General features: G+C 45.6%; 1 protein-coding gene across 1 annotated transcript; it reads right to left on the bottom strand.

Moving 5' to 3' along the window:
* Positions 1–4,018: 4,018 nt before the first annotated feature.
* Positions 4,019–72,058, bottom strand: kcnk18 (potassium channel, subfamily K, member 18). The gene is made up of 3 exons (XM_056292125.1): positions 71,652–72,058; positions 70,331–70,477; positions 4,019–5,221 (listed from the first exon to the last, which is right to left on the bottom strand). Exons 1-3 carry the CDS (start codon positions 71,869–71,871, stop codon positions 4,395–4,397), a joined length of 1,194 nt encoding a protein of 397 aa, XP_056148100.1. The 5' UTR covers positions 71,872–72,058; the 3' UTR covers positions 4,019–4,394.
* Positions 72,059–125,674: the final 53,616 nt, after the last annotated feature.

Below are 125,674 nucleotides of genomic sequence, written 5' to 3'. Positions count from 1 at the left end.
GGGACAGAGAGAGAGAGAGAGGGACAGAGGGAGAAAGAGAGAGACAGAGAGAGGGACAGAGGGAGAAAGAGAGAGACAGAGAGAGGGACAGAGAGAGAGAGGGGGGGTGGAGAGAGGGAGAGGGAGGGAGAGAGAGAGAGAGGCTCACATCAGTTCCTGCTCATGGTGATTGATGTGGACGCCTGGCTGCCTGGCTGCCTGGCTTCTGGTGGTGGTGGTGGTGGTGGTGGTGTGGGTGGTGGTGGTGGTGGTTTGTGGTGGTGGTGGTGGTGCTGGTGGTGGTTTGTGGTGGTGGTGGTGGTGCTGGTGGTGGTTGTGGTGTGGGTGGTGGTTTGAGGTGGTGGTGGTGCTGGTGGTGGTGCTTGTGGTGGTGGTGGTGGTGTGGGTGGTGGTGGTTGATGGTGGTGGTGGTGGTGGTGGTGGTGGTGCTTGTGGTGGTGGTGGTGTGGGTGGTGGTTTGAGGTGGTGGTGGTGCTGGTGGTGGTGCTTGTGGTGGTGGTGGTGGTGTGGGTGGTGGTGGTTTGTGGTGGTGGTGGTGGTGGTGCTGGTGGTGGTGGTGGTGGTGGTGGTGGTGGTTTGTGGTGGTGGTGGTGGTGCTGGTGGTGGTGGTGGTTTGTGGTGGTGGTGGTGGTGCTGGTGGTGGTTGTGGTGTGGGTGGTGGTTTGAGGTGGTGGTGGTGCTGGTGGTGGTGCTTGTGGTGGTGGTGGTGGTGTGGGTGGTGGTGGTTTGTGGTGGTGGTGGTGGTGGTGCTGGTGGTGGTGGTGGTGCTTGTGGTGGTGGTGGTGGTGTGGGTGGTGGTGGTTTGTGGTGGTGGTGGTGGTGGTGCTGGTGGTGGTGCTGGTGGTGGTGGTGCTGGTGTGGGTGGTGGTGGTTGATGGTGGTGCTGGTGGTGGTTGTGGTGTGGGTGGTGGTTTGAGGTGGTGGTGGTGCTGGTGGTGGTGCTGGTGGTGCTGGTGGTGGTGTGGGTGGTGGTGGTGGTGGTTTGTGGTGGTGGTGGTTTGTGGTGGTGGTGGTGGTGGTGGTGGTTTGTGGTGGTGGTGGTGGTGCTGGTGGTGGTTGTGGTGTGGGTGGTGGTTTGAGGTGGTGGTGGTGCTGGTGGTGGTGCTGGTGGTGGTGGTGGTGGTGTGGGTGGTGGTGGTTGATGGTGGTGCTGGTGGTGGTTGTGGTGTGGGTGCCTGGTACAAAGCGTTGCTCTTGTAGACTTGTCGTCATGTCTAGTGAATCACCTTGCCTGTGGTCGCTGTGCAAAAGCAGCTCTTCAGCATTTCTAGAGGCAGATCATCTGAACACAGTGCGGCTGGCTGCTAAGACTAATATATTCATGTATTAATGGGCTTTCATAAGCCAGGCTCCTACCGCATATTAAATATACACAGCTCATTAATATGTATATACCCTCCTGCAGTCCCTGCACCACCCTGAACACTCGTATCATGTCTAACACAGGTACAACACACATGACAACTGCTCTCAGTACTCCACTGGCTTCTCCCTGTAACTCTTCTCCCCCAGTATAATAAGAGCTCAGTACCTGTACATTTACTTTGGGTTGAGCTTTAATATTCCCCTTTGCTGTTTCTCTTTATGTCTGTTGATACGGTGTGTCTGTTGATACAGTGTGTCTGTTGCTATGGTGTCTGTTCATACAGTGTGTCTGTTCATACGGTGTGTCTGTTGATATGGTGTGTCTGTTGATACGGTGTGTCTGTTGCTATGGTGTGTCTGTTGATATGGCGTGTCTGTTGATACGGTGTGTCTGTTCATACGGTGTGTCTGTTGCTATGGTGTGTCTGTTGATACAGTGTGTCTGTTCATACGGTGTGTCTGTTCATACGGTGTGTCTGTTCATACAGTGTGTTTGTTTTGTTTATACGGTGTGTCTGTTCATACGGTGTGTCTGTTGCTACAGTGTGTCTGTTCATACGGTGTGTCTGTTGATACGGTGTGTGTTCATACGGTGTGTCTGTTGATACGGTGTGTCTGTTGCTACAGTGTGTCTGTTGATACGGCGTGTCTGTTGCTACGGTGTGTCTGTTGCTACGGTGTGTCTGTTGCTACAGTGTGTCTGTTGCTACGGTGTGTCTGTTGCTATGGTGTGTCTGTTCATACGGTGTGTCTGTTCATACGGTGTGTCTGTTTATAGGTGTGTCTGTTCATATGGTGTGTCTGTTGCTATGGTGTGTCTGTTCATACGGTGTGTCTGTTGATTTGGTGTGTCTGTTCATATGGTGTGTCTGTTGCTACGGTGTGTCTGTTGCTACGGTGTGTCTGTTGCTACAGTGTGTCTGTTGATACGGTGTGTTTGTTGCTTTGGTGTGTCTGTTCATATGGTGTGTCTGTTCATACAGTGTGTCTGTTGCTACAGTGTGTCTGTTGATATGGTGTGTCTGTTGCCAGGGTGTGTCTGTTCATACGGTGTGTCTGTTCATACGGTGTGTCTGTTTATAGGTGTGTCTGTTCATATGGTGTGTCTGTTGCTATGGTGTGTCTGTTCATACGGTGTGTCTGTTGATTTGGTGTGTCTGTTCATATGGTGTGTCTGTTGCTATGGTGTCTGTTCATACGGTGTGTTTGTTGCTACAGTGTGTCTGTTGCTACGGTGTGTCTGTTGATACAGTGTGTCTGTTGATACCGTGTCTGTTGCTACAGTGTGTCTGTTGCTACGGTGTGTCTGTTGCGACGGTGTGTCTGTTGCGACGGTGTGTCTGCTGCTACGGTGTGTCTGTTGCTACGGTGTGTCTGTTGCTACGGTGTGTCTGTTGATACAGTGTGTCTGTTGATATGGTGTGTCTGTTGCTACGGTGTGTCTGTTCAGGTTGATCCAACAGTATAATTCATGTTAACCAAAGAACATTTTGCATAAGCTCAGAGCAACGGCTTCGTTATTCTGTCAACATGAAAAGAACAAAAGTAATTCACTAAGTAACGACTCAAGTAGTTTCTCACTAAGACAATCATTTACTCTTACCGGAGTAACTTTCCTAATCAGTACTTTAACTTAGAGTATCAACGTAGCAGTACGTTTATCATAGTAGTGATTTTTCGTGTGTGAGCAAATGAAGAATGAGCTAACTCTTAAAAAAGGCAAACTTAGTGCTGCAAAATATATCCTGTTTTAGTCAACAGAACGTCTCCGTGGACGATGATGTTTGCGGATGACATTGTGATGTGTAGTGAGAGTAGGGTGCAGGTGGAGGAGAGCCTGGAGAGGTGGAGGTATGCACTGGAGAGAAGAGGAATGAAAGTCAGTAGGAGCAAGATGGAGTACCTATGGGTGAATGAGAGGGAGGACAGTGGAATGGTGAGGATGCAAGGAGTGGAGGTGACGAAGGTGGAGGAGTTTAAATACTTGGGGCCAACTGTCCAAAGTAACGGGGAGTGCGGAAGAGAGGTGAAGAAGAGAGTGCAGGCAGGGTGGAGTGGGTGGAGACAGAAGGGTACCAGCAAGAGTTAAAGGGAAGGTTTACAAGATGGTAGTGAGACCAGCTATGTTATATGGTTTGGCGACAGTGGCACTGATGAAAAGACAGGAGGTGGAGCTGGAGGTGGCAGAGATGAAGGTGATAAGATTTTCACTGGGAGTGATGAAGAAGGACAGGATTAGGAACGAGTATATTAGAGGGACCGCTCAGGTTGGACGGTTTGGAGACAAAGCAAGAGAGGCAAGACTGAGATGGTTTGGACATGTGTGGAGGAGAGATGCTGGGTATACTGGGAGAAGGATGCTGAATATGGAGCTGCCAGGGAAGAGGAGAAGAGGAAGGCCAAAGAGGAGGTTTATGGATGTGGTGAGGGAGGACATGCAGGTGGCTGGTGTGACAGAGGAAGATGCAGAGGACAGGAAGAGATGGAAACGGATGATCCACTGTGGCGCCCCCTAACGGGAGCAGCCGAAAGTAGTGGTAGTGGTAGTCAATACAAATGAAACAATACTTGCGTAATGTAATGCTGAAACTGTGGCATTAAGTACTTTATAAAGTCACGCTGGTTTTTGACTGTGTTCTGTTAGGTGACCTTGAGTGCTCTGAAAGGCGCCCACAAATAAAAATTTATTATTATTAGTAAACTGACAGTAGTTTGAAAACCATAGAGCAGGACATAGTGATTTAGGGTAGTACTATACAGTACATGTAGTAATATAGTACATCTACAGCTCATCTATAGTACAACTGAAGGCCGACCTTCTGACAGAACATCCGACTACACAGATTTCTACATTCTTCTTGAGATACATGATTCTGGTCACTTGTCAGCGCCACTGGACAAAAGCTTCAGTTGCATGCACAATGTTTAATTTTTTGCTCATGCTTAACACAAAAGTCCCACATTACCATGACACCGACTCCCGTAAATGGGCCACTGTGACCTGTGTGACGTGCTGCAAAGCTGTATATTTAGCTGTTGTCCTCTGCATTTTGGAAGGTCTTCACCTTTCCTCTGCTCATGAATTGGATGCACTGGTGATAGCAGCTGACGATGCGCGACTGACCCAGTTTGAAAGCCATCGACATGATGGCCATGCCGGCGATAATGAAAAGAGAGGTGAGCATGAAGTACTTGGGGTGCTTGGGCACAATATCCCCGAAGCCAATGGTAGTGAGTGTGATAAAACAGAAGTAGAAAGGGTCAAAGTCCTTGAACTCGGTTTCCCAGACTGGGAGAATCAGTCCACCGAAGAGAATGTAGGTGAACACCACAATGAGAATCAGCACAAAGGGCACATTCAGTTGTTCCATATCGTCACCTATGCCGCTGAAATCCCACATGGAGTAGCCCTTCGGCGGCTGTGGCAGGCTGTCCAGGGCAGGGCAGGAGCAAGACCTGATCAGTGGGCCCTGTGTGAGGAAGTTCTCCCGGGTGAGAATCTTCTCAAAGATCTCTTTGTTGTTTTGCAGTTGGAGCGACTTGTGCTTCACGTCTGCCTGGCTGTGCAGAACTTGGCGGATGTCTATGGGCTTGTGCACCTCCACGTCATGGCTGAAGACAAAGGTGCCGTCCTCTAGTGCCCGGGGGGCCGAATTCTCCACCTTGGCTGGGAAAAGTCTTGGGGACCGGAATCGATGGCAAAGGGAATGGAGGTGGAGGTAAGCCTGGGACAGCAGCATGGCGAGGATGTCTCCTACATCACTGATGACCAGAAGCATGAGGGGAATTCCCACCATGGCATATAAGATACATACCACCTTGCCTGGTAGGGTCACCGGGTAGATCTCCCCATAACCTGCAATAACAAGTCAGAAAATAATCTTTAGGTCTGTCAAGTTATAAAATAAACAGTGTATGTGCATGAAAAAGAAACAAGCTCGTTTCCATTAAGAAATGGAAACGGATGATCCGCTGTGGCGACCCCTAACGGGAGCAGCCGAAAGTAGTATTAGTATTAGTAGTGGTAGGAGTAGTAGTAGTAGTAGTAGTAGTAGTAGTAGATGTGCATGAAAAAACATCAGTAGTTAGGGTATGCAACTTTTCTCATGACACCAATTTCCTAAATCCACACTACATGGCCAAAAGTATGTGGACCCCCCTTCCAGTTAGTGGGTGTGGCTAGTTCAGCCACATGCCTGGCTAACAGGTGCGTGGAACGGAGCATACAGCCATGCAATCTCCTTGCACAAACATTGGCAGGGGCGGGAGTCAGGTGACTGGAGGTCCGCTGGTTCGATCCTTGGCTCCGCCTGTTAAAAATGTTGAGGAGGTGGTGGTGATGCGGGGGGGGGGGGGCGTCCGGGTAGCGTAGCGGTCTATTCCGTTGCCTACCAACACGGGATCTCTGGTATGAATCCTCGTGTTACTTCCGGCTTGGTCGGGCGTCTCTACAGACACAACTGTCCGTGTCTGCTCGAGGACAGTCGGATGTGAGCACATGTCCTGGTCGCTGCACTAGCGCCTCCTCTGGTCGGTCGGGGCGCCTGTTCCGGGGGGGAATAGCGTGATCCTCCCACGTGCTACGTCCCCCTGGTGAAACTCCTCACTGTCAGGTGAAAAGAAGCGGCTGGTGACTCCACATGTATGGGAGGAGGCATGTGGTAGTCTGCAGCCCTCCCCGGACCGGAAGAGGGGGTGGAGCAGCGACCGGGACGGCTCGGAAGAGTGGGGTAATTGGCTGGGTACAATTGGAGAGAAAATGGGGGAACCCCCTCCCAAAAAATGTTAAGGTGTCCCTGAGCAAGACACCAAACCCTAACTGCTCCCGATGAGCCGGTTGTTACTTTGCATTGTTGACAACGCCATCGGTGTGTGTGTGTGTGTATTTGTGTATGTGTGTGTGTGTGTGTGTGTGAGGCATTACTTAACTGTGAAATGTTGTGCGTGGCTGTTCCAGCTAGAAGAGCACTATATAAAATGCAGTCCACCGGCAGTAGAATAGGTCGTACTGAAGAGCTCAGTGACCTTCAATGTGACTGTCATCGGATGTCCAACAAGTCAGTTCGTCCCATTTCTGCCCCGCTAGATCTGCCCCAGTCAACTTAAAGTCTGTTATCGTGAGTGGAACATGTCGGACCACTGACAGCTCAGCCTCTAAGAGGTAGGACACGCGACACCACAGGGCCCACCGAGGTGCTGAGGCGCAACGCAGAGAAACCGTCCCTCCTCGGTTGCAGCGCCCACTACCCAGTTCCAACCTGACTCTGGAAGCAAAGTCAGCACAAGAACAGTTCGTCTGGAGCTTCAGGAATTGGGCTGCTCTTTTTTAAAAAAAGTCTTTTTTTATTGGGTTCGGCAGGATTATGTAGCATTTACGTGACGAACAAATACAACTGCCTTTTGTGATGTTCCATCAGAGAACAAAGATGTTTTTGTTTTTTTTATAAGGAAGTGGGCACCGAACCTGCTAAAGCCAGAACAATATCATACACACACACATACCAGCATGACAATATTATACACAGACATACCAGCAGGACAATATCACAAACACATACCAGCAGGATAATATTATACACACACATACCAGCAGGACAGTATCATACACACACACATACCAGCATGACAATATCATACACACACATACCAGCAGGACAGTATCATACACACACACATACCAGCAGGACAATATCATACACACACACATACCAGCAGGACAATATCATACACACACATACCAGCAGGACAATATCATACACACACACATACCAGCAGGACAATATCATACACACACACATACCAGCAGGACAATATCATACACACACATACCAGCATGACAATATCATACACACACACATACCAGCAGGACAATATCACAAACACATACCAGCAGGACAATATTATACACACACATACCAGCATGACAGTATCATACACACACACATACCAGCATGACAATATCATACACACACATACCAGCATGACAATATCACACACACACACATACCAGCAGGACAGTATCATACACACACATACCAGCAGGATAATATCATACACACACATACCAGCAAGACAATATCATACACACACACATACCAGCAGGACAATATCACACACACACACATACCAGCAGGACAGTATCATACACACACATACCAGCATGACAATATCATACACACACATACCAGCATGACAATATCATACACACACACATACCAGCAGGACAATATCACAAACACATACCAGCAGGATAATATTATACACACACATACCAGCAGGACAGTATCATACACACACACATACCAGCATGACAATATCATACACACACATACCAGCATGACAATATCATACACACACATACCAGCAGGACAATATCATACACACACATACCAGCAGGACAATATCATACACACACATACCAGCATGACAATATCATACACACACATACCAGCATGACAATATCATACACACACACATACCAGCAGGACAGTATCATACACACACATACCAGCATGACAATATCATACACACACACATACCAGCAGGACAGTATCATACACACACATACCAGCAGGACAATATCATACACACACACATACCAGCAGGACAGTATTATACACACACATACCAGCATGACAATATCATACACACACATACCAGCATGACAATATCATACACACACACATACCAGCAGGACAGTATCATACACACACATACCAGCATGACAATATCATACACACACACATACCAGCAGGACAGTATCATACACACACATACCAGCAGGACAATATCATACACACACACATACCAGCAGGACAGTATCATACACACACACATACCAGCAAGACAATATCATACACACACATACCAGCAGGACAGTATCATACACACACACATACCAGCAAGACAATATCACACACACACATACCAGCAAGACAATATCACACACACACATACCAGCAGGACAGTATCATACACACACACATACCAGCAAGACAATATCATACACACACATACCAGCAGGACAATATCATACACACACACATACCAGCAGGACAGTATCATACACACACATACCAGCAGGACAATATCATACACACACACATACCAGCAAGACAATATCACACACACATACCAGCAGGACAGTATCATACACACACATACCAGCAGGACAGTATCATACACACACATACCAGCAGGACAATATCATACACACACACATACCAGCAGGACAGTATCATACACACACACATTCCAGCAGGACAGTATCATACACACACACATTCCAGCAGGACAGTATCATACACACACACACATACCAGCAAGACAATATCACACACACACATTCCAGCAGGACAGTATCATACACACACATACCAGCAAGACAATATCATACACACACACATACCAGCAAGACAATATCATACACACACACATACCAGCAAGACAATATCATACACACACATACCAGCAGGATAATATCATACACACACATACCAGCAGGACAATATCATACACACACACATACCAGCAAGACAATATCATACACACACACATTCCAGCAGGACAGTATCATACACACACATACCAGCAGGACAGTATCATACACACACATACCAGCAGGACAATATCATACACACACACATACCAGCAGGACAGTATCATACACACACACATACCAGCAGGACAATATCACACACACACATACCAGCAGGACAGTATCATACACACACATACCAGCAGGACAGTATCATACACACACACATACCAGCAGGACAATATCACACACACACATACCAGCAGGACAATATCACACACACACATTCCAGCAGGACAGTATCATACACACACACATTCCAGCAGGACAGTATCATACACACACACATACCATTAGGACAGTATCATACACACACACTTTCCAGCAGGACAGTATTATACACACACACATACCAGCAGGACAGTATCATACACACACACATACCAGCAGGACAGTATCATACACACACACATACCAGCAGGACAGTATCATACACACACATACCAGCAGGACAGTATCATACACACACATACCAGCAGGACAATATCATACACACACATACCAGCAGGACAATATCATACACACACACTTACCAGCAGGACAGTATCATACACACACATACCAGCAGGATAATATCATACACACACATACCAGCAGGATAGTATCATACACACACATACCAGCAGGACAATATCATACACACACACATTCCAGCAGGACAGTATCATACACACACATACCAGCAGGAGAATATCATACACACACTTACCAGCAGGACAGTATCATACACACACACTTACCAGCAGGACAGTATCATACACACACACTTACCAGCAGGACAGTATCATACACACACATACCAGCAGGACAATATCATACACACACATACCAGCAGGACAGTATCATACACACACACATACCTGCAGGATAATATCATACACACACATACCAGCAGGACAGTATCATACACACACATACCAGCAGGACAGTATCATACACACACACATACCAGCAGGACAGTATCACACACACACACATACCAGCAGGACAATATCATACACACACATACCAGCAGGACAGTATCACACACACACACATACCAGCAGGACAATATCATACACACACACATTCCAGCAGGACAGTATCATACACACACACTTACCAGCAGGACAGTATCATACACACACATACCAGCAGGATAATATCATACACACACATACCAGCAGGACAATATCATACACACACATACCAGCAGGACAGTATCATACACACACACATACCTGCAGGACAGTATCATACACACACATACCAGCAAGACAATATCACACACACATACCAGCAGGACAATATCATACACACATACCAGCAGGACAGTATTATACACACACATACCAGCAGGACAATATCATACACACACACATACCAGCAGGACAATATCACACACACACACATACCAGCAGGACAATATCATACACACACACATACCAGCAGGACAATATCACACACACATATCAGCAGGACAGTATCATACACACACATATCAGCAGGACAGTATCATACACACACATATCAGCAGGACAGTATCATACACACACATACCAGCAAGACAATATCACACACACACATACCAGCAGGACAATATCATACACACACATACCAGCAGGACAGTATCATACACACACATACCAGCAGGACAGTATCATACACACACACATTCCAGCAGGACAGTATCATACACACACACTTACCAGCAGGACAGTATCATACACACACATACCAGCAGGATAATATCATACACACACATACCAGCAGGACAGTATCATACACACACACATACCTGCAGGACAGTATCATACACACACATACCAGCAAGACAATATCACACACACATACCAGCAGGACAGTATTATACACACACATACCAGCAGGACAATATCATACACACACACATACCAGCAGGACAATATCACACACACATATCAGCAGGACAGTATCATACACACACATATCAGCAGGACAGTATCATACACACACATACCAGCAAGACAATATCACACACACACATACCAGCAGGACAATATCATACACACACATACCAGCAGGACAGTATCATACACACACACATTCCAGCAGGACAATATCATACACACACACATACCAGCAGGACAGTATCATACACACACATATCAGCAGGACAGTATCATACACACACACATACCAGCAGGACAGTATCATACACACACACATACCAGCAAGACAATATCACACACACATACCAGCAGGACAGTATTATACACACACATACCAGCAGGACAGTATCATACACACACACATTCCAGCAGGACAATATCATACACACACATACCAGCAGGACAATATCATACACACACACATACCAGCAGGACAGTATCATACACACACATACCAGCAGGACAGTATCATACACACACACATACCAGCAGGACAGTATCATACACACACATACCAGCAGGACAATATCATACACACACACATACCAGCAGGACAGTATCATACACACACACATACCAGCAGGACAGTATTATACACACACATACCAGCAGGACAGTATCATACACACACATACCAGCAGGACAATATCATACACACACATACCAGCAGGACAGTATCATACACACACATACCAGCAGGACAGTATCATACACACACACATACCAGCAGGACAGTATCATACACACACACATACCAGCAAGACAATATCACACACACATACCAGCAGGACAGTATCATACACACACACATTCCAGCAGGACAATATCATACACACACACATACCAGCAGGACAGTATCATACACACACACATACCAGCAGGACAGTATCATACACACACACATACCAGCAAGACAATATCACACACACACATACCAGCAGGACAGTATCATACACACACATACCAGCAGGACAGTATCACACACACATACCAGCAGGACAGTATCATACACACACACATACCAGCAAGACAATATCACACACACATACCAGCAGGACAGTATTATACACACACATACCAGCAGGACAGTATCATACACACACATATCAGCAAGACAGTATCATACACACACATACCAGCAGGACAATATCATACACACACACATACCAGCAGGACAGTATCATACACACACATATCAGCAAGACAGTATCATACACACACATACCAGCAGGACAATATCATACACACACACATACCAGCAGGACAGTATCATACACACACATACCAGCAAGACAATATCACACACACATATCAGCAGGACAGTATCATACACACACATACCAGCAAGACAATATCACACACACACATACCAGCAGGACAGTATCATACACACACATACCAGCAAGACAATATCACACACACATATCAGCAGGACAGTATCATACACACACACATACCAGCATGACAATATCATACACACACATACCAGCAGGACAGTATCATACACACACACATACCAGCAGGACAATATCATACACACACACATACCAGCAGGACAATATCATACACACACATACCAGCAGGACAATATCATACACACACACATACCAGCAGGACAATATCATACACACACACATACCAGCAGGACAATATCATACACACACATACCAGCATGACAATATCATACACACACACATACCAGCAGGACAATATCACAAACACATACCAGCAGGACAATATTATACACACACATACCAGCATGACAGTATCATACACACACACATACCAGCATGACAATATCATACACACACATACCAGCATGACAATATCACACACACACACATACCAGCAGGACAGTATCATACACACACATACCAGCAGGATAATATCATACACACACATACCAGCAAGACAATATCATACACACACACATACCAGCAGGACAATATCACACACACACACATACCAGCAGGACAGTATCATACACACACATACCAGCATGACAATATCATACACACACATACCAGCATGACAATATCATACACACACACATACCAGCAGGACAATATCACAAACACATACCAGCAGGATAATATTATACACACACATACCAGCAGGACAGTATCATACACACACACATACCAGCATGACAATATCATACACACACATACCAGCATGACAATATCATACACACACATACCAGCAGGACAATATCATACACACACATACCAGCAGGACAATATCATACACACACATACCAGCATGACAATATCATACACACACATACCAGCATGACAATATCATACACACACACATACCAGCAGGACAGTATCATACACACACATACCAGCATGACAATATCATACACACACACATACCAGCAGGACAGTATCATACACACACATACCAGCAGGACAATATCATACACACACACATACCAGCAGGACAGTATCATACACACACACATACCAGCAAGACAATATCATACACACACATACCAGCAGGACAGTATCATACACACACACATACCAGCAAGACAATATCACACACACACATACCAGCAGGACAATATCATACACACACACATACCAGCAGGACAGTATCATACACACACATACCAGCAGGACAATATCACACACACATATCAGCAGGACAGTATCATACACACACATACCAGCAGGACAATATCATACACACACATACCAGCAGGACAGTATCATACACACACATACCAGCAAGACAATATCACACACACATACCAGCAGGACAGTATCATACACACACATACCAGCAGGACAGTATCATACACACACATACCAGCAGGACAATATCATACACACACACATACCAGCAGGACAATATCATACACACACACATACCAGCAGGACAGTATCATACACACACACATACCAGCAAGACAATATCATACACACACATTCCAGCAGGACAGTATCATACACACACACATTCCAGCAGGACAGTATCATACACACACACACATACCAGCAAGACAATATCACACACACACATTCCAGCAGGACAGTATCATACACACACATACCAGCAAGACAATATCATACACACACACATACCAGCAAGACAATATCATACACACACACATACCAGCAAGACAATATCATACACACACATACCAGCAGGATAATATCATACACACACATACCAGCAGGACAATATCATACACACACACATACCAGCAAGACAATATCATACACACACACATTCCAGCAGGACAGTATCATACACACACATACCAGCAGGACAATATCATACACACACACATTCCAGCAGGACAGTATCATACACACACACTTACCAGCAGGACAGTATCATACACACACATACCAGCAGGATAATATCATACACACACATACCAGCAGGATAGTATCATACACACACATACCAGCAGGACAATATCATACACACACACATTCCAGCAGGACAGTATCATACACACACATACCAGCAGGAGAATATCATACACACACTTACCAGCAGGACAGTATCATACACACACTTACCAGCAGGACAGTATCATACACACACACTTACCAGCAGGACAGTATCATACACACACATACCAGCAGGACAATATCACACACACACTTACCAGCAGGACAGTATCATACACACACACATACCAGCAGGACAGTATCATACACACACACATTCCAGCAGGACAGTATCATACACACACACTTACCAGCAGGACAGTATCATACACACACATACCAGCAGGATAATATCATACACACACATACAAGCAGGACAGTATCATACACACACACATTCCAGCAGGACAGTATCATACACACACATACCAGCAGGAGAATATCATACACACACTTACCAGCAGGACAGTATCATACACACACACTTACCAGCAGGACAGTATCATACACACACATACCAGCAGGACAATATCATACACACACATACCAGCAGGACAGTATCATACACACACACATACCTGCAGGATAATATCATACACACACATACCAGCAGGACAGTATCATACACACACATACCAGCAGGACAGTATCATACACACACACATACCAGCAGGACAGTATCACACACACACACATACCAGCAGGACAGTATCACACACACACACATTCCAGCAGGACAGTATCACACACACACACATACCAGCAGGACAATATCATACACACACATACCTGCAGGATAATATCATACACACACATTCCAGCAGGACAGTATCACACACACACACATACCAGCAGGACAATATCATACACACACATACCAGCAGGACAGTATCACACACACACACATTCCAGCAGGACAGTATCATACACACACACTTACCAGCAGGACAGTATCATACACACACATACCAGCAGGATAATATCATACACACACATACCAGCAGGACAATATCATACACACACATACCAGCAGGACAGTATCATACACACACACATACCTGCAGGACAGTATCATACACACACATACCAGCAAGACAATATCACACACACATACCAGCAGGACAGTATCATACACACACATACCAGCAGGACAATATCATACACACATACCAGCAGGACAGTATTATACACACACATACCAGCAGGACAATATCATACACACACACATACCAGCAGGACAATATCACACACACATATCAGCAGGACAGTATCATACACACACATATCAGCAGGACAGTATCATACACACACATACCAGCAAGACAATATCACACACACACATACCAGCAGGACAATATCATACACACACATACCAGCAGGACAGTATCATACACACACATACCAGCAGGACAGTATCATACACACACACATTCCAGCAGGACAGTATCATACACACACACTTACCAGCAGGACAATATCATACACACACACTTACCAGCAGGACAGTATCATACACACACATACCAGCAGGATAATATCATACACACACACATACCAGCAGGATAATATCATACACACACATACCAGCAGGACAATATCATACACACACATACCAGCAGGACAGTATCATACACACACACATACCTGCAGGACAGTATCATACACACACATACCAGCAAGACAATATCACACACACATACCAGCAGGACAGTATTATACACACACATACCAGCAGGACAATATCATACACACACACATACCAGCAGGACAATATCATACACACACATATCAGCAGGACAGTATCATACACACACACACATTCCAGCAGGACAGTATCATACACACACACATTCCAGCAGGACAGTATCATACACACACACACATTCCAGCAGGACAGTATCATACACACACACATTCCAGCAGGACAGTATCATACACACACATTCCAGCAGGACAGTATCATACACACACATTCCAGCAGGACAGTATCATACACACACATTCCAGCAGGACAGTATCATACACACACACACACATTCCAGCAGGACAGTATCATACACACACATTCCAGCAGGACAGTATTATACACACACATTCCAGCAGGACAGTATCATACACACACATACCAGCAGGACAGTATTATACACACACATTCCAGCAGGACAGTATCATACACACACATACCAGCAGGACAATATCATACACACACACATACCAGCAGGACAATATCACACACACATATCAGCAGGACAGTATCATACACACACATATCAGCAGGACAGTATCATACACACACATACCAGCAGGACAGTATCATACACACACATACCAGCAGGACAATATCATACACACACATACCAGCAGGACAGTATCATACACACACACATTCCAGCAGGACAATATCATACACACACACATACCAGCAGGACAGTATCATACACACACATATCAGCAGGACAGTATCATACACACACACATACCAGCAGGACAGTATCATACACACACATACCAGCAGGACAGTATCATACACACACACATACCAGCAAGACAATATCACACACACATTCCAGCAGGACAATATCATACACACACACATACCAGCAGGACAGTATCATACACACACATATCAGCAAGACAGTATCATACACACACACATACCAGCAAGACAATATCACACACACATTCCAGCAGGACAATATCATACACACACACATACCAGCAGGACAGTATCATACACACACATACCAGCAGGACAGTATCATACACACACACATACCAGCAAGACAATATCACACACACATTCCAGCAGGACAATATCATACACACACACATACCAGCAGGACAGTATTATACACACACATACCAGCAGGACAGTATCATACACACACATATCAGCAAGACAGTATCATACACACACATACCAGCAGGACAGTATCATACACACACACATACCAGCAGGACAGTATCATACACACACATACCAGCAAGACAATATCACACACACATATCAGCAGGACAGTATCATACACACACATACCAGCAAGACAATATCACACACACACATACCAGCAGGACAGTATCATACACACACACATTCCAGCAGGACAATATCATACACACACACACATATTCCAGCAGGACAGTATCATACACACACACACACATTCCAGCAGGACAGTATCATACACACACACATTCCAGCAGGACAGTATCATACACACACACACATACCAGCAGGACAGTATCATACACACACACATTCCAGCAGGACAGTATCATACACACACACACATACCAGCAGGACAGTATCATACACACACACATACCAGCAGGACAGTATCATACACACACACATTCCAGCAGGACAGTATCATACACACACACATTCCAGCAGGACAGTATCATACACACACACACATACCAGCAGGACAGTATCATACACACACACATTCCAGCAGGACAGTATTATACACACACATTCCAGCAGGACAGTATCATACACACACACACACATTCCAGCAGGACAGTATCATACACACACACATTCCAGCAGGACAGTATCATACACACACACACATACCAGCAGGACAGTATCATACACACACACATTCCAGCAGGACAGTATTATACACACACATTCCAGCAGGACAGTATCATACACACACACACACATTCCAGCAGGACAGTATCATACACACACACATTCCAGCAGGACAGTATCATACACACACACACATTCCAGCAGGACAGTATCATACACACACACATTCCAGCAGGACAGTATCATACACACACATTCCAGCAGGACAGTATCATACACACACATTCCAGCAGGACAGTATCATACACACACATTCCAGCAGGACAGTATCATACACACACACACACATTCCAGCAGGACAGTATTATACACACACATTCCAGCAGGACAGTATTATACACACACATTCCAGCAGGACAGTATCATACACACACATACCAGCAGGACAGTATTATACACACACATTCCAGCAGGACAGTATTATACACACACATACCAGCAGGACAGTATTATACACACACATTCCAGCAGGACAGTATTATACACACACATACCAGCAGGACAATATCATACACACACATACCAGCAGGACAGTATTATACACACACATACCAGCAGGACAGTATTATACACACACATTCCAGCAGGACAGTATCATACACACACACATACCAGCAGGACAATATCATACACACACATTCCAGCAGGACAGTATCATACACACACACATTCCAGCAGGACAGTATCATACACACACATACCAGCAGGACAGTATTATACACACACATACCAGCAGGACAGTATTATACACACACATACCAGCAGGACAGTATCACACACACACATACCAGCAGGACAGTATTATACACACACATTCCAGCAGGACAGTATTATACACACACATACCAGCAGGACAGTATCATACACACACACATACCAGCAGGACAGTATCATACACACACATACCAGCAGGACAGTATTATACACACACACATACCAGCAGGACAGTATCATACACACACACATACCAGCAGGACAGTATCATACACACACATACCAGCAGGAAAACAGTGAGCTGGAAAACAATGGAAACACATGATGAGGACGTTCAGCAGCACACCGATGTTGTTTCTCTCCGCATTCAAACAAAGCAAAACAAAACAGACGGAAGAAAAAGAAAAACTCACATTGCCCAACCTTACCCTTCCACAATTAATTCATCATGTTGGAATATCACAACACTTGGTACTCTTGATGTACTTGAGAAAGGGGCTCCAGACCTTGACAGTTGCGTGGGACCGTCCTTGGAGGGAAAGCCTTATTTTCTCAGACCTGAGGAAGTATAGTACGAGAAGAATCCGATGTGTATGAGACGGGGTGCAGCAGAGTTCCACGTCATTTGAAGCAGCCTCCTGATTCCAAAGAGGTGAAGGCATTCATAGTCCCCCCCCCCTTTTCTCCCCAATTGCACTTGGCCAATTACCCCACTCTTCCGAGTCGTCCTGATCACTGTTCCACCCCCTCTGTCTCCTCCCATACATGTGGAGTCACCAGCCGCTTCTTTTCACCTGACAGTGAGGAGTTTCACCAGGGGGTCTAGCACGTGGGAGGATCACGCTATTCTCCCCAGTTCCCCCTCCTCCCCGAACAGGCGCCCGACCGACCAGATGAGGCGCTAGTGTAGCGACCAGGATCCGCTTCCCACCCGCAGACACGGCCAAATTGTGTCTATAGGAACGCCCGACCAAGCCGGGGGTAACACGGGGATTGCCGGTTCGAATCCCCTTGTAGGCAACTGAATAGACCGCGACGCCACCCGGACGCCCCACGACAATTATATTCTTTTGGGATCATGAGAAAGAGGGCAAAGTGACTGACACCCCAGACAAAGTATTAAAAATCATTGTCCAGACGTTGAACAGGAATGGACAGAGCCAGAGCACATGTTTTAGGATTGTCAGGGGCCTGACGACATCTGTCACAGATCATGGAGACATCCTTGTAAATCTTGGACAGGCGAGCCTCAGTGCAGAGCACCGTTATATCAAACCATGCTTCGCACAAATAAAGGAGCTCTGTACTCCTCCCACAAACTCTCCTCAAACTTCACACGATATTTCCTCCCTCAAACATGTCTCCCATAATAACTTCACCAAATCAAGTGACTACGTTTAAGTTATGAATCTGACTGTAGATTCTAGAGATAGACCCTTTCAGAGATGGAGACGGAGTCAAAACAATCATCAAGAAGAGAATCCTCTGGGAAATCCGTGGAAGATATGGGGGGATGTACAGCTACGGACGTGTAAGTGTCTTGAAAATTGTTCTTCAGGAAGCGGAAAAAACAGTCTGACAGGTGCTGGAAGGATGCAAAAACATTGTTAATGTAAATCAAAGAAAGCTGAATCAGTTCATCTGGACACAACGTTTATTTGGAAAAACGTTTCATCATCATCTAAGTGACCTTTTCAGTCTCAACTGACTGCAGGTACCCCCACCGTGGCATAACGACCAAAAACAATGAGTGGTTTCATATGCCGAGCTGACAACGACCCCACAGAAACCGACCGGGGAAGGGGAGAAATCCCACATTAAACAGGCCCTGGTTAAGTGTGGTTATCCTAACTGGACGTTTGTCAAAGTCAGGAGGACGCCCAAACAGTGCCCCAGCCGAGAGAAGGACAACAGCTGCAAGGTGAACCGGTGATTCCCTATGTGGTGGAGTGTCAGAACAGTTGAGACGCGTATTTTCCAAACACCGCGTCTCAGTTGCTTTCAAACCCCAAAACACGCTGCGCCAGAAGTTGGTCCACCCCAAGCATCAGGTCCCCCTGTTATGCTCGCGCACCAGAACCTGACCCGTGTGGCGAAACCCAAGACAGACAGACACGAGATGACTTCTAAGTCTACAAAGGGGGGTTTTATTGTGGGAGGGAAATGTATGGTGAAAAAAGGCGTTCTGTTAGTGGGATGTGTGAATAAACTATGTGTGGTGTCCCGTGGTTTGCGTGTATAACTATGTGTGAGTGTTTTTAGCCAATGTGTGGTGCGGTATGTAAATGACCAGGAGGTGTTGAAGAAGTGTGCGTGCACCTGGCGAGAAAGTCCAGTCCGTGATCCAAGAGGGGTTGTCCGAGAAAGTCCAGGTCCGAGAAGTCGAGTCCGAAAGGAGGGGTCCAGATAGAGGGACAAGGGGGGGGAGATCGCAGGAGAGGTCCGGGGAGAAACGTGAAGGTCGCTGGGGACGAGGGAGACGCGGGGAGCCGTGGAAATCGCGGAGGGAGAGTCTTGGGAGGAAACAGAGACACGAAGATAAGACACTGGGGAATAAACAGAAAGCAAGGAACGCTGGAGGGCTTGTCAGAACTGTACCGCAGGGTTCAGTACGTCGAAGCACTGAGAGACGTTCTGGGAGGCTTTTTGTAGAAGGCTGCCTGATTGCCACAGGTGTGCCTGATGGATGATGGCAAACACCTGGTGCAGTGCAGTGCTCGTCTCAGAGCGCGAGCCGAGCGCTCGGATGTTTCCGGCACGTCCGAGCTGGGGGAGTGGCTTGAACGTGCCGGGGAGGCAGCTCGGGGCGGTGTAACCACAACAGGACCCCCCCCTCCTACGGGAGACCGTCCGATGGCGTTGGGGTGGGCCCGATAAAACTCCTCCAGGAGTGCGGGGTCGGCCAGGTAGGACCGGGGAACCCAGCTGCGGTCCTCGGGCCCATAGCCAACCCAGTCCACCAGGTATTGGTACCCACGCCCCCGGCGGCGTACGGCGAGCAGCTGGTCGACATCCCAGACCATGTCACCACCGTCGAGGACCCTGGGGGGTGGAGGAGCTTGGACAGGGGGAGACAGGGGGCTGGTGGCTACCGGTTTGAGGCGCGAGACATGGAAGACGGGATGGATCTTGAGTGAGGTAGGGAGATGGAGACGCACCGCCGAAGGGTTGACGATGCGGTCGATGGTGTAGGGACCGACGTAGCGGGGAGCCAGCTTCCGGTTGAGGGTAGGGAGGGGCAGGTCCCGGGCCAGGAGGCATACCCTCTGGCCAGGTCGATAAGCTGGGGCCGGCACTCTCCGCCGGTTGGCGCTGCGCCGGGCCCGCTCTGTAGCTTGCAACATAGCGGCCCGGGCGGTCTTCCAAACGCGCCGACATCGGCGGAGATGGGCCCTCGTGGACGGGACCGCTACCTCCAACTCCTGATGGGGGAACAGAGGGGGTTGATAGCCCAGGGAACACTCGAAGGGGGACAAACCGGTAGCCGAACTCTCCATGGAGTTGAGCGAGTACTCCACCCAGGGCAGGTACTTGCTCCAGGAGGCGGGGTTGCTGGTGGTAACGCAACGCAAAGCCGCCTCCAGGGCTTGATTGGCCCGCTCTGCCTGCCCATTGGTCTGGGGGTGATACCCGGAGGAGAGGCTGACCGTGGCCCCAATCCCTTTACAGAAGGCCTGCCATACCTTCGAAGTGAACTGGGGACCACGGTCAGAGACAATGTCCAGGGGAATCCCATGAGGTCGGACGACATGGGAGACGAGAAGGTCCGCCGTCTCGGCTGCAGAGGGGAGTTTGGTGAGGGCAACAAAATGGACGGCCTTGGAAAACCGGTCGACAATGGTCAGGATGGTGTCATTGCCTTGGGACACGGGGAGGCCAGTTACAAAGTCCAAGGCAATGTGGGACCAAGGTCGGCCGGGGACAGGAAGGGGGCGCAGGAGACCTGCTGGAGGGCGATGGAGAGCCTTGCTGCGGGCGCAGGTGGTGCAGGCTGCCACGAACTCTCTGGTGTCTGCCTCCATGGTGGGCCACCAGAAACCCCTGCGGATGAAGGCCGCCGTTCGGTAGACACCGGGGTGGCAGGCAAGATGGCTGGAGTGGCCCCACTCCAGCACCTGGGGCCGGACAGAGGGAGGCACAAATAGCCGGTTCCGGGGTCCATTGCCTGGGTCGGGATGGGCGCGCTGGGCCCTTCTCACCACTGATTCGATGGCCCAGGTGACGGCGCCCACCACCCGGGCCGGGGGAAGGATGGTGTCTGGGGCGTCAGGGGACCCCTCGGGAAACAGACGGGAGAGGGCGTCTGCCCTGACGTTCTTGGTGCCCGGGCGGTAGGTGAGGGTGAAGTCGAACCGGCTGAAGAAGAGAGCCCAGCGCGCCTGCCTGGGGTTGAGCCTCTTAGCCGTCCGTACGTAGGTCAGGTTTTTGTGATCGGACCATACGATGAACGGCTGCCCTGCTCCCTCCAGCCAGTGTCTCCACTCCTCTAGGGCGGCGTGGACGGCCAGCAACTCCCTGTTGCCGATGTCATAATTCTTCTCCGCAGGACTGAAACGCCGGGAGAAGAAGGCGCACGGGTGGATCTTCTGGTCCTCCTCCGACCGCTGGGAGAGGACGGCTCCGATGCGTCCACCTCCACGATGAACTGTCTGCACGGGTCCGGGTGGGCGAGCACCGGAGCCGTTGTGAACAGCCTCTTCAGGGCCAAGAAGGCGGCTTCCGCCTCCGAGTTCCAGGAGAAGGGGCGGAGGTTGGAGGCGAGTGCAGTGAGGGGGGCGGCCACACGGCTGAACCCCCTGATGAAGCGCCGGTAGAAGTTTGCAAACCCCAGGAAGCGCTGGAGTTGCGTCCTGTTGGTGGGCCGTGCCCATTCCTCCACCGCTCGGGTCTTCCTGGGGTCAGTGCGGACGAGCCCCTTCTCCACGACGTGGCCAAGGAACTCCACGGAGGCGGAGTGGAACACGCACTTCTCGGCTTTCACGAATAGCCTGTTCTCCAGCAGCCGTTGGAGGACCAGGCGGGCATGCTGGTGGTGTTCCTCCTCAGTCCTGGAGAACACGAGTATGTCATCCAGGTACACCACCGCGAACGTGTTCAGCATGTCCCGGAGCACGTCGTTGACCAATGCCTGGAAGACGGCCGGGGCGTTGGTGAGGCCGAAGGGCATAACGAGGTACTCGAAATGCCCTAGGTGGGTGTTGAAGGCCGTCTTCCATTCATCCCCTTCCCGGATGCGCACCAGGTGGTACGCGCTGCGCAGGTCCAGCTTCGTGAACACCGTGGCGTGAGTGAGTGGCTCGAACGTGGAACTCATAAGGGGGAGTGGGTATTTATTTTTCACCGTGATATTATTTAACATTCGATAATCTATGCAAGGCCTCAGGCTGCCCTCCTTTGCCACAAAAAAGAAGCCCGCCGCCACCGGGGAAGACGAGGGCCTTATGATTCCTGAGGCCAGGGACTCTGATATAATTGCGCATAGCCTCCTTCTCTGGGACGGAGAGGTTATACAACCGACCGGTGGGAAGGGCGGCCCCGGGAAAGAGATCTAGGGCACTTTCTTTACTAAATACAGGGGCTAAATCGTGATAAATGGAAGGAACACCAGTGAGATCCGTGGGAGGAGGCACGGGTCTGAGGCCGCTGGACGGGAAGTGGGCGGAGCGAAGGCAGTTGGCATGACACACAACGCTCCAACCCAAAATCCGCCCAGTAGACCAAGAGATGTAGGGATCGTGCCGTTCCAACCACGGTCTTCCCAACACCAGGGGCGCGCAAAACCAAGAAACGGATAGCTTCCACGCGATTACCCGAAAGAGTGAGGGTGAGGGAAGCAGTGCTGTGTGTGATTTTACCTAGTGAACGTCCATCTAGGGCTTGGGCTGTGAGGGGTGTGTCTAGGGGGACGAGTGGAATGCCGGCCTGCCGGGCCAGCGAGGTGTCCATCAAACACTCGTCCGCCCCCGAATCCAGGAGTGCACCAACAGACAGTGAGCGGTTACCCCAGGTGAGAGTGACCGGAAAGAGGTGGTTGTGCTCCTTCTTGGGCTGGGGCTGAGGAAGGGTCGTCAGACTCACTAGGACACCCCTCACTAGTGAGCCGGGTCTTTTTGGGCGAGTCGGGCAGGCCTTGATATAGTGGCCCGACCTCGCGCAGTAGAGGCAGAGGTGGCCATGCATCCTCTGCTCCCTAACTTCCAGCGGGAGCCGTGACCGACCAAACTGCATGGGCTCCTCCTCCGGCCTGGATCCAGAAGCCACCCAGGGTTGCGAGGTGGAGTGTGAGGGTGGAGAGAGCCCACGGGACGCTGACCCAGGGAAGGCACCGGTAGGACGGACGGAGGTTGGTCTATGGGAGGGGCCAGCGCGCGGGGCGCGTTCCTGGCGCCGCTCGTCCATCTGGAGGGCGAGGGTGACGAGCTCGTTGAAGGAGGCAGGGCGGTCCCGAACGATAAGATCTTTGATGGGCTCGCTCAGCCCCCTCCTGTACGCGCTCTTGAGCGCAGTGTCATCCCACCCACTGTCTGCCGCGAGTATCCTTACCTCCAGGGAATACTCTGCCACCGACCTGGCTCCCTGTTGGATGGAATGGAGGCGGCCGGCAGCGTCCTGCCCGTCAGCTGGGTGGTCGAACACCAGATTGAACTCGCGGCGGAAGGCACCATAGTCCGAGGCGAGCTGCTCGGTATGGCCTACCGCCGCTATGGCCCAGCTGAGGGCTTTGCCGGTGAGGAGGGACATGACAAGGGCTACCTTGGTCTCTCCTGTCCTATACCTAGCTGGCTGGTGTTTGAACAGGAGCTCACACTGACCAAGGAAACCCCTGCACAGCTCGAACTCCCCACCGAAGGCCTTGGGGCAGGGGAGGTTAGGCTCGCACCGGGGGTCCAGTGGGGGTTGACTCGGAGGGGGAACGTCGGGACCAGGAACGGGGAAACCGGAGGCCGAGCTGGGGGCAGAGACCGAGGCCAGGGCAGGGTGGTCGCTCATCCTGGAGACCGCTGTGGAGAGTGCAGCGATCTGCGCGGTGAGGGCATCTAACGTGCTCGTCGCGGCCTGGGAGCCGGACTGAAGATCGCTGATCTCTCCGGTGACACGGGTGAAGGCAGTAGTAAGCTCTGAGCAGAGAGAGGCAAGTTGGCAACTGTGACTTCTTACTACTGCCTCTAGGGGGACGGGGCTCAGGGGCGTCACAGGGACCGTCCGCTCCTTGGGTTTGCCTGGGTCCATAATGGCTTCGATGTTCTGTTATGCTCGCGCACCAGAACCTGACCCGTGTGGCGAAACCCAAGACAGACAGACACGAGATGACTTCTAAGTCTACAAAGGGGGGTTTTATTGTGGGAGGGAAATGTATGGTGAAAAAAGGCGTTCTGTTAGTGGGATGTGTGAATAAACTATGTGTGGTGTCCCGTGGTTTGCGTGTATAACTATGTGTGAGTGTTTTTAGCCAATGTGTGGTGCGGTATATAAATGACCAGGAGGTGTTGAAGAAATGTGCGTGCACCTGGCGAGAAAGTCCAGTCCGTGATCCAAGAGGGGTTGTCCAAGAAAGTCCAGGTCCGAGATCCGGGAAGTCGAGTCCGAAAGGAGGGGTCCAGGTAGAGGGACAAGGGGGGAGATCGCAGGAGAGGTCCGGGGAGAAACGTGAAGGTCGCTGGGGACGAGGGAGACGCGGGGAGCCGTGGAAATCGCGGAGGGAGAGTCTTGGGAGGAAACAGAGACACGAAGATAAGACACTGGGGAATAAACAGAAAAGCAAGGAACGCTGGAGGGCTTGTCAGAACTTTACCGCAGGGTTCAGTACGTCGAAGCACTGAGAGACGTTCTGGGAGGCTTCTTGTAGAAGGCTGCCTGATTGCCACAGGTGTGCCTGATGGATGATGGCAAACACCTGGTGCAGTGCAGCGCTCGTCTCAGAGCGCGAGCCGAGCGCTCGGATGTTTCCGGCACGTCCGAGCTGGGGGAGTGGCTTGAACGTGCCGGGGAGGCAGCTCGGGGCGGTGTAACCACAACACCCCCAGCACAAACAGGGCAATATGGTGTACGCTGTTAAGTGCCAAGAGCATTGCCATGACTTGTACATTGGGGAGACTGAACAGACGCTGGCCAAGAGGATGACACAGCACAGAAGAGATAACGTGTCAGGACAGGACCCCACAGTCTACACCAGCTACAGGCCAGTGGCCACTCTTTCAAGGATGAGGATGTGCACCTCCTTCATAGGGAGGAACGATGGTTTAAAGGGGAGTCAAACAAAGAGGCCATCTAGTAGGGCTGATGCTAGATCGAACGAGGTGTAGACACGGAAGTAGACGTGATTGGTTGTTGCGTCGGCCAATAGACAGCGCGGAACCTCGAAGCGCACTGACTGTCAGAGCGACCGACAGAGCAATAGTTGGGGCGAATTAAGTTAACGTTCGTTAGCTAGCGATAGCAATAGCAGTAGGGTTAGGGTTAGGTTAAAGTACGATCTGGCAATGTTAGGGTCCCTTGTAAGCTAGCTAGCTAAATGTTTCAGTGCGCATCGTTTGTTTCAAGTTAGTGGGCTTCGAGGTTCCACGCTGTCTATTGGCTGCCGCAACAGCCAATCACGGCTACTTCCATGCCTCACCCCGTTGGATCTAGTATCAACCAGCTAGTATGTGAAGAGGGAACGAATGCAACTTGATTGATTGATTGACTGATCCCTGAACCGAGCCGGGGCGGGGTGGGTGGGCAAAGAGTACATCTGTCGCCATCTTATAATGCTGTGATTGCAATCATTCCCAAAATCCTCTGTGAATAGCACACGACCATTGAAACTCTAGTTAATGGTCACGGTCATTTGCATATGAAACCGATAGTTGATTTAGTTCGTTATGCCACTGTATTGTTTATAAGGGTGGGATACCTGCAGTCAGTTGAGACTGAAGAGGTCACTTAGATCAGTGTTTCTCAACCCAGTCCTCAAGGACCCCCTATCCTGCAGATTTTCATTGTAACCCTGCATAGGTAGCCCTGCTTGTACTTACTCGACCAATCATCTCGCAGCACTTAATTATGCAAGGTGTGCAATGTCTGACAAAATTCATTGCTGATTGGTTGAATAACTACAAACAGGTACCTATTCAGGATTGCAAAGAAAATATGCAGGATAGGGGGTCCTTGAGGACTGGGTTGAGAAACACTGACTTAGATGAGTGATGAAACAACTCTGCCAATAAACGTTGTGTCCAGATGAACTGATTCAACTGATTCAACTAACCTAATATGTGTTATTTTTCATGATATTGATACCTGAGCTTTTTCACATTATATTTTCTTATATTAAATACGTCTGTCGACAGTTACTGCAGTTTGAGTACAGTAATTTCTGTGTTTTTGTGTTGTATGTTAACAATATCGCCCTAACACCAGCAGAACTAAGAGTAATTGTAGTGACCAGAGGACTTCAGTAGGGGCAGAGTAGAGCTCTTGAGGACACCTCACTTCCTCCCCTCAGTTACTACATACTCGACCTGAGGAAAGTTTGTGTCCGTTCATCTTTAATATAAATAGTCCCCCTTTCAGGTGAGTCCCTCCATATTAACAGCTCATGCTCATGGGTGTGTTAGGCGAATGTGTATAGAGAGTAGTAGAGAGAGTTGTGTATCAACAACTTTCGACCCATATAGAAGAACACTATCTATATGAACTTTTTCAGTCGGCTTTCCGGGCCTGTCACTCAACTGAAACTGCTCTGACCAGAGTGGTAAATGGTCTTCTACTAGCTATGGACTCTGATTCCACCTGTATACTGCAGGACCTCAGTGCAGCCTTTGACGCCATGATCACTGTGTACTATTAGACAGAATAAATTGTAATTTTGGTGTCTCTGGCTTAGTTCTCTCTTGGCTTAAGTCCTACTTATCTGAAGAACACATTGTTTCTACTATAATAATATTACACCGAAATTCTCTGACATTAAATATGGCGTGCCTGTGGGCTCAGTTCTTGGCCCTCTACTTTTCTCTCTTTATATTTAATCTCTTGGCCAAATTATACGTAGTCATGGAATAAATTTCCATTGCTATGCTGATGATACTCAGCTGTATGTGCCTATAAGGTTTGATGATCATACTCTAATGACTAATTTAGATGCCTGCGAAAAATTTGATGTCACTAAATTTCTTGCTTTTAAATTTGGATAAAATTTAGATACTGGTCGTTGGCCCTGCTAGACACAGACACCAATTTGATAAAGTAACAACAACAATCAACAACTCTTTGATTTCACAAAGTGTGGCAGCCAAAAATCTTCGTGTTACATTTGATCCCAGCCTTTCTTTTGATAAGCACATTAAATAAATCACCAAGACTGCATTTTTGTTTTCCATCTATGTAGCAAAATTCGGTCTTTCCTGTCTATGGCGGACATAGAGACTCTAATACATGCATTTGTTTCATCCAGACTTGATTACTGTAATGTCTGTTTTCAGGTCTGCCACATTCTAGAAGAAAGAAAGCCACTTTATTGATACTAATTAGTACTAAAAGTCTTCAGATGGTTCAAAAGGCTGCAGCCAGAATCTGAAGTAAAACTAAAAAAATTGACCACATTACACCAATTCTTACCTCCCTTCATTGGCTTCCTAACCACATTAGATCAGACTTCAAGGTGCTTCGGCTGACTTATAAATTCCTAAATGGACTTGCCTCACTATAGCTGTCTGATCTCCTTAAAGTTTACATTCCATCTCGAGCTCTCCGCTCTCAATATACAGGGTTCCTGTTAGTACCTAAATTTAAAAATAAGTCAGCTGGTGGCAGGGCCTTCTCCTACTAGACCCTTGTGGAATAACCTGCCTGCTGCCGTCAGACAATCAGAATCTGTTGGTTCCTTTATATCCATACTTATTCATCTTTTCGCCTAAACCTACAATTAATTGTCTCAATGAATTTACCAAGCACTGTTCTGCTGACGAGATTATATAGTATAGATTATGAGTACAGATTATTGACTATTGCAAACTGTTCTCTTCTCTAACATGTCTTTTCTCACTCTCTGAATGATGTTTTCTCCTTTCTCTTCTCCCGTGTATGCGAATGGTGTGATGTGAGTCTCCCCTGTGTGCACATGTAGTCTGTCCTCCTCCCAAATCTCCATGGTGATGGTGGTCGCCACCTGGACACTGCTTGATATCCTCCTCATCACATTTTTTATATATATCTTATAAATCTTTATACTGTTTCAATGTTATATCCCTCTCTCACTCCGATGTGTGACTAATGTTTTTTTCTTGTCTCTTGTCCCACGTATATAAATGGTGTGATGTGAGTCTCCCCTGTGGTCATATGTAGTCTGTGTGGGGACTTAGCTGCAACTTCTACAAAAATGACCAGGACATCACTTCTGAACTTTCAAAAGTTTACTGAAAAACTGCGTATCATTTACATTAACAAATTGTGTGGCATTCAACTGTTTTCAATATCACTCGTGTTTGTAAAGTTCTTCTTCCTCGTTTTTTGACACCGCTTTGGGGCACTTGTAACTTTACACTCAAAACATCACTGCCACCTTGTGGTCTGTATCTTAACTGTATCTTTTTAATCATATGAATTACTATGAATTACATGTATCAAGGAACTAAAGATATAACCCCCCCCCATGAAGACTGTTCATGCAATTAAGTCTCTAAAGCAGGGGTGTCCAAACTCCAGGCCTCGAGGGCTGCAGTGTCTGCAGGTGTTTGTTGCAACCATGCACTATACCACCTGATTTAACTAATTCTTTTCCCTCCTTGGTCCAACAGGTGAGCTAATTAGTTAAATCAGGTGGTCCTCGAGGCCTGGAGTTGGGCACCCCTGCTCTAAAGGATACAGGAGTTGAACTGGTCTCCTTAATATTGTCCTCTCTGGTGCACGCATGGCACAGGATCTCACAAGTCCATCTCTTCCAGAGAACAGTTCCTTGATCATCATAGTTTTCAAAATCTGACGTGGTGTCTTGTTGTCTCCGATGAGTACCAGATCTTTCTTCTTTAGAGGTGTTGAGCGTGGGGTCTTCCTGGTATGGGCGGATCTCAGCTCCAGTAAATACTCCCTTTTCCAGCAGGTCCAGAACTCATTGAGAATGCGCTGGCGATATTTCCATCTCCGTGTCAGCTCCTCTTGGCTGGAGTTGGAGGTTTGGCTGGCAGCATGAAAGGGCTTAGGTGGCAAAGAGGAAAGTCACTTTCCAATCAGAAAGTGAGCTGGTGTCAGAGGCTCAGGTTCAAAGGTGAATGGCCTTGAATTGATTGTTGCCTCTGCCAAAAGAGATGATAGCTCCTCTAAGCTCAGTGAAGCTCTTCCCATCACTTTTCTCAAAAATGTCTTCACTGATCTGACTAATCCCCCCCCCCCCACCAAGCTGTTCATTCTGCAATTTATTACCATGTGATTTCTCTTTCAGAAAAATACTTCAAAAGTTCAGGCTCCTTGATAGCCTTCCAGAGCAGTCTGAGGTCTTGATCAGCTCGTTTGAAAGTTCTAGCACTGTCTGAATAGACAACCCTACAGAGACCTCGTCTTGATATGAATCTCTTAAATGCCAGAAGGAATTTTTATGTTGACAGGTCTGACACCAACTCCCGGTGCACTGCACGACTCACAGCATAGCTGAAAAATGCTATGTGTGCCTTTTCCACTGTGTTCTTCGTTTTGATGTAAACGGGACCTGCAATGTCCACACCAACAGTTTCAAAGGGAGGTGATTCTAAAATCTCTTGGCAGGAGTGTAGTTGTCTACTGCATGGTCTTCACTCTAAATCTCTTACAAGTATTTTGCAAGCTGCGATGATCCTTTGATCCTTTTTACCATTTGTCAGGCTCGAGGGATCCAATATTTGTCTCTTAGTTGCGCTAGAGTGTCTCTCATACCAGAGTGCATCACTTGGTCATGGCTGTGTTTGATCAGCATTTCAGACAGTCTGTGATTGGAAGGCAAGATCCATGGATGCTGCTCACTGAAACTCAAGTCTGAATGTTGCAGCCTCCCTCCCACACAGGCTAAACCATTTTCATCAAGAAACGGCCTCGGGTCTCTGATTTTCGAGTCTTTATGAGTGTCTTGGCCTGCTTTTATTTCACTCATCTCCCTCTGCAAACCTTGATTTTGTGCCTCCAAAATCCAGTCTTTCAGCCTCTGCTAGCCCCTTAGCTGCCAGCTCTCCTTGTCTCCTTTCCTTTGAGCAAGCATTGTGGATGAATCGTTTGAGCCAGGCTGTGACTCTGAATACAGTCTTTAGTTTACTGTAGTTCTCCAGCTTTAATAACAGATCTGGCGATGTTGTTTCTGTGTTATTCAGCTGGACTGTGACATCTTAACCTAAGCTCAGCCTTTATCTCCTCTTCACAGAGCTCTTCACTAGATGGCTCTGGCTGCATTGCTGAACTCAAAAATGGGGTCTTGACCACCAGACTTTCCCCCCTTTCAGGTTTGAGGCTGTCTGACCTCTTGTGGTGAGATCAGCTGGGTTAAACTTTCCACTACAGTGTGACCAGGTTTCTGGTGGGGTCAGTGACTGTATCTCTATCACTCTGTTAGCGACAAACTGTTTCCACCTCTGGGCGGAGCTGCAAATCCACTGGATAACTATCATGGAATCTGACCACATGCGGATTTGGGTCAGCTGCATTTTCATTGCCTTTAGCAGATTTTTTTCCTCCATTTTAACTGCAACCAGAGCCCCAATTAACGTAAGACAAGACAGGACAGGGTGAGTTTCTTAATAGGCGCTACTCTTGATTTGGACATGACTAGTCTGGTCACAGTTTTTCCCTCAGCTGTCTGGCCTTGGAGCTACGCTGCTGCACCATAGCCATTCTCACTTGCATCGCTGAATACATGAAGAACTTGGCCTTGTCCATTTTGCACTTTGTTGGTTCCATACCACCTGGGGATGACGATCTGGTGCAGCTGAAGCAGCTCCATATACCATTGCTGCCACTTTTGAAAGAGGTCTTTTGGCAGTTTCTCGTCCCAGCTGATGCGTCTTTGCCACATAACCTGAAAGAGACATTTCACTCTTATTGTGAATGGTGTCAGAAATCCCATGGGGTCAAACATTTTGGCTGATGACTGCAGGACACTCCTCTTTCTGTTCTCCTTTGCTCTGAAAATGTCCATTAGATGTTTGCAGTCGAAAATAAACTCATCAATCTCTGGCCTCCACCTTTATCACACAGCCATGGTTCCAGATTGAAGTCAAAATCCCCTTGCAGCCACTTGGCTTTCAGTTCAGAGGAGTTTGTGGTCCACCATTTTCTGGTAGAGAACCATGGCCTCAGACTTGGGGGTGCTGACTCTCATCCCAGACATTTCACACTCAGCTGCAAACCACCCCAGTGCTTGCTGGAGGTGGTGTTCTGATGGAGCCAACAAAACCACATCATCAGCGAAGAGCAGAGATGCAATTCTGAGGTTCCCAAAACGGACACACTCCTCACCTTGGCCTTGAGATCATGTCCATGTCAAAAACAGAATTGGAGACAAGGGACAACCTTGGCGGAGTCTGACACCCACCGAAAACGTGTTCGACTCTGTGCCGAGAAAGCGGACACAGCTCTCACTTTGGGTCCACAAGGACCGGATGGCTTGTGCCTTTGTTTCAGCCTCCGCCATTTTCTCCGGCTCTTCTTTAGCTGGTAAGGTAGTTACAGATACCGGCAGGTCTGATATGAACCTTCTGTCCCGGGTTTCGGCACCAAAACATTTGTGGGCACTTAGCTATACCTTCTACAGCTAAGTGCAAGCTAGGACATCATGTCCGAGCTTTCAAAAGTTGACTGAACAACTGCATAACATTTACATCAACAAGTTGCGCGGCATTTCAACTGTTTTCATCTCACTCGTATTAGTGAAGTTCTTCTTCCTCGGTTTTCGACACCACTTTGGGGCACTTGTAACGTTACACTCAAAACATCACTGCCACCTCTTGGTCTGTATTAGTCACTGTTCACAAATATAGGTCTTCATAAACCAACAAAATGATTCAACATTCACAATATGCAACATTTTTAACCGTATGCTTTTAACTATATGAATTACATGTGTCAATGAGCTAATTTTGGTCTGTCCTCCTGTCAGGTCTACATGGTGATGCTGGTCATGTGGCTCAGGTCCTGGGCTGTTCCGGTGGCATCTGGACACTGCTTGGCACCCTCCTTATCGTATTGTTTACGTATCTTACAATTCTGTTATCCTCATTCAGTGTTGTATTCTGTAAATTGTGTAAATACAACATCCATGGATTTGCCAAGCGCTGTTCTGCCGACGAGATTATAGAATATAGATTATAGAATATAGATTATGGAGTATAGATTATAGAGTATAGATTATTGACTATTGCAAACTGTTCTCTTCTCTCACATGTCTTCACTCTCTAATGATGTCTTTGTCCTTTCTTTTCTCTGTTGTATATGAATGGTGTGATATGAGACACCCCTGTGTGCACGTGTAGTCTGTCCTCCTCCCAGGTCTCCATGGTGATGGTGGTCGCCACCTGGACACTGCTTGGCATCCTCCTCATCACATTCTTTACATATTTTATAAATCCATGTAATTGTATCCTGTTTCAATGTGTTTTATATCTTTCCCTCGCTCTGATGTGTAACTAATGTTTTTTCTTGTCTCTTCTCCCATGTATGTGAATGGTGTGATGTGAGTCTCCCCTGTGTGCATGTGTTGTCTGTCCTCCTGTCAGGTCTACATGGTGATGATGGTCACGTGGTCACGTGGGTCAGGCCCTGGGCTGTTCTTCATATATTTTATAATTCCATTATAATTGTGTTATCCTCTTTCAATGTTGTATTGTGTAAATAATGTAAACACAACATCCATTGCACGTTGTCCATCTTGGGAGACTGTTGCTGTTGTCTGTTGCCCTCCCTAAGGTTTCTTCCTATTTTGGGATTATTAAGGGTTTTTTAGGGAGTTGTTCCTTACTCGATGTGAGGGTCTAAGGTCAGGATGTTGTGTTGCCGTAAAGCCCCCCAAGGCAACTTTTTAATTTGTGATATTGTGCTATACAAATAAAATTGACTTGCCTTGACTAGTGTTGAAGTTATCACCCAGACTAAATGGGATAATTTTGCATTATTCTGAAACATTTAAAAAGGAAAGAACCTCAAGGTGTCTATCACAAAATGCTGTATTCATAATTCAGTGTGTCCTTGCAGTCTTTGCAAACTGGTTGTGTGTAAGTGCTGGTTTAGACTGAAATGAAGAGAGTTAAGGTCTTTGGAGAGAAATGAAGCTGTGAATCATGAGTGCATCTGGTGTCATTATGTTTTCTTTTAGTGTTGGCAACATAAAAGACAACTCCTGAGAATTTGCCCCTTCTGCATGCTTTTCTGCAAAGGAGGTGAATAAAAAATGGAGTAATACAAACAAATTAGTGGGGGCTTTATCCTGTAAGTGATGTTGGTGAGTGCGAAGTGAATCACGATGGGTACAAACAGGAAAGACTATCAACCTCAAACCCCCTAATAACCCTAACCTTTTTGTGGCCATGCAAAAAGCAACTTGCTTTCAGAGTGATTCTCCTTTAATGATTTTAGGGCTTTTTGCAGAGCCATTAGCATTAGCTATAAGCTGCGTTCTTCAAACCACATGTTGTCTTAATTGAGAAACATACTGTTGTATGTTCAAAAGGCTAGAACAAATGTAATCAGAGTAAACGTAAGCACTGTGCGCAAACAACCGAAGAAAATAAACTCCACACAGGTCCTTTTATATAGCCAGTTTAAACCCTGATAAATCTGAGGGTGAGGATAATTAGTACCCTTTTGCATCAGGGTTGATTTAATTGCAGCACCTCTAGCTCCCATTTTTAACTTATTATTTGCATCAGGTAAAATTCAGAAAATCTGGAAGTCATGTAATGGCATAATGTGTCAGCACACATTATCCCATTACATAAAGGTGGTGTTCCTAGTGACTTAAATAACTACTGTCCGATCTCAAAATTGTCCTGCTTAGCAAAGATCTTAGAGGAGTCCCTAGCACATTCTCAACCGAGAGTGTTTCTAGATTCAAAAAACATAGTACAGCCAGAGCAGCCTGGATTTAGATCAAGTCATAGCACGACAACAGCTGCATTATTATTAATATTACTGAAGACTTGGGCAATCAGCAACACTGGGCTGCACTTTTCATGGACCTGTCTAAAGCATTTGATTCAGTCGATGAGCTGGATGAAGTGGTGGAGAGGGTACCCAAGGAGGAGAGAGTGGTGATTGGAGCAGACTTCAATGGACATGTTGGTGAAGGGAACAGAGGTGATGGGTAGGTGATGGGTAGGTATGGTGTCAAGGAGAGGAATGTGGAAGGACAGATGGTGGAGGATTTTGCGAAAAGGATGGAAGTGGCTGTGGTGACTACATATTTCAAGAAGAGGGAGGAACACAGGGTGATGTACAAGAGAGGAGGAAAGTGCACACAGGTAGACTATATCTTATGTAGAAGGCGTGATATGAAAGGGATTGGAGACTGCAAGGTGGTGACAGGGGAGAAGGTAGCTAGGCAGCATCGGATGGTGGTCTGTAGGATGACTTTGGAGACCAAGAAGAAGAAGAGAGTGAAGGCAAGCCAAGGATCAAATGGTAGAGGTTGAAGAAGGAACATGGTTGTGTGGAGTTCAGGGAGGAGGTATAGTGGGGCAGCTTAGCATAAAAATTGTGCATTTGTGATAAAAGTGTCAAACTTGGTACATATGTAGCTTAATATATGTAGAAGAGATCTGGATATGGAGCCACTGAAAATGAACCCCGTAGTGGCCATGGCAGGCATGGACGTTATTAGATCACTTTTAGTGGGGCTGTGGCCTCCCTAAATTTCATATCAGCCATTATGACAAGAGAGAGGAGAATGTCACCTTTCCAGAGAAACCAATGTTAATGTTCTAGTCCAAACAGAACCAGTGATATGCCATTTTACATATCAGATGGCACCAACGCATGGTGAAAAAACCAAGTTCCCAGTCTCTTCTGAGACATTATTCATCTATACACTCTGTATAGACATCTATACCTAAACACTCCTCTATTCATCTATACACCATGTATAGACATCTATACCTAAACACTCCTCTATTCATCTATACACCATGTATAGAAATCTATACCTAAACACTCCTCTATTCATCTATACTGCATGTATAGACATCTATACCTAAACACTCCTCTATTCATCTATACACTCTGTATAGACATCTATACCTAAACACTCCTCTATTCATCTATACACCATGTATAGACATCTATACCTAAACACTCCTCTATTCATCTATACACTCTGTATAGACATCGTTACCTAAACACTCCTCTATTTATCTATACACCATGTATAGACACCATGTATAGACATCTATACCTAAACACTCCTCTATTCATCTATACACTCTGTATAGACATCTATACCTAAACACTCCTCTATTTATCTATACACCACGTATAGACACCATGTATAGACATCTAAACCTGAACACTCCTCTATTCATCTATACACCATGTATAGACATCTATACCTAAACACTCCTCTATTCATCTATACACTCTGTATAGACATCTATACCTAAACACTCCTCTATTCATCTATACACTCTGTATAGACAACTATACCTAAACACTCCTCTATTCATCTATACACTATGTACAGACATCTATACCTAAACACTCCTCTATTCATCTATACACTCTGTATAGACATCTATACCTAAACACTCCTCTATTCATCTATACACTATGTATAGACATCTATACCTAAACACTCCTCTATTCATCGATACACTATGTATAGACATCTATACCTAAACACTCCTCTATTCATCTATACACTATGTATAGACATCTATACCTAAACACTCCTCTATTCATCTATACACTCTGTATAGACATCTATACCTAAACACTCCTCTATTCATCTATACACTCTGTATAGACATCTATACCTAAACACTCCTCTATTCATCTATACACTCTGTATAGACATATATACCTAAACACTCCTCTATTCATCTATACACTCTGTATAGACATCTATACCTAAACACTCCTCTATTCATCTATACACTCTGTATAGACATCTATACCTAAACACTCCTCTATTCATCTATACACCATGTATAGACATCTATACCTAAACACTCCTCTATTCATCTATACACTCTGTATAGACATCGTTACCTAAACACTCCTCTATTTATCTATACACCATGTATAGACACCATGTATAGACATCTATACCTAAACACTCCTCTATTCATCTATACACTCTGTATAGACATCTATACCTAAACACTCCTCTATTTATCTATACACCATGTATAGACACCATGTATAGACATCTAAACCTAAACACTCCTCTATTCATCTATACACCATGTATAGACATCTATACCTAAACACTCCTCTATTCATCTATACACCATGTATAGACATCTATAGCTAAACACTCCTCTATTCATCTATACATTCTGTATAGACATCTATACCTAAACACTCCTCTATTCATCTATACACTATGTATAGACATCTATACCTAAACACTCCTCTATTCATCTATACACTATGAATAGACAGCTATACCTAAACACTCCTCTATTCATCTATACACTATGTACAGACATCTATAACTAAACACTCCTCTATTCATCTATACACTATGTACAGACATCTATAACTAAACACTCCTCTATTCATCTATACACTATGTACAGACATCTATACCTAAACACTCCTCTATTCATCTATACACTCTGTATAGACATCTATACCTAAACACTCCTCTATTCATCTATACACTCTGTATAGACATCTATACCTAAACACTCCTCTATTCATCTATACACTATGTATAGACATCTATACCTAAACACTCCTCTATTCATCTATACACTATGAATAGACAGCTATACCTAAACACTCCTCTATTCATCTATACACTATGAATAGACAGCTATACCTAAACACTCCTCTATTCATCTATACACTATGTATAGACATCTATACCTAAACACTCCTCTATTCATCTATACACTATGTACAGACATCTATACCTAAACACTCCTCTATTCATCTATACACCATGTGTAGACATCTATACCTAAACACTCCTCTATTCATCTGTACACTCTGTATAGACATCTATACCTAAACACTCCTCTATTCATCTATACACTCTGTATAGACATCTATACCTAAACACTCCTCTATTCATCTATACACTATGTACAGACATCTATAACTAAACACTCCTCTATTCATCTATACACTATGTACAGACATCTATACCTAAACACTCCTCTATTCATCTATACACTCTGTATAGACATCTATACCTAAACACTCCTCTATTCATCTATACACTCTGTATAGACATCTATACCTAAACACTCCTCTATTCATCTATACACTCTGTATAGACAACTATACCTAAACACTCCTCTATTCATCTATACACTCTGTATAGACATCTATACCTAAACACTCCTCTATTCATCTATACACTATGTATAGACATCTATACCTAAACACTCCTCTATTCATCTATACACTCTGTATAGACATCTATACCTAAACACTCCTCTATTCATCTATACACTCTGTATAGACATATATACCTAAACACTCCTCTATTCATCTATACACTCTGTATAGACATATATACCTAAACACTCCTCTATTCATCTATACACTATGTATAGACATCTATACCTAAACACTCCTCTATTCATCTATACACTCTGTATAGACATCTATACCTAAACACTCCTCTATTCATCTATACACTCTGTATAGACATCTATACCTAAACACTCCTCTATTCATCTATACACTCTGTATAGACATATATACCTAAACACTCCTCTATTCATCTATACACTATGTATAGACATCTATACCTAAACACTCCTCTATTCATCTATACACTCTGTATAGACATCTATACCTAAACACTCCTCTATTCATCTATACACTCTGTATAGACATCTATACCTAAACACTCCTCTATTCATCTATACACTCTGTATAGACATATATACCTAAACACTCCTCTATTCATCTATACACTCTGTATAGACATCTATACCTAAACACTCCTCTATTCATCTATGCACCATGTATAGACATCTACACCTAAACACTCCTCTATTCATCTATGCACTATGTATAGACATCTATACCTAAACACTCCTCTTCTGTTCGGCAAGGGTTAGAACCAGCGATTGCAGGAAACAATACACAATTCAGTACTTCAACAGTGTTTATTGTTTTTTTTATTGTTTTTTTATTTACAAAAGTAACTGCTTATCCACTTAGTTTTTTCATTATGCCATCCGATAGGTAAAATGGCATATCTCTGGTTCTGTTTGGACTAGAACAATAATATTGGTATCTCTGGAAAGGCAACATTCCCCTCTGTCTTGTCATAATGGCCGATATGAAATTTAGGGAGGCCACAGTCCCGCTAAAAGCGATCTAATAACGTCCATGCCTGCCATGGCCACTACGGGGTTAATTTTCGGTGGCTCCATATCCAGATTTCTTCTAGATATATTAAGCTACATATGTACCAAGTTTGGTGCTTTTATCACAAAATGCACAATCTTTATGAATATTGGAGCTAAGCTGCCCCACCATTAAGACAGGCACTGGGTGGTAGTGAAGAGTTGCCAGATGGCTGGGCAACCACTGCAGAAATAGTGAGGGAGACAGCTAGGAAGGTACTTAGTGCGTCATCAAGAAAAAGGAAGGAAGACAAGGAGACTTGGTGGTGGAATGAGGAAGTACAGCAAAGTATACAGAGGAAGAGGTGGGTGAAGAAGAAGTGGGATAATCAGAGATGAAGAAAGCAGACAGGAGTACAAGGAGATGCAGCGTAAAGTGAAGAGAGAGGTTGCGGTGAGTTGTATGAGAGGTTGGACACTAAGGAAGGAGAAAAGGACTTGTACTGATTGGCTAGACAGAGGGACCGAGCTGGGAAGGATATGCAGCAAGTTAGGGAGATCAAGGATAGAGATGAAAATGTGCTGACAAGCGAGGAGAGTGTGTTGAGAAGGTGGAAGGAATACTTTGAGGGGTTGATGGATGAAGAAAATGAGAGAGAGAGAAGGTTGGATGATGTAGGGATAGTGAACCAGGAAGTTCAGCAGATTAGCAAGGAGGAAGTGAGGGCAGCTATGAAGAGGATGAAGAGTGGAAAGGCTGGTGGTCCTGATGACATACCTGTGGAGGCATGGAGGTGTTTAGGAGAGATGGCAGTGGGGTTTTTAATTGTTTAACACAATCCTGGAAAGTGAGAGGATACCTGAGGAGTGGAGAAGAAGCATACTGGTACCGATTTTCAAGAACCAGGGCGATGTGCAGAACTGTAGCAACTACAGAGGTATAAAGTTGATCAGCCACAGCATGAAGATATGGGAAAGAGTAATAGAAGCTGGGTTAAGAGGAGAGGTGATGATCAGCAGCAGCAGTATGGTTTCATGCCAGGAAAGAGCACCACAGATGTGATGTTTGCTTTGAGAAGGTTGATGGAGAAGTATAGAGAAGGTCAGATGGCGTTACATTGTGTCTTTGTAGATTTAGAGAAAGCATATGACAGGGTGCCGAGAGAGGAGTTGTGGTATTGTATGAGGAAGTCAGGAGTTGCAGAGAAGTATGTAGGAGTGGTGCAGGATATGTATGAGGGAGGTGTGACAGTGGTGAAGTGTGTGGTAGGAATGACAGATGGGGTCAAGGTGGAGGTGGGATTATATCAAGGATCAGCTCTGAGCCCTTTCTTGTTTGCAATGGTGATGGACAGGTTGACGGACGAGATCAGGCAGGAGTCTCCGTGGACGATGACATTGTGATCTGTAGTGAGAGTAGGGTGCAAGTGGGGGTATGCACTGGAGAGGTGGAGGTATGCACTGGAGAGAAGAGGAATGAAAGTCAGTAGGAGCAAGACGGAATTAAAACGATGTGTGAATGAGAGGGAGGACAGTGGAATGGTGAGGATGCAAGGAGTAGAGGTGACGAAGGCATATGAGTTTAAATACTTGGGGTCAACTGTCCAGAGTAACGGGGAGTGCAGGAGAGAGTTGAAGAAGAGAGTGCAGGCAGGGTGGAGTGGGTGGAGAAGAGTGTCAGGAGTGATTTGTGACAGAAGGGCACCAGCAAGAGCTAAAGGGAAGGTTTACAAGATGGTAGTGAGACCAGCTATGTTGTATGGTTTGGAGACAGTGGCACTGATGAAAAGACAGGAGGTGGAGCTGGAGGTGGCCGAGTTGAAGATGCTAAGGTTTTCACTGGAAGTGTAAAGGAGGCAGATAGATCATTCATTCATGGCTTGTAACAGGGTGTCTGAAATTTAGATTTGACCAGAAATGTAAAGCTCTTTGAGTGGCTGTTGCAGGTAGAAAAGCGCTATATAAAATGCAGCTTGATTTATTGATGAAGAAGGACAGGATTAGGAACGAGTATATTAGAGGGACAGCTCAGGTTGGACGGTTTGGAGACAAAGCAAGAGAGGCAGGATTGAGATGGTTTGGACATGTGTGGAGGAGAGATGCTGGGTATATTGGGAGAAGGATGCTGAATATGGAGCTGCCAGGGAAGAGGAGAAGAGGAAGGCCAAAGAGGAGGTGTATGGATGTGGTGAGGGAAGACATGCAGGTGGCTGGTGTGACAGAGGAAGATGCAGAGGACAGGAGGAGATGGAAACGGACGATCCACTGTGGCGCCCCCAAACGGGAGCAGCTGAACGTAGTAGTAGATTTTGTCAAGATAATTACCCAGTTGGCCGCTCTGGTGGCCGAGTGGAATAAACCGCCGTTCTTGCAGCCCGCTCGTCACGTGGCTGGGAGGTTCGTATCCCAGACTCGCCGTAACCGGTCACGGCCAGAGCGTCCACGGGGTGAGGCATTCATTAGGCCGCCCTTACCCGACGGATAGTGGGTGTAGATCGGTGTAGTGTTCGGGGACCCGTCGGTCTCCAGCGACCCCTCTGGGCCATCTGGGCACCTGCAGCCGAGCAACCGAAAGCATTCTCCCTACGCCTCCTTCGCGGCCTGAGGGTGATGCAATCCATGCGAGGAGGCTTCAGCGTGTAAAATAGCGAGAGCAGCCGACACGAGTCTGAAGGAAGCTGGTGTTACGACGATCTCCTTCCTGTGGAAACGTGAGCCAGGGGACTTATTCCACAAGAGTTCCGGCCATATGCCATTGGGTTAATCGGGTGGGATAAGGGGGAAAACTAGAAATAAATAATAAAAAAGAAGATAAATACCCAGTTGAGATATGCGCCGATATTCATATGTTAGTATGTTAAGAAACGACTGACACCAAAATTAACATTTTAACAACTATAATGCTATTTTTCAAACAATTTAAAGTCGCCCAACGCCTGTAAACACTGCAATGCCTCAGTGGTAGTCATGGCGCGTCTGAAACGGCGGCTGTACGCAGACATATCGGCAACAATACCTGCAAAACAACACGGAAAACACATGTTGCTAAACGTAACAAGGCATATAAAGTGCGAAATGTAAAAAAAGAAAAAAGAACCGAGCGCTGCGACGCAAGTGACGCCAACAACACACGTGACCCGACGCGCACGATGACGCACAAATTACGCGCCTTATGGGTCATTATGTAGATCTTATCTTAACTTTTTTTGTGTGCAATAGATCTAAAACTTATTTTAATGCAGATATATGCAATTATAGGCTCATTCAGCTGGCGGCAGGTGTGTATCCCCCCCCCCAAGTTAAACTCCCCCAGGGCACGCAGCGGCTGGCCGTAAACCAGCTCGGCAGACGAGGACTGGAGGTCTTCCTTGGGGGCAGAGCGAAGGCCGAGCATGACCCACGGGAGGCGGTCGACCCAGTTGCTGTCCATGAGGCTGGCACGAAGAGCGGCCTTCATAGACCGATGAAACCGCTCACAAAGTCCGTTGCCCTGCGGGTTGTATGCTGTGGTGCAGTGGAGCTTCACCCCCAGCCCCCCCGCGACTGCAGTCCAGAGCTCTGACGTGAACTGCAGGCCCCTGTCAGAGGTGAGGTCAGCCAGCGTGCCAAAACGGGCCACCCAGAACCTGATGAACGCCCGGGCCACCTCAGTAGACGTGGTCGATGACAGGGGAACAGCTTCCGGCCACCTGGTGGTCCTGTCCACCATGGTGAGAAGGTGAGTGAACCCGTGGGAGTGGGGCAGGGGGCCCACCAGGTCCATATTCACATGGTCGAAATGCCTCTCGGGCACCAGGAATGGCACCAAGGGGGCTTTAGTATGACGGTATACCTTGGAACGCTGGCACGCCACGCAGGAGTCATCCCAGGTCTTGACGTCCTTCCTGAGGCACCACATCCTCCAACTGCAGCCCCGCAGCGGCCATCCGATAGGCCTGGATATCTGCGTCAGTGGCTTGGTCTGCAGCCATGGCAGCGCAATCGAGTCCCAAGTGAACGGACCCTGACACCGCCTGGGAGAGGCAGTCGGCGACCAAGCTGTCCTTGCCAGCCACGTGCCGGATGTCTGTGGTAAACTCCGAGATGGCAGAGAGCTGACGCTGTTGGCGCCCGGACCACGGCTCGGAGGTCTTGGCCATGGCAAATGTCAGCGGCTTGTGGTCGACGAAGGCGGTGAAACGGCGGCCTTCCAACAGGAACCTGAAATCGGGCGGTGGGGGGACGGGTGCGTCAGAAAAGCGCCGTTGGCCAGCGCAGCCTTGGCATTCTCAAAAGCTTCGTCCATCCCCGGGGACCAGTCTACCTCGCCCTTGGCTTCCTTGCCTCCCAGGGCCTCGTACAAAGGCGGCATGCGGTGAGCTGTGTGGGGAATGAACCTGTTATAAAAGTTCACCATGCCCAGGAACTCCTGCAGGGACTTCACAGTGTGGGGGCGTGGAAAACTGGCGACGGCGTCCACTCTGGCGGGAAGTGGAACAGCTCCCTGCGGGGAGACGCGGTGGCCGAGGAAGTCGATGGACGACAGGCCGAGCTAGGACTTGGCTGGGTTGACTATGAGTCTATGTGCACTGAGCCGCTCGAACAACTGCCGAAGCTGCGTCAGGTGCTCCTCCGCGGGCGCGCTGGCCACGAGAATGTCGTCCAAGTAAACAAACAAGAACGGCATATCCCGTAGCACAGAGTCCACCAGCCGCTGGAACGTCTGCGCTGCCCCCTTGAGACCGAAGGGCATCCGCAGGAACTCGAAGAGTCCAAACGGCGTGATGACCGCTGTCTTGGGCACGTCCTGAGGGTGGACCGGTACCTGGTGGTAGCCCCGCACCAAATCCACTTTGGAAAAGATGGTGGCCCCCGCCAGGTGGGCGGAGAAATCCTGTATGTGCGGGACGGGGTACCGGTCAGGGGTTGTGGCGTTGTTCAGGTGACGAAAATCGCCGCAGGGGTGCCAACCGCTGTCAGCCTTAGAAACCATGTGCAGGGGGGAGGCCCATGGGTTGTTCGAGCGGCGCACAATGCTGAGGTGTTCCATGGTGGCAAACTCCTCGCTGGCCATTGCGAGCTTAGCAGAGTCGAGGCGCCGAGCACGTGCGTAGACCGGGGGGGCCGTCGGTGGCAATATGGTGCTCCACGCCGTGCTTGGCCACCGCTGATGAGAACGTAGGTGTGGTGAGGTCAGGGAACTCTGCGAGCAGTCGTTGATACGTGTCTCCGGCGGCGAGCATGTTTGACAGGCCGATCGTCCCTGCACCTCCCAGTGTGCACAGGTATGTAGTGAAATACACCTCCACATATCTGGTGCCGTAGGTACGAATGGGCAGCATCCATTCGCAGCATCCATCGGGGGGCCTTGTCCGCCGGCCATGGTGTCCGCCCGCGGCCAATGCAGGCAGGATGCTACGCTGAGCGCCTGAATCGACCAGCAGCCGACCAGCGGCCAGATGAGGCGTCCTTGATAAACAACAGCCTGCTGTTCTCGCCGGCGCTCATAGCTGCTATTGAGCGCCCCCTGGCGTTTCCCTGGACGCTGAAGCTGCATGGCGGGCGACACTGCTTGGCCCTGGCACCAAACCTGTTGTGGTAATATCACAGCCCGCTGTCATGCTGGCGGTGATCAGCCACCGCAGCCGCGGTGCCCGCTGCATCCTCCAGAGGAGGGGGCGAGGTCTGGGTGGGGAGCATCGCATGAACGAACTGCTGCCGGTTGGCGAGGAAAATCCCCAGACTGCGGTAGTCTTTGGTGGAGGAGAGGGGGGAGCTGGCTAGCGCTGTGCGCACAGGCGCTGGGAGCTGCCGCAGAAACATACGGGTGAAAATGAAGGAGGGGTCCGCCGAGCCCAAAACGGCCAACATCTTCTCCAGCAGCTCAGAAGGTTTGCTATCGCCGAGTCCGTTGAGTGACAGCTGGCGATCCGCCTTCTCCACCTCCGACAGCTGGAAGAGCTGCAAAAGGAAGCCTTGATGCGCCGTATCTCCCCACAGCCGGGGGGCTTCCAGTAGCCCCCCTTGTATTTACAGGATAACGTAATTATACAACGATCAAGGTGTATCTTGGTCTTCCTCTTTTATTTGCTAGACCGCGGTAACATTACAACACGACTGCGTTAAGAAGGCACGAAAACACGAGTGACCCTCTTGCTCTGTCTTCTTCCAAGGGCGCGCACCAGAGTGGCGCGGTACATTTATACAACATACACAACCAACAGACATCGAGGGTCAGAGGTCAAACATAACATACATATTACTGCAAATAAACATATTGGCTTTCGTGTGTATCTCCATACACTGCACTCCTCCCCTGAAATCTGAACCCAGTACATTTACAGTACAACATTTCATTTTTATTTTTACATCTTTTCAACATGACATTGTTATAACAACAACTGGGTTCTCCCAGATTTAATCTATCAGGCGGCTTCACAAGCTGCTGCGGCCTCTGGACACCCTCTGCAACTGAGGAGGGAGCAGCATCACTGGATCCTTGCTGCACAACCCTCTCAGTGGATTCTGGAAGGTGTACAGGCGTCGCTACACATGCATGTGGTACATGTGGAACAACCCTCAGATCATCATCAGATTCATCTGACACATTACAGTTCTCAATCCCAGTATTGATCATTTGATTGACATGTCTCTTGTACACCTTTCCATACACTTTCACGAGATATGTGACAAGACCAAGTGCCTTTACAATGCAACCAGGCACCCATTTAACACCTTCCCCTCCCCTGTGGTTTCGAACCAACACCTTCTGTTTTGGTAGGAAGTGTCTGACTTGTGCCAACTTATCTGCTTGCTTGGCCTGTTGACTGTCCTGTCTCTGTTGCATGGACTCTGGGAAATTAGGTTTGGTGAGAGACAACCTGGTTTTGAATTGACGTCTGAGAAACAAGTCTGCAGGTGTTTTCCCTGTAGTAGACTGTGGTGTCCTCCTATAACAGAATAGGAGATTGTGTATGCAGTGCTGCAACGTGATATTGCTACTCTTTCCCTTTCCAGGAGCTGTTTTCAGGTTCTGCACCAAACGCTCTGCAGCCCCATTAGAAGCTGGGTGGTAAGGAGAACTCTTAATGTGTTTCACCCAATTGTTTTTCAGGAAGGTTTCAAACTCAGCAGGTACAAATTGTGGTCCATTATCAGACACAAGTTCGTCTGGAAGACCCCAAGTGGCAAAGTATCCCCTCAAAACTTCTATGGTCTTTTCAGATGTAGTGCTACTCATCAAAGCTACTTCTGGCCGACGTGAATAGCTATCAGTGACCGCTAGGAAGTTGAACTTTCCCTTCTGAGCATAATCTATGTGTATCCTCTGCCAAGGACGGTTAGGCCAGCTCCAATTGTGAACAGGAGCTGTGGCAGGTTGGTGTCTGTTTAACTGGCATGTTTGGCAACGGTTTACCAGTGACTCTATGTCAGAATCAAGGTTTGGCTACCAAAAGTGAGTATGGGCTAATGCCTTCATCTTTACCATTCCCTGGTGATTTTCATGCAATTCACGTAACATCCGTGGTCTTAACACCTCTGGTATGATTACCTGGAAACCCCACATCACACAGTCAGATTCAACAGTCAGTTCAGTGTTTCTTATGAAGTATGGCCTTAACTCACCTCCATTCAAATGCTTTGGCCAGCCATTCAATGTGAAGTGCTTCACTCTCTGTAGTACTGCATCAGTCTTTGTCTGTTGTGCAATCTCTTGTGAGGACACTGGCACTTTATCCAAGAATGAGACCCTAAACACAGAACTATAATCTGAGTCTGCCTCTTGACTGTGTAGTGGTAAATGCGATAATGCATCCGCATTTGCATGTTGTAAGGATGGCTTGTAATGTATGTCATACTGGTATGCTGCTAAAATTAATGACCACCTCTGCAGCCTAGCTGCTGCCAATGTAGGCACTCCAGTCTTGGGCCCTAGTATCTTGAGGAGTGGTTTGTGGTCTGTAAGCAGAGTAAACTTCCGTCTATACAGATAGTCATTAAACTTGGTCACCCCAAAGATGACACTAAGTGCTTCCTTCTCTGTCTGAGAGTAGTTGACTTCTGTTTTAGTGAGTGTCCTAGACACGTAGGCTATAGGTTTCTCACTGTTGTCTGGAAACTGATGTGAAATCACGGCACCTATGCCGTAAGGCGAAGCATCACATGCCAAAATTACAGGCAGTTTAGGATCATAATGTGTAAGCACTGGCGCGGCTACAAGCTGTGCTTTAGTACGCTCAAACGCCTCTTGACATTTTCTTGTCCAACCCCTCTTTATCTTGATGTAGGAGCTCAGTCATAGGCTTAATCTCGCTGGACAGGTTTGGTATAAATTTGCCATAGTAATTGTGCATGGCTAAGTACGACCTCAATTCTGTCACATTTATCGGCACAGGAGCTTTGTCAATAGCCTCAGTTTTCTCTTTAAGTGGGCGCACACCCTCGGCATCAATGACATGCCCGAGGTAGGCCACACTGTTCTGAAAGAAGGCGCATGTCTCTTTGTTAAGCCTCAGCCTATGTTCTTCCAGTCTCTGTAACACACGTTTAAGATTGCGCAGATGTGCGGTGGTATCTGTTCCTGTTATCAAAATATCGTCTAAGTAGCATACACGCCATCAAGCCCTTGTAATACTTCATCCATAGTGCGCTGGAAAATAGCGGGCGCACTAGCGACCCCATATGGCAAGCGGTTGCATACATAGGGACCTCTGTGTGTATTGATGGTGAGAAACGGCCTACTTTTCTCATCCATGTCGAGCTGAGTGTAGGCCTGCGTCAAGTCAAGTTTAGTGAAATGCTTTCCACCTGCTAAAGTGGAGAATAAATCCTGTGGTTTTGGAAGTGGGTGCTGATCTGCATCAAGCCACTGATTTACCGTCACCTTATAATCTCCGCAAATGCGCACTGATCCATCTTTGTTCGGAATGCACACTAGCGGCGCAGCCCATTCACTATGCTGCACAGGAGAGATAATTCCTGTTGTTCGAGTTCAGTTAACTTGTTATCAACGGCTTCATGCAGTGCATAGGGCACTGGCTTCGCTTTGCTAAATGTTGGTACAGCATCCGGTGATACATGCAAGGATGCAGTGAGGCCTTTTGCACGGCCCAGCTCTGCACTGAAATCTGCTCTGTGCTCTGAGCACACTTGCTCCACTGGCTCAGATGCGGCAACGCGATTCACCTTTGACCAATCTAAGTTGAGCACTCGAATCCAATCAGCGCCGGTGCTTTACCACGGGCCACTAGCAAGGGCAGCTGTAAATGCTGCTTCCCACATCGCACATTCACTAGGATTTTACCCCACAAAGCTAACGGTTGGTGTGTGTATGTTCTCAATGTAACGTCACATGAATGCAGTTTGGACCCTTCCAGTTTGGATTTGTTCAGGCTCTCTGAGATAACTGACATGGCTGCCCCGGTATCAACCTCCATGTACATCCTAACACCATTGCATTCTACCATCACCTTGTAAGGTTTCACATACTCCCATTCAGTCTTTACTGAATAGTCTCATATCAGCTCACTGTTCAGAATCAGACCCTGAGTCCGGTTCGCGAGTTGCGTCTGCCTGGTCCACAAAGTTCACCTCCGGGCTGCCTTTGGTCCGAGGCGGGTGGGCAGACGAATGTCCAGCAGACCGCCTCCCTTGGTCTCTACCGGCGTCGGTGCGCTGGTTCCGACAGGCTCGCTCCAGATGTCCGTTCTTTCACATCCACGACACTGGAAGGCTTTGAAGCGGCAGCTCCCCGGTCCGTGTCCTTCCCCGAGGCCCCTGTAGCGGTCTTGGTGGCTGTCGCCGACCTCCCTCTGGTTCTGCGCAGTCCTGGACTCTCGGTGTCTCCGCACTACGACATGATCCGCTCGCATGTGCACAGATGACCGTCCCTTCTGCATGCTTTCTACTCCAGAATTCCTGCATTCAAAATTGTTCGTTAATCCCGCCATCTTTTGCCATGTTAATCCCTCGCCAATGGCGGCATTCAGTAACTTCCGGCGCAGCTCTTTGTTAGATGTCCCACACACGAGCTGATCTCGGAGCGGCTCCTCCAGGCTCGCGCCAAAATGGCATGTAGAAGCTAATCCTTTCAAGCTAGTAGCAATGTAATCAGCAAAAGTCTCTCCAGACTGTTGTCGACGGCTTCTAAAAGCAAATCTTTCCGCCAGTACCTTCTTCTTTGGCGTGTAAAGATCCCGCAACGTCTGTAGCAAGGTTGCAAAAGCAACTTTCCGGTGATATCAAGTCCTTTAGCAAGGCAAAATTCTTCGGTCCAACCACCGACAAAAACTGGGCTCTTCTCCCATCTTGCTCAACGTTGTTAGCATACAAGGGTTGCATAAGTCTTTCTTCATAACTGTCGAAGGTTTCTGCCGTTTGGTGGAACTGCAGTCCTGGTGTATCTGGACTATACAGAGCCATCGCCTACGTTAGCTGCTACGCTGCTAGCATCGTTCAAACATTACCGGTCCAGACGGGAGCAACCCGCTGCACATAAAAATAAAGAGGAAGATCCCATCCTCGTCCCCAAAACCTGTCGTGTCTCTACAGGATAACTGAATTATACAACGATCAAGATGTATCTTGGTCTTCCTCTTTTATTTGCTAGACCCCAGTAACATTACAACACGACTGCGTTAAGCAGGCACGACAACACATGAGTGACCCTCGTGCTCTGTCTTCTTCCAAGGGCGCGCACCAGAGTGGCGCGCGTACATTTATAAAACATACACAACCAATAGACATCGAGGGTCAGAGGTCAAACATAAAATACATATTACTACAAATAAAAACCTTTTACTTTCGTGTGTATCTCTGGGCATCCAACGCCGCCACCACATGGAAATACCTCGTACCGTCCCGCGTTATTCCTCCCAGCTCCAACTGGGCTTCAAAGTGCTGAAACCATGGCCGGGGACGGTGCTGCCAAAAGTCGGGCAACTTCACCGTCGCTGCTGAGATGCTAGCGCTAACATGAGCCATACCGTTAGCATCACTCGGAACCGGAGCGGTGTTGTCATCGTTTTGGGTCGACATGCTCGTTGTCACCAATGTGGGGGTGCAGGAATGAGGGAGACGGAGAGATCGAGTCGAGTCAATTCCGTTTACTCGCCACACAAAACAACACCGATACAACACAATCTCTCGTAGCAGCAAGCTAACGGCTAGCTGCTGCTTACATGGCTCCACCTCAAGGGAAACTCTAAGCAGTGCCTACGTCAGCACTCTGAACGTCTTCCTTAAAGGAGCAGCAGCCCCTGGTGAATCTACCTTCCATTGTGTATCACCACAATATAATAATTTGAATATTTTTAAGAATGTGTCATATGCTTGAGACTTCTGGTTTGACTAATGGCGGAGTAGGTTACAAACCGCCGTTCGGGAGAGCTCAGTTGAAATCCTGGCTAAATTTTGTTGAAACGTACTCTACTTCCACTACTACCTTGTGTAAAAGTTTGCGAAAGACTACGAAAGATGGGGAAACCAAAACAAAAACAAAAACAAAAGAAGCATAACCAACCAACCAATAATGACGAAGTTAACCGCAACGAAGCACAAACTAGTGCAGTGGAAGCTAGCAGCTCGCCGCTAACCTGCATGGACATGGAGAAGCTGCTGAAGGCCATGGAAGAAAGTATTATATCCACACTAACTGTCTGTAACCGGTTATTTTCTTGCCCGGTGCGGGATTCGATACGGAGTGTACTGCACCACAAGGTGACATCGCTAACCGCTCGGCTAAAGGGTCAGACCCGTTAGCTAGGGGCTAACGGGCTTATTAGTAGTTGACAGTCGTCACCCTCCCCGGAAGCGCGCCCTCGCGCTTTGTTATTCCCGTGCTCCGAAGAGACTTCTGAGGATCTGCACACTTCCGGATCCCACCGCTGCCACCAATGTAACCGGTTATTTTCTTGCCCGGTGCGGGATTCGACACGGGCTGTACTGCACCACAAGGCGACGTCACTAACCGCTCGACTAAGGGGTCAGACCCGTTAGCTAGGGGCTAACGTGTCTTATTAGTAGTTTACATGTCCAATTCTCTGCTGATCGGAAAATTATTGACCGACACGACCAGACAATTGTACAAATGGAAACGACACTCAATGACATGCAAACAAGACGTATTTTTCTAGAATCCTCCTGTGTAGCCCCGAACAAAGAAAATGAAGCACTCAAATTCAAGCTGGACGACTTGGAAAACAGATCGAGGCGCAGTAACACTCGTATAACGGGCATACGGGAAAAAGTTGAAGGCTCACAACCTACCACTTTTTTGAAGCATGTCTGAAAGAAATTTTTGGTTTCTGGCGCTTTCACCACCCCTTTGGTTGTGGACCGGGCTCACAGAGTACCCACTCTACCGAGGAAACAGAACGATCCCCCGCGTTCTTTCGTCGCGTGGATTCACCACTACCAGGCGAAGGAGCACATCCTGAAGGTGGCGAGGAAGGCGGGATCCTTCATTTTCCGCGGGTCCGAAATACACATCTACCCGGACTACAGCGTGGGGGTCTTGAAGAAAACAGCCGCGTACTCGACCGTCAAGTCGCAGCTGAGAAATGCTGGCTTCACATACAGAATGTTTTTCCCTGCCAAACTCCAGGTCACCGACAAGAATGGACAGAAATGGATTGTTCTTTCTCCCGCCGAGCATCTTCTTTTCTGCAGAGTAGTCTGCTACACACAACCCCTGCGCCCACTGTGTCTTGAACATCAGCTATCGCTCCGGTGGTGGTGAGGACAGTAGCCTCTGTGGAAGGTGACTGGACTGACCAGAGGAGGCGCTAGGTCAGCCACCAGGACACATACCCACATCCGGCTCCCCATCCGCAGACACAGCCAATTGTGTCTGTAGGGACGCCTGACCACGCCGGAGGCAACATGGGGATTTGAACCGGCGATCCCTGTGTTGGTAGGCAATGGAATAGACCGCTACACTACCCGGACGCCTTTATCTTCAATGATCAAGTACCAAGCCCTTGGTGTGGTTTGCTTGTGGCTCAACTCAGAACCAACTCATTCGCTTTGTCTCTCTAAGTACTAAAGGCATAAATAATTGGATTAAAAGACAGAAAATTATGTGCCGCTTACAACACTTAGATACGGATGTAGCCTTCCTGCAAGAAACTCATCTAGTAAATAATCATGCCGTTTACTTTAAAAGAGGATGGGTTGGTCCAGTAATTCACTCACGATTCATTGCTAAAGCAAGAGGAACAGCAATCCTCATACATAAACATATCCCACGTCAAGTGAAGGGAGGTAATTAGTGATCCAAGTCCTGTCCCAGTAAAGTCCAAGTGAGGTCCTTCTGTTGTCATAGTCCTCCGTATCTGTCATCCGGGGTTTGGAACACTTGCGATTGCTGCTAATCTGTTTGAGGACCCAGCTGTGGCTGCCACTCCTCTCCAGCTTCAGCCTCTTGACAGCCGGCAGCTCCCACCTCATGGATGGGTGGGCGGCGTAATTATGGTGGTGGTAGACGTGCCACTTATCCAGCGCAAGAGGGCTGGGATGCCTGGTCCCCGATGACACGGAGTTGCACTGTTTCACAGACTGCCTCTTCTTCAAGGTACCCACATCCATCTCCTCTTCCTCCGCTTCCTCTTCCTGCTCCTCCTCATCCACTTCCTCCTCTTCTGAGTCACTACCAATGCTACTGCCTCTGCTGTTTGGTGGGGATGTTCAGGGACAGACCCTTAGGTGGTACCATCTTTGCATTGGGCCTCTCGACCATCGGGTAGGGAAAAACCACGGAAGCGTCAATGCATTTGGATATGTTGAGATATTGCTGGTAGTTCATGTTCAGCCGTCCGGTTACATGCTCGGTGCGGTCGCAAACAGCCGACTCCTTCCTTCTGGGATGGAGAGAGGTGAGGCCTCTCCGACGTCACTTCCTCCAACTTGGCCGTGGCTGAGAAACCACTCAACACGCAGTCCTGGATGATGGTGAACTTGAGGATGGTCTGAGAGTAGTCTGCATCGCAGATGATGCTCTGGCTGACGATGCTGTCCTCGGTAAACTCCGTCACCATCTCTGCCGGTTGGCCGGTGGTTGAGGGGAAAAGGCTGGACAGCGACAGTCGTCTGCTGAGCAAGAGGGAAGGGATGGGGCGCAACTCGAACTTCTTCCAGATGTCTTCGATCGGTGCTGGAGGCTGGAGCTGCTGCTGATAGTGGACTTTTTTTTTGGTCTGTATGTTTTCTATGCAAGTTATGACTTAATGTCTTGTTTTATTTCAATGTTAAGACTGTCTAAATTAAAGTTAGGATTGTTCAAATATCTAAAGTTTATTTTTATTAGTAAAATATTAGACAGTTGTTTTCAGCGTGTGGAGTGGCATGGTGGCACAGTGGTTAGCGTGATCACCTCACAGCAAGGAAGTCCTGGGTTCGAGCCCCGGGGTAGTCCAACCTTGAGGGTCGTCCCGGGTCGTCCTCTGTGTGGAGTTTGCATGGTCTCCCCGTGTCTGCGTGGGTTTCCTCCGGGTGCTCCGGTTTCCTCCCACAGTCCAAACACATGTAGGTCAGGTGAACCGGCTGTATTAAATTGCCCCTAGGTGTGAATGTGTGTGTGTGTGTGTGTCTCCCTGTCTGCCGCCCAACGATTGCTGGGATAGGCTCCAGCATCCCCGTGACCCTGAGAGCAGGATAAGTGGTTTGGATAACGGATAATGGATGTTTTCCGTTTAAAAAAAAGGCCAGTTATTCTGCTTAAAAGACATGAACAGCTGTCAGTCCCATCTCAGAACGGCATCTATAACAACACAGTCTGCTAATCAGAAATAACACTGTTGCATTTCATGATTAAACAATCAGAATCGAGTATAGTAAACTACTAAAAAGGGACAACTTAAAATGCATGGACTCTTACTGACTAGCATGGAACTAGTGGGTGAGTGAGTGATTCGTACAGGCCAAGACCTTCAGCTCTGGGCAGGGAAGACGAGTACTACTGAGTTGAAACGAGCATCAAAGTGGTTGCTTTTTTCACAAGGAAGGCTTAATACAGTAACTAACTTGATACATTTCCACAAATACGGTTAATATTACTTGCACAACCGTGACACGTTATCTCGCCTTGTCTTTGCAGTTCGCACTAGCTAGTGGGACAGGCGAGAAAGTGAACGAGGTGTGTGTGTGTGTGTGTGTGTGTGTGTGTGTGTGTGTGTGTGTGTGTGTGTGTGTGTGTGTGTGTGTGTGTGTGTGTGAATTAGTGACTTGTAAAGAGCTTTGAGTGGCTGTTGCAGCTAGAAAAGCGCTATATAAAAGGCAGCTTGATTGGTCCAAATTGATCCAAATGGGAGATTTGTTATTGTCTCTAGGCAACTGTTCACCAGTCTTGTCATTTTGGTCAATTTTTTTACGCCCCAAACAGTGATGATCATAATTTTTTCAACAAGCTATTCTCCATTAATCCCAGCCATAATGATTATAATTTGATAGTGGGAGGCGACTTTAACTGTATCCTCAACTCCATTTTGGATAGGTCGTCGAACAGAGCTCAGCCTCTCTCTAGGTCTGCTAAGGTTATCAATGATTATATCACTCAGAATGGTCTTTTAGACCTCTGGAGATTTAAGTTCCCTGACGACAAAGTTTTCTCTTTCTTCTCTAAGGTCCACCATACATAAACTCGCATTGACTACTTTCTTCTCGATAATAGACTACTGGGGAATGTAAGCTCCTGCTCATATCACAGCATTAGCATTTCAGATCATGGTGCCATTTCACTTTGTTTAGGTCTACCTAACTACCTCAGGCTCTCTCGTTGATGGAGATTCAACCCTCTCTTATTAGCTGATGAACAATGCATACACTATGTCTCTTCTCAAATTAGCATTTTTTTCCCTCGCAATGCATGCATCCTTAGAACTGTCCCATTCAACCATATGGGAGGCACTCAAGGCCTATCTTCGTGGGCAGATAAGTGAATACCCTTCTAGGGTGAATAAAGCAAGAGCTTCTAGACTCGATAATATCTCTAGATCCATCACTGACATTGATAGATATTACTCCTCCAACCCTTTTCAAAGAAAGGCTGTGTCTGCAGACAGAATATGATTTACTTTCTACAGACAGGGTGGTATATCTACTCACAAAAGCTCGGGACAACACTAATGAATCAAGTGACAAGGCCGGCAAGGTACTAGCCCAGCAAGCATGTCAAGCTGCTTCTTCTCGCTTAATTACTAAGACTTGCAGTCAAGCAGGGGAAATGGTAATGGACCAGATATAAATAAACAAACTTGTTAATCAACATTATAGTAAGTTATATGGTTCTGAATGTGATGGAAATCGTCTGCAACTTGACTCCTCCCTGGAGAACCTAACCTTCCCCTCAGTGTTAGTCCCACAAAACCGCTCTCTGGGTGGTGAGATTTCTGAGACAGAAATTCTCAAAGCTGTTAAATCCTTACAAAATAATAAGACACCTGGACCAGATGGCTTCACCTCTGAATTTTGCAAAAAAAATTGCTTCCAAATTGTCCCCTCCATGCTTCAAGCCATGTTTAATGAATCTCTGTCAGTGGGATGCCTTCTGCAAACCCTACGACAAGCATTGATAACACTTCTGCCAAAAAAGGATAAAGATCCACTTCAGTGTGCCTCATACCATCCGCGTTCTTTATTAAATGTATATTCAAGATACAAGCTACAATTCTAACAGCTTGACTGGAATAGATTTTGCCTCAGATCACATCTCCAGATCAAATGGGTTTCATTCTAAGTAGGCATTCCAGCTCAAACTTGAGAAAATGACGAAATATTATTTACTCCCCTCCAAGCCGCTCCACTGAAATGGTTGTATCACTTGATGCTGAAAAAGCGTTCGATCAGGTTGAATGGAAATATTTGTTTTCAATCCTTAATAAATTTGGATTTGATGATGCCTTCATCTCTTGGATTAGACTACTTTACTCTCATCCTTTGGCAGGGGTACTTGTTAAGGCTGCCCATTGTTGCCCCTTCTTTTCGCTGTCGCCATTGAACCCTTAAACATCGCCCTTAGACAGTTCAGGGAATTTTTGGGTGTGCAACGTGCGAGCCTAACATAAACTGTCTTTGTACGCAGATGATCTTCTGTTGTACATTTCGAACCCCTTAACTTCCATTCCTCCTATTATTGATATTTTGACTAAGTTTGGAAAAGTTTCATGATGCAAAGTTATTTTCAGAAAAGTTAAATGTTCCCTCTAATCAGGCAGCTACCCCAATTTCTATCTCACATTTCCCATTCAAGATAGTCGAAAAAGGCTTTAATGCTAGAACGACCGGTGTTTCACTCCTACCTACCATGGGTGGTCAAAATGACGGCCTGTTTATAAACTCTATATTCTATCAAGATAAATACCCAATTGAGATATTAATGCATTACATATATTAATAGGTCTGTTAGGAAACGACTGGCACCAAAATCTTAACATTTAACAATTATAATAGTATTTTTAAACAATTTAAACCCTAGATGGAACACGCTTCCAGCCCATTTCATTTACGCTCCTTAATTTGTGTCCCCTCACCCCCTCCTCAAAGCCAATTTTATTCAACCCAATACTGGGCCATTCAGTTAGAATTTGGTCACAATTTAGGAGACATTTTAAGTTGCATATGACATCAGTACTTTCCCCTATCCAAAACAATTACAACTTCCCACCTTGTCTCTCTGATTCTACCTTTGTAGTTTGGTTCTTAAAGGGAATCAAGCCACTTTCTAATTTATACGTTGATGGAACATTTACACAACTTTCCCAAATGTACGATCTGCCAAAATCTCACGTTTTCAAATTTCTCCAAGTCCAACTCTTCGCACAGAAAAACATTACTTCTTTTCTAAAGTTGCCAACAAACAATACAATCGATTACATTCTTTCTTTATCCCCACATCGCAAAGGCTTGATATCAGTTCTTTATGATAGAATAAGTAATATCTCCCCTCATCCATTGCAAGTTGGTAGGAGGCTTTGGGAAGAGGAGCTTGGAGGGGAAATGACAGATGATGACTGGGAGGCTGCACTTGGCCTAATACATACCTCCTCACCATATGCAAGACACAGCTTAAAACAACTAAAGGTTGTTTTGAGAGCACATTTGATCAATGCTAGACTGGCCAAAAGAATAGTAATAATAATAACACTTTTATTCATATAGCACCTTTCTAAAACAATGTTACAAAGTGCTTCACCAAAAAAAAAACAAAAAAAACCCAGATAAAACCAGACAAGGCAGGAAAGGAATAAGAGTAAGCTCAAATAAAAGTAAAATTAAAAACAGTAAAAATAAAAGCACTTGTAAAAGCTTTCATAAAGAGTAAAGTTTTAAGACGAGATTTAATAGAAGCCAGAGACTTAGTTCGTCTTCGCTCAGCAGGAAGAGAGGTCCATAGTGTGGGGGCTCTAACAGCAAAAGCCGAGACCTGGGAATAACCAGCAGGGCTTCATATGCAGACCTTAATGGTCGAGGGGGGACATACCAAGTCAATAAGTCACAAATGTATAAAGGAGCAAGACCATTTAAAGCCTTCAAGGTGAGCAGTAAAATTTTAAATCAATTCGAAATATAACAGGGGGCCAATGTAGGGAGGCAAGCACAGGAGTGATGTGGTCATGCCTCCTTGTCCCGGTAATGAGCCGAGCAACGGCATTTTGTACCAACTGCAGAGAGTGGAGGGAGCCCTTGCTGATACCAGAATGAAGTGCATTACAGTAGTCAAGCCGAGAAAAGATAAAAGCGTGTACAGCTGATCTCCTAATTTTGGAGATCAGCTTGAGTTGGAAAAAGCATGACTGAACAACATGTTTAATTTGATTGTCAAAACTGAGGTTAGCATCAAATATTACCCCAAGATTCCTAGCAGCCTGTTTAAGACTACCTGACGGATCACCGAGATTAGTAGCAAACGGACTGATGGAATTTGTTTCCTAATGCAGACCCTTCCTGTCCTCACTGTAAAAGTCCACCAGCGGATCACACACACATGTTCTGGTCATGCCCCAACCTCAACACATTTTGGACCAGTATTTTTATCGCCTACAGCAAGATGTTTCAAGAAGACAGTCCTCCTAGCCCCATATGTGCCCTATTTGGTTTTGCTCCAGAAACTCGTACGCTTAAATGTAAAGCATGTGTCATCATAGCATTTACCTCCTTGCTTGCTAGACGTCTTATTGTTCTCTCATGGAAGCAACAAGCACCACCTAATTTCTCCAGATGGATTAAAGACATGCAGTTTTGGAAACTTGAAGAGTAATAGAAGCTAGGTTAAGAGGAGAGGTGATGATCAGCGAGCAGCAGTATGGTTTCATGCCACGAAAGAGCACCACAGATGCGATGTTTGCTTTGAAAATGTTGATGGAGAAGTATAGAGGAGGCCAGAAAGAGTTGCATTGTGTCTTTGTAGATTTAGAGAAAGCTTATGACAGAGTGCTGAGAGAGGAGGAGTGGTATTGTATGAGGAAGTCAGGAGTTGCAGAGAAGTATGTAGGAGTGGTGCAGGATACGTATGAGGGAAGTGTGACAATGGTGAGGTGTGCGGTTGGAATGACAGATGGGTTCAAGGTGGAGGTGGGATTACATCAAGGATCGGCTCTGAGCCCTTTCTTGATGCAATGGTGATGGACAGGTTGACAGGCAAGATCAGGCAGGAGTCTCCATGGACGATGATGTTCGCGGATGACATTGGGATCTGTAGCAAGAGTAGGGTGCAGGTTGAGGAGAGTCTGGAGAGGTGGAGGTATGCACTGGAGAGAAGAGGAATGAAAGTCAGTAGGAGCAAGACGGAATACCTATGCATGAATGAGAGAGAGGACAGTGGAATGGTGAGGATGCAAGGAGCAGAGGTGATGAAGGTGTATGAGTTTAAATACTTGGGGTCAACTGTCCAAAGTAACGGGGAGTGCAGGAGAGAGGTGAAAAAGAGAGTGCAGGCAGGGTGGAGTGGGTGGAGAAGTGTGTCAGGAGTGATTTGCGACAGAAGGGTACCAGCAAGAGTTAAAGGGAACGTTTACAAGATGGTAGTGAGACCAGCTATGTTATATGGTTTGGAGACAGTGGCACTGATGAAAAGACAGGAGGCGGAGCTGGAGGTGGCAGAGATGAAGATGATAAGATTTTCACTGGGAGTAACGAAGAAGGACAGGATTAGGAACCAGTATATTGGAGGGACAGCTCAGGTTGGACGGTTTGGAGACAAAGCAAGAGAGGCAAGATTGAGATGGTTTGGACATGTGTGGAGGAGAGATGCTGGGTATATTGGGAGAAGGATGCTGAATATGGAGCTGCCAGGGAAGAGGAGAAGAGGAAGGCCAAAGAGGAGGTTCATGGATGTGGTGAGGGAGGACGTGCAGGTGGCTGGTGTGACAGAGGAAGACGCAGAAGACAGGAAGAAATGGAAACGGATGATCCGCTGTGGCGCCCCCTAACGGGAGCAGCCGGAAGTAGTAGTAGTAGTAGTAGTTTTGGAAACTTGAGAAAATCAGATAGAAAAAAAGAAGAAGAAAGAACCTCAAATAAAAAAAAAAAACCCCGTCAAGGCTCTATACAAAAGTTTATGAAGATTTGGACCCCCTTTTTCGAGTATCACAAGAGTTTAGAAATCCCACTCAATAAGGAAGATTAGAGTTAGATTGAGGTGGCAGAGAACCCCCCCCCCCTAACTTATTTTGGTTTATTTTCCCTTTTCTCTCTTCTTTAAGTATGTGGGCATTATGAGTAATAAGTATGGCAAGATATACGTGCAACCTGTGTACTAATCTATGTATATGGAGTAGCATAATGCATTTATGATTACATAGTCCCATATATTCATGTGTATGTGCTTGAAAATGTATTGTGAAAATCAGTAAAAATTGTTAGAGAATGTGTCATATGCTTTGTCGATATCTTCATTGTATATTATTCACCAATTTTGTGTTAGTAATTCATTTCTAAATGCATTCATGGACTCGTTTGTCCTTACTCGCTTGTATTTCAAGTTACTGACATCCTTATCCTTCTTGTAGTTAATGTCATAGACTGCCAAAACTGGTCAATGAGGCCATTTATTAATAGCCCGCTGTCCTCCGTATTGTCTTTCATCACATTTGAGAATATATTGTAGCGAATTCGGGGGGAGCAACCACAGGAACTGCCGAGGCCGGGACTCGTATCACGGGAGACATTGCTGACCGCTCGACTAAAGGGTCAGACTCCTTAACCAAGGGCCAACGTGTCTACTTATCCATGCACGTTAGAATATTTTATATTTGTGTGGCACAGTGTGACATAATTCTGCTAGGTTTAGTGGTTTTTGGATATAAGCTCATGCTACACATTTCATTGATAAACTCCTCAGTCATTTTATACTTATTTGGACTTAACAGATCTACACAGAAATCCCCACAAAAGAACATCAACATTTTGAATTGTTTTAGTAAAAATGTCTTCCATCTGATGCTTGAATATTTCAATGTTATATCCCTATGCTCTATATATCCAGCTCACAATTACACTTTCCTTTTTCCCCATAGATTTCTGTTGTAATGCATTCTAGCACGTCATCAACGGCTGTTGTCATGCTCTCCCCCACCTTATCATTTAAATTAACCCAATTACAAAGCCACACTCCCTCCATCCTTGTTTTTCCTGTTCATATTAGTCAACTCGTATCCATTCAACTCAAAGGCCACACCATTCTCAGGGCTGAGCCAAGTCTCTGATATAGCTATTATACTGAATGCTTTTTGAACTGACTTACAAATATTATATAGGCTGCTGCTGCTGTTAAAGTGGATAATTGACGTTTTATGATTAGACTTAACCTTTATGTTTAAACTGATCATCTGTGTAATAACAGCAATTGTTGATAGATATTATTGAATAAATTATTTTCCGGATCCTTATCATTTTCCATAACTTGTGCTTTGTGCTCAGTATTATTGTGTTTAAACCACAAGAAATAATCCAGTCGACACGGAAGCGAGTTTTCCTGTTCTCCTGTCAAACACGGTTGTGTTTTGCTTGAAATATCCTGATTTGTAGAATTATTTGCTGTCATTCACCTAATTTTAATTTGATATAGTGTTGACAGTGCAAAGCCTTTTATAGCAGTTAGGGTTAGGGTAGGGTTGCGTTAGAGTTAGGGTAGGGTTAGGGTAGGGTCAGGTTTTGTGTTGGGTCAGGGTAGGGTTAGGTTTAGGGTAGGGTAGGGTAGGTTAGGGTTAGGGTCACTGAACAGCGACATCTTGGCTAGGTACAACGTGATTGATCTACCCCGTCAGTTTTGAAACGATACGACAGTCCACTGAACTCTCCATTGACTTAAATTTGTCCAGTGCAGGATGAAAAAAGTTAAACACTAGTGAATAGATTAATTTTCGTCAATATCAGAAGGAAATGTGGTGATATCGGGCAGTACTAACCTCTGCCACCACATTCTCACTATGCTCCACACAGTTGGAGTCCGGCTCGCTGAACTCCCCGGGCGTATGACGGGGGTGTCCGTCCCGGCGATAATGATGTCCTTCATCCGCGTGTACTGCTCCACATTGGCCGCCCGGTTCTCCAGGAAGACGAGCCCCCATTCCTTCCCAGTGTCTGGAGGCCTTGACTTCTTCCACCAGGTCCAAAATTGCTTTCTGTTGTAGTCGGACAGCTGCAACCTCCTCCGTCAGAAAGTCGAGGGATCTTTTTATGTCGTCGACTTCCTCAGCTGCGGGATTCTTGTTTGGCCCCATGGCGTTTTGTTTGTGCTAGCTAGTTAGCTTAGCCAGCTAGTTAGCTTAGTGTAAACTACTAATAAGACACGTTAGCCCCTAGCCAACGGGTCTGACCCTTTAGCCGAGCGGTTAGTGATGTCGCCTTGTGGTGCAATACACCTCGTATCGAATCCCGCACCGGGCAAGAAAATAACCGCTTACATTGGTGGCAGCGGTGGGATCCGGAAGTGTGCAGATCCTCAGAAGTCTCTTCGGAGCGCGGGAAGAACAAAGCGCGAGGGCGCGCTTCCGGGGAGGGTGACGACTGTAAACTACCAATAAGACACGTTAGCCCCTAGCTAACGGGTCTGACCCTTTAGCTGAGCGGTTAGTGACGTCGCCTTGTGGTGCAGTACACCCCGTATCGAATCCCGCACCGAGCAACAAAATAACCGGTTACGCCACCGGCTCAACTGGCGTCTTTTTCAGTCCGACTTCCAAAATCCAAAATTCAGTATCGCACTCCAGGCAGCGGTCAAAGCCAAGTATCTCTGTTGTAGACAGTCCGAGGTCCGTAATCCAAAATCAGGAGCCAGTCCCGAAATTATTTTCAAAAACCAAGGACAGAAGAGACGCGCGGGAGGGACTCGTCTCCGGAAGTGATCAAACACAACCTGGCCCCACTTCGCTACGCAACGCAGCACACCAGAGTCGGAGCCGTACCCGAGGGGTTTTGCTACCGAGGCCGGCATGTAGAACCTGATAATGTAATAACCCCGATAATGTAATAACCCTGATAATGTAATAACCCTGATAATGTAATAAAAAAAAATGCACTTGAGGCCATTGAAAATGCAATAAAATCTGATAATGTAATAACTTCCTGATAATATAATAAAATGATCCAACTGAGAAAAAACATGTGTGGAAGTAGCTTGGAGGTAGCTTTGAGGAAGAGTAGAGCATTCATGCACGTCCAACTTTGACCTGTCGGTGGCGCTAGACCTCTCGAGCTTGCGTTGCTTAAACAGCACCACCACTTGAATCCATGTATGGGTGGTCTGCTGTTAAATCATTACAATATTGGGGAATTATTACATTGTCAGGACCAGGGAAATGAAGGCTAACCTGATAATGTAATAACGTCCCATTAATGTAACACATTATTACATTATTGGTAAAAAGTTTATTACATTATTGGGAAATGCACTTTATTACATTATCAGGAAGTTATTACATTATTGGTAAAAAGTTTATTACATTATTGGGAAATGCACTTTATTACATTATCAGGAAGTTATTACATTATCCGGTTTTATTGCATTTTCAATGGACTCAAGAGCAGATTTGTATTACATTATCGGGGTTATTACATTATTGGGAATTTATTACATTATCAGGTTCTACACGGCAGCTTGAGACTGGTGATTAATGCTATTTCCTGTTTCTCGGCATCTGAAGACCTCACAGATGGAAAGGGAATAATTTATCCTGGTAGCCACACTAGAGCACAGCACAGTGATTGAAAAAAAAAACCAAAAACGAGTCTTTTGTAGCTTACAGAGGTTAATAGAGAAATCCTGCTGTTCTACAACCACCACAGTATATAGTATTTAGTCTGTAGAACCGTCTCCCCCCCCCTTATATGTGATGAGCTGGGGACTATGACGTGATCAAGTGCGGACGGTACTAAGCCTCTTAACCAGACCTGGAAGTAAAACAGTTTGGAGCTGTTTCAGAATGCATCCCTGTTGGATGATTAACAGCACCGAGCACACGGAGGCCGGATTCTGAGCAGACCACGGTGCATATTAGTGAGACGCTGCTCGCTAATGATATTGATTTGAGATCCCATTAGTCGAAACCTTGTGCATAGTACTAACACGGCACTTATGTGTTGAAATACCTCAACCGAGCGCAGCATGTGAGTAAGGGCACACCGATGGCACAATCTAAATTATTTAGATAAAGGCGGATGAAGAGGAAGGCTAACTAGAGTTGAATAAGGCAGACTCTTTCTACTCCCCGGGCTTTAATACTACCACACATACAGCAACCTAACACCACAGAAAAAGAAATGATTGCCATGCATAAACTAGTGTCGGGTACGAAGCCCGGGACTGCCTTGCTAGTGGGATATCTGTCATGTTGAATTTTTATTACCCTGTTAACAGAGCAACATGGGCAAACATCAATATCAGATTTTGCCTGTTTGGACAGACAGGAAGAAGAAGATCCAACATTACACCAATCAACCGCCCAATCTAAAGGTCACCGTGTCTTCCTTCTGTTCCTTGAGTGCTGGAAGTGAACCCACAAGCAGAGAGCACCGACATCTGTTTCTCGAGCAGTTGTGCTACGGTTCGGATGGAAAATGTGACTAGCTGGCACTCCTGCCGTGTTGACTTATGATCAGTCTGGCATGAGGGGCCTGGTACGTAGGGGGCCACCAGTCCTTGTACGAAACCAGCAGCTATTCCAGGCCGTGCAACAACAGCTCTCTGGAGATGAGGAGCCACGGCGAGGAAACGCAGAGCAACAGAGGAGGCAGCTGCAAGTGTCTTCTTCGCTTGCTCAGCTTGTCCTCCCCCGATGGAAAGAAAAGGTGAGCTGAACTCTCTACGTTAACAGCTCAAGAACCCGAATCCCCACGCAAGACCTCGTATAGAACAACAGCCAGGCTTTCCTCCGAAGTGTGTAATATCTATTGCATGTGCACAGCGACACACAATAATCATCACCGATGCCAGCCTTCATGTAAGTGGCAGTGAAAACAGTAACTTTTCTAGCCGTTTTGTGACCCATCCATACGTGGTTAATCATCTACCCTCCACTTGGCTTCAGTGTTTCATTTTCTATTGATATTTTAATGACATTTAATGAACATTTTCTGGCACAGGATACAAGTCCTCTACACCAGACTCGACAAATCAAAACAAACCATACAGAAAAGAACCACAATATAGTCATCAAAATCACAATAGTCTCACGAATAATCACAGTCACACAATACTCACAATGATCACAACTCAGCTTTATACTTGTATAAAAAGTCCTTTGTTGGCCAAATTTTATCTAATCTTTTTTTTAAAAGAGTAAAGTGAAGGAGCGGCACCACATCCTGCGAAGTGAAGGAGCGGCACCACATCCCATGCGCTTACAACACCAATTGTGCATAAGTTTTCTCTCTTTTCAGAGTGACACTTTAATGGGGATATTTTTAAGGATTAAGATTTAAGGATATTGTTTACAGAAAAGCTAACCAACAGGAAGTAACAACAGCCAGCAGTCTGCAGCTAAACTAACACTTGAGTTGTCCTCGGATAAATTGATGCAAATGCTGAACTCAAGTGTAAAACTTCAGTGCACCAGGAGACATGATGCTAGTCAGTACAGTTCAGGTACAGGTATTTTCCAATGACGAGAGTCCACTACATGAGCTTGATATTACTGCTGCACCACTGTTGTGCTGCTCTGTGGTAATATCACATTTCATTTGTCGACATTCTGGTGAGAATAAGATGATCATGATGACGTAGCGAGGATGAATATTTAACATAACATCAGACAACAGTGATGTTATTGACTGCGTTTACGTGCCCAGTTAAGCGGAGCTCCGGCTACAGCCCTAGTAGGCCATGTAAGTGGACTGCTGCCGTTGTCCTAGTATACAAGAACTGGGGAGAATCGATTTATTGACGGAAGTATGTCCGACTCCGGTACGGTAGGTGGCGATATGCCTCCTTTCAGCTGGTTGCTATAGACCCTTTTACAGCCTACGTCATCAAAAGTATGCGCGCACATTTAGGCAACGGAAGTGAAACGCTACCCCCAAGTCTCCCATTCATCCACGGATTCAGAGGAGGAAGAGGAGATGACAAAGTTTATTCAGAAGTATAAGCAGCATCAAAATGTGCGGGTGTTGTGTGTTTGGCTGTACGAGTCGCTACTCTACCAACAGCGGACTGAAGCTTTACCCAATCCCGACGGGATCACGGCCATTTCAGAGCCACCAGAGGCGCCTCCCTGTGGCTGCAAGCCATCAAACCTATGATGAAAACTGGACTGAGGACCCGATCCAAAATGCTGGCGTTTGCGGCGGCCATTTTATATCAGGTAAGTTATCTATCTACTCTGTGGTTAGAGTACATGGATAACTTACCTGATAGGAGGAACCACTGTTCCTCCTAGAAGTGTTGGAAGCTGCTGGGAGCTTCCTGCCCAGCCTCTTTGGTTTATGGAAGCTGATTTCCCCAAGTGGAGCTGGCTTGACATCTTTCCTGCTTAGGTCTTTCCACACACATGCTTCAGCTGTAACTGCTGCTTTCTCTGTCCTCCCCGTCCTAACACAGAGCTCCACTTTAAATAACATTGCTGCTGCATGGCTGCAGCATGACCCAAGTCTGAAATGTGAAAAAGACAAAATAAAACATATCGGCTTATCCAATATATGTTTTAATTTGATGACCAGGGTTCGCAATTAACACTTAATCTCAGTCAAAATTAGGCTGTGGCTGAGAAGACTGTAAATTCTACTATATAATTTAGTATTTTTCCACCGCAAATTAATAACATCCACAGCTGGAACTCAGAATCAACAAGACACTGTGTGTAGTTCATGATAATGTGAAATTCATGCCCCGTTTATCAGGACTGAGTTACAGGGAAAGGCACATTTTGATGTGATGAGGGGAGAACATGACAGTAAAACAGAAACAGATGTCATGTTTGTACAACAACTAGGCCGACATCATGAACCCTGAGCCAACTAGAAAAGCAGCAGGACAACAAATACTCACCCTGCCATGCAGCTACACCTGGCTGTGAGGACGTAGTTCTCGGGTTTGTTTATGATGACCCATGCCTCCTACATACATAGCCGTCTTGTGTCCTTGTCTTTGACTTGGCAAGACTTGGGATTTCAGGACACAGAACTCAGAGTCTATGTCATGGTATTTTACATTTTGTACGTGACCACACGCAACATAGTTGTAAGCATCCAGTGATTTGTATGCCCGCAACTTTCTCCACCAAATATATATATATATATATATATATATATATATATATATATATATATATATATATATATATATATATATATATACACTACCGTTCAAAAGTTTGGGATCACCCAAACAATTTCGTGTTTTCCATGAAAAGTCACACTTATTCACCACCATATGTTGTGAAATGAATAGAAAATAGAGTCAAGACATTGACAAGGTTAGAAATAATGATTTGTATTTGAAATAAGATTTTTTTTACATCAAACTTTGCTTTCGTCAAAGAATCCTCCATTTGCAGCAATTACAGCATTGCAGACCTTTGGCATTCTAGCTGTTAATTTGTTGAGGTAATCTGGAGAAATTGCACCCCACGCTTCCAGAAGCAGCTCCCACAAGTTGGATTGGTTGGATGGGCACTTCTTTGAGCAGATTGAGTTTCTGGAGCATCACATTTGTGGGGTCAATTAAACGCTCAAAATGGCCAGAAAAAGAGAACTTTCATCTGAAACTCGACAGTCTATTCTTGTTCTTAGAAATGAAGGCTATTCCATGCGAGAAATTGCTAAGAAATTGAAGATTTCCTACACCGGTGTGTACTACTCCCTTCAGAGGACAGCACAAACAGGCTCTAACAGGTACTATTTAATGAAGAGGCCAGTTGGGGACCTGTGAGGCGTCTGTTTCTCAAACTAGAGACTCTAATGTACTTATCTTCTTGCTCAGTTGTGCAACGCGGCCTCCCACTTCTTTTTCTACTCTGGTTAGAGCCTGTTTGTGCTGTCCTCTGAAGGGAGTAGTACACACCGGTGTAGGAAATCTTCAATTTCTTAGCAATTTCTTGCATGGAATAGCCTTCATTTCTAAGAACAAGAATAGACTGTCGAGTTTCAGATGAAAGTTCTCTTTTTCTGGCCATTTTGAGCGTTTAATTGACCCCACAAATGTGATGCTCCAGAAACTCAATCTGCTCAAAGAAGTGCCCATCCAACCAATCCAACTTGTGGGAGCTGCTTCTGGAAGCGTGGGGTGCAATTTCTCCAGATTACCTCAACAAATTAACAGCTAGAATGCCAAAGGTCTGCAATGCTGTAATTGCTGCAAATGGAGGATTCTTTGACGAAAGCAAAGTTTGATGTAAAAAAAATCTTATTTCAAATACAAATCATTATTTCTAACCTTGTCAATGTCTTGACTCTATTTTCTATTCATTTCACAACATATGGTGGTGAATAAGTGTGACCTTTCATGGAAAACACAAAATTGTTTGGGTGATCCCAAACTTTTGAACGGTAGTGTATATACATCTGGCCACTGGATATTAGGCCACTTAGTAACGTCTTCCACCCACTCGCTAATACCACACGGGTCTGGAAGTCGGTTGCTGTTCGCCAAAGTTAATTTATTCAGGTAACTTTCGCGATCTTTTGTCGTTAATCCCCTTGCATAGTTTGACAAACTAGCTAACTCCGCCGTACTTCCGTTGCCTAAGTGCGCGCGCATCCACACCTACGTCATCACTGTTTACAAACAGTAAAAGGGTCTATTGGACCGCGGGAACTATGGAACATGCGCAGAACGCCTAGGCCAGTTCGGGGCCGATTGAAGCGTATCCATGCCAGAGTAAATCCCTTCGCACCGCATCATCTAGGTGTGTTAGTCCCACTTCCAGAAATTCCATTTAGCTCGATTTCAACACGTTTACAGGTATTTTAGAAGTCCAGTTTTAGTCGGACTAACACAAGAAATCCACTTTTCTAAGATCATGTAATCCTACTGACTGATGGCGTCTCTCACCATCATCATGCGCAGTCCTGCTACGTGTGATGAAGCCTTGCTGCTGTCACCAGCAGGTGTCGTGATACATACCACAGCTTCCCCCCCCCCCCACTCGCTGGTTTTAATGTTCCCAGGATAACCTTTTCTGATTCTGACAACAAACGAGAGATGTCTCGTCTTACTTTGTCAATCACAATATAATGTACCTACTTTTCTAAACTTGAGACCAATTTGGGCAGATGTATTCACCGGAAAGGGTTAAACAAGGGCAGGTACGGAGTAGTTTATTAGTCGCAGAACCACTGTGTTCTGTCTGACAGGACCGGTCCATGTTAAGTGCTTGTTAAGGACGGAGAGACACGAGGCCTTTTACCGCCCGGTAACATAAACACCATCAGGTCCGGAGCACACAGTCAGCGTGGCACTCAAGTGCGCCAAACAAGAAGAAATACAGACACGCTGAAATAATCACGCCCCTACGTCATCAGCCTTTATTCACTTTTCTCCTGGACAACAAATCAAATGACTTACTGCGTATGGTTTTTCATTCATCTTAATTATGTTTTTTTTAATTTCCTTCAGTGACAGCAGCGATATGTATTTGTGCTGTGCTGCATTGTCACTGTGTAGACTCACTTTTACAAAGACTGTTGGTAAACGGAAGGTCCTTTACATGACGTCATCGATATGTCTGCACGATTAAAACAGATGCAACAGCAAAGAGGCCCACCGGAGTGGCCAGATGAGAGTCGAGTGCGACAGATTGCAGTGGGTGACAAGTGGATGTAGGAATAGGCAGTGGAATTTGTAGTTAGTAGCTGGAGGAGTAAAGTGCACTTACCAACTGTGGTGAACACGGTGCAGCAGAAGAACATGGAGCCGTAGAAGGTCCACCTCTCCGGCTGCTGCAGCCAGATGGTCTGGAAGTTCTTGCTGATCTCATCCGACACGGTCTTCGCTATGTCCCGCTGCGTGACGGACGCGTTCTCTAAAATTTATCGGAGATAAGATAAGATAAGAAAAGATAATATAAGATAAGATAATGTAACATAAGATCAAGTAACATAAGATAAGATAAGATAATGTAACATAAGATCAAGTAACATAAGATAAGATAATATAACATAAGATCAAGTAACATAAGATAAGATAAGATAATGTAACATAAGATCAAGTAACATAAGATAAGATAATGTAACATAAGATCAAGTAACATAAGATAAGATAATGTAACATAAGATCAAGTAACATAAGATAAGATAATGTAACATAAGATCAAGTAACATAAGATAATATAAGATAATTTAACATAAGATCAAGTAACATAAGATAAGATAAGATAATGTAACAAGATCAAGTAACATAAGATAAGATAATGTAACATAAGATCAAGTAACATAAGATAAGATAATGTAACATAAGATCAAGTAACATAAGATAAGATAAGATAATGTAACATAAGATCAAGTAACATAAGATAAGATAAGATAAGATAAGATAATGTAACAAGATCAAGTAACATAAGATAAGTTAATGTAACATACGATCAAGTAACATAAGATAAGATAATGTAATATAAGATAAGATAAGCTAATGTAACATAAGATAAGATCAGATAAGATAATGTAACATAAGATCACGTAACATAAGATACGATAATGTAACATAAGATCAAGTAACATAAGATAAGATAATGTAACATAAGCTAAGATAAGACAATGTAACATAAGATCAAGTAACATAAGATAAGCTAAGCTAATGTAACAAGATCAAGTAACATAAGATAAGATAATGTAACATGAGATAAGATAAGATAATGTAACATACGATCAGGTAACATAAGATAAGATAATACAGCACTTCATTAATCCCCATTGGAGAGTTTGGTTGCTACCGCAGCAGATCAGAACAGGTGCTGTACTAATAAGAGAAAAGACTTGAAGAGGTAAGTTTCGATAAACGGAATAAAACACACGCACACACATACAAGTGCAAGATGTAAGTGTGCCCAATATGCAAATTATGTTGTTGACGACACATAGAAAAGACAGCAGTTCAGTATGCGAGGTGAGAAACAGAATGCAGCACGAAATGTCTCAGGGATACTTTTCACTTGAATACTTAACATGAAATAAACTCCCCCATCATCCCTTCAGACCTACTTGTGAGATCCTGCACTCTGTCCACGATCCGCCCTAAGAACTCGTAGTATTCCTCGCTGATAGTATAGTTACTCGATCCTTCGATGTACTGGAAAAGCACCGCGCCCAAGGCTGCGTACCCGACCAGCGACAGGCAGAGGAAGAGATGGGGGGAGAGTCTCCAGAGACGAGTGGAGCACTGAGACCAGTTCTTGGAGGGGCCTCTCACCGCCAGCGACATCTTCCAGCCGTCTGCAGCAGCGACCTGCTCGGTGTGGTCTGGAGAGCTGCCGGTCTCATGGCGAGGCTGTCTTTAATGGCCGGCGCCGTGCGTAAAGACGCGCTGGACGCGCCAGAGCCGCCCTGCACATTACAAACATGGTGTCCGGCTCCCCCGGGACAAGACGTATTGCCTCCTGGTGATTACTCCGCCGCTCGCTTCTCTGACTCATAGTGAAAGAATCGAGGGTGTTTGGAGGAACTAATAGATTGACTGAGAAGTTGGAGAGCGCGCCTCTTCTATTGGCTATTGACGACAATTCAGCCAAGGACCCGGTAAAATGAACACTGCTTTCTTCACTTTCTGGGATATCATTTTAGTTTACAACTGCTTTTTTTGTGCAACGTGGTTGATCTCTTGAAACAAGTTTGCATTGTCTCCCCCATGCCTTGGGGGAGACAGGTGCTGCAGTTTTCCTATATTTAGCGTGCCATATGAATGCCAGTGTTGAATTATGGACAGGGAACAACTGGGGCCTCCCACGCCCAGACTCCATTAAACCAGCTTTCTCATTTGAAGCAAGAGTCAACTCATGCGTCCGTTTAGGCCGCTTGGACCGGTCTTTCTTCATCATGGGCCGGACTTGTGAGAGAACTGTAATAGATCCGAGGAAGCTGCTCAGTTTCCTCTGCAAGCCTTCCCTCCTAAAATATGTCTCTCTGTCCACTTCTCTTCCTTGCATCCATTTCACTGGGAGGACTTGGCGCTGTATTGCACCACATTGTGGGGGTAATGACAGCTTCAGCAGAGATGGAGCAGCTACTTTAGCTTTAGCCCCAGTCATCTTCAGTGCAGAAGTACCAGGTGAGCTGTTCCCCTGTCTGCAAGTACTCGTGTAGTTCCAGAACCAGACCAGTACCTAGTACCTAGATATGTTTTCATTGTATTTCCCCATGTGACGATTCATGAAAAAAGTCACGGCACCAAAACAGGCAAAACCTAAACATAATGTAGTATTTGTTAGCATTTACTACTGCATTTGGCTCAGTTTTCGTCTGTGACACAGTAGTTGTTTGCTTGTAGTATGAGGCTGTATCTGTCCTTGTAGAAATAAACCATACATACTGACACAACTATATATAACTATATAACTATATATAACTATATATATAACTATATAACTATATATAACTATATAGTTATATATAGTTAAATATAGTTATATATACACACATACATAGTTATATATATATACACATATATATATATAAAGTACATATAAATATGTATGTATGTGTGTATGTATATATGTATGTATGTGTATGTATGTATATATGTATATATGTATATATGTATATATGTATATGTATATATATAGTACATATAACTATGTATGTATGTATGTATATATATATATATATAACTATATTTAACTATATTTAACTATATATATATATATATTATATATGTAGGAAAAAACTTTTAATACATAGCAGTACACGCTTGTTTCGTGTGTCGTGCACTCATCAGCTGCCAATCAAATCAAATCAAATCCATTTTATTTGTATAGCCCATTAACACAAATTACAAATTTGCCTCAGTGGGCTTAACAGCAACACAACATGCCAATGTGATTAGACATTAGCAGCTAATGATTGCTTATGGCAGTGCCGGCCCTAGCCATTTTGGTGCCCCAGGTGAGATTGGATGTGGCACCCCCCCCTCTCCTGCCCGGTCGGCGAAAACTGTTCACGTTACTTTACAAAAAACTATGCATTTTAAACATCATTTAACGCCACCAGTGTTCATACACTCACACAGAAACTGCGTCATTTCATTTTTAACATGTGCCTGCACATTGTTTTTAATGACAATAAACTGAATTGAATTGAATTGCTTCATGCCTTTGAGATTTTCTTTACTAAAGAAGGAAACATAAAACGAATTATCAATACAACAATACGCTATTGCACAAAATATATGCAGACATAATAGAATAAATATAAGAGTATTGCACAAAAAACTAACTATATTACAAAAGCCTCAGTACATTATACATAATGTAGCATTGTTCTACAGCACACATGGGCAAATACAGCTGCATTTCATATGCAACAAAACAGCAAAAAATAAAAAGAGTATTCAAAAACAAGTGACACAAACTGAATCACAATATAAATAAGGTGTTGCACAAAATACGATACAACAGAACCCAGTGCAGACGTATAGTAAAACAAGACTGTTGCACAAAAAACCATGTACAATATGCATAATGTATCATTGTTCTACAATAAACACAGCGCCATATATACGAGATGCACTGCAGGCAGCGTTATGTTAATGATGTCAGTTCGGAGTGATCTTAAGGCCTCAAGTTGACTCTTGTTACCCCAATTCTACAGCCTTACTCGCCTTGCCTTTCTTGCAGCAAAGTCATCTATGACGTCATCGTAAGACAGCTGTTGTGAGACCGCATGATTTATACTTATGATGGAAAGTCCACTGAGACGTTCTGGCACCACGGTAGATCTCAGGTAAGTTTTAATGAGTTTGAGCTTTGAGAAGCTCCTTTCGGCAGCAGCCACTGTGACAGGTAGAGTGGCAGAGATTCTCAGAGCTACATTTCTGTCAGCTTCTTCTCATGCAAGAAGGTCAAGGGTTCCGTGTTTGTCATGTTTCTTGATGGCAAATGTGGAAAATTTTGCAGAACAAGTGCCCTGCCATCAATATCTGGCTGTCCATCATGGGTTAGAGTGGTGCTCAGGGTTTGACAGTGCTCCAGCAGCTCTTCTTTTGGCATGTTGGTGAAGTTGAGGAGCACTCCAAATTTGTCATTCACCTCCCACAGGTTCTGAAATCTCTCATCAAGTGAAGAGAGGGCCGTATCCACAACCACATAATAACATGAGGTTTCCATTCTTCGAAGTGCATTATCAATAGGCTCATCTGGAGACTCATAACTAAAGTGCCTCTTTGTGGTTCTCAATCACTTTTGTTTGAGAACAGCCTCACAGCCTCCACTTTCATCTCCTCACACATCTCCTCTGCAGTTGTCTGCGCATGAGAAAATCCAGTGTTTCTGTAGTGGGTGAGGGAATCTCTGGTTTTCTTCAGCAAGTTGACAGCCACACCTAGCTGCATAGAGGGTGACTGCATCGGTTTACTCATATGCTGAATGTTGCTGAGCATGACTACCACATGACTGTGCAAATAGAAAACCGCTAGGATCCAACCTTCTCCGCCAAAGACTGGGCTTCAACTTTCACCACAGGGTCTGCAGTAGTTTCCCTCACTTCCAGAAGAGCCTCTCTGACTTGCCCAGCTTGGCACCTCACTGCCTCGATGCTTTTTATCCTGCTTTCCCACCTGGTCTCTGACCATGATTTCAGGGTGGTTTTCACATGGTTCAGGAGGCTATCCCATCTATGGGTGGAGGCTGAGAAGAGTTTGAATATTTTTGTTAAATATCCAAAGTAGCCAATGGCATCTGGTGAGCTCTTAGCAGCATCAGCTACCACCAGATTTAACGTGTGGGCACCACATGGGACAAAAAGGCTCTTGAGTTCTGTTGAAGCAGCCTAGCCTGAACACCTTTATTCTTTCCCTTCATGTTGGCACCGTTGTCATAACTGTCCTTTGCAGTCGTCAAAGGGGATGTTAAGCTCCTCCAGCCTTTTGAGGATGAGAGAGGGCAAACTTTCCCCTGTTGACCCCTCTGCCACAAGAAAACCCATGAAATGTTCTTTAATTTGTGGCACGTCTTCTTGTGACACAATCCTGACAATGACAGAGAGCTGCTCCTTATGACTCAGATCAGGGGTGCAATCTAACATAATGGAGAAATACTTGGATGTTTTGATCTCTTCAACCATTTGTTCTCACTATTTTTGCACTGATGGTGTCTACCAGTTCATGTTGGATTCTTTTGCCCAGGTAGTGTGTGTGACTGCCAGCTCTACTTTCCACCCTATGAACATGCTGCTTCATTACAGGATCAAATTTGGCCATAAGCCCCACCTCTTTGAGAAAATTGCCATTGTCTGGTTTGTTTAAAGTGTCTGTGGACCCCCTTAAAGCCATGTTTCTTTCATCTAAGGACTGAATTATTGCCACCAATCTAGTGAGAACGTCACGCCAGCTGTTTCTCTCAACCTCAGCGAGCGCCATCTCCTGAGGTAGAGGTGTCTGCAGGTGGCCCAGGATGGAAATATTCAGAAGCGCATCTGAAAAGAGAAGATGAGTAGATATAACCATTGGGTGTTTCATTATATTTATTAAATAGCTGTTGATGGTGAAACCCAGCCAATTAGGCACCTACGCCACATTAAGCCTGCCCTGTAGCATTCTAAACACAAACAGCAAGAGTAGTCCGAGGGAAATTGTAACGTCTCAAATGGCACCAATCTGAAAATGGAAAAACATAGGCTATTCAATGAGCACATCTCTCACATGGTGCATGCTGTTCATGCTGTTTGCTATAGATATACGACTAATCAATAATGCAAATCCAAGGCTTACAACTATTAATCAAAAAAGGGGTGTAAAAGGAAAAACATTTTAATTGACTATTACAAGTAGGGCTGGGCATTATATCAATATTATCTTGATATCGTGATAAGAGACTAGATATAGTCTTAGATTTTGAATACCATAATGTTGTGATATGGCCTAAGTGTTGTCTTTTCCTGGTTTTAAAGGTTACATTAGGCTCCAGTAAAGTGGTGTAATTTTATGAACCTACCAGACTGGTCTAGCTGTTTTTTATTTGCCTTTATCCACTATTATATCCACATTACTGATTATTATTTATCGAAAATCTCATTGTGTAAATACGTTGTGAAATCACCAATAGTCAGGGAAGGAAACCCTGTCTTTGCATTTCATTTTGATCACGGTCTTGTTTCAATAAAAGTGCTTGTGACATGATGACTTAGCCTACAACTGAACATTTAGCCTGCTTCACAGAAAACACATGTATACAGTGTAGAGAGATAATGTTATCGCCATTCAGCCTAAAGCAAGATATGATTTTTGGACCATATCGCCCAGCCTCAATTACAGGTCTGGCCTAATGTTGGCTGTCTAACACGTGTCAATAAAAACGCAACGTTATACCTGGTTTCTTAGGCAGACAGTGGATGGTGGTTTGTGCAGGACACTTAAAAGAAAAAAAGTATATTTCTTCACCTGAATAGTTAGTCTTTCCAACTTCCCCTAAGGTGGGGGTAACTGATGTTAACTCTGGCTGCTATGATTTATTGAACCAGCCAGTGCATCCTTAGTGCCGGTCCCAAGCCCGGACAAATGGGGAGGGTTGCGCCAGGAAGGGCATCCGGCGTAAAATCAAATATGCGGATCATAAATAAGAGTTCTATACCGGATCGGTCGAGGCCCGGGTTACCAACGACCGCCACCGGTACTGTTAACCAGCAGGGTGTCGGTGGAAACTATGCTGCTGTTGGGCGAAGGAGAAGGAGAGGGGGAAGCCATGTCCAGAGGCAGCTAGAGAGGAGGAAGGGTAGGCGTGTGGAGGTGAGAGTTGGAACTTTGAATGTTGGCACTATGACTGGTAAAGGGAGAGAGCTGGCTGATATGATGGAGAGAAGAAAGGTAGGCATACTGTGTGTGCAAGAGACCAGGTGGAAGGGGAGTAAGGCCAGGAGTATCGGAGGTGGGTTCAAACTCTTCTACCATGGTTTGAATGGGAGGAGTAATGGGGTAGGGGTAATTCTGAAGGAAGAGTATGTCAAGAGAGTGCTGGAGGTGAAGAGAGTGTCAGACAGAGTGATATGTATGAAGCTGGAAATCGAGGGTGTATTGCTGAATGTTATCAGCACATATGCCCCGCAAGTTGGGTGTGAGATGGACGAAAAAGAAGAATTCTGGAGGGAGTTGGACGACATGGTGGAGAGGGTACCCAAGGAGGAGAGAGTGGTGATTGAAGCGGACTTTAATGGACATGTTGGTGAAGGGAACAGGGGTGATGAGGAGGTGATGGGAAGGTATGGTGTCAAGAAGAGAAATGTGGAAGGACAGATGGTGGTGGATTTCACGAAAAGGATGGAAATGGCTGTGGTGAATACATATTTCAAGAAGAGGGAGGAACACAGGGTGACGTACAAGAGTGGAGGGAAGTGCACACAGGTGGACTATATCTTATGTAGAAGGCGCCATCTAAAAGGGATTGGAGTCTGCAAGGTGGTGACATGGGGAGAACGTAGCTAGGCAGCATCGGATGGTGGCCTGTAGGATGACTTTGGAGACCAAGAAGAGGAAGAGAGTGAAGGCAGAGCCAAGGATCAAATGGTGGAAGTTGAAGAAGGAAGACTGTTGTGTGGAGTTCAGGCAGGAGTTAAGACAGGCACTGGGTGGTAGTGAAGAGTTGCCAGATGGCTGGACAACCACTGCAGAAATAGTGAGGGAGACAGCTAGGAAGGTACTTGGTGTGTCATCAGGACAGAGGAAGGAAGACAAGGAGACTTGGTGGTGGAATGAGGAAGTACAACAAATTATACAGAGGAAGAGGTTGGCGAAGAAGAAGTGGGATAGTAAGAAAGATGAAGAAAGTAGACAGGAGTACAAAGAGATGCAGCGTAAAGCGAAGAGAGAGTTGGCAAAGGCAAAGGAAAAGGTGTGTGGTTTTTCTACTTAACCGTTCCACGAATGTCTCCAGAACCCTGGGTCTGAGGCCATGACAAGTCTCCAGAACCCTGGGTCTGAGGGCATGACAAGTCTCCAGAACCCTGGGTTTGAGGGCATGACAAGTCTCCAGAACCCTGGGTCTGGGGCCATGACAAATCTCCAGAACCCTGGGTCTGGGGGCATGACAAGTCTCCAGAACCCTGGGTTTGAGGGCATGACAAGTCTTCAGAACCCTGGGTCTGGGGGCATGACAAATCTCCAGAACCCTGGGTCTGGGGGCATGACAAGTCTCCAGAACCCTGGGTCTGAGGCCATGACAAGTCTCCAGAACCCTGGGTCTGAGGGCATGACAAGTCTCCAGAACCCTGGGTCTGAGGCCATGACAAATCTCCAGAACCCTGGGTCTCGGGGCATGACAAGTCTCCAGAACCCTGGGCATGAGGCCATGACAAGTCTCCAGAACCCTGGGTCTGAGGGCATGACAAGTCTCCAGAACCCTGGGTCTGAGGGCATGACAAGTCTCCAGAACCCTGGGCCTGAGGCCATGACAACTCGCGGCCCTGAGGAGGGTAAGTGCTTTGGAAGAGTGCGGTGGCGCCAGCTCGACTCTCCGGCGGCCTCGCCCACTGCAGTGCCTCTGTCCACGTGACGTCTGCGTCTAGGTTTGTGTCTTGGGGTGAAGTTCTTTATCTTGTTCGTCGTGCTTTCTTTCGTTTAGTGGCTGGGAGAGCTGGCGCTGGATCGGCCGAGAGAGCTTCCGGCCCTTTCCGGAGCTGCGCCCGAGAGGAAGCACCGAGGGTGGTCTGACAGGACGCGGAAGCGGGGCAGGCTAAGCTAACTGCTAGCCCATGCAGTCCCCCTGGCTGGAGTTCGTTCTCTGGACCGTTGAATTGTTTTGGACTGCGCTGCACTGAGTGGACTGTGTTGTTAACTGTTTGCTGCTTCGTTTTTTGTTCTCTCTTTGTTTTTGTATGTTTTTGGTGGTGTCGTTTTTGAGACATTTTGGATGTGTGTTTTTTGCGTTGCACTGCTGTGGGCTGGAAGAAACGGAATTTCGTTCCTTTGTGTATGCAACATATAAGAAATGACAATAAATTGTTCCTGATCCCTGATGAATGAATGAATGAATGTAGCAAACCGCTTCATGAAATAGATCATTCATATTTCATAGTCGATTTTTTCCCCTTCATAAAACATTTCGGTAACACTTTAGTATGGGGAACATAAAAACACTTAATTACTAGTGAATTAGTAATGATCAAGATGTCACTTTAGTATGGGGAACATATTCTAAGTAACAAAAACTTAATTTAGAGTAATTTAACACTATGAACACTTGTAGTTTTGTGTTGTGTTATGTAAGAACAGACCATATTCATTAAGTGTTAGTAAGGGAGAATAACTCTTCTTGTGGTACTACCACCTTATAAAGGCCATACTAAGCAAAGCATATTGAGATGGTACTACTAATAAGCAATACTTCTGAGGTTATAGAGGGAAAACTCATAGTTAATGGCTTACTGGTTGTATAATAAGGCCATGCAGACTAAGGCATTAATAAGTGCTTAATAAAGACCAATGAAGAGCCAATATGTTGCTAATTTTCATGCTAATAAGCACCTAATTAATGATGACTACGTTCCCCATACTAAAGTGTTACCACAATGTTCATATTTGCTATAGGAACCCAACCACATGTCTTGACAGACGTGTAGGGAGAGTTAAGTGGGAACTGTGATCGTCGTTTAGATATCCTGGGTTGATGAGAAAGCCGATGAGCAGACAGAGTAATTTGGGCAGAATAACTTGTTGTAGTTTGTTGGAGTTGGTATCTGAAGCCTCAGCTGCAGCACAGTGGAAGCCTAGGGAGGTGCTCTTGCCATTAAAACCTGCCACTTTGACAACGCACAGGTCTGCTCAGTGTCCCTGACATAAATACTGGAGCTGGTATTCGCATAAAGGTCAACACAGACCACGCCGTCTGCACCGCACCAAAGCAGTTGGTTGGAGAACAAACACAGTGATGGTGTCACGGGTCCCAGGAACAGTTTTTTCTTAGACAGAGCTTTTAGACTAGAAGTAAATAAGCTGTCATTAGCCTGTAGGGGACTTTCCTTGGGAAGGGGCAGCTTTGCTTTATACTTGGTTGATCAACAAGTTACTCCTGACTGTCTACACTTGACGGCCATTGCTTCAAAACTGCCAAACAAAACACAGCCTGTGCGAAGGTCTTATAGTGGGAGGACATAGCAGATAAAGTCACACGTTCCCAATAGGCATCATGGAACGCTACACAGTAATCATATTATAGTAATATTATATCAAGTAGTAGCAGTAGTACATTTGCTACAGAGTAATTATGTGATAGGAGTACTAGTAGTACATTTGCTACATAGTAACCATACCACAGTAGCGCTATATGAAGTAGTAGTAGTAGTACATTTGCTACATGTTAATCATACCATAGTAGTAATAGTTGTAGTTGTAGTACATGTGTTACATAGTAATCTTATCAACCCCAGCCTGTGCAGCTGGATCCTGAACTTCCTGTCGAGCCGACTCCAGGTGGTGAGGGTGGAATCCAACACCTCTGCCCCTCAACACAGGAGCCCCCCAGGGCTGTGTCCTGAGTCCCCTCCTTGACTCTCTGTACACCCATGACTGTGTGGCCTCACGTAGCTCCAGCTTGGTGATAAAGTTCGCTGACAACACAACGGTGATGGGCCTGGTCACCGACGATGACGAGACGGCGTACAGGAGAAAGGTCAACAATCTAACCAAGTGGAGAATAACCTCTCTCTCAACGTCGACACAACCAAGGAGCTGATTGTGGACTACAGGAAGAGAGGGGGGAGGCTGGACCAGATCTCCACCAATGGGACTGCTGTAGAGAGGGTCAAGAGCCTCGGTGTCCACATTACCGAGGACCTCACCTGGGATGAACTCACCAGCCATGTGGTGAAAAGGCACAGCAACGCCTCTTCCACCTCAGGCGACTGAAAAAGCTCGGCATCGGGCCCAGGATTCTACGGGCCTTCAACAGAGGCACAACCAAGAGCATCCTGACTGGATGCATCACCGCCTGCCGTGGGAACTGTACTGCCCACAACCGCAAAACACTGCAGAGGGTGGTGCGGACGGCCCAGCACATCAGTGGATGTGAGCTTCCCTCCATTCAGGACATATATAATGGACGTTGTGTCAGCAAAGCCCGTAGGATTATCGAAGACCCCAGTCACCCCAACTATGGACTGTTCCAGCTGCTACCATCAAGCGAGCGGTACCGCAGCCTCAAAGCCCGGACCAGTAGGCTCCAGAACAGCTTCTTCCACCAAGCAACCAGGCTGCAGAACAAAGAACATTAAAGACACTAAGCCTGGTGCCGGACTGATGGTACTGACCTGTGGTCTTCAGTGGATCATCAGTTTACACACACACACACACACACACACACACACACACACACACACACTCAGCACCTTACATACACCACACATTATTTACTATTATTACTGCTTTTTTGGGTTTTTTTTGTTTTTATTTTATTACTATTGTTGTGCAGTGTTGAGGAGAATTTTACTCTATTGTACTTGTATAATGAGACGTAACAATAAAGGATCTTGTACTTGTATATAATGAGACGTAACAATAAAGGATCTTGTACTTGTATAATGAGACGTAACAATAAAGGATCTTGTACTTGTATAATGAGACGTTACAATAAAGGATCTTGTACTTGTATAATGAGACGTAACAATAAAGGATCTTGTACTTGTATAATGAGTCGTAACAATAAAGGATCTTGTACTTGTATAATGAGACGTAACAATAAAGGATCTTGTACTTGTATAATGAGACGTAACAATAAAGGATCTTGTACTTGTATAATGAGTCGTAACAATAAAGGATCTTGTACTTGTATAATGAGACGTAACAATAAAGGATCTTGTACTTGTATAATGAGACGTAACAATAAAGGATCTTGTACTTGTATATAATGAGACGTAACAATAAAGGATCTTGTACTTGTATAATGAGACGTAACAATAAAGGATCTTGTACTTGTATAATGAGACGTTACAATAAAGGATCTTGTACTTGTATAATGAGACGTAACAATAAAGGATCTTGTACTTGTATAATGAGTCGTAACAATAAAGGATCTTGTACTTGTATAATGAGACGTAACAATAAAGGATCTTGTACTTGTATAATGAGACGTAACAATAAAGGATCTTGTACTTGTATAATGAGTCGTAACAATAAAGGATCTTGTACTTGTATAATGAGACGTAACAATAAAGGATCTTGTACTTGTATAATGAGACGTAACAATAAAGGATCTTGTACTTGTATAATGAGTCGTAACAATAAAGGATCTTGTACTTGTATAATGAGACGTAACAATAAAGGATCTTGTACTTGTATAATGAGACGTAACAATAAAGGATCTTGTACTTGTATAATGAGACGTAACAATAAAGGATCGTGTACTTGTATAATGAGACGTAACAATAAAGGATCTTGTACTTGTATAATGAGACGTAACAATAAAGGATCTTGTACTTGTATAATGAGACGTAACAATAAAGGATCTTGTACTTGTATAATGAGACGTAACAATAAAGGATCTTGTACTTGTATAATGAGACGTAACAATAAAGGATCTTGTACTTGTATAATGAGACGTAACAATAAAGGATCTTGTACTGGTATAATGAGACGTAACAATAAAGGATCTTGTACTTGTATAATGAGACGTAACAATAAAGGATCTTGTACTTGTATAATGAGTCGTAACAATAAAGGATCTTGTACTTGTATAATGAGACGTAACAATAAAGGATCTTGTACTTGTATAATGAGACGTAACAATAAAGGATCTTGTACTTGTATAATGAGTCGTAACAATAAAGGATCTTGTACTTGTATAATGAGTCGTAACAATAAAGGATCTTGTACTTGTATAATGAGTCGGAGCAATAAAGGATCTTGAATCTTGTATAATGAGTCGTAACAATAAAGGATCTTGTACTTGTATAATGAGTCGTAACAATAAAGGATCTTGTACTTGTATAATGAGACGTATCAATAAAGGATCTTGAATCTTGGATCGTGAAGAAGCCCCGTATTTGAAAGCAGAGAGCTTGAGAGGGCATGTAAGGTTTAAGGAAATCAGACGGGTAAGATGGGGCAAGCACATTTAGGATTTTATAAGTCTGTCACAACCCCTCTCCCTTGACGCCTGCTCACTCCTCCTCCTCCTTCACTCTGGCACACCTGTCCATGGTTTCAATCAACACACCTGCTGGCCATCAAGCAATCACCCTCACCTTTAAGAAGCCTCCACGGTGGACAAGTCTTCGCTGGAACGTAGCCATTCATGGGTTGTTGTCGAAAGGTTCTTGCACGGCCAGTCCCAGCCTGCATTATCTGATGTTCATAGTTTTTGCATTCTTGCCTGCCTGCCTGATTTTTTTTTTTTTTGCTCTCTGCTCTCCGGGACTTCAGCCTGCCAGTCTCCCTGCCACTGAGCCAACTCCTGCTCTACTCCTGGGACCTGCCACTTCTATAAAGACTTGATTTCTTCCTTACCTGGTTGTCCCGTCTGCTTTTGGGTCTTTCCAGATGCGTGACAAAGTCAGCAGAAGCACCTTGTATTCTGATCTAACATGGATAGGAGGCCAATGAAGGGAGGCAAGAATTGGTGTAATATGGTCAAATTTCCTAGTTTTAGTTAGGATTCTAGCAGCAGCATTCTGAACCATCTGAAGACTTTTAGTACTAGCATGTGGCAGACCTGAGAACAGAACATTACAGTAATCAAGTCTGGATGAAACAAATGTATGTATTAGAGTCTCTGTGTCAGCCATGGAGAGAAAAGACCGAATTTTAGCCATGTTACGTAAGTGAAAAAAGGCAGTCTTGGTGATTTCTTTAATGTGCTTATCAGAGGAAAGGCTGGGATCAAACGTAACACCAAGATGTTTGGCTGCCACACTGTGAAACCACAGAGTTGTCGACTGTTATCGTTACTTGATCAGACTGGTGTCTGTGTCTAGCAGGGCCAATGACCAGCATCTCGGTTTTATCTGAATTTAAAAACAGGAAGTTAAGTGACATCCAGTTTTTCACAGTAGCCAAGCAGGCCTCTAAGTTAGTCATCAGCCTTATAGTCACACACAGCTGAGTATCATCAGCATAGCAGTGAAGTTTATTCCATGACTGCGTATAATCTGGCCAAGAGGTGAAATATAAAGAGGTGTATTTCCATGCCCATCATGTATTTACTTTACATTTTCTTTCCCCTTTAAACTAGTCCAGCCCATGTTCTGAGGTGTGCCTGGACTCCCGTTACTGTCACCGTTTGGTTTTTGCTAGTCGACGATATGTTGCAATGCAGCAAACACGTTTTTACCCAATTGTTTTCTATCCTCTAAGTCATTCCTCTTGTGTATTCAACCCAAGCAAAGTAACATCAAGGTGTTTTCAACACTTCAAGACTGGGCCTGAAATATACACCTGGGTACATTCTCAAAACCATTTGGCCTTCAATGAAACAGCCTGATGACAGGCAGCCTCTACACAATGTCACGCTTAACAAAGTGGCAGTATTTTGGTCACAACTTTGTCGTCCTTCATATGACCTGCTAATATTTCATATTTCAGCTGTCTCGCTCTTGTCCCTCTCAATGTGACGTATACGTGGTTGGTATGAAAACTGTGAAGAGGAACACAGCAACACAGTATGGACGTGACTGGTTCGGTTAAACTTCTGATTCTTACATGTCTGAATATAATGAATTCAATGATGAAAGGCTTTCAGATTTACATTGCTTAAAAGACATCTACAGAGGACGCTTTGATTAGATTATGAAGACATCTACTGCTGTAACTTAATTCCTTTCCATTTGGCTAGAAAGGAAGGAGCATTACAGCATATTCTGCTCCAAGTCATAACCTAATGCCTCTAACACAGTCTTAACTCCATGTCTTGACGCAGTGCCCGGGGTGAGGTGGATGTTTTCCAGTAATAATGTTCTCTCTTTTACCACTAAAGGCCTGCATGTGGCCCGGGACCACTGCCAGGCTCCTCATCACTTAAACTGGCTTTGCAACATCGAGACACCTTGTTGACATTATGTCTCTTCTGCAAGACAGAACTGCTAATGTGTGCGCTGTTGTGATTTGCTGTACAATTTAAATATAAACTGAAGAACACACACACACACACATAGCCACACACACACACAAATGTAAGCATGAGAACAAGAGCGAGACAGCGAGAGACAGAGACAGAGACGGAGTGAAGAAGTTACAGTTCAGCATTTGTCCACTTGCAGATAATGAGTTATAGTCTAGACTGAGAAAGAAGCTCAACGTCACAAGGTCCATTGTTTGGTGCAGTCCTTCTCCTCAAGCTTAATTCGTACCCACAGTTCATTTCCAACAAGTCCTCCACCCCACGCGGCCACATAGGCCGAATACCCTCTAATTCGACCCACTGGAGTGTTTCATAAGTTAGCGCCCCCTACCGGCGGCAGGAGATCTGCCACAGACACTTTTCGCCTCTGTGCATTGTGGGTTTCTGTCTACTTGTTGACCTCCTTTTTACAATCGATGTGAGAACAATAGAATATGTAGTCAGCGCGTTTCTGGGCTGTTTCGCCGTCTAGTATAGTAACTAAGATTGCTATTGGCAGCACGACCGCTAGAGGTCGCTTAGCTGTAAAACGTAGCTATAGGTCGTAATAAGCTGCTAGTACAAAAGACCTACGGGGTGGTTTTTTGGTGGAGGACAGACTCTTCATTTCACAAAAGTAAGCCTAGTTGGGACGTGAGAGTTTGGTAGCAGGTGTTGGTTTTGGCGGTAAAGTAAAGGTGAATGTCTTGTTTGCGGCCTCGCCACATTCACATCTGTTCAGTTGTGTGACGCTATATGCTGTAACGTGCATGGATAAGAAGACACGCTGGCCGCTGGCTGGCGGGTCTGACCCTTTAGTCGAGCGGTTAGCGATGCCTCCTGCGGTGCGGGTTCGCGTCCCGGTCGCGACAGTTCCTGTGGTTGCGTTGTCCCCCGAATTCTCTACAATACTGTGAGGTATTTCTGTAAATGTACCGCGTCTTCATAATATTTGACGGAACTTCCTTGGGGTGAGGTTGTGGATGTCATGGTTTGTTAAGTTTAAGTTTATGAGGGCCACCTGCATGAACACACAAGTACCGGCACTACTGTGGCTCTTCACCTTTCACCTGCTGTTTGCCCCCCGATGCAGTGTGGTGATGAAACTTGACGCCTTAATAATGATGCTATCACATTACACAAGATACAGTCACTCCACTGCCACTACGTACACTGATAATGGATGTAAGCAAAGACGGTCCATACACACAGGCAGTGGTTCAATTCCAGGCCGTTTTGCATCCCTTCAGTGGCAGACAGACACCTTTACCTTTGTTATTCAACTCCTGCCGGGGTTGTTTGGGGGTCTTCTTCCCCAGGGGCCCTGCGGAGGGATCTCAGCATATCCTCGTTGTTGGTGGTGACTCAATGCTGTTCACGTCCACCTGCCTGGCTTTCATCTCCTCGCTCTCACGACGGAAAGCCTGTAGAGCAGGGGTGCCCAAGTCCAGGCCGCGAGGGCCGCGGTGCCTGGATTTATTATTTGCTCCAACCATGTACTACACCACCCGATTTAACTAATTAGCTCACCTCTTGGACCAAGGAGGGAAGGGAATTGGTTACATCAGGCGGTGTAGTGCATGGTTGCAACAAATACCTGCTGACACTGCAGCCCTCGAGGCCTGGAGCTGGGCACCCCTGCTGTCGAGTCATGACGCCAAATGTGTTTGCACTAGTTTAGTTTTGTTGTACCCTTATCTGTTAATTTATCTTTGTCCATCTACCGTTTATATATTTGTGAGTGTGTGTGTGTGTGTGTGTGTGTGTGTGTGTGTGTGTGTGTGTATATATATATATATATATATATATATATACAACTTTGTGAAAAGAAACACTCAGCAATAGGAAAAGTGCTCAACTAAGGAGCAAAATAATCCAGTGATTCAAGCAAATTCTTTATGAGACAGTACAAGCCTGTTTCATGCCATAAGCAACCATCAGCTGTCATACACACGCACACACACACACACACACACACACACACACACACACGTGTGTGTGTATGTATATCGATAAACGTTGTATTCAGATGAACTGATTCAACTTTCTTTGGTTTTCTGTCGTGGATTATTGAGCATGCGTGAAGACATTTTTTCAGCATCTCTGATTTATTCTTCGCACCATTGCACTGGGCGGCACGGTGGCCCACGCGTTAGCACTGTTGACTCACAGCAAGAAGGTCCTGGGTTCAAACCCCAGGCCGTTCCAGGAGCTATGCTCCTGGTAGGGTCACCCATGGTCGTAAGGTCAAGGGGGAGGTCCCTGACAACGAGCAATCCAACCAAGACCTCAACAGTAGAGCAGGCGGAGGATGATAGCTGACTTGAGGGAAGCATCACAAGGGCTGGGAAGGTGGATGAAGGCCGTAGCAGAAATGGGCCCCTAGTCGTCTTGGACTCCATGCCACTGGATCGTGACCCAGATCTGTCAAGGACTGTGTGGTGGCTGTCTGTGCACCACTCTCCCCACGTTAAACAAAGTCACGCACAGGCGTCCTCCATTAAGGGAATCCAACCTAAAATCCTAGATTAAGTCCTATGGTGACTGGTAAATTGTGTTGGGGGTAGGATTGTGAGATCTGGAAGCCCCTAGTCACGAGCTGGCACATCAGGCGGTGGGTGCTAGATTCAGTTGGTGGGCTCTTGGAACATGGTAGAAAGAGCCCTTCGGTAGCTGCACCAACGACTGAGCAGCCATCATTAGGACCCACTCTGCTCATCCCAGAGGGGTCACCACATGTGGTCATAAACATAGAAAAATGAACTTTGGAGCCAGGAATGTGCACACACTGATGGATAGTGCAACCAGTGACAGACCGGAGAGGAGAATAGTGGTCATCGTTACAGAACTGAAGTGATGCCGAATTGACATAGCTGCCCTTTCTGAAACTCGATGGGCAGACAGACGAAGGACGACTGAAGGAGGAGAAGGGAGGCTATATTTTCTTCTGGAAAAGAAAGGCTGCTAATGAGCCCAGGATCCTTGGCGTTGGATTTGCCACCAGGAACCAAATCATCAGCCACCTGGCTGAACTTCCTTTGGGGATCAGTGAGCATTTTATGATCATACTCCTGGAGCTCACCAACAACCAGATGGCAACAGTTGTGAGCGCTTATGCCCCTACTTTAGACACTGAAGAGGAAGTAAAGAAGACCTTCTACGCCTGCTTAGACACTGTCAAGAATCCCCAAGGAGGATAAGATTATTCTCCTAGCACCCTTCATCATCAGGGTCAGCTGGCGTCAACACCTCCGGAAGGGCACTATAGGAAAGGAAGGTATCGGGAACATAAACGCCAATGGAGTTCTGCTTCTCAGCAAATGTGTTAAGTACGACCTTACCACCACTAACACTCTGTTTCGCTAGAAAAACAAATGTAAGGCATCTTGGAGACACCCCCGCTCCAAACATTGCCATCTCCTTGACTATGTCATTGTACGAACCAGGGATCGTCATAACACAAACATCACAAAGGCCATGATTGATGCTGATCAGCTCATCGTGTCATCTGCTCCACGATGTCCATCGAACTCAAGAGGAGGGTTCAAAAGAAGCACATCCGGCCAAGACTGAACCTTGAAAGCCTGAAGGAAACTGCCATCCAGCAGAGACTTCTGCCCTCTCTTAGGGAAACCCTCCAACAGGAATATCCTGATGATATTGACAAGCACTGGAGCCAGCTGAAATCCACCATCATCGACACCTGCAAAACCACCCTTGGGTACAAGTCCAGAAAAGACCAGGACTGGTTTGAGGAGAATGACACAGAGCTAGAACAGCTCATCTCCCAGAAAACGAAAGCCTTTCGTGCCTGGCAAAATGATGTAACCCGCAAGGCTAAAAGCGGGGCTTCCTCCAGAGCCACAGCGGACATCCAGAGACAGGTGAGGGAGTTTAAGAACCCTTAGGTGGACAGAACTCTATATTAGATTAGATTAGATTAGATTAGATTAGATTAGATTGTTTTATTAGCCACACGACCAAGGCCGGTGGAATTTGTTTTTGGTACACGTTAAACTCTGCAACACAATACATACATGGACAACCAAATCTAATCTAATCTAATCTACTCTACTCTACTCTACTCTACTCTACTCTAATCTAATCTAATCTAATCTAATCTAATCTAATTACCGTCGCAATCGTTAAAAGTAAAAGTAAACATAAAAAGTGAAATGACTGACCAGATATGCATGTCAATGTGTTGGATGATTTTTTAATCACAGACAGATAGATAGATAGATAGATAGATAGATAGATAGATAGATAGATAGATAGATAGATAGATAGATAGATAGATAGATAGACAGATAGACAGATAGATAGATAGATAGATAGATAGATAGATAGATAGATAGATAGATAGATAGATAGATAGATAGATAGATAGATAGATAGATAGATAGATAGATAGATAGATAGATAGGATTTTTAGGGTGCACATTCAATTTTTCAGTAATAAATTTGGGGACGCTAAGCTTCCCCTTACCTCTTAATAGCACTGCCAAGGCTGCAGGCACAACTACCAGCAGCCTTGGCAGCGTCTTTAATGAAATCCTGGAGGAAAGCATGGTATTACCTGGTGCTGGGACAACCACAATTGCACAAATTCAAATGTTGACCTACCTCAGTGAGGCAACTACGTAGTTTATGGTCAGACAATCCCTTGCTTTTACTGGAAAGCCAACCAACGTCGAATGTCCTCCTGGCAGTCACTGCAGCTAATCGATGATGCGTGACGATGAATCATCATACAGGTGGACAGACTGGTAGTTAGGTGCAAAAACAACAACCTCGCCCATAAAGTCATTATTGACTTTAGAAAGACCAGCGCCCACCATACCCCTCTGACTATCAATGGTATGGATGTGGAGAGAGTCAGCAGTGTTAAGTTCCCGGGAGTTCGCATCACAGAGGACCTCTCCTGGCCTTCACATGTCACTGTGCTCTCCAAGAAGGCCCAGCAGCGTCTTCACTTCCTGCGGTGTCTGAAGAAGGTGAGTCCCCCCCCCCCCCACTCATCCTACAGAGGCACCATAGAGAGCATCCTGACCAGCTGTATCACTGTCTGGCATGGGACCTGCAAGGCCTCCGACTGCAAGTCCCTACAGCGGATAGTGAAGACAGCTGGAAGATCATAGGACCAGCTCTCCCATCCATCCAGACCATCTATGATGCACGGTGTAGCCGGAATGCTCTCAGCATTGTGAAGGACCCCACCCACCCTTCCCACATCCATTTCACCCTCCTACCCTCTGGCAGGAGGTACCGGAGCGTCCGTGCTGCCTCCACCAGACTATGAAACAGTTTCATTCCTCAGGCTGTGAGGTTCCTCAACAGCCTGAACACTTAGACCTTCCACACAATGACTTTCTGACCGTCTTACTCGCTGTCCGTGTCAGGCGTGCTTGTGATGTCTAGGTCTGTGAAGGGATTTCGGTTTTTAATGCACCGTTTGTTTTTAATATTGTGTGCTGTTTGTTTTTACGTGGCACCGAGGTCCTGGCGAAGCGTAATTATGTTCCCTTGTAAGTAGGAGACATGCATATGAGGCCATGACAGTAAAAGCAGTCCGAGTCTACATTTCTATGTGCTCCCTATGTGCGCAGCCTCAAGCAGCAGACTGACGCCGGAGAGCGCGGTGAAGCTCCTCTGCCCCTCGTGCGCTCATGTGAGCAAACTCCGTATGCTCGAGAGCAAACTCCGTATGCTCGAGAGCAAACTCCGTATGCTCGAGAGCAAACTCCGTATGCTCGAGAGCAAACTCCGTATGCTCGAGAGCAAACTCCGTATGCTCGAGAGCAAACTCCGTATGCTCGAGAGCTTCGCTGCAGAGAAACACCACCCGTGGAAGGGCTTTTCTGTTCGGTTTAAGCAGCCTGGTCAGTTTAAACTGTGTTTGTTAGTGTCGTGTTATGTATTTGGAATGTTAAACGTGTTTATTTAAGTTACAAAACTGACAACTTTATTAATCCCGCTGGGGGCGATTTGTTTGGGGGAGCAAACAAACAAGAAACACAAACAACACATAAAAACACCCCAGGGAGCTGAATGTGGAGCAACATGTATAAAAGTGCAGGATAAGAAACACAACAAGATAAACTTGATAAAGACAATGAAACAATCTAAAAACACTGCGGAGCGTGTAGGAGTCGCGTTGCAGCACGTCTGAGTGATGTAGAATAAGGGTTTTTGTTTGTTTGTTTGTTTGTTTTTCAAGCAGGTAAAACACGATGACGCCCCGATGGCAGCAGAGCAGATTTGCTGCTAGAACACGTCCAGAACCAGAACATGTCCAGAACTAGAACACGTCCAGAACCAGAACACGTCCAGAACTAGAACACGTCCAGAAGAAGCCGACGTACCTGCTGCTTTCTGGAGGATTTGTTGGTTGCAAACAGAATTCCGATGTCTTTGTCTCACTCCGGTGGTCTGAGAACGGGTCTGAGAACGGGTCTGAGAACAGCTCGTAACAACGCTGTTCAGCCTGTTTCTGGAAAAGACAAACCAGAAGACCCGCAATGAAAGACCGGTGAGAGAGATGGGGGAGGACAGCGTCATTTTATTTCTACTACTGTCATTTGCACAGAGCTGCACTGTAAGGGACAGTTTTGTTGTTGTTGTTTGTTTGTTTGTTTGTTTGTTTACAGTGCGGAGTGCTGCTGTTTAAATTGTTTTAACTTTGAAGCCGCTGGAGGCTTTAAGTGCTGCTGTCCCCTATTTTCTTTGGTAGTGTTTGAATAAAAGGTGGCAGTCATTCACAGCCAGCTGTTGCTGTGGACGAGAAGCTGGGGAAGTATTTGTTCTCCGTTCGAGTGAGAAGCTTTTAGGTGGCCAAATGGCCAACATGAGCAAAGTGCTTCCTTTATTATTGTTATTGTTGTTGTTGTTGTTATCATCATCATCATCATCATCATCATTATTATTATGTATTTGTCCAAGAGTAAAACAAAATATCGGCTTTATATCGGTATTAGCAGATAGCCAAAGCGTTGGTATCGGTACCGGAAGTGAAGAAGTGGTATCGGGACGTCTCTGCTTTAAACATGAGCTAGTTGTCATTAAAGCTCGTGCAGCTGAGTCGTTACGTGGCATACCTGTAGAGAACACATCTTGGAATAACCATGAACAAGAGCAGAACTCTGGAGCCACAGAACATTTCAATCATATTCTGTTCAGATCCTCCTACAAAGCCAAACCAGAAGAGCTGAACACAGAGTCAGCCTTCGGCTTCAGGGGGCCTTACCAGTTGGGGGAAAACCTTTGATAAGAAAGGCAGGGGGCCTGTCTAGATTATGAATAAGTTATAATGTCCAAGTGATGGATGTACCCGCATATTGCTGTTCTAAATCAGACAAGCTTTTATTTGTTTTTATCTGCAGACGGAAACCTCACCTGATAAGAAAAGACTGTGTTAATGAACAAGCCACGCTCTGGTGGCGTCAGTGCTCTAGGTCTTTCTAGATCTTTCTACTTTAAATATGACCTCTAAGGTCAACTGGATCAAATGCTCTTCTCAAGAAGCCATCCTCAGTTTGGAATTTTATTCTCTTTTATTTTCCTAAATCTGCCGGTGGCTTCCCTTTCTTGTAACGTCAGTGCTACCAAGATTCCACTGAAACTTCCGGCTTCCATAAACACATGCTTTCAAACAGGCCATCGATGTGTTTAATTAGTTTCATTGATTAATTTAAATGTATTTAGTTTAAACCTTTGTAGGTGACACAAGCGCAGCTTTTCTCTGCATCAATACTTCCTATGGAAGGATGATAATATATGACTTAAGGACAGGCCTCTGTTCAGCAGGAGGTGGAGTGACAGGCACACTATTAGTAAGGTCGTTCAACTCCACAGGCCGTCTTCTACGCATATGAAGAATTTCTCAACTTACACGGATCTCCAGTCAGTCACAGGGATCTCCAGTCAGTCACAGGGATCTCCAGTCAGTCATAGGGATCTCCAGCCGGTCACAGGGATCTCCAGCCGGTCACAGGGATCTCCAGCCGGTCACAGGGATCTCCAGTCAGTCACGGGGATCTCCAGCCGGTCACAGGGATCTCCAGCCGGTCACAGGGATCTCCAGTCAGTCACGGGGATCTCCAGCTGGTCACAGGGATCTCCAGCCGGTCACAGGGATCTCCAGTCAGTCACGGGGATCTCCAGCCGGTCACGGGGCCCGTGTCACTGTGTACGGTGGTGGAGGAGCGCTGTTACCACCTGCTCCCACAGGCAGAGGTCGTGTGATTCCTTCCTTACATCCTGCTGACGTTCATGTTGAGCTGGACGTCCTTTATGACTGCCAGAGCTCCTAACCAGTGCATAAGGAATGTAATCCTCAGGGGAAGGGTTACTACTCCCCCTGCAGCATTTTTCTGGAATAACATATTTAACAACACAGTGGAAATGGTCATGGCTACTGCCAAGACAATAGTTATTAAGTAAAAAAGTAAAGGAAGTGTCGTTCACTATAATGCACCTACTTATCTAGGTATAAAACTGATATGAAAACTAGCAGCAGTTTTTATGGAAACAAGGATGAAACTTTAATTCATGTTTTTTCTGGGAATGTGCCTTTACAGTGTAACTTCTAAAAGTGAAGCTTACTTAAAAAAATAGGAAACCGGTCAAACTTGGGAAAAGTAAGTAAATGCACTTAATTGTGTCAAGTTCATTTCACATAAAATAATTTCACATAACTCGACACAGTTAAGTTCATTTACTTGCTTTTCCCCCAAGTGTAACTGGTTTCCTAAATGTTTGTAAACTCAACTTTTGGAAGTTACAGTGTAGCAGTGACTCCCTGACTGACACGCGTAACTTCATGAACAGGACAATCGCCAACTTCAACAGTGAGAAAGTGCAAGTCTTGTCCCGAGTAACTTAAGATGGCCTGAATTATGCCAGTGCCTTGTGCTTTAGCAATCTACTTTTATTTTTTTGGTAGATGTCACATACACACCAGAAAATGTTCTGCCCAAAACCCTAACTTCTGTTTTCAGTGCTTTCTTTATTTAACCAATATACTCTGAAATCCAGTCGCTCTAAGGCCGTGCGGCCTTCTCGTCCTCCTACCCATGACGTGCTGGACCCCAGGCTTCTGTGTTTTGCGTCTTTTGTGTGCCTCGTCGTGCTTGTATCCTGTTATCTGTATGGCTGCTTTGTATATTTGTAGTTGTGTTGCATTAACGCAAAGGATGCGGCTGCTGAGTTGGGACACGTGTCTCTGCAGACCGGACACTGAAAGACTGTCAATCATGTTTACAATTTGGCCAATCAGAGGCTTACAGTCCCGTGTCAGCCACCTGAACCAGTTGTCAACAGGTCTTTAAATCAGAGAATCGCTTGACAGTAGTGGTGAAGGTTAAGGTGGTCAGGGTTAGGGTTAAAGGTTAGGGAGGGTGTCGGCGCGCCCATGCTCCAGCACCATGTTTGTCTGCAGCTGCCCATCACTCAACAGATTTGCATCCAACCAGATGACCTACCCCTAACCTTAACAACACTTACCTTGCGCCTGCGCAAGCCAACAGTAACCACATGGCACGTGCGTACAACAACTTGGCACATGCGTAGAACAAATCGGGTTTCCAGTACGGGTCGGGCAATTACAAGACTGTTGCAGGCCATGCCTCTTGTGGCACCATTTATGTCGCCCCCTTCAGGTTGAAACACGTATTGGCTTGAAAGTCGAGTGAAAGGTTGATCCCTTGGTTGTGACATGAGCCCAAAAACAATGAATCACATTAATAGGGAATGAATGACTAGCCTAATTAGCAACAAAGAATCTGATTAGAACGATCCAAAACTTTAAACTTCAAAAATGTGTGTAGATTACTGATACCTCACCAAAAAACACCATGATTCATTCACTTTGTCCCAATCAGTGGCGCTCAGCAACCCCTGCTGATGGTGCTGATGATGCTGATGGTGTTGATGATGCCAATGATGCTGATGGTGCTGATGATGCTGATGGTGCTGATGACGCTGATGATGCTGATGATGCTGATGGTGCTGATGATACTGATGATGCTGATGGTGTTGATGACGCTGATGATGCTGATGATGCTGATGGTGCTGATGATGCTGATGACGCTGATGATGCTGATGGTGCTGATGACGCTGATGATGCTGATGATGTTGATGGTACTGATGACGCTGATGATGCTGATGACGCTGATGATGCTGATGGTGCTGATGACGCTGATGATGCTGATGATGTTGATGGTACTGATGATGCTGATGATGCTGATGATGCTGATGGTACTGATGACGCTGATGATGCTGATGATGCTGATGATGCTGATGATGCTGATGGTACTGATGATGCTGATGATGTTGATGGTACTGATGATGCTGATGATGCTGATGATGCTGATGATGCTGATGATGCTGATGACGCTGATGATGCTGATGATGTTGATGGTACTGATGATGCTGATGATGCTGATGATGCTGATGGTACTGATGATGCTGATGATGTTGATGATGCTGATGGTGCTGATGATGCTGATGGTACTGATGATGCTGATGATGTGAGTCATGTTGTGCATCAGCGAAGCTGAAATACTAAACAAAGCACTTTTAAATTGAATGGGCCCACTGACAACACCGACACAGTGGTGTTTCCTTTTGTTCATGCTCAAGTTGCCTTTTTCATGCAGGAATTCATCATTCCGCCAGTGATTGGGGGTCCTACACACGCTGACAGTTGTTTAGATCATAGTAATCACACAAACAGTAGCGTCACAGCTCAGCAGAGCCAGACTCATTATGGGTCAATGACAGCTTCTGCGGCACATCTGCCCTACAGATTGTTCACACTGTGAAAGATGACACGACTTCAAGGACACTCTTTCAGATGAAGGCGGCAAGAGGAGAACAATAGGTGTTTTGATTTGGTGACACATTACCAGACCGAGTGACTTTTTCATGGACTGTTTGGACGTGCCAACTGCTCCATTCCCTTGCGTCTTGGCAAAATGTCCGTCTCATTTGAAAGGGCCATTAAGTCATTTGAAGGGGCCATTAAAAGTATTGCTAATGACTGTTCTGTCATGGGACTAAAGCTCGTGCAGCGGAATTTAACCGTTTCCAGTCTGCTCTCCAGCCATTCACCCAAAGCCATTTTTCTCTGTCCCTCCAGCTCACTCTCTGGATGCTTTCTTTTTTGTTGTTGTTCCGCAGTGAAAGCATTGCCCTGAACAGAGTGTGTATGACTCTTCCTTTCTTTCTTTTTATACGAAAGTAATCAATCAAAACACTCGAGCAAGCTGCTGCAGTGGAAAAACAAACAAAACAAAAGCTTGTGATGGAGGCTAATGTTTTCACAGCACCTCGTTGGTACTTGTGTACATCATGGCCTTTATATTGCTGCTGCTGCTGCTGCAGTATCGACCCTCCTGTCTGAGCAGGCACGGAGGGACTCGAGTGAGTACATGCGACACACCATTGTCTGACCGAAGGAATATGAAAATGTTCACCTGTCCTCTCCAGGCTCGTGTCCTCACTGTGCTTGTTCACTCCTTCATCAATGAATAGGCAAGAGGGAGACTGCAGCGAGGGGTGGCTTGTTGACTTGGACAGGTTTATTTTGTCATCGTATTTTCATACGTGTCAGCAGCTCTTATTACAGGCCAGGACAGCTTGGTGGTGTTTACGGCTGTTTGCTGGTGGGTTTGGTTGTTAAAAACAGAGAGGCCGCCAGTTTCCTGCAGGTAGTCGAAAACAATCAACCATCGTGGCCTCTGACCTCTGTGCTGCAGGTCGCCCTCCTTCTTGTTTGGGTTTGGTGTCCACAATCACATAGACCGACCATCCACAAGCCAGACTTCTCACACGTCTCCTTGTTACTTTCATAGAGACCTGGGGATGTCTGGGATGTACACAGAAGAAAAAAGAAGACCCCCCGCCCCCCAAAAACCCCCCCAAAAACAAAACACTGGACCCCTTCAACCAGCATCACTGTACTGGACACAAGATTGTAAGAGTTCCTCTTACCTCGACCAAGATGGTCATTATGACCTTTTTGGATTTTCAAAGCTTAACCGCTCACTGGAGGCTCCTAACATGGCATATATTTGCCTTAAAATTAGTTCTAGATCAACTGCAAAGTTATGGGAAGCTCAACCTAAAATGACCACGACCGCTCGTAATTTGCGCGTGATCGTGCGCGTCATGTCAGTATTTATGACGTTTGAAGTTCGTTGCCGTGTCCTAGAAACACACTAGCGCCCCCCAGTGGAGAGAAATAGTCTAAACTTGATGTGTGATGATGTCCAACATGTCTGGTTACAGACGCACCATGACTCCCACCGAGGCGCTGCAGTATTTACAGGCGTTGGACAGCCGCCATTTTAAATTGTTTAAACATAGTATTAAAGTTGTTAAAAGGCTGATTTTGGTGTCAGCTAGTTTCTCAACAGACATACTAACACGTGCAATGCATTAATATCTCAGTTGGGTGTTTATCTTGACACAATATAGAGTTTAAAAACCGTGGCGGTCAGTTTGACAGCTCATGGTCGTTCTAGTAGATTTTAAGTTGCGGTCGCTGTTTGGGACTGTTTCAATATTTACTTTCAGTTCTTTTTTTACATGTCACGTGTTATAGGCCTTGTTACGTTTGTTAGATTAGCAGTATGTGTTTTCCCTTTTGTTTTTCAGGTCATATTTTCACTTTTTCTATTTTGCTATACAAGTTCGACCATGTCAGTCTAAATTGTTTAAAAATAGTATGGCAGCGAATTCATGGGGGCAGCCCGGGTACCGCCACAGCCGGGACGCGAACCTGTATCTCTCGCACCGCGAGCGACAACGTTAACCAGTCGACTAAAGGGTCCGACCTGCTAGCCAAGGGCTAACGTGTCTACTTATCTGTGCACGTTACACTATTATAGTTGTTAAAATGTTAATTTTGGTGTCAGTCGTTTCCTAACAGACATACTAACATATGTAGTGTATTATCATCTCAATTGGGTATTTATATTGACAGAATATAGAGTTTAAAAACTGGTGGTCATTTTGACCGCCCATGGTCGTTTTAGGTAGGAGCGAAATCCCAGTCGTTATACTGTTAAAACCATTTTCCACAATCTAGTGAGTAAGATTTCATTTATATAGTCCTTGACTAATATTTTGTTTCAAAACACTTAACAAATCACAAAAGAGCTACAAATCTACCTATCTATCTATCTATCTATCTATCTATCTATCTATCTATCTATCTATCTATCTATCTATCTATCTATCTATCTATCTATCTATCTATCTATCTATCTATCTATCTATCTATCTATCTATCTATCTATCTATCTATCTATCTATCTATCTATCTATCTATCTATCTATCTATCTATCTATCTATCTATCTGTATGTCTGTCTGTCTGGTTGCAAATGGACTCATTATTCAGTGATTCTGTCTTATTATGAATTAAAATGTTTTCTTTTCAGAGCTGTACTAAAGGTATTCGTGCATGTGGCTTTGTATTTATTTAGTCTGCAATCATTTCAATGTCAGCTTTCATTCGAGAGGGGGATAAACTGAAGGCCAACCCTTCACTTCCCAACTTAGGCTCACTAAACTCAGCCAGGGATTGGGAAATGCGAGTGGACTTAGGCCAGAAGCTCATCTTCCCGACAGAGATTGCAACAACCACCTTGCGACCAGACCTCGTCCTCTGGTCCAATTCTAACCAGCTCGCTTACATCATTGAGCTCACAGTCCCCTGGGAGGATGCAGTCGATGACGCGTACGAGCGTAAGAAGCTGCGGTACGCCAACCTAGCAGCCGAAGCAGAGGACAGAGGCTGGACGGTGAAGGTGCGCCCTGTGGAGGTGGGTTGTAGGGGCTTTGTTGCCAGCTCTACAGCAAAACTCCTGAGGGAACTAGGAGTCAGGGGGCAGGCCCACAGGAGAGTGATCAAAGAGCTAGCCAACACTGCTGAGAGGACTAGCCACTGGGTCTGGCTCAAAAGGAGAGACGCCGTCTGGGCTGCCAGGGTGAACAGCTAACCACAGGTCACACACCCAGGACCGATCAACCTGTGGTGGGCCTGCCTCAGCGGAGGGTGTCTTGTGATAAAAGGCCGAAACACCCTGTGATGCTGAGGTACACAACTGATGATGTGTCCTGGTGGTGGCAATGTCACCTTGGCAGACATCTCCAGTTTGATCTCCACTGAATCTGTTGCAGTGCAAACACTAGGGATTTTAACAACCAGTCCTTTTTTGAATCAATCAATGCTAAAGCACTCATCATCACTCCGTCACGTCATGTTATTGGTGACATACCGGTGTTCAAGCTGCAAACAAGTCACATTTGTGTGTTTTTGCAGTAGTACATTCTCTACACCTAGTCTGTAGTACAGTCTCTATGCTTAGTCTGTAGTATGTTCTCTATGCCTAGTCTGTAGTACAGTCTCTACACCTAGTCTGTAGTACATTCTCTACGCCTAGTCCGTAGTACATTCTCTACGCCTAGTCTGTAGTACATTCTCTATGCCTAGTCCGTAGTACAATCTCTACGCCTAGTCTGTAGCACATTCTCTACGCCTAGTCTGTAGTACATTCTCTACGCCTAGTCTGTAGAACATTCTCTACGCCTAGTCTGTAGTACATACTCTACGCCTAGTCTGTAGTACAGTCTCTACGCCTAGTCTGTAGTACATTCTCTACGCCTAGTCTGTAGTACATTCTCTATGCCTAGTCTGTAGCACATTCTCTACGCCTAGTCTGTAGTACATTCTCTACGCCTAGTCTGTAGTACAGTCTCTACACCTAGTCTGTAGTACATTCTCTACACCTGGTCCGTAGTATATTCTCTACGCCTAGTCCGCAGTACAGCCTCTACGCCTAGTCTGTAGTACATTCTCTACGCCTAGTCTGTAGTACATTCTCTACGCCTAGTCAGTAGTATATTCTCTATGCCTAGTCTGTAGCACATTCTCTACGCCTAGTCTGTAGTACATTCTATACGCCTAGTCTGTAGTACAGTCTCTACACCTAGTCTGTAGTACAGTCTCTACGCCTAGTCTGTAGCACATTCTCTACGCCTAGTCCGTAGTACATTCTCTACGTCTAGTCTGTAGTACAGTCTCTACGCCTAGACTGTAGTACATTCTCTACGCCTAGTCTGTAGTACATTCTCTACCAGGGCCGGCCTGTGGGTCTGCTGGGCCCTAGGCAAGATCTTGAAAATGCCCCCCCGGCGAGATCTTGATCCCCCCCCCCCAGCCTAACAAATAATAATACAAATAAAATCGGACAGGCAACAATGATATTTATTAATAGTGCTATAATGTACTATATTGTACAAAATGTATGTATACTTGTATACTGAACTTTACACCTGCAAACTGTCAAAAATAAAATAAAAAAATTAGTCAAAAAAAATAGTGCTACAATGTATATTTGGCAGTATAGTCCACAGTAGTTCCCAGTATATTTCTCAGTATAGCTCACTCAGTATATTTCTCAGTATAAATCACAGTATATTTCTCAGTATAAATCACAGTATATTTCTCAGTATGACTCACAGTATATTTCTTAGTATATCTCACAGTATATTTCTCAGTATAACTCACAGAATATTTGTCAGTATATTTCTCAGTATAACTCACAGTACATTTCTCAGTATAACTCACAGTATATTTCTCAGTATATCCCTCAGTATAACTCACAGTATATTTCTCAGTATATCCCTCAGTATAACTCACAGTCCATTTCTCTGCCCACAGACAGAGTAGTTCTCAGCAGAGTTACCATTATAGCTCACAGTAGAGTGTCTTTTAGATCTTGACTCTACGTGACTTCACAGCAGCAAAATCATTGATTACGTCACTGTATGTGATTCTCTCACTTATTCTATGATTCACTCTGAGAATCACAAGGCCAGTGAGGCGCTGCTGGGACATTGTGGATCGTAAGTACGTTTTAATTAGTTTTAGCTTTGCAAAGCTTCTCTCTGCACTGGCCACAGTTACTGGTAGAGTTAATGCAATACGAAGAGCTGTCCAGAGATTGGGGTAAACCTCTTTCAAATGCTGGCTGTGAATGAATGACAGGAAGTCCAGCAGGGACATATTGGGTGAAGGCAACTGTGGTAAGCTTCTTAACTCCTGGGCTAGCTCCCTACCATTGATGTCATGATCATGATTTGTTGTTAGAGCAGCACTAAGTGTCTCACACTGAGTTGACAGTTCATCATTTGTCAGATGAGTAAGGGTTTTCAGCACACTGAACTTGTTTTTTACCTCAAACAGACAGACAAACCTTTCCTCAACAGACGATTTGGCCGCATCTACAACAGTGTTAAAGAATGTCACCTCTGACCTCTTTAACGCATCTCTGAAAGGCTCATCACACGATTCATAGACAAACTGCCATTTGGTGCTTCTCAGCCGCTTCTGCTTTAGTGTGGCCTCCACATTCATCCCATCACAGATTTCTTTAGCTGTTGCTTGAGCTGCTGCCAAACCAGTGACTCTGTAGTCATCAAGGAGTCTCTGTGTGTCCCTGAGCAGACCAACAGCTACATCTCTGTGTCCCTCAGCAGACCAACAGCTACATCTCTGTGTGTCCCTCAGCAGACCAACAGCTACATCTCTGTGTGTCCCTGAGCAGACCAACAGCTACATCTCTGTGTGTCCCTGAGCAGACCAACAGCTACATCTCTGTGTGTCCCTGAGCAGACCAACAGCTACATCTCTGTGTGTCCCTCAGCAGACCAACAGCTACATCTCTGTGTGTCCCTCAGCAGACCAACAGCTACATCTCTGTGTGTCCCTCAGCAGACCAACAGCTACATCTCTGTGTGTCCTCAGCAGACCAACAGCTACATCTCTGTGTGTCCCTGAGCAGACCAACAGCTACATCTCTGTGTGTCCTCAGCAGACCAACAGCTACATCTCTGTGTGTCCCTGGGCAGACCAACAGCTACATCTCTGTGTGTCCCTGAGCAGACCAACAGTTACATCTCTGTGTGTCCCTGAGCAGACCAACAGTTACATCTAACTGCATTTCAGATGACTGCATAAGTTTACTGACATGCTGGATCTTTGCTAGAATGTCATACCACATAACCGAGGAAACAGAAAAACGGTATGAGCCCACCTCTTCTGCCAAAGACTGAGCTTCAATCCTGATGTTTCCATCAGTGGCCTTATCCCTCACTTCCAAGAGGGCCTCCCTTACCTCTGCAGCAGGATAGCGTAGAGCCTCTACGCTTTTGACTCTGCCCTCCCACCTAGTTTCTGCCCAAGACTTCACATTAATCGGAACATGTTTTTTCGGGATTGCCCATCTCTGAACACTTGCTGAAAAAAGGACATAGCTCTTTTGGAGGTATCCAAAGTAACTAATTGCATCTGTGGAGGCTTTGGCTGCATCAGAAACAACTAAGTTCAGGGTCTGGCCTGTACACCCTTGTGTTTCCCACGCATGTTCACGCCATTATCATAAGCCTAACCTCTGCAGTCACCAAATGGGAGATTGTGTTCATTTAACTTTTGGAGTATGAGGTTTGCCAAACTTTCACCAGTGCTTTCATCTGCCACAAGAAAACCAATGAAATGATGAAATGATTGCAGACATTTTATCTTGGTGGCTTAAATCTGGGGTGCAATCTAATATGATTGATAAGTATTTGGCTGCTTTGATTTCAGTCACAATTTCTTCCATTACTTTGCCACTCATTGCTGTAATTAGTTCATTCTGAACAGTTTTCCCCATGTAACGTGGATGATATCCAACTGCACTTTGCACCCATGATATATGTTGCTGTATTACAGGATCAAACTTAGCAAGACGTTCCACCTCTTTCAAAAAGTTACCGTTGTCTGGCTGGTACAATGTGTCACTTGATCCCCTTAAAGCGAGGTTTCTCTGTGCTAGAGATTGGATGATGGCCACTAAACGAGTAAGAACATCCCTCCAATGCCTCTTCTCAGCCTCTAGTAGTAACATTTCCTGCCTGTCTATAGTCTTCCCCTTTTTGAGATGCAACTCTAACTCCTTCCAGACTGCCATATGCTTAGTGTTCAGGAGAGCTCTCATGGGTTTTCAAGATAGATTGTGCATTCTCTCAATCACTTACCCCCATTTGACTAAATTATACTCTTTCGTAGAAAACAATTTGCAGCAAAAACAAAAAAGTGCATTGCTTTTGGGGGAATAAGTTAGCCAGCTTCTACTCATTTTCTCACCATTTACCAATGTTCTAAAGAAATAGTGGTTGTGGCATGCTCTGCCATCTTCTCTTTTGGGGAAGGTGTAGTCAGATTTAGGCTGTAGTGGACCTCTGTTTACAAGATCAGTTCTTACTGTGTCTGATAAGACAGAGGGCCAGTAAGCTGGGTCAGAAGGTGGAGCTTGGCTGGCAGCTGGGACAGGAGGTGGGTGGGTGAGGTCTATTTCATGTAAAGCCTGAGTAGAAGGACCTACAAGTAGACTTAAGACACTATACATGCCTGCAATGTCACATATGACATGATATAACACAGTGTAGACTATGAAACATTATTTTTCTCTTACCAGCAGTAGTAGTACAAACTTCAGTAGAAGGACCTAGGTCAGGGTGCCCTTGAGTAGAAGGACCTGGCTCAGGGTCCCCTTGAGTAGAAGGACCTGGGTCGGTCAGGGTCCCTTTGAGTAGAAGGACCTGGGTAATAGTCCTTTTGAGTAGAAGGACCTTCAAGCAGACATACAGTATGAGATAATATATAATAAACAGAAAACCTTTACCTAAAATGGACATACTGGATATCTGCAATGTCACACAAATAACACAGTATTTTGAAACATTACTCACCAATAGCAGTAGTAGGAGACACTTGGGGAGGTGGCTGAGTTGTCACATCAGCTGGGGGTGGGGGCCCACTAAGAAATTTCAACAAAGTTCCTACAGGAATACAGAAGCCAAGGTTAAAAATGATCCCTATTTACCTGCCAATGGAAGGTAAATTTAGTCATTGTCGACTCGGCAGTCGTGCTAGCGGGCCGCACAGCCTTCCGTGCCAACAGGACAGCGGACCCCAGCAAGATCCGTGGAAGAGGTTTGAGTATTTACGTCAATAACTCTTTGTGCAACAATATAAAGATGGTTGAAAGGCATTGCTCTGCTGATCTCGAGCTCCTTAGGATTCAGTGCAGGCATTTTTACGTGCCCAGGGAGTTAACGGCCATTACCATCGCTGCTGTATACATCCCCCACATGCTCATGCTAAGGTAGCACTTAAGCAGCTGCAATGTGCCATCAGCAGACAACAGACCAAACACCCAGACAATGCCTTTATCATAGGTGGTGATTTTAATCAGGCTAACCTCAGGGCTGTATTGCCCAAATTCCATCAGCATGTCTCATGCCCCACTAGGGGACAAAACACCCTGGACCATCTCTATACAAACATCAAGGACTCATACAAAGCTACTCCCTGCCCTCATCTGGGGCATTCTGACCACCTCTGCCTGTTCCTGGTCCCAGCCTACAAACCCCTCATAAACGGATCAAGCCAGCAGTAAAGACAATCACTGTCTGGCCAGAAGGAGCAGTCTCTGAACTCCAGGACTGTTTTGACAACACAGACTGGAGTATTTTTGCACATTCAGCTACCCATGGCTCCCATATAGACATTAATGAACAAACATCTGTCCTACTAGCCTCCATTAACTTTTGCACTGAGAGTGTCACAACAAAAAAATCAATCTGCGCCTATCCAAACCAGAACCTCTGGATGACCAGTGAGGTCCGGCAGCTGCTGAAAGTCCGGGATGCAGCGTTCAAGTCAGATAACTGTGAGGCCTACAGCGCAGCCAGATCCAACCTCAAAAAGGGCATGAGAACAGCCAAACATAAATATTCCCTACGAATGGAGGACCACTTTCACAATAACTCTGATCCCCGGCGAATGTGGCAAGGCATTCAGTCTATCACAGACTACAAAAGCTCCAATAGCGGTCCCACTGTCCATGATGCCTCCCTGCCAGACAAGCTAAATCATTTCTATGCCCACTTCGACAAGGACAATACTGACCCGGCCACAAAAATCCCCAGCCACCCAGAAAACCAGGTGCTCACTCTATCGATCGTAGAGGTCAGAGAATCACTGTGCAGAGTGAACACACGGACGGCTGCCAGACCGGATGGCATTCTGGGTAAAGTCCTCCGGGAATGTGCCGACCAGCTGGCTGAGGTCTTCTCAACTATATTTAACCTTTCACTGTCCCACTCTAAAGTCCCGGCATGCTTTAAGACCACCTTTATCATTCCTGTCCCCAAGAAACCAACACCCACATGTCTGAATGACTACCGACCCATAGCACTCACCCCCATTGCCATGAAGTGCTTTGAGAGACTGATTCTGGCTCACATCAAAAACATTATCCCCCCCATATTCGACCCACATGTAAGTTCACCTACCATCCCAAAAGGTCTACTGAGGATGCCATTGCCACTGACCTGCACTTTGCTCTGGCCCACCTTGAACTTAACAACACATACATCCAGATGCTATTTATAGATTATACCTCTGCCTTCAACACTATCATCCCTGCCAAACTAACCAACAAACTCCTCTCCCTTGGCCTCAACCCCTCCCTCTGTAACTGGACCCTGGACTTACTGACCAACAGACCTCAGTCTGTTAAGTGAGGTTACCACACCTCCTCCACCCTGACCCTCAGCACAGGTGCCCCTCAAGGCTGTGTTCTGAGCCCCCTCCTTTTCTCCCTCTTTACCCACGACTGGCTGCCAACTCACCCTTCAAATGTTATAGTTAAGTTTGCAGATGACACCACAGTCATTGGCCGTATCACCAACAATGACAAGACGTTCTACAGGGACGAGATTCAGCACCTCACATCATGGTGTACTCCCAACAATCTTGTCCTCAATGTGCAGAAGACGAAGGAGCTAATTGTGGACTTCAGGAGGTCTAGAAGCTGCAGCCACTCCCCCATACACATCAATAGGGTGGAAGTGGAGCGTGTTTCCCACTTTAAATTCCTTGGAGTCCACATCAGCGAGGACATTAAACACCCAGGCCCTTGTGAAAAGACCCAACAATGCCTGCATTTCCTGAGGAGGCTGAGGAGCGCCCGTCTATCCCCCAAATTGTCACCAACTTCTACCACTGCACCATAGAGAGCATCCTGACCATCTGCATCTCAGTGGGGTACGGCAACTGCACCTCAGTAGACCAGAAAGCTCTGCAGCGGGTCGTCAAGGCAGCCCTGCATATCACCCACCCAGCTCCCAGCCATAAAAGACATTTATTGGGTCCGCGGTGGTGTAGCGGTCTAAGCATCGGCTTTGTGTTGATGCAGTTGCCCACTGGGGACCGGGGTTCGCGCCTCGGTCTCGTCAGAGCCGACTAGGGCCGGACTCGATGAAGCAGAAATTGGCAATGCTGTCTTCGGTAGGGGGGCGGAGTCGGCTTGTGAAAAAGCGGTGGTTCGGCCTGGAGTCGCTTTGTCACGAAAGTGGCAAGGCGTCTCCTTCGAGATTGCCGGCTGGAGAGATGCAGCTGGCGAACGCATGCAGTACGAGGGTGGGTGTTTGAACTAAAATAGGGATTGGTTGGCCACTAGAATTGGGAGAAAAAGGGAAAAATAAAAAAATAAATTAAAAAAATAAATTAAAAAAAATAAAAGACATTTATCACAAACGCTGCCTTCGAAGGGGTCTGAGCATCAGCAGAGATCCCACCCACCCCAACCATGGACTGTTCTCCCCCCTGCACTCTGGGAGGCGCTACAGGATCCTCAGAGCCCGCACTACCAGGCTCAAAAACAGCTTCTTTCCACAAGCTGTTGCCCACCTGAACCTGGCTACCCACTGAATGTCTGTAGATATTTTTAAATATTTTGTACTCTTGCTCTTTTTTAACTTATTCTTAGCTTTTGGTCTTCATGTGTGTATATCATACTGTGTTTGTGTACATCTTATACTGTTTGTGTATATCTTATGCTATGTTGCTGTGTTTGTCTGTGTCTGTCTTGTACTGTTTGGTGAAGCCACAGCCCTCATTTCATTTTTAACATGTGCCTGCACATTGTTTTTAATAACAATAAACTGAATTGAATTGAACTGAATTAAATTGAAGCACTAGGTAACATTTTTATCTTAAAATAACAGCTTCAAAATTATTTTGATGGAACAATGCCTTGTAATAGGGAGAATCGAGCCCCTTTCCTTCCTACTCACTACCCCCAATGCCTGGTTCCAGGACTAAGGTATGTAACTTTAAGCCAATTTTTGCAAGTGAATGGAAGTCAATGGAGTGTAGTTTCACAAGCATCCACAGGGTGGCGCCAGTGCTAAAAAAATCGCCTAAAATCTAGATATTCTGTAGTGCTGTTTTAACACCACTCGCCATTCTGTCTTGTTAAAAAAAGAAAGAAAAAAAGCAGCTTGGCTAGTTATGCTAGTTAAATGATGCATCACTGTTGCAGTTTATGAACCAAACGGGTACTTTGGCCTTGCTCTCTGTATCTCAGCTAAATTAGCTAGCTAGCTAGCACTAGCCAGATACGAGGGGACAGAAAGTGGGCAGCCGGGCTTTTCAAAGTCCGGCCCGCCGTCTGCAAGTCATCCTTGATCAGGGCCTGCTAATCTTCTCTAGCATAACTTGATTTCAGGCAAACAATGCCATTTCTCCTTAATAAATGACCCTTCGTGCAATATTTCTGCATACAGTTAATGTTACTTCTATTATTACTGCACACTAGGCTACTAGCTATAACTTAAGTTAATATTGATGATGATGGATGGTAGCTAAATCTAGCTGGCTAGCTAACTATCAGCATTGCTGCTTAGCCGGTTGTGCTAACCACTAACTAAATAATGAAATTCAAGGACATACATGCCTCTACTTTTGCCTTGTTTTTCTTCATCTTCTTTTTTACATTTTCTTTTTCAGGCGCCAGAGGGATACTGCCTACCCGACATATTTGAGATGACCGTTGCGTTGATGATCTAGCCCACCCAGCCCAGCCCACACCCCAGTCAGGTGACTGCTGAAATTAGGTGATTCGCCAGAAATTATTCAGTCATCTTTGCCGACACCTCATTTCACCAGTCACAGCGTTTCTCTTGGACACTGAGCAACGTGGCGATTATTATTTGTTAAATGTTTTTAATCTTAACTGTTTCGGGACCCTACCGTTGTTTGGGGCCATAGACGACCGCCTATTTTGCCTATAGGACGGGCCGGCTATGTTTTCTACGCCTAGTCTGTAATACAGTCTCTACGCCTAGTCTATAGCACATTCTCTACGCCTAGTCTGTAGTACAGTCTCTACGCCTAGTCTGGAGTACAGTCTCTACGCCCAGTCTGTAGTACAGTCTCTACGCCTAGTCTGTAGTACAGTCTCTACGCGTGGTCTGGAGTACAGTCTCTACGCCTAGTCTGTAGTACAGTCTCTACGCGTGGTCTGGAGTACAGTCTCTACGCCTAGTCTGTAGTACAGTCTCTACGCCTAGTCTGTAGTACAGTCTCTATGCCTAGTCTGTAGTACAGTCTCTACGCCTAGTCTGTAGTACAGTCTCTACGCCTAGTCTGGAGTACAGTCTCTACGCGTGGTCTGGAGTACAGTCTCTACGCCTAGTCTGGAGTACAGTCTCTACGCCTAGTCTGTAGTACAGTCTCTACGCCTAGTCTGGAGTACAGTCTCTACGCCTAGTCTGACAGACACTTCTTTCATTGCTCTGCAGACAGCAACTGGCTGCAGCAACTGCCACAGCTGAAATGTGAGCAGCTCTTTTGTGTCTCTGCTTTACTTGTATTCTCATCTCCTTTAGGTGCAACAGGAGGCATGAAAAGCTCCATAAACGCTCTGAAAACAAGCTGTGCCCCCCCCCTTTCTTTTTCTACTGCTATATATATTGTTTGTCAGAGCACAGATGGGTTTTTCTTCTCCTGGAGTAAATCTGTGGCAATGTTTGGGAACATGATAGATGAAATGTGGTGAGGGAGCACCGCTCCTCACCACCCCCCCCCCACACACACACACACCAGAAACAACTCCCTGAAACATATTAATTCCTTTACATACACACACACACACACACACACACACACACACACACACACACACACACACACACACACACACACACACACACACACACAAAATACACTTAGCGCTCTCACCATCATGTACACAAACTACTACTGCTACTTTCGACTGCTCCCGTTAGGGGGCGCCACAGCAGATCATCCGTTTCCATCTCTTCCTGTTCTCTGCATCTTCCTCTGTCACACCAGCCACCTGCATGTCCTCCCTCACCACATCCATAAACCTCCTCTTTGGCCTTCCTCTTCTCCTCTTCCCTGGCAGCTCCATATTCAGCATCCTTCTCCCAGTATACCCAGCATCTCTCCTCCACACATGTCCAAACCATCTCAATCTTGTCTCTCTTGCTTTGTCTCCAAACCGTCCAACCTGAGCTGTCCCTCTAATATACTCGTTCCTAATCCTGTCCTTCTTCATCACTCCCAGTGAAAATCTTATCATCTTCAACTCTGCCACCTCCACCTCCACCTCCTGTCTTTTCATCACTGCCACTGTCTCCAAACCATATAACATAGCTGGTCTCACAACCATCTTGTAAACCTTCCCTTTAACTCTTGCTGGTACCCTTCTGTCACACATCACTCCTGATAATCTTCTCCACCCACTCCACCCTGCCTGCACTCTCTTCACCTCTCTTCTGCACTCCCCGTTACTTTGAACAGTTGACCCCAAGTATTTAAACTCATATGCCTTCGTCACCTCCACTCCTTGCATCCTCACCATTCCACTGTCCTCCCTCTCATTCACACATAGGTAGTCTGTCTTGCTCCTACTGACTTTCATTCCTCTTCTCTCCAGTGCATACCTCCACCTCTCCAGGCTCTCCTCCACTTGCACTCTACTCTCGCTACAGATCACAATGTCACCCACAACCATCATAGTCCATGGAGACTCCTGCCTGATCTCGTCCGTCAACATGTCCATCACCATTGCAAACAAGCTGATCCTTGATGTAATCCCACCTCCACCTTGAACCCATCTGTCATTCCAACCACACACCTCACCACTGTCACACTTCCCTCATACATATCCTGCACCACTCCTACATACTTCTCTGCAACTCCCGACTTCCTCATACAATACCACACCTCCTCTCGGCACTCTGTCATAAGCTTTCTCTAAATCCACAAAGACACAATGTAACGCCATCTGACCTTCTCTATACTTCTCCATCAACATTCTCAAAGCAAACATCACATCTGTGGTGCTCTTTCATGGCATGAAACCATACTGCTGCTGCTGATCATCACCTCTCCTCCTCTTAACCTAGCTTCTATTACTCTTTCCCATATCTTCATGCTGTCGCTGATCAACTTTATACCTCTGTAGTTGTTACAGTTCTGCACATCACCCTTGTTCTTGGAGATCAGTACCAGTATGCTTCTTCTCCACTCCTCAGGCCTCCTCTCACTTTCCAAGATTGTGTTAAAAAATCTAGTGAAAAACCCCACTGCCATCTCTCCTAAACACCTCCATGCCTCCACAGGTATGTCATCAACTGCCTTTCCACTCTTCATCCTCTTCTCTGCACTTCCTGATTCACTATCTCCACATCATCCAACCTTATCAGGACCAACTGCCTTTCCACTCTTCATCCTCTTCATAGCTGCCCTCACTTCCTCCTTGCTAATCCACTGAACTTCCTGATTCTCTGTCCCTACATCATCCAACCTTCTCTCTCTCTCATTTTCTTCATTCATCAGCCCCTCAAAGTATTCCTTCCACCTTCTCAGCACACTCTCCTCGCTTGTCAGCACATTTCCATCTCTATCCTTGATCACCCTAACTTGCTGCACATCCTTCCCAGCTCTGTCCCTCTGTCTAGCCAATCGGTACAAGTCCTTTTCTCCTTCCTTAGTGTCTAACCTCTCATACAACTCACCATACGCCTTTTCCTTTGCCACCTCTCTCTTCACCTTATGCTGCATCTCCTTGCAGTCCTGCCTACTTTCTTCATCTCTCTGACTATCCCACTTCTTCTTTGCCAACCTCTTCCTCTGTATACTTTGCTGTCCTTCCTCATTCCACCACCAAGTCTCCTTGTCTTCATTCCTCTGTCCTGATGACACACCAAGTACCTTCCTAGCTGTCTCCCTCACTATTTCTGCAGTGGTTTTCCAGCCATCCGGCAACTCTTCACTACCACCCAGTGCCTGTCTTACCTCCTGCCTGAACTCCACACAACAGTCTTCCTTCTTCAACTTCCACCATTTGATCTTCGGCTGTGTCTTCAATCTCTTCCTCTTCTTGGTCTCCGAAGTTATCCTACAGACCACCAGCCAATGCTGCCTAGCTACGTTCTCCCCTCTCACCACCTTGCAGTCTCCAATCCCTTTTAGATCACACCTCCTACATAAGATGTAGTCCACCTGTGTGCACTTTCCTCCACTCTTGTACGTCACCCTGTGTTCCTCCCTCTTCTTGAAATATGTATTCACCACAGCCATTTCCATCCTTTTCACAAAACCCACCACCATCTGTCCTTCCACATTTCTCTTCTTGACTCCATACCTCCTTATCACCTCTGTTCCCTTCACCAACATGTCCATTGAAGTCCGCTCCAATCACCACTCTCTCCTCCTTGGGTACCCTCTCCACCACTTCATCCAACTCACTCCAGAATTCTTCTTTCTCTTCCATCTCACACCCAACTTGTGGGGCATATGCGCTGATAACATTCATCAATACACCTTCGATTTCCAGCTTCATACTCATCACTCTGCTGTCTGACACTCTCTTCACCTACAGCACGCTCTTCCTGCACCCAACACTCTTCCTGTGTCCAATATATATATAAATATACACTACCGTTCAAAAGTTTGGGATCACCCAAACAATTTTGTGTTTTCCATGAAAAGTCACACTTATTCACCACCATATGTTGTGAAATGAATAGAAAATAGAGTCAAGACATTGACAAGGTTAGAAATAATGATTTGTATTTGAAATAAGATTTTTTTTACATCAAACTTTGCTTTCGTCAAAGAATCCTCCATTTGCAGCAATTACAGCATTGCAGACCTTTGGCATTCTAGCTGTTAATTTGTTGAGGTAATCTGGAGAAATTGCACCCCACGCTTCCAGAAGCAGCTCCCACAAGTTGGATTGGTTGGATGGGCACTTCTTGCGTACCATACGGTCAAGCTGCTCCCACAACAGCTCAATGGGGTTCAGATCTGGTGACTGCGCTGGCCACTCCATTACCGATAGAATACCAGCTGCCTGCTTCTGCTCTAAATAGTTCTTGCACAATTTGGAGGTGTGTTTAGGGTCATTGTCCTGTTGTAGGATGAAATTGGCTCCAATCAAGCGCTGTCCACTGGGTATGGCATGGCGTTGCAAAATGGAGTGATAGCCTTCCTTATTCAGAATCCCTTTTACCCTGTACAAATCTCCCACCTTACCAGCACCAAAGCAACCCCAGACCATCACATTACCTCCACCATGCTTAACAGATGGCGTCAGGCATTCTTCCAGCATCTTTTCATTTGTTCTGCGTCTCACAAACGTTCTTCTTTGTGATCCAAACACCTCAAACTTGGATTCATCCGTCCACAACACTTTTTTCCAGTCTTCCTCTGTCCAATGTCTGTGTTCTTTTGCCCATCTTAATCTTTTTCTTTTATTGGTCAGTCTCAGATATGGCTTTTTCTTTGCCACTCTGCCCTGAAGCCCAGAATCCCGCAGCCGCCTCTTCACTGTAGATGTTGACACTGGTGTTTTGCGGGTACTATTTAATGAAGATGCCAGTTGGGGACCTGTGAGGCGTCTGTTTCTCAAACTAGAGACTCTAATGTACTTATCTTCTTGCTCAGTTGTGCAACGCGGCCTACCACTTCTTTTTCTACTCTGGTTAGAGCCTGTTTGTGCTGTCCTCTGAAGGGAGTAGTACACACCGGTGTAGGAAATCTTCAATTTCTTAGCAATTTCTCGCATGGAATAGCCTTCATTTCTAAGAACAAGAATAGACTGTCGAGTTTCAGATGAAAGTTCTCTTTTTCTGGCCATTTTGAGCGTTTAATTGACCCCACAAATGTGATGCTCCAGAAACTCAATCTGCTCAAAGGAAGGTCAGTTTTGTAGCTTCTGTAACGAGCTAAACTGTTTTCAGATGTGTGAACATGATTGCACAAGGGTTTTCTAATCATCAATTAGCCTTCTGAGCCAATGAGCAAACACATTGTACCATTAGAACACTGGAGTGATAGTTGCTTGAAATGGGCCTCTATACACCTATGTAGATATTGCACCAAAAACCAGACATTTGCAGCTAGAATAGTCATTTACCACATTAGCAATGTATAGAGTGAATTTCTTTAAAGTTAAGACTAGTTTAAAGTTATCTTCATTGAACAGTACAGTGCTTTTCCTTCAAAAATATGGACATTTCAATGTGATCCCAAACTTTTGAACGGTAGTGTATATCTCAATATAGATACAGGGGGGGAAATGTTGTAATGCATTGCAGTACAGGCCTGTTTCATGCGACGCACACTCACCAGCTGCTAATGTGGTTAAACAAAGAATCATGCCATTACGTTGCCCAGCGTCACGCCCCTGATGTCGGTTCTTTGATTAGATGAGGTACGGCTGTGTACGACCAGAGCCCTAGAGAGAGAGAGAGTTGCGTCAGTGAGGGGTCAGAACGCGAGAGGGTCACGTGGTTCCTGTAGCCGCCGAATAGTTCCAAACGAAGCTTGGCGGCTCATTTAAATGAGCTGCTTAGCCGCGATTTCTGCTAACTACTAACCAATATTTTCAGATTTTTATATGTATATATAGATATAGATATATTCCAACGTGACGCAGATTCTATGCGCACTGTTTGGAACTATCCGGGGCTCCCTTGATCCGCCATTGCTGTGGCCCATTGCCGTCTACGGAGTTGACGTAACTCTCTCTTTCTAGGGCTCTGTGTATGATCTCCCGTACACAGCCGTACCTCGTCTGATTGGTTGCTGTCCAACCGACATTAGGGGCGTGAGGCCGGGCAACGTAAACGGTGTGATTCGTTGTTTAACCACATTAGCAGCTGACGGGCATTCGGATAGCGTAGCAGCCTATAGACCCTTTTACAGCCTACGCCATCAAAAGTATGCGCGCGCATTTAGGCAACGGAAGTGAAACGCTACCCCCAAGTCTCCCATTCATTCACGGATTCAGACGAGGAAGAGGTGATGGCAAAGTTTATTCAGAAGTATAAGCAGCATCAAAATGTGCGGGTGTTGTGTGTTTGGCTGTACGAGTCGCTACTCTACCAACAGCGGACTGAAGCTTTACCCAATCCCGACGGGATCACGGCCATTTCAGAGCCACCGGAGGCGCCTCCCTGTGGCTTCAAGCCATCAAACGTATTGGTGAAAACTGGACTGAGGACCCGATCCAACATGCTGGCGTTTGCAGCAGCCATTTTCTCTCAGGTAAATTATCTATCTACTCTGTGGTTTCACCGGAATGCCTGGTTTAGATGGAGACTAATATCTACAGTAACAGATAAGCAGCGTTAGCCGCTATTATCTGGCTAATGTGGTGTGTCTGGCTATTTACAGGTGAGGCGTCACTGGACTCACAGAATCCTGATTCTGTGCCCTCTGTGTTTAAGTACACAAAACAAAGTCAGAACCCCGAGGCAAAGGTGGAAAGGTCAGAATAATTAGGCCTAACACCTAATCTCTTTAGAATGACTTTCCCCTCTTTCATTTCATGCTATTCAGTGCACTCTGGAGCTTGCAGCTGCTGGCTTTGAGAAAATGGGGCTGTATTACAAATATTGACCGTCTTAAGGTTAAAGTGAAGATAGGGATGTCTAAATAGGGTTTTTCTCCAGTTGGTATTAAGCAAATCATAACCTAATATCTAATCGTAACCAAACAGTTAAGATAGGATCTGCAGGTTAGGAATGTCCTGTAATATGGCCTCTGATCAGTATTTCTGTTCGTTAATTTAGCTTTTTTATGTTAAGGTACCATAGGAAAAGGAGACGAGATGAAAGGGTTTACACTCCACCCAATCAGCCTGCTCCTTCTGAAACTCCAGGACAAGTCAGCAGCATGGATCACTGTCCTGGTAAGGAGACATTTTTGTTGTGCAATCAACCAATTTGTTGTGAGCTTGTGCCGGCATATCCTAACTGTTGGCTTTTCTGTTAAAGCTGAAGAGGACATCCCAGTCCCAAGGACAGAATATGATGATCTGAACCTGAGGTACCCTCAGCTTCAGAAGGACTATGTCAACCTGCAGCAGGAGTGTGAAAAACTACGGGCTGAAAATGAGAAGCTTAAAGAGGAGCTGCAGAACTCTACGTTTTCCTATGCCACTATTAAGTTCAACATGGGACAACTGGTTTATTTCACAGGACTTACCTCCATTATCTTTGACTGGCTGTGTGCAAAAACAACAGACAGTGTAGAAAGAATTAGCCAAAACCTCTCTCTACAGGAGCATCTATTGGTTGTGCTAATGAAATTAACTTTAAATAACATTGCTGCTGCATGGCTGCAGAATGACCCAAGTCTGAAATGTGAAAAAGACAGAATAAAACATATCGACTTATCCAATATATGTTTTAATTTGATGACCAGGGTTTGCAATTAACACTTAATCTCAGTCAAAATTAGGCTGTGGCTGAGAAGCCTGTAAATTCTACTATATAACTTTGTATTTTTCCACTGCAGATGAATAACATCCACAGCTGGAACTCAGAATCAACAAGACACTGTGTGTAGTTCATGATAATGTGAATTTCATGCACCGTTTATCAGGACTGAGTTACAGGGAAAGGCACATTTTGATGTGATGAGGGGAGAAAATGACAGTAAAACAGAAGCAGATGTCATGTTTGTACAACAACTAGGCCGACATCATGAACCCTGAGCCAACTAGAAAAGCAGCAGGACAACAAATACTCACCCTGCCATGAAGCTACACCTGGCTGTGAGGACGTAGTTCTCGGGTTTGTTTATGATGACCCATGCCTCCTACATAGCCGTCTTGTGTCCTTGTCTTTGACTTGGCAAGACTTGGGATTTCAGGACACAAAACTCAGTCTGTGTCGTGGTATTTTACATTTTGTACTTGACCACACACAACATAGTTGTAAGCATCCAGTGACTTGTATGCCCGCAACTTTCTCCACTAAATATATATATATATATATATATATATATATATATATATATATATATATATATATATCTGGCCACTGGATATTAGGCCACTCAGTAACGTCTTCCACCCACTCGCTAATACCACACGGATCTGGAAGTCGGTTGCTGTTCGCCGAAGTTAATTTATTCAGGTAACTTTCGCGATCTTTTGTCGTTAATCCCCTTGCATAGTTTGACAAACTAGCTAACTCCGCCATACTTCCGTTGCCTAAATGCGCGCGCATCCACACCTACGTCATCACTGTTTACAAACTGTAAAAGGGTCTATTCCGTTGCCTACCAACACGGGATCGCCGGGTCGAATCCCCGTGTCACCTCCGGCTTGGTCGGGCGTCCCTACCGACACATTTGGCCGTGTCTGCGGGCGGGAAGTCGAATGTGGGTATTTGTCCTGGTCGCTGCACTAGCGCCTCCTCTGGTCGGTCGGGGCGCTCTCCCGGATCGGCAGAGAGGGGGTGGAGCAGCAACCGGGACGGCTCAAAAAGAGCGGGGTAATTGGCCAGATGCAATTGGGGAGAAAAAGGGGGAAAATTGAAAAAAAAAGAAACAAAACAAAAACCCATTAGCGGCTGATGAGTGCGCGTCGCATGAAAAAAAAAAAAAGGACTGAAAACTGCTGGCCAATTCATTCCTGTTATTCAATGGGGACATTTCTGGTTTACAACCCCCCCCCCCTACTGGAGGGTTAGCATGTTTTTGAATTTTTGAACGTAGGCACCTGCCCCTTCCTCATTGGACGTTGTGCATGTGACGTGCATGATGAGGGGTTAGTCATAGTGCCACAGTTGGGCAGGAACACCAGTAACTAAGCCAGTAGGTGGCAGTGTCGCTACGTGAGCAGCATGTATACAGGGAGAGTCAAAGGGAAGTCTCGCGTGAGTTCGTCAGAAAACGGGATTCTCTGTCCAAGATGGAAGCAGAAAACGCTGTGCAGCGATCGGGAATCTACATCCACATTCTTGCCTTTCGCAGGGAAGCTGGTGAAGGTATGTAGGTGTTGTGGGTCAGGGAAATGCTTAGTGACACTCTGGTAGTTTCTGTATGTGTTTGTTTGCGACCGTTTTGCCCGTGTATGCTTAGCTAGCCTTGAGAAACCTGGCGTTGTACTGTGTGAGGGTTATTTGAAGAGGCATGTGTGAGACACTCGAAAGAACTGACTCAAATCTCTGGCAGTGTGAGAGGTGGTGCAGTTATTTAATTTTTGTGTATTTGTGATTATTTTGTTATTGTTTATCTTGAGTTCGTCAGAAAACGAGATTCTCTGTGTCCAAGATGGAAGCGGAAAACGCTCTGTAGCGATCGGGAATCTAAATACATACAGCATTTTGCAGAGACTTTAATTAAATGTGTAGCACCAGATTGAGCTTGTGTGACACCATTCTGTGCACCGCTACACACACACACACATATATATATATGTTGCAATGAAACCTTCGATATAGAAAAAAAATTATATATATATATATATATATATATATATATATATATATATATATATATAAAACTTAGCACAAAAAGTAAGGAAATGTGTGTTTGGTAGATTATGTCTTTGTTGTAACGAGGCTTCTTGGCAATAAATCTTATATCAGGCAGCTGATTGTCAGCACCTGGGGTACCAGCAGCTCAAAACAAGAGTCAATAGCAGCAGCAAAATAAGCTGTTTGGCATTGGCAGAGAAGATTTGGCACATTTTTCATGGGCACAACCCAAATACTCAGCTCTGCTGCTCATCCCACAAATGCATGTTCCTTACAAATGTGGCCCCATTTAAAAGGGAAATAAACAGGCTTTCCAACGGTATAAGATTTATTGCCAAGGAGCATTGTTACAACAAAGAAATACTCTAACAAACACACATCTCCTTACTTTTTGTGCTAAGTATAGATATATAAAATGGCTCTGTGATGGCGTGGCGGACTGTCCAGGGTGTCCTCCCGCCGTATAAAAAACATTTCTGTGCACATCAACATACTGTAGCGAATTTGGGGGGACAGTCTGGGAGACCGTCGCCACAGCCGGGACGCGAACCCGTGTCTCCCACTCCGTAAGCGGACAACGTTATCCAGTCGACTAAAGGGTCCGACCCGTTAGTCAAGGACCAACGTGTCTACTTATCCATGCACGTTACACTACCCCCCTCCTTCGGGAAGCGCGTCCTCGCGCTTCACCATATCACCTCCCTCACGCCTCTGGTCGTACGCGCTTCCGATGACCTCACGGTCTTGACACCAATGTAGCGAATTCGGGGGGCAGTCCGGGACCGCCACAGCCGGGACTTTAGTCGACTGGTTAACGTTGTCGCTTGCGGTGGGGAGACACGGGTTTGCGTCCCGGCTGTGGCGGTTCCCGGGCTGCCCCCTGAATTCGCTGCAATACCACTCAATCCGTCCTGACACAGAAATATACTGATTGCATACTTATTTAGAGGCCCTAAAAGAGCATTTCTGCAGTACTAATAAGAACGAACACTCCTCTGTCCTGGCTTACATATGATACATGCTGCCCCCCCCCCCAATGACTTTGGATTCTTCCTCATCAGGTTTGACAGTCGGACCAGGAAACTACATGAAGGTGATAACGTTACATGATGAAAACAGACGAAACACTTGGTAATCCAAGAATATTTGAAGTTAAACAGTGTTTCTTGATGGTATTTCTTACAAATGGTTGTAATTAGTGTGATTGCCCCCAGCATTCACTCTATTGCTTTGCAGTTCTTTATTTATTTATTTTTATTCCGCCCATTTTTTGACACTTTGTAGCTCCTTCATACGTTTAGCTACTGAAACCATTCAACTATCAAAATGTTCAACTCATTAAGGACATTAGTGCTCCCCTTTCAGATTTTTCATACCTTTTGAACTTTTTGAAATATTCAGCTTTTTTCAGCCATTTTTTGAATTGGAGTCAATGGGGGACTTTTGCAACTTTTCCACCTCTTTTACTCCTTCATACTTTTAGCCACTGAAACCATTCAGGTATCAAACTGTTCATCTCTTTAAGCCCATTAAGGCTCACGTTTCACTTTTTTGAAATATTTTATACTTTTAGATATATGAAGCTTTTTCTACTTTTTCAAAACAATGGAAGTCTATGGGGAAAGGTTGAAACCCTCATCACCTTTGAACTGTATCTCCTCCTTAACTTTTTGAGCTAGAAACCCCATTTAAAGCTTAAACAGTTCAGGACATTCAGCTCTTTCAGAATCCTTTTCAGATTTTAAAACGAAAGAAGATTACTCCTGTCACACAAAGTGGAAATGTAAGGTAGAATGTTGATGTGAAACAGACTGAAATTCAGAACTTGAAGTCTGAGATCAAAGAACTTAAGGCCTTGGTTGCTGCAGTCTTGTCTAAGCCAGCACAAGACACGTCAGCTAGCACTGAGAAAATTCCCCCAAATGTAGTTTACAGTGAGTGCAGTTCAGACAGTGAGATAGCAGCTTTGAGAAAACAAATGAAGCTCTTGCAACAGAAAGTCACAAATAAACTAGCTGAACCTCAGGCTGCTGTTTCAGCTGTGAATACCTCAAAACCAGTAGCCAGCTCCCCACAACAATCATTCAAAGTATCGGAGGAACATTTCTGTTATCGGTGTGGTGAGAATGGGCATTTTGCAGGGAAGTGCCAAAGCCCAGAAAACCAGGCTAAAGTTATTAAGAGACTTATTCAGGCTCTGAATTTGTCCAAGAACACTCAGACGTCAAGTGATGCCACAGCTAATGCAGTTAACTGTTATGTTAAGAAAAGTACCGTTGACATGCCTGAGAGTGTGCGTATTCCTGATGGGTTAGTTGGGCCGCCTAGCCTGGTGCCATTGAAGATTAATGGACAACCCTGCACTGCCTTATTAGACAGTGGCTCTCAGGTGACGATCATTTTTGAACCCTGGTACCAGAAGTACTTGTCTGATATCTCCATTCAGCCTGTAGCTGGTCTTTCCCGGTGGGGTTTAAGTGAGTCTGGAGCTAGCTACCCTTACCGCGGCTATGTGGTAGTCGATGTGGAGTATCCAGCTGAGGTGTTAGGAACCAGTCATACTGTAACTGTCCTAGCTCTCATATGCCCTGTCATTGTGGGCACCAACGCGAGCCATGTTAGACGCTTGGTGAATCAATGCAAGGACAATGGCATTGATGTCACCCGAACACTAGGCCTTTGTGTTCATGTCAAGGGAAGTCAACTCGCACTCAAGGGTGTTGCAGTCCCGGTCCATGATGATGAGGCTGGACGTGTCAGATGGATGGGTCCAGGCCCTTTGATCTTACCCCCAGATGGTGACACTCATGTTGTGTGCAAAGTGGAACTGAAGAAGCCTGTTGCTCAAGAAATCCTGATGATAGACTCATCACCAGCAGCCGCTTTACCTACTGATGTGATTTTTTCATCCCATGGTTGTGCCCAGTGGGGCATTAGATATCCACAGCTTGAGAATACTACTCAAGAATGAATCTTCAAGAGAAATTTCCATACCTGCTGGAACAGTGATTGGATGCATGTATCACATTGATTCAGTAGCGACGATTCCCCCTAAGGAGACTGTTTCCTCTGACTTTGATGAGAGTATGATCAATTTTGGGGACTCTCCTATCTCAGAACAATGGAAGAACAGATTATGTAAGAAACTGGTGCAGAAGTCTCATGTCTTCTCAATGCACAAGTGGGACGTGGGATTAGCAAAAGGAGTAGAGCACAGAATCCGATTTTCTGATCCGCCTTTCCGTCAATGATCACACCGGCTGGCTCCTGCAGATATCGAAGACGTGAGAAAGCATTTACAAGAACTGCTGCAAGGCAGGGATCATAACAGAGTCGCGAAGCCTCTATGCATCCCCAATAGTTGTAGTCAGAAAGAAGACTGGGGCCATTAGGATGTGCATAAACTACTGACTGTTGAATAGCTGAACCATACCTGATCAGTATACAACACCATGCATTGAAGATGCACTGAATGCCTTAACAGGGAGTCAGTGGTTCTCCGTACTGGATTTGGGTTCAAGCTACTACCAGATAGCTATGTCCGAAGAGGACAAAGAGAAAACGGCATTCATTTGCCCATTAGGATTTTTCCAGTTCGAACGAATGCCTCAAGGCATTACTGGGGCACCAGCAACCTTTCAGAGGTTAATGGAAAAGGCTGTTGGTGGCATAAACCTCTTACGGGGGGCTTGTGTACCTTGACGACGTGATCGTGTTTGGAAAGACTCTCGAGGAACACAAAGAGAGACTGCTCAAGGTCCTAGATCGTCTCAGGGAAGTTGAGCTGAAACTCTCAGTTGACAAGTGCCAGATCTGTCTGCCAAGGGTCAAGTACCTGGGGCACATCGTGTCTGCAGATGGCGTCGCCCCAGATCCAGACAAGATTGAGGCCGTCACTACATGGCCAATGCCAACAAACGTGAAGAAGTTACAATCTTTCCTAGGATTTTGCGGTTATTACCGCTGATTCATTCAGAACTATTCTGCAATTGTTAGACCACTGACTGAACTCACAAAGGGCTATGCTCCAACTCAGAAGAGAAAGAATTATGCCCAAGATATGAACAAAGTCTACTTGAAAGAATCGGAGCCTTTCGGGGAAAGATGGGACAAATCCTGCTCAGATGCGTTTCATCGCATAATTCACTGTCTGACCCATGCGCCTGTCCTGGCATTTGCCAATCCACAAAAGCCATACATCCTGCATGTGGACGCAAGTTTGAAAGGTCTTGGTGCTGTCCTTTACTAAGAACACCCCGAAGGCCTGAGACCAGTTGCCTTTGCGAGCAGAAAAGTAAGCTCTGCAGAGAGAAACTATCCCATACATCAGTTGGAATTCTTGTCACTCAAGTGGGCGGTAGTCGATAAATTACACGACTATCTGTATGGGGCAAGATTCACTGTACGTACTACTAACAACCCACTTACGTATGTGCTGTCCACGGCCAAGCTCAATGCAGTGGGGCATCGCTGGCTCGCTGCTCTATCGACGTACGAGTTTGATGTGCGGTATCGCCTAGGCCGACAGAACATTGATGCCGACCTGTTGTCAAGGAACATGCCAGACGAGGATGACAACGGCTGGGTGACTATACCTCGGCCTGGAGTGAAGACCATCTGCCAGAGAGTCTACATCCCAGAGTCTGCCCGTAGTACACCAGTGTGTGTTGCTCAGCTTGGAGCATCTTCCCACTGTGTTCCTGATCTGTATGCGTTTCCGACACATGGAGTTAAAGTCCCTGGAACTCATGTCTAAACAGAGTCTCGGGAAGGCTCAGGAAGAGGATGAAGCCATTGGACCAGCCATCCAGGCCGTCAAGCATGGGCGCTGGCCAGAGGATGTGAACATGAGTCCTGAGTTGTCCAGATTGAAAAGAGAAGCTGGGAAGCTGTCAATGAAAGATGGATTGCTGTACCGGTACAGCAAGAGACCATCCGGGGATGTGGTCAGTCAACTCATCCTACCAAGAGAGTTCCGGGAGATGGTTATGCAGGCCATGCATGATGACCAGGGGCACCTTGGGCAAGAGAGAACCGTTGACCTGCTCCGAAGTAGATTCTTTTGGCCTAGGATGTTGATGCATGTGGAAGAATACATCAAGAACTGTGGAGAATGTGTAACTCGCAAGACCCCTGTTCAGAGAGCTGCTCCATTGCACCAGATCGTAAGCCATGGGCCTTAGTGTGCATGGACTTTCTTTCCATGGAGCCCAACTCCAAAGGCATAAGCAACGTGTTAGTGGTCACAGATCATTTCACGAGATACGCCCAGGCTTTCCCAACAAAAAGCCAGAAGGCCCATGTTGTGGCAAAGGTCCTGATTGAGAAATACTTCATACATTATGGACTGCCTTCAAGGATCCATTCGGATCAAGGAAGAGATTTTGAGAGCCGATTAATCCGAGAGCTGTTGACCTTGATGGGGATACGCAAGTCGCAGACAACACCGTATCATCCGCAAGGGGACCCGCAGCCAGAAAGGTTCAACCGAACTCTGCTCTCCATGCTAGGTACGTTAGGCCGGGAGAAGAAGCGTACGTGGAGCCAACATGTGCCTTACTTGGTCCACGCGTACAACAGCACAAAGTGTGATGCCACAGGGTACTCGCCTTACCATCTACTGTTTGGCAGAGAGGCGAGACTTCCTGTTGACTTGTGCTTTGGAACGTCCCCAGATGGCATAGAAGATGGGTGCCACACCCAATATGTCACAAAGCTGAAGGAAGACTTGAAGCAAGCCTACAAGTTAGCCTCTGATGCTGCAGACAAACGGCACCAGAGAAACAAGAGGTTGTATGACCGTCAAGTTACCTTTCAGTCCATAGAGATCGGAGACAGAGTACTGCTCTGGAACCTAGGCCTGAGAGGCAAGCACAAGCTGGAAAGTAAGTGGAGTCCTGACCCGTATGTTGTCATCGGAAAGATGCCAAACCTACCGGTGTTCAAGATCAAACGGGAGGATGGAAGTCTAGAGACAAAAGACTATACACAGGGACCGCCTTCTTCCTACTGGACAGCTTGTGAGAATGCCACCCACCAACCAGGATGCTGATCCACCTGCCAGACCCAAGACCAGAGCAGACACCTGTAAGAAAAGTCAAAGAGGCTTAAGACCAGAGACTCAAGAGTTACAGGAGTTTTCTGTTTCGTCCTCTGACATGAAGTATTATGTCACTCACCGTGTCACTCGGAGAGAGCCGGTCCCGAGGGTGCCAAATCCTGCCATGCCAGTAGTTGACTTAGAAGATGACCCTGAACCAGAACATGATAATGACTCTGAAACTGATAATGACACTGAAACTGAAAATTACCCTAAAGCTGAACCTGTTCATGAAGATGATTCAGACCCGGAAGATATTGACCACAACTCTGAACTGGAACCCGAGGATGAGGAGTGCGATCAAGAACTAGCTCCGGAAGAGACCAGTGAAGCTGGATCGGAGTCTGAAGAAGAAGAAGTATCTGAGTTCCATGAGGATAGAGTGGAGCCCAGAGCTGAGCCTAGACCTAAGAGATCTGCCAAGCCAACAATGAGACTCACCTATGATGAGCCCGGTAGATCAAGAGATCAGCCTCTGACCATTGTACACAGACGTATAGTCATTAAAATAGGAAAACACTAGAAACACTAGTTATTATGCCCTAAGGACTCCGTTGTTAGTTTATTAGTGTCTGATGAGGACACACAGACATTTAAAAGGGGGAGGGTGTAACCCTGTTGAAATTTATTCATTATTATAAGATATAATTTTGAATAAATAATTTCATAGTTTAATAAATAGAATTTACCGTTAAAATGTTAAGATTCAATTTCATAGTTTAATAAATAGAATTTACGGTTAAAATGTTAAGATTCATTGACCAGCAAGGAAGTTATGATTTTACTCAATGAGAGAAATGCATATTGGGTAATGTTCATGTTTAACTGAATACAGCATCTAAAAATGTTAAATATTTGTTGTGTAATAATACCTGAACCTGAACCTGGCTACCCACTGAATGTCTGTAGATATTTTTAAATATGTTGTACTCCAGCTCTTTTTTTAACTTATTTTTAGCTTTTGGTCTTCATGCGTGTATATCTTATACTGTGTTTGCTGTGTTTGTCTGTGTCTGTCTTGCACTGTTTGGTGAAGGCACAGCCCTCATTTCATTTTTAATATCTGAATTGAATTGAATATGTTAAAATGCTTTAAAAATGCCTGTAAGAATAGGAAGAAAGAGGTACACAAATGTTTTGTGAATTTAGTTGATTTCTGAAACTCTGGTGAATGAGCCAATCACATTG

This window comes from Lampris incognitus, chromosome 13 (assembly GCF_029633865.1).
Source record: "Lampris incognitus isolate fLamInc1 chromosome 13, fLamInc1.hap2, whole genome shotgun sequence".
NCBI classification, from domain to species: domain Eukaryota; kingdom Metazoa; phylum Chordata; class Actinopteri; order Lampriformes; family Lampridae; genus Lampris; species Lampris incognitus.
The sequence above is the reverse complement of the archived record's forward strand: the minus strand, read 5'-3'. Positions and strand labels throughout refer to the sequence as shown.

Coding starts and splice junctions, on each gene's coding strand:
- kcnk18 (XM_056292125.1), bottom strand. CDS start 71,871: ATGTCGCTGGCGGTGAGAGGCCCCTCCAAGAACTGGTCTCAGTGCTCC. Junction 70,478..71,651: donor CAGAGTGCAGGATCTCACAA/GTAGGTCTGAAG, acceptor GATAAATTTTAG/AGAACGCGTCCGTCACGCAG. Junction 5,222..70,330: donor CACCGTGTTCACCACAGTTG/GTAAGTGCACTT, acceptor TTGTTATTGCAG/GTTATGGGGAGATCTACCCG.